This window comes from Amblyomma americanum, chromosome 6 (genome assembly GCF_052857255.1).
Source record: "Amblyomma americanum isolate KBUSLIRL-KWMA chromosome 6, ASM5285725v1, whole genome shotgun sequence".
NCBI classification, from domain to species: domain Eukaryota; kingdom Metazoa; phylum Arthropoda; class Arachnida; order Ixodida; family Ixodidae; genus Amblyomma; species Amblyomma americanum.
The window spans coordinates 162,642,365-162,786,543 of NC_135502.1; the positions used below are offsets into that span (position 1 = coordinate 162,642,365).

General features: G+C 47.6%; 1 protein-coding gene and 3 long non-coding RNA genes across 10 annotated transcripts in view; 2 read left to right on the top strand and 2 right to left on the bottom strand.

The window, feature by feature from the left end:
• The window catches only part of LOC144094153 (uncharacterized), a 38,208-nt gene extending 32,776 nt beyond the window's left edge, over positions 1 to 5,432 (top strand). For 2 of the 3 annotated variants that reach the window (XR_013306441.1, XR_013306440.1), the window contains one exon: positions 1 to 1,612. This exon is cut by the window's left edge and continues 3,138 nt beyond it. This is a non-coding gene — a long non-coding RNA (uncharacterized LOC144094153). Of the gene's footprint in view, positions 1,613 to 5,218 lie in introns of those variants that run through there. The other variant, XR_013306446.1, reaches the window with a different exon arrangement.
• The window catches only part of LOC144094154 (uncharacterized), a 19,569-nt gene extending 9,112 nt beyond the window's left edge, over positions 1 to 10,457 (bottom strand). Inside the window, exons 1-4 of one of the 3 annotated variants that reach the window (XR_013306453.1) lie at positions 10,066 to 10,457; positions 7,566 to 7,595; positions 5,580 to 5,676; positions 902 to 1,046 (exon numbers count right to left, since the gene is read on the bottom strand). This is a non-coding gene — a long non-coding RNA (uncharacterized LOC144094154). Of the gene's footprint in view, positions 1 to 901; positions 1,047 to 5,579; positions 5,677 to 7,565; positions 7,596 to 10,065 lie in introns of those variants that run through there. The other 2 variants (XR_013306451.1, XR_013306452.1) reach the window with 2 other exon arrangements.
• Positions 10,458 to 19,997: 9,540 nt separating this feature from the next.
• On the bottom strand, positions 19,998 to 23,336 carry LOC144094157 (uncharacterized). The gene is made up of 3 exons (XR_013306457.1): positions 22,881 to 23,336; positions 22,650 to 22,808; positions 19,998 to 21,431 (listed from the first exon to the last, which is right to left on the bottom strand). It is a non-coding gene; the product is annotated as an uncharacterized LOC144094157 (long non-coding RNA).
• Positions 23,337 to 23,411: 75 nt separating this feature from the next.
• Positions 23,412 to 106,809, top strand: park (E3 ubiquitin-protein ligase parkin). 3 transcript variants are annotated; one of them, XR_013306456.1, is made up of 12 exons: positions 23,412 to 23,988; positions 27,218 to 27,368; positions 30,699 to 30,814; positions 37,125 to 37,318; positions 40,179 to 40,309; positions 66,596 to 66,657; positions 80,767 to 80,904; positions 87,809 to 87,880; positions 88,106 to 88,235; positions 97,350 to 97,486; positions 99,372 to 99,557; positions 106,650 to 106,809. XR_013306456.1 is itself a non-coding variant. In XM_077628072.1 (10 exons), the coding sequence occupies exons 1-10, from the start codon at positions 23,707 to 23,709 to the stop codon at positions 106,757 to 106,759; spliced, it is 1,386 nt and encodes a 461-aa protein (XP_077484198.1). In that variant the 5' UTR covers positions 23,415 to 23,706; the 3' UTR covers positions 106,760 to 106,809. The 3 variants fall into 3 exon arrangements, 1 of the variants encoding a protein (XP_077484198.1); XR_013306455.1 differs by lacking the exon at positions 99,372 to 99,557; XM_077628072.1 differs by lacking the exons at positions 97,350 to 97,486; positions 99,372 to 99,557 and having other exon boundaries at positions 23,415 to 23,988.
• The last annotated feature ends 37,370 nt before the right edge of the window (positions 106,810 to 144,179 follow it).

Sequence of the window (144,179 nt, forward strand, 5' to 3'; positions counted from 1 at the left end):
ATCAACTGTTATGCAAGCCTACCCAATAGTTGAACGATTATTTTTTGCATGCCTTCTGTGAACTGGACACATCATGTATGTGCGTATGTCACTGCTGCCATGCAGTGTTCACATCGAAACGGCATGAGGAAAAAATCGTAAATTATCAGCAGGCTTAAGCGAATGCCATGTCCTCATATATACAATTTTATTTACATAGCATCGTTCCAAATGAAAAAATACATGCGCCCAAAAATTTGTTGCCTCCATGCCAGTGTTTTGCTAAGCGGTCACAAAGTCTGATACACTATTGACAAGGCTTCACTGCAACTTATTTTATTTCATGCGATTTTTAATGCGGAATTGAAATTGGACCCAAGAAGTTTTCATTTCTACCATAGTCTTGACAAGTTTTGCTCATTGCCGATTTTTTCATTCATGGTAAAAATTTAATTTATGGACCATTCTGGCTTTGTTGGTGATGGTTCTGCAACAGACTCATCCACTGCTGCAAAATTTGCATTTCAAAGTTTTCCCAGCCACTCTATTCAAGCTCATAATTCGCACGCACATAAAGAACCCTGTTGAAAGTAAACGGCGGTGTAGTCTAATTTCAAGAAACTTTTCAAACCCTGCAGTTTACTTGCAGAAATCAGCTGGTGATAGGAACATGTGCATTTCATTTTTGGCCTTAAAAGCTTATGTTATGAGGTTGCTTTGTAAACTGTATATTAATGCAATAGCCTTAAAGGTGCAATTTCTTCAGAAAAAGTGGCATCTCTCTGCGTCATAAAAATCCCTGGTTGGTAGAGACAGGTCAGGTGACCTTGTGACATCGCAATCTAATGACTGATTGGTCGAGTGAGATCACGTGAATTTGTATCGCAGCTTGCCTACTGTGGGGGGTGTGGAGTTCGCTGACCTTTCCGCGAACTCGTTGATATTGTGTCCACAGGGAAGGCCGCTCCAGTGGGGTTGGAAGTCCCCAACAAAGGGGCCCGTCCCGTCCCTGCCTCCCCTTCGTGCGGCGGACGTCCTCGTTTACGCTGCGCCGTCACGGGGATGACCTGCCGGGAAAAACGCTAACCATGTACAGCTGTCGACATGTGGTTGTTAAGGGGTTGACGAGGTTTCGGGGGCGCACGAGATACGGCTGAGTATTAGCCGAGTGACCGGAAACCCACTATTCCCGTAACGATTGTGTTCGTCTTGCGCGGTGTATTCTGTAAACACTTTAGGGATCGTTTTGTCGCGTGTGCGAAAGAGATAGGAAAGTGGTAACGGCTGGGCCGTGGGAGAGGGTGGTCGCGTTTGTGCTGTTTGTCTATTTGATTGCAACCTCTCCTTTCCCAAATGTTAAATCAGCACTCTTTCCCCAATCTGTGAATAGTTGGCGGAAATCCTTATTTTCCTTTCCCTGACCACTGATTGGCGAGATGGGTCGTTTGTTATCTTATTGGTTGCTGTCCCCGCTAAGGGCGGAGACAGAGGGTTTAAAACCAAGCGCTCTGGGTTGAGCGGGGGCTGAATTCGTCTGATCCACGATTTAGTCATGTAAATAGTTTTCTCCTTGCTTTGTTTCTTCTCGTTTTTTTACCTATGTTGTAAATAAATAGTTAACCTTCTCCTTTCATTGAGTAATGTGAATGTTTGCGGGTAGAACCACCGGGTCATCAAGAAACCTCGATTTCACCATCAAGTAGTTTCCTCTCATCGCCACCGGAAGGGGAAACTCAACTGGGGGCGAAAATTAATTGGTCATTAGAGGTCACATGATCATGTGGCGTCCTCATAACCTGCCTACCATGCCAGGTGGCACTACGGAACTGCTTCTGCAACACTCCTGCATGTCACACAGTAACATAACGCCATTTGGGCTTGTGAGCAAAAACCTACGGAAAAAAGCACGGGAGGGATCTCTAATGCTATTGCATTGTACACCTAAGGGTAGAAGTGCCCCATCACCTTTTTGGAAAAGAATTTTTCAAACTTTTGTTGAAATATTAATTTTTCTTGCAAATCATTCAGAAATCATGTTCCCATTAAACCTTTCCAAACATGAAGGCAAAGTTGGAGCATTAAAAGTGTCTCGCGAAATCAAAGCTAACTGTTTCAGTTTGACAAACAGGAAAATAAATGGAAGATTTTTGTGACATTTACTTTTTCAGTTTACATCCTACCAACACTGAGGTTTGGTTTCTATGGTGCCATGTGTCATCTCAACAATAGCAAGGGAAGGATGCTAGAATTCTTGAACCACAATGGGATCAAGTTATATGTGTAAACATTGAAGGCTTGCCTCACATGGGATTATAACTGGAAATCTTCCTGTCAGCGTATGGATTTGGCAGATAGTAACCCTCTTGACTGCTTTATGCATTCATAGATGTTTCAAATCATTTTAGCTGTTTTTCTTGAAAAACCTTTTTTGCTACTTATTTTTCCTATATATTTGCCTGTGCAATGAACTAGAATAAGTAACATTTTTATGCTGCAGTTCCAAAAAGATGCCTGCATAAAGACAGTTTTTTTTTACAGTCATTCCAACATACTTGACAATTGGTAATTACACACCTCACCTTTATGTACATGAACAGTTATTTCCCTCTTAATGAACTATTTTAAAGTTTCACTGCTAGCCTTGCATGTATATTTAGCAAAATTAAAAATTCAATCTGTTTTAACACTTTCATTAGGGCCCACTTTCAGGGCCGTCACACGGAATTCGTACTCGATGAAAAAGTAGTCCGTTCTTCGAGCAATAAAAAGCTAAATTGTAAGCCGAATTACAATGTCTCGAATTTTGCTGCCTGTAGTTTGTTTGAGATAGTGAGACTTTAAAAAGCTCATTTTCTTGACTGTTGATTCGTCAGCGGAGCAATGCAAGATGCTGCAGACCATGGCCCATTGTTACTAAGTGCGATATTTCAAAGTTTTATCGTGCTGTAGTATTCTATCCTTATCTGCTGTTTTTTCTGGAAAAGTTGTGTCGTGGGATGCAGAGGAGAATTTGAAGTTGGCTAGTATTGATAGAATGCCAGCTCCTAATCACAAAAAGACCAGTCTCGCTGAAAAAACACCTCTTGGAACGTAGAAAAAAGCTAGAACTGAAATATAGGTATCGTTGCTACAGGCCAACTTCGCAAGTGCAGGTGAGATGACATCGCCAAAATAACACTATCTATGAAGCTGACAAATGCCCATGAAGGTTACGCATCTGAGTATTGAAGCAAGCGTCATTTCCAAATGCTAGTGCACTTTCATCACACAACGAAGAGTGAAACAGGCAGTCTGAATTTTGCAAGTTAAAGACAGCTTTTACATGGTGGCGCCAGAGGCAGGCAGATCGTTTCAGTATCCTTGATCTGGCGATTCGTGTCTGTGTGGTTTCATTTTTGATGTGCCATGATTTACAAGTATGGAGCAGCAGTTAACCCAAACGATTTCCAAGTGTTCCTCGGACGAAGTTTGTCAGTACAGTAGAACCTCGTTGATACATTCCCGGTTCGTACACTCAAAATCATGGACATTATAATTGTCTTTAGAGTTAAACTATATTTTTTCCGGTTAATATGTTCCCAGGCACGCGATTTACCGGCTATTGTGGTCGTATAATACGTTTATTGACCAAGCGCACATGTGCACACATACAAGTGTGCCGAATGAGAGGGCACATGACGTTTTTGCGGCAGTCACACACTGTGGTGGCTTCTTTGCGGTGTCTCAATGTGACGAGGCGAAGCACCACTGCCGCCATCAAGAACAAAAAATAAAAACTGCGTGCTAGCGTTCGCAATGGCCATTTCTGCAGGGTCCCAATATGAAGAGGAGAAACGCTGAGGTTTCTTCGCGGTGCATAAAGGAGACAAGGCGAAGCTTCTATCAACTACAGCGATGAACTTGTATATGAATTGGCCGGGTCTGGGACATGCAGCTTAAAAAGCAGCAGTGCGACAATTAGCTGCCGCAGTGGCTTTTCCACAGTACTGGGGAGCGAACGGGTGAAGCATCCGAAAATTGCAAGGCAGAGATTTTGGTTACTTTCGTCACTGCCATCGACGGACCGTATGCGTTAAGAATTTTCTTCCGCGCTAAAGAAAGCGCGAACGCAGACTGAATTCAGAGAGCTCTGGAATAGGATCTGTTCAGCTCTTGTGCCAAGAAATGCCAATCGGCATTTTTATAAAGAAATTGTCAATAAATGTTTTTTTCCCTCAATTCAGCAATTACATTTCTCAAAATGAGGTGGTTTGAATAATATGTTTCTTCCCGCAAGTGAAAAAAAAACTTAACAACGAGGTTGTACTGTATTCCTGTCAATCAACAATGCAGACACATCACAGCCGCCACTTAACGCACCTGCGCAGTGCTCACAAGAAGTCTCCCTTCAGATTCTTTCCACGGAGCGCATGGTTAGCAGCACTAGGGACGGCACATGCAACGACATCCATCTATTTACTGAACACGAGGGTTCCAAGGTTCGAGCGACACTATCGAGAGAGAGACTCGGCAGTAACATACGACCGCACTCTGCAGGTCGAGGCAATAGCTCGTTTGCTGCCAACTCGTCAGTGCCCAATACTCTTGGTATCCAGGTAGTCCAGTTTTCTAAGTCCTCAAAAGCATTGCGCACTCTCTGGGGCTAAGTTTGGGGAAATGCAGGACGGAGCTAACAGAGTTTATTGCGAAAACTTTGTTATTGGGAACGGGATCCATACCAGCTGCTGGCGTCAACGAAGAGACAAAAGATGCCTTCAACGTCTGGCCGGCGGTTGCTTTTACTTCGGCTGCTGCTAGCCCCGCTTGCAGTCAACAATCACAGAGTCCGCATTTACGTCGTGGTTCACGTCAGTTTTTGGAGGTGACATCATCAGAGAGTCCAGAGTTTGAGTCAGAGAGGTGGAAAAATCGTTCTGAACTCAGAATCCAAATCTCTCTGCAATAAATTAGTCTTTTGCTGCTGGACAAACAACAACTCTTTGAAATGCCCACATATTGGATTTTGCTAACAATAGAGTTGTTCTCGGTGTCCCTTTAAGCTGAGTCAGGTGAAAATAGTGACTCTGTCATTAAAATGCAGTTAGCAATACAGGCCAGCTTTGAAGGATAGAGATAGAAAGGGCACATACATAACCAGTGCATTCGTCTTTGCATTGTGGTTTTGCAAGGAAAGGAACCTCTCTTACAGCTAAACTAATTGTGCATGTTTGTTTGGCTCTCTTACATGTGCGCACCAAAGAACTGCAGCATGGCATCACCAGTTGTTCGTCTGCTGCAAGGAAGCAACTTCTTTAATATTCAGCATTCAATGTGTTGCAAGTGCAATACGTGAAAGCTGCTGTCCAACTGTGGATGAAAACAGCCTAAAAATTCCTGTGGGTGAACTGCTTCATTATGAGAGTTCATGGTACTGGAGGGCACTGGCCCACAGAATAAATTGCTGTTCCCTAGTACGTTTCTTTTGTCACTTTTATTGCAGTTTTATGTGTCGACCTATACTGTTGGGGAGAGAGTGCCTTCGTGTGCTCCTTAAATGACTGCATTACAAAAGCCTGAATATTGACAAAGTAGACCTGTGTGCCTGGAGTGTGAAAACTTACCACAGCGCTTGAGTGTGCTTAATAAACCTGCAATTGTGGTCTCGCCGTCTTAATGACTGGGGCCTTCCTGTAGCATGCAACCTTGCAAAATTGCAGTCTGCCAAAAGAAAAAAAAAGCATTAGGCATAAATCCACGACTTTGGGGATGACTTTCCATTTATTTCCATGGACTAGATTTACACATGTACAACTGCACCATACTACATTAATAGCAAAGGCAGCACCCTGCTTGCAACGAGCAGATTTGAGGAAATAGAAGCAAACATAAAAAACAAGATCAGGGCAACGCATTAGCAGAAAAGTAAAAATCCTTGCAAATGCAACCAACAAGCTACTACAGCAACATAGAGCCACAGTAGCTAAGCTGGACGCTAATTCGACCCTGGCTGCAGTGGTCGCATTTCAACGCAGGTGAAATGGTAGAGGCCGGTGTACTTTGCATATTAACAAACCACTCCCCCTGTTTGGTCTCCTGCCTACTTCTTGCCTGCCCTGGTATTGAAGTTGCCCATCAGCTACTCAATTAGCCTTATGTCATCCCACAGCACAGCCAATATTCTTCCTTAAAACAGATTATGGAGCAAGGCTTGGTGGAGATATGGCAATGGAACTGTAGGAACTTTGCAGAAAACGGGAGAACCTACAGCTCCACATTGAAACCCTCTCAAAAGAAAAAAGCCTACAAGAAACAAAGGTAAAAAATGATTAGGATATAACACAGTGAAACCGATCAAGACGTGCGAAAGCGGGTCGACTCAATTCTCGATTTGGGTGAAGTTAATTTTGAGGGGTGGGCCAAGCATATAACCTGCCATTCCGACATACTGAGACATCCTAGATTATTACAGGGGCTGATGGAAGTGCTACTCAGCCCTGCACAAAAAACTAAGCAAAAGAGGTGGTAGATTAGAGAAGGCTGCAGACGGGCACCTGCTCACACCTGCATGAGCTCCAAAAGATGTGCCCTACATGTGACCTGCCCGCATGCAGAGTTGGATCTGAAAAAAAGACAACCCAAGCGTGACACAGTGGGAACACCCGCTGCCCAGCGAGGAAGGAGATGTACGGAGGTTTCTCGTACGTCAAGCCAATACGGCAGCAACCAGGTGTGGCATCCTAGACCAAGGGTCAACCACAGCACGTGGCAGCCTGTAAGGGCTACCGACGTCTCTAAAAATGTAGAAATAGAATTTGTCTAATACCTAACTCCAAGTCAATGTACATAATGCCCTAATCCGATTTTGGGTATGGGGCAGGCAAATTTTCACTGACGGTAACTCTGATAATAAATGGCAGTTACCAGTATCCCTCGAGGGAAATAAGTTGTGGCTTTATAGTCCCCTCGGGTTTTTTGGGATTGCTCGTGCAGCAGTGCTTCCACGCTAAAAAGTAAAAGTTCACGACCGTAAAACGTGAAAATGCTAAGGAACGAAGACCACTCACGGCTGTCTTGGTCCACAGAAATATGACGACAATACAGCACGACACATAATGAAACGGTGCACGCTACCACCTCATTGAGCTCATTGCACAAAAAAAGAAGTGAGGCCCCATACTCCATTCTAGATATATAGAGCAACCCCAAAAGTGGAGTCCTACATTAATGAAAGCCATAAATGAAGCCAGAAAAATAAGCAAAACGAGTCCCCTGATAGTATCAACGCAAAACGCATGGCATGGGGTTACAGAACAATTTTAAATAAAGGAATGAGCCTCTGGCAACACATTTGAGGCAATGGCTACACATGCGATGGATCTGCTAGTGCCAACTAGGATAGGAAATAGTGCGCAAGCCAACACATGCCCAGACTTGACCCTATGCTAAAACATCATACATGCACAATGCAGAAACATAAATGAGAACCTAGGAAGCGACCATTACTTAGCAGCACACTCAAGAAGGGAGACACGAGTGGTAAACTGGGATAAGAAAAAAGGCAAGGCAATGCAGATGGCGAGAAGATTGAACAAAAAGAGTGCACTTACTCTTGAAGGATGCAGAGCACACCACAAAGACTATAGGGATAGAAGCAGAAAACAAAGCCACTGATAGTATGTTATTACATGTGTCAGACACATAACAGCTTACAAAAGAGATGGCTGAAACAAACACAACAAGAACTAACGGTTAGAACAGCCAAACTAGAGAGACAAATCGAAAGCCATGCTCGAGAAACAATAATGAGAACAAATCTAAGATACATTTTAGACCCAGATAACAGTAACACAAACAGTGCATGGAAGCCCACCCAATGACGAAGAGATGATCAAGGAAATGCAGAAACGACACCTATGCAAAATTAAAAAAAAAAACTCTTCGCAACTACAGCAGCAACCCCAATCCTAAAATGATAAAGACAAAACAATACTATAGGTAATAGCATCCATGCAGAAAACTACAACATCCTCTGCACCAGGAGCAGATGAGCTTACCAACAAAATACTCCGAAACCTAGACAAGGACTCTATTCAGGAGATCACACAGTACAACTGCTGGAAAGATGGATGGCTGCCAGACACCCGGAAACACACCAAGGTACTTCTTTTAGTCATACCCAAGCCTGGCAAGAAACTCACTAACCAACCTCACGCCCATATTCCTAACCTCATGCTCACGGAAGGTTTTGGAGCGTGTGGCGCTATCTAGTTTACAGGACCACATGGACAAGTACAATCTCTTCCCGCACATGATGAAAGGCTTCCAAGCCAACCTATGTATGCAAGCTATAATGCTCAAGCTTTCTGAACATGTAATACGCACACTGACTAACGCCAACACTAAAGCTATACTGGCACTCGACCTCACGAAAGACTGATAATGTCACCCACACTGCCATCACGAATGCCCTAAAGGCAGAAATCACTTCTGTAAGCATCAAGTCAGATAGACTACAGCTAAGAATTAAAGGCACACTGGAAGGGTTGGTTTCTTTTCAACACAAACCTCATACCCACGGCTAAGCTTCTTGTCGCCATACCAAACCCATCATTGCCACTCTACGCGGCAACATTGGCCTCTGGACAGCCCGTCAGACAAATCCTAAAAGAGCAATATCTTAACACAAAACCCATTAGAAACATATGGGTTCGAGCCCACACGTTGTACCCCGGGAATGAGGTGGCCTGCTACTTAGCCCAACGTTTCGCTAACCTGGCAATGCAAGAGTCGGTCCTGCGGTCGGCCAGAGAGACCCTGACCACCTACTACGGAATTACACATTATAGAAACAACAGAAGGATCCTCCCACCGAATGAAAAAAGCCTTAGCATACATCAACAGGTGGCATGGCGGAAACTGCAAATAGACACATTTCCAAACCACCATATTCCAGGGCTTCCCCAGGGATCTACACCCCCTATCGTAAGCTCTGCGGGGCCACAAAAGCAGATTTAAAGCACATTTCATTCGAATGCAACAATTTGAAACTGAAGAAAGGTCGGCAACTCTTAAACGAGCAAGAGTGGGAGGATGCCGCGTCCAGACTGGACCCACCGTCTCAACTGCAGGCCGTCAACTGGGCTTTGGAACTGGGAATTGAAAGACCGGACCCCATGACTAGAGCATGCACCTGAGGGCCTGATTGAACAGCCACCTCATGTACTCTGGAAGCCCACTAGAATCAACCAAATCCGTTCTGTCGACGAAATATAGTTACCACCCGTGCAAATGACACTCTACAGACAAAAGCACAGCTATAGTTTTTTCCAAAACCAATCCAACAAGTCATGCACACAATTGTCCCAATTTTTACACACAAGCAACGATAGCGCGCACAGCGACAACCGACCGCAGCACGCGAGGAACAGATACACGGAAGACCAACGCCAAGGACAAAAGATGTGTCATCTTGCTCCATTTTAGAAGGCAGACTCCTCACTGGTGAACAGCATAGCGCAGAGGTTTTCGGAACACAGAAATACGATAAAGCCCGACCGCTATGCAGTACAAGTAAGCGGTCACGAACTCAAGGATAAGCTTTGTACTTCCCTGTGCCACCTGCAAAATGCACAGTCTGCGTCACCCCTGTGCAGAGCGCTCGAGCAATGTGCACCGTGCAATAAAAACAAGTTGGAAAGCAGCCCAAGGTTTCCGGGAAAGGTGCTTGTGCCCATCTTGCTTGCAGGCTGTACTATACTACAATACCTGGCTGGGCCTCTGAGCGATGTGGAATTGCACGCTTTTCGTGTTTTTAGTGTTCTGAAAACTTTTAAGGCTCGTGCACAGGAGCGGCCGAAATAGTAAGGTCCACGCTTCAACGTGTAACTTTTCTCGCGGCGACTGTAGAGAAGATAAGCTTTTTCTTGTGCTTGTATTTAGGCGATCACACCACAAGCAATAGCTGGTCTGTGTATAACGCGTGCTCCATATTATGACCGCACCTGTACGAAAGCATAGCCCGCCTCGGGTAAGCAATGAAAACGAAAACCGCACATTGAGTACCGGCATGCTAATTAAGAAGAGTTATTTGCGTTCTAAACAACTCACTTCAAAAACGCCGCCGCCATCAATCACTCGCATTCGATCCTCTTTGCACCCTAAAACTCTCTCGAATCGGTAGCTAAATGTCATTTATCGCTCTCGCTTACTATTCTACACGTTAGCGATGGCTTTACCTGTTAAGCAGCAGGCTCGTTTTGGCTACAGGCTTGTTTTGACTTGCAATGGATACGGACTCGTGAAGTAGGAACTGATGCGGAAGTGTATTTTTGCTTACAAACTGACACAGAAGCAGCCTTATATTAATTAACAACACACATTAAGACAAACTGCACGTTCTTTCTCGCACAGCGAGGCCTAAATTTCTTCTGCACAGCCGCTTTCCAGATAAGTCCAAGGGCGCTGCCATAGTCAACACTGGGCTGTGGTGGTAGCGCAAGAAAGAGATGAGGTTAATGAGGATTAAACTCCCCCCATGCCCACTCCGCAACTGACCCCCCCCCCCCCCCCCCCCCCCCAAAAAAAAACATGGAGAGGACACTTCAGCCGCGCCTTACAGGTATGACGCAATAGCATTGTGGGTTAGGCTTCCCATTCTGAGCGGTTTGACAAGTTTGCAAGCATTTTTCATTGTATAAACTTTCAATTCTTTAAATGAACTACACATTCTACATTTTCTTAATTATCATCATCAAGCAGTGCCGACACCTATGAACCCCCTTTTCCAATTTTTCCTTTTTTAATTAATCAGTTATAATGATTTCATCAACTCATCGCCTGTCACACACTGATCACTCACTAGAACCACAAATTACCATGATAAACTTTTTTTACGCAGGCCCCCGGTAATAGGTCGTCTGTTCGAATCCCTGCCGCAAGCTAGGGTCTAACTTATATACCTAGAAAGTTTATGCTGCACAAAACGCTGAATTGCATGACACCATCCAAAGCACTGTGTGGCAATGTTACATTTTTTTTTAACTCAACCCCCGATTATTTACGGCGCACGGTGCGGACATGTAGCTTTCCGACCGAACGAGCTGCATACGCTGTCACGAAAAAGGTTTTGTTGAAAGTCGTGCAAAAGGTCTACGCAGTATACACAAGTTCCACAGGTCTTAGCCCAGCGGGTGCTGTTGTGCAGCTTTGCTTCTGCAAGTAGTACCATAAGCGCCGACTGCGAGGCGGCTCGCGGGCTGGAGCCCCTCTTCTTTTTTTTTCCTGTGTCCCCCTTGGAGGTTGCATGATGTGGTTAGGGGGGAGCATATCTTGTTTCGTACGGTTCTAAACAAATTAATTAAAGAATTACATTCTGAATTATTTAGGGCGCAAGGACAGGACGAAGGTAGAAAAACACAGGACGTCCTTGCGCCCTAAATAATTATGAATGGACCAATACCAACTAGCCCAGCAACAAATTCTCTAAAGAATTACAGTTGCCTAACCACACTGCAAGAACAGCACGGCCTTAACCTGCCACGGGTACATATAGATTTTGTTTCCCACTTACGAAGGGTGACAATAGTAAGTTATAGATGCAGTTCACCATCAAGGATCTGACTGGCAACAGGAGCTCACCGAACATCTCCTGTTCCAAGTCTCTATGCGGAATCAAATGACTGGCCACTTGATAAGTGCAGCCTTTTATGCTTGAACATAGTCTTTTTGAAGACTTCGAACTGTCCCCAAACATTAGGATCATGTTTTGATCCGAAATATCAGCTATGAGTGCATCTTTCAAAATAACTCTTCTTTAACTCTGCTTTTTCCTTTTCACATAGAGAGCGCACCACAACACTAGTTTTGCTATATGGGCATAGATAACCTTTCTATGCAACAAGATAACAAGCAGGTGCTTCCAAGAAGTGATGGAATTCAGAGGCAACAGAAACCTGAGAGTGTGTTGTGGATTTCATTAAATCACATTCACATAGTGCTTTTCCATGGGCACACAGAGTTGACTTGCAAAATAAATCTCATAGGCATCGCGGACAACTTTATTTGGAGATCAACTGTGCAAAGAAACAATCTTGATTTCATGCTAGCCTTTGTATGAAACAAACGACAGTGAACTTCATCAAAGTATGCCAGCTTTCTTCAAACTGTGACAGTTCAAATTACCCCTTCCCATAAAATCAGCATTCAATTCCTCGTGTTTCCGCTTCCCCATTACAACCTTTGCTCTTTGATACCAATTTCTGTCTTTTTTTTTGTATAGAGTTTGGCAGTTGGTTTACAGTTTTGATAGACAAGCAGTTTTTTAATCCATGTTTACATTTTGGATCATTGCCATACTGTGGCAATGTTTGTAGAGCCCAGTGTTCCTTAGACATGAAGACTTTAAAATCTTTTTAGTTTTTGTATTGTTAGCTTATTGTGGAAATGTTTGCATTACCCAGTGGTTTTTACAAATGAATAATTTGTAATGAGTCTGTAATATATGAATTGTTAGCATGTTGTGGAAATGCTTGTGTTGCCCAGTGTTTCCTTTCACTTCGACTATGGACATTATGGATGTCTACCTAGAGGTTAGTATTTTTCAGATATTTTTGTTAATTAATTTATTTAGTATTTTAAGAACCATGGGGTCATTCTGTATAGCATATTCGCTCAACTCAAGCCAAAACTGATGTTTACTGTATAGCCGCATATATATCGCTTGCCAAGGAGCATGCATGGGGGGGAGGGTAGGGAGAAAGAGAGAGAGAGGGGGAAACAATTAAAAAGAGAGAGGGTGCTAATTGGAGCCCAACCCCCTCCTTTCGCAGACTGAAAACTTGCCGCCTATGAGTAGTACATTGACTCCCAAGTCATCTCAGTATAACGAAGCGAAACTGAACACTAAGATACAGTAGATACATAACCCAATGCAATACATTTTATGCGTATGAAAACATTTTGCATGTAACAATATTTCTCAGGGCGAAGCGTACTTGAGCAGCTTGAATGCGGTTTATGGGGGTTTCACGTCCCAAAGCGACTCAGGCTATGAGGGATGCCGCAGTGAAGGGCTCCAGAAATTTCAACCACCTGGGGTTCCTTAACATGCACTGATATCACACAGTACACGGGCCTCTAGAATGTCGCCTCCATCGATATTCGACCGGGATTGAATCCGAGTCTTTCGGGTCAGCAGCCGAGCGTCATAACCACTGCGCCACCGCGGCGGCCTAGGAGAGCTTGAATGTGTGCACTGTCAATGCCAACCTGACAGACTGCAGCCAGAGAGCAACTACGAAAGGAAAGGAAATGGTATTCCAGCATAAAGACTGGTTCCAATATAAATGTAGTTTGAGAAAAAGTGTTTAAGGACCACACATTGTTTTGCAACTATGGTCGTCACACAAGAAAGTGAGCAAGATAACTATGGAGTACCAGGCTAAGCACTGTGATCACAAGAAGAGTATGAAGAACCAGCGCTTGTCAGCCACTCAGATGGAAGCCATAGAAGCAAAGCTGAGTGTATGAGTCTCTGTTAAGAGGATCATTGCATATGCATATCCACCTGTGGAGATGGACTGGACATGCTCTGAGTGGAAAAGACATATGCAACATAAAGTACAAATTTCTTGTTGCAAACGCACATTCCCCCTGTAGTGATGGATTGGACACTACTTGACTGGAGCAGAGATCTGCAACATGAAGTACAAGATCCATGTTGAAAATAAGGGCCCTTCCAAATGCACAGTGACACACTGGAGATACCTTGACTGCAAAAAAGACAGGTGCAGTCATACCTGACTATAACAAAATGGTTTGCGATGAAATAATGGTTATAATGAAGGAGTTGGCTATTCTTCTTGGAAGCTCCCATATAACTGACATCTCGTTTTTACACAGTAAAATTTTTGTGCAGTGGCATATAACGAACATCCAATGAACCGCATTGGACATTTGACGCTAAGTGTAATGCTTTTTCACAATGCCCAATGCTTCCATGCCAATTTTGTGCACAAAACTGTAATCGCCCCGCATTACCTGCCTTGCCGAGCAGTGCATAAAATATGCGGAAAATTTATCCTGCCTCAAGCAAGGACCTGCATGCAGCCTTTTTATGGACAATTTGTTAGCTTTCACGTGCGGTTTGATGCTGACACACCTTTCAAAGGCCATCGCCCTCCATGAAATGCTTCAGGATCTCGCGGCAGCACGGACAGCTTCCCGAGGTTTTTTTGCTTCGCTTTACAGGTGGGTGAATTTCATAACTAGGTGCTATAGAAGCGATTATAGATTTCTAGTGCTGTTGGCAGACCCCACTGTGTTTGTTATGCTTGCTGAAACTAGCAGTTGTTTGTTATCAGGGATTGCAAAAAGTTTGCTCCTTCTTTCTGGTGATGCTGAGGCTAACCCTGGACCACCCTTGAACATGATGTTGAGTCGGGATCAGAAAAAATGTTGGGTGAATTACTGGCTAGTCAAGCTCACATTAGCCAAGAACTCGCTGCCCTCACTGCTAAGATTGCCCTGTTTGACGATCGTTTCACAAAACTAGAAGCGGCTTCTGCTGCTACAAATGACACCGCCTTGCGTGTTGAAGAATTGGAAGAAACTCTCACTGGCATAAAGGGCATTATGCATAGCATTGACCAAAACAACGATAATCTTGACAATCGGTCCCGCAAGAACAACTTAATCATACACGGCTTGGCGGAACTTCCAGATGAGACCCCTGGCACGCTACTCAAATCAGCTAACCACAATGGTAGGTGCGGCATGCAATAGCATCCAGCGTCGGCAACGATTAGGCGTTAAAAGAGATGGAAAAGTAAGGCCTGTGATTTTTAAGGTGTTAGACTTTCAAACTAAGTCTGCTATATGCGCAACGTTAGCAAATTAAAGGAATCCAAGGAATACATAACTGAGGATTTTTCGGCGCACGTGCATTCTGTGCGTAAATTGCTAAGGAATAATTCCATAGGAAGAACGCCACCAAATCTCATCTACAGTTTGACCACCTATTCATAGACAATGTTCGGTAATCGTGGGACGATGTCAACTAGTTCTTTGTTAAAGCGCCCGCCAGTACAATTGCACAAAACGATCCTTGCCTCCCCTGAAACACAACCTAACACTTTTGATCGTGAATGCCTGCAGTTTAGTAAATGACTATGTTAACTTCAACTGCCTTGTAGAAGGCCATGAGCCATCAGTAATATGTGTCACTGAAACTTGGTTGAATAGATCAATTTCCGATAAAGAATTCTTGCCACCAGATTACTCAGTTATTAGGAAAGATAGCCTCTCTGGTCGGGGTGGTGGTGTAGCACTTTTTATAAAAATTATACCGAATACGTGATGCTGCCTGATCTCTCTGAAACAGAGTCTGCCTGGTGCAGGATTAGGATATGGAATTTATTTGTAGGAATTGATGCTGTATATCGACTTCCAGATGACGGTGGCAACTCCATTTTGGCTTTCGCTGATTATACCGTAAAGCACAAACTTCATGACAGTAAACTGATTGTCTGTGGGGATCTGAACAGACCTCAAATCGACTGGAATTCCTCGATAGCAACTGGCCGCGACAAGGTTCTCTGTAATACACTGACTGACTTGGCCGTCTGATTTGATTTAACTCAGGTTGTTGATTGCACCACTAGAGAGTGCTCCATCCTGGATCTTGTCTTCGTCACAGCGAAGACAAGATAACTGCTCCCTGATCAGCCTGCCGTTCCTGCCACGGCAGGCATATTTCCCCATAGCCCACCAGCTACTCACCACTCAGCCACGTCATATACTCCCTGTTGAAGTGATGTAGACGTGAGCAACCAGCGTGCCCATGTTGGACTCGAGCAAGCATTTTCTGAGCCCTGGGGCAAACAGGCAGCTGGACAGAAGATGGAACGCCATGCCCGTCTCCAGGCTGGGCCCTCGCCTAGTAGTCCGACATAGTGCAACATTACCACCTTGCTACCCAGAGGTTACTACCACTGCATAAGTGCCTCTCATGAGAGGAGGCCATCATGTGGCGGCAGCTACCAACGAGCACATACGACCACGTCCTTACCCAAATGCACAGGCGGTACTGCATTACCCAATATTCAAATAAATGTCTCTTTTGCGATGCCTACCGTACTCTCTAGCATATCTACTGGGAACAGAAGACTGGCCCAGCCTTTCTGGCATTCATGTGCATGCGGATGCCACATTTGGTGCAGGAAGCGTTAATAGAGCAACGCAATCAATGCCCTAATGTGCATTGAAAGCTTTGAAGCTAGCCTGATAAATGCAAAATTCAGAGCTGAGAAGTGCGAAATTGCAGTTAAAGAGGAGGAGTTTTCCTGTAATAAATTTCTGACTTCCTTACGGCACCTACTGTGAATACGTCAAGTACACAATAAAAGTGCTGACTCATTCTGACATGTTCTGTGATACGACAATCTGCAATGTGAGCTGCATCTTTTGACTCTGCATAGGGCATGCCCTCTTTCTCTTTTCCACTTCCCGGTTATGCTGTCCTAGCTACATAAGGAAGGACCTAACAGAGCTCGATAGATCTGTTTTCTATGATGCCAGGCCATCAATACCTCATTCACACAACACCGATACAGTTCTGCAGTCCAAAGAAATGTTCACTTATGAATATTTCAGACTACATATAGCATGTAACACAGAATTCATGTTTATGCCGTGGAGCGACAACAGATGGAATTTAAACATTGACTGTTAGTGCCACAATGGCCTCTGGACCTGTTTAGAACTCTCTTGGCAAAACAGATTCAGAGAGCAGTCTCGCAAAAAGTACCGCAATTGCACAAATACAGCATGAGTTTGTTCCTCACTTCAGTGGTTTCAGAATGCATATCGCGTTATATTCGAAAGCAAGGACAAATATAACGTGATTTTCTTTTCCTCACTGCTCCTGAAGCTAGCTACAGCAAGCTTCACCGCAAGACTACCAAGCTCCTAGAAAAAGTGAGCTTTGCGACGACCTTGGGGCCATGCTGAGCGCATAGGGTGAAAATTTGAAGGTAGAAATAAAGCTGCGCAGGCCGCCAAGAAAGAGAGGGCACTGAAATAGATGGGTGGAGCAGCGAAAAGAAAGAAGGGCGAAAGGACACAGGACTGGGCGGCATAAAACATGCTGCAATGGTGGCACGGTGCTGATGGCGGCTGCTGCTGTGTGGGGGACTGCATTTAACTCATAGGAGACATTGCTGCGCTCGAAAACATTGTACGCTCTTCTGGAGTGTTGCCCCTGAAATAATGTTTATGTAATATTCATGTGAAGACAATACATCGCTTTCGTATTTTTGCGTGCCGTCTCCATTTTTCCAAGCTCTCGGTTGTAGTTGGCATGAGCAGGCTGGGATCGCGTTATAATTATATTTTTTTTTAATTTTCGTTAGGTCTGAAACTCCACACTCTCATTATAATTACAGTTGCTTTATTTATGTGTAAAAACGGTACCTCCAGAAAGCACGGGCAGTGCCCAGGGCCGTTCTGCTGCAGTTGCACTGACAGGCACCATGTGATTTGAAAATGACTGCAATGAGAGCATGTCAGAATGTGGGCAGGTAAAAACAAGAGCAGTCATTTCCATGGCATAATTAGTCATGATTGCAGTATAAGTATAATTGCAAAAGCAATTGCGATGCAATACCAGCCACTTAAAAGGTGATTCACTGCAAAGCTGAAAGAAGCCTGCAGAAATACATAAGTGTATGAAAGTGTGACAATGATTAGCAGATGATGCCATGCTCCAGTCCCTTGTCCCCCAGTAACCAATGGCATTTCCCAGAAGTCAGCACAACCAGAATAGAGGATGGCACAAGAGGCACACCAAAGTTAACAGCATAGAAGCTTACTAGACTGTTTACATTATAAGCAGAATTTTGTAATCCAGAGATGCAAGGAGGTAAGGCATCAAGAAACACCTCTGTGAGTCATGCGGTTACTCTAAATGCTAACCATAAGCATGCTCAGCTCTCTCCATATGGGGGGACAAAATTTGTGCCCTCTCCATCATGCCACTTGGGGGTGCATACTACCTCTTTGTGCACGGATCTGCTGCTAATGCACAGCAATTAGGTATGTGGACATTCCAATGCAGTTTCCTTTTAAGAACGCACAGGCAGAGGTAGGAATGTGACAAGGCTGTCCACTGGACAAAGAATGGTTGCATGTGATAACAACCTTCCTCAGCACTATCTTGTGATGGCACTCTGCAAGGAACGGAAGCAGAACAGAGACAGAACCAATATATACAGTAACCAATTAGAGTCGTTTCTTTCGGTGAACAGACACGAGCATGCAGCCACAACAGGTAGGACCATTAAACCAACACTACCCATATTTCCATTCCGTAAGCACCACTTGTACCGAGCTAATTTACCGTTCCTATCTCTGCACTACAAAAAAAGACACGAGCGGAGGATAGGGAAACAAATGTGCAGAGCTGAAATGTTTTGTACAAATGGTAACAGGTTGCATACCACAGCACTTGTACTCTTTAAGCCTTATCCAAATTTACAATGCACGCACAACACTAGGAACTGTCAAAGAGAAAATTCAATTAGCACACAAATGCACTCAGTACACATCATATCATAATATGTCACATTAGCACGTCAGAATGAGTGAAGTGATCCACCTCTCCTTTCAACAAAGTGCAATCAACAGCTGCACAACCAGCCTCCTATAAGAGCAGCTCCAGCTTCATCCAGGCAGTGACATGCGAGTCACTACAGCAGAATGTGCACGTGACAATGCTTTTGAACTTGATTCATTTTGAGCTCTAGAAATTCTCCTATCTCGTCTCCCCATCCGAATGTGGCCCAGGTTTTACAGACACAGACCCCTAGTTTCCCAACACAGCTGGGTACCAAGGTAACAGTACTGACTATCTGGCAGCTTGACACCTAAAATATTCTGTGCACCAATTACTGTCAATTATGTGCCCGGAGCAGGTAGTAACCACAAATCCGGACTACGAAACTGAAGTAACTAGAGGAATAAGAATGGGATGGAGTGCATTTGGCAAGCATTTTCATATCATGAAGGGCAGTTTTCCAGTATCCCTCAAGAGAAAAATATACAATAGTTGTATTCCAGCGGTACTAACGTATGAGGCAGAAACTTGGAGGCCGATGAAAGGGGTTCAACTTAAATTGAGGGTGATGCAGAGAGCTATCCAAAGGAAAGTGATAAGTGTGACATTGAGAGATAAGAAGAAAGTGGGTCACGGAACAATGCGAGTTAATGTCATCCTAGTCGAAATGAAGAAGAAATGGGCATGGGCTAGGAATATAATAACAAAGCAAGATAACCGATGGTCATTAAGGGTAACGGAATGGATTCTAAGAGAAGGTAAGCGTAGCAGGAGGTGACAGAGAGTAAGGTGGGCAGATGAGATTAGGAAGTTTGCAGGGATAACGTGACCGCGACTAGTGCAGGACTGGGTTAATAGGGGAAATTAGGGAGAGGCCTTTGTCATGCAGTGGGTATAGTCAGGCTGATGATGATGATGTACCTGGAAGGTCCTGGGTGAAGGTTTCAGACAAAAACTGCCTCATGTGGCCATGAAGGAGGAACCAGACATGTCACATGTCATCACTTGTTTCTGCAGGACAAACGAAACGAGATCCGGGTGCAGCACAATTAATGCTACCTTCAATTTCCAGTCCACCAGCAGCTGTGCACATAAAGACCCTGTTGCGTCAAAGACTTGCCGCATATTTCACCGGTATCTGACTGAGCTAGCTGATTTTTATCAGTGACTTTCCTGAGTGTGGACTGAGGTGTTTGGACCAAATCTGCAGCAACACCATTATGCAAGAAGACATGATGCAGTGGTCCATTGTGGTGCAGAAATATCTTCAAACCAGCAGTAAATGCTGCACCACAGTGAGAGGCAATGAATTCAGGTAAGCCATGACTAGAGAACATGAAATAGACTCAAAATTATGGCTTCTGATGAGCAAATGTGTGTTTGAAAATATTTAAACCTTTTTGCAAAACCATTCACTATGACAATGTGATATCAACCTGTAAGAAGTGCTGGAAATTATGGCTTCTGATGAGCAAATGTGTGTTTGAAAATATTTAAACCTTTTTGCAAAACCATTCACTATGACAATGTGATATCAACCTGTAAGAAGTGCTGGAAATTCTACAAGAAGGCACAAGTGCAGCTACTAAGGAAATGGCTAAGGGAACGTCGGCCTGCGATGGTCCTGACATATTAGCCAGTGATAGACTGTAACTGTGGTGTGTTCATCGACAGAAGAGCACTCAATATGCCTTTGGCTGTAAGATTAATTTTAATGACACTACATTGTCTTTTGCGACTCAACTGCAGGATGGCATGCTGTACAAACGTAGCAATTTTTACTCTAGCACACAGTAATGTGCAGTTCTCATGAACACAGCTACCTTGCCCTTGCATGCTGTTTCAAAGCTGATTCAAACGAGTCACTGCATAGGCACAAATCATCCAAAAGCTCCACTAGGGTTTGCATGTTTACAGTTCTCTCAACTAGAGCACAGGCAGGCAACACCCTTGGGTAGGACTCCTCTAGCATGAACCCTTCTCCAGGACAGACTCCAGAGTTGGAGACGACATCACCAGTAAATGACTCAGTACATCAGCATTCACAATGCAAGCAGCAGGCCTCTACTTCAGAATGTCTTTGTATGTTCAGAGCACCCACATGGCCAACACAGTAGAACATGTTTTCCGGGACCAGTCTGTCGTTGTGCAGTTTCATTAGGCACCAAGATGCTAGGCAACCCTCTCCATGGGACCTGATGCAAACAGTCTCAGTCAACCAAGACTGGCCTGGACAATATGCATGTGCACCATACACTGGGAAATGGCTAAGCTGCAACCTTACTTCATAGCACGAGGCACATTCACTGTGCTGAGGTGATTTGGTGGAAGCAGAGGTGAAGCAGAGGTACATGGCTATGTCTGCTATTTGCAGGGACGCAGCTTACAGAGGAGTAAAGGTCCACACACTGCATGTCCTTCACAATTATTCTTGCCGCCCAAGATTTCTAACTTGCTATTGGTAGAAATTCTGAAGGAGGACAGCACAATATCAGTCAATGTGAATAATCCTTGTAACATGGGCTGTAACGTCCCAAAGGTCCACATGGGCTACATGCGATACCGAGTGGGGAGCTCTGGATTGATTTTGGCCACAAATGCCGGCAGGTATGCTGAATGCAAAAATGTCTTTGTGCTGTGTGATGCCACTGAATGTTAAAGAGCCCTTGGCAACACAGTGATGGCACTGCTAAAAGGACTGCCTGGCTGGCGAAGGTGCAAGAATGCCTGTTATGTACACCTTTGCCAGGCCTCTGATGAGGGTCTTGGCTGGCTCCTCAATTCCTTTGCCTGCCGATAGGTTGTACCCGTCACCAGCAAAAAATTGCCTCTTCTGCGCTTTTGCTGCACCCAAGAAATGAAGCTGAAAAGAAAATAGAATTTTGCTCAGAAATAGGCCAAATTCAGGGAACATGCCAATTATAATTTGGCCTATGGTGTCGTCGTCTGTCCTGTGTGTGTTGTTTTGGCGCAAAAATCTTTTAGTATGTATGATCACCAATTAGCCCAGCAGTTAACTCTTCTAATGATATGGCCATCAACGTCATCAGCCTGACTATGTCCACTTCAAGACAAGGCTTCTCCCACACCTCTCCAATTAACCCTGTCCTGTGCCAGCTGCGGCCACCGTTTCCCCGCAGACTTCCGAATCTCATCAGCGTACCTAACTTTCTGCCACTCCTTGCTGTGCTTCCCTTCCCTTGGAATCCTATCTTTTACCCTTAAGGACCAGCGGTTATCTTGCCTTCACATTACATGCCCTGCCCAAGACCATTTCTTCTTGTTTTCAACTAGTATGCTGTTACCCTGTGTTTGCTCCCTGACCCACTCTACTTTCTTCTTGTCTCTTAATGTAACATTTATCACTTTCATTTCCATAGTTCACTGCGTTGTCCTGAATTTAAGTTGAACCCTTCTTGTTAGCCTCTATGTTTCTGGCCCATAGTAGCTATGTTGCTGAGTGCTATCATGAGTTGAAGTTTCTCATGTGTGTAGACTATGTGGTATACTACAGTCCTTCCTCGTGCAGCAATTAAGCAGTTAGCATGCTTGCAAGAGTAGCCACTCTGTTATGAAATGTTGAGTGTGAGTGCCGTCATGGTGAAAACTGGCCTCGAAGGACAACTGCATTGTATTACTTGTGGACGCACACTTGAATTCGTGGGTTGTTCTGCCCTCTGAAACAAAGATGACCAGACGCAGGGAAGTAAGGAAGCTGAGGTGTCTGCAGAAGAAGGCGAAGACTGTATCAACGAAAACCCGTCTGGTCAGCAAAATTCATGACGGAAAAGTATCGCGCGGCGACCAGCCGTTCAAACAAAAGACGTTCAGTTTCGCTGGGCAAGGCCGAGGTGGCCGAGAGCACGCCAGTTCGCGCCAACAGGTCTTATAATCTACTCTTCCTTGACTGTTAATTGATTGCCATGCACAAATGTCGATTCCCAAATGTTGTAAGCCAGTGCTGTGTTCTTCTGGTCTTCTTTTTAGAAGTGCTTGCTGTTTGGGCTAGTTGGGACTCGCCTTTTTGTGCTCTGTTCACTCGAAAGGCGTACAGAAAGACAAGCATGGGTCGGGTACTTACGTCCGGATCGTAGCCGTCAACTTGAGGTTGAACAAGCGACAGCGGCCGAGCCAGCGACGGCTCGCCTCAACGTCTGCCGTGGCAAACCAACGAGAAAGTTGGCTAGATCCTGAAGACAAGCACCGCAGGGGGGCCACGCAGCAGATGCAAGACGGCGGCCTGTGATGAAAAATTATAAATAACAATTAATTACTGAAATTTGCCGAGGTTCAGCGCATTGTACCCACGTACCTTGATGCTGTCGCTGGTAAACTGCGCACTCGCATTGGACCTCGACAGGTCGTTGCCCCCCACATACAAAATCGCGAAATCTGCAAGGTGCAGGCTGATGCGCAAGACATCGTAACCACCAAAGCTGAATCTGCACGTTTCCACCGACGGGAAACACCGCAGACGGCACCTGCACAATCGCTTCAGTTGGATGTCGCTGAAGCGTGCCCCGCGCAACGCCGCTTCAAATCGGCACTAAGAAACGCTGCAAGCGACAGCTAGCACAGCGAGAGGAAAAGAACCGCCAATTTGGTCGCACGGTTGAAGTTCGCGGGGTTAACTCGCGTGAAAGGAAAGCCAGATGACCAGGTACTTTTTGACATGTAAATATCGCAACCTAGAGATTTCTGAAACGCCTAAAATGCCTAGGGGCCATAAGGCGCTAGGTTCCTGCGCTAGAGGGCTGGTGTCCCTATCGGTTCCTGCTCCATTTAGACGCGCCCGTGTCGGCGTGCTGCGTTTTGCATACACCCTGCGTCGCTGCCGACCGCAGCGCCACGTTTGTTTACAAACTTGACGCTTGTCTGAATGTTGGAAATTCTTGATCAGCGGACAACGTTAGGTGGGAAGCTGCTGTCTACTGCGGAAGCTGCGGAAGAGAGAAAAAAAAAGCTGCTCGTAAACACCAGCACAATCACCACCATAGAGTTTCTTACTATTAATAGTCAGAAACTATATGGTCACCACAGTAGGTCAGTAGGATTTACAACCACCGGCACGGCTCCGCTAAAACTGGCCAGAGGCCAAAGCGTTGGCAAGGGCGAACTGAACGTATGGTGGTTGCTGTATGGAGTTGGTTACCAACGCGTGGCACGCATTCGTCAACGCGCTTGCGTTGTTCCTGTGGCGTCGGCTAGCGTTCATAATTCGTTCCGAGCCGGCCATCCTCATGGACCAAGTGGCGATCAACGTACGCTTCTCGGCGGACCTGGTGGTACCGCTGAGGGTTGCGCGAGACGCTACCGTCAAGGAGCTGAAGGAAAGTCTGGCCAAGCAGCTGTCACTCCCCGTCGACGAGATTCGGATGATCTTCGCGGGAAAAGAGCTACTCGACCAGATCCCCATCAAGGTACGGGCCTCTGTTTCGCCCGCAGCTGCGAAGTAAAATCGCCACGGAACTCCAGTGGGCCGTGTCTCAGAACCCCGTCATTTCAACATGTTCGCGACCCTGCATCGTAACTTTTAACGTAGCCGAGAGTATACAGCGTGACTTGTTATAAGACGGCAGCTGCGTGAAAAGGTGCGTCACGGTGATGGGTGCCCCCTATTAAATGGGACAGAATGACGTTTAAATGTGAATGTAGGAAGTTTCTGTGGAGATATAGAAACAAATATGGAGACAGAGATTCCTATGGAGACAGAATTGACAGTGAATAAAGTAAAAACTTAGTACACACTACTGATGCGCGACATCCATGCCTTGTAGGCAAGCAGCGGTCAGTGGGAGACTATTCACTGAGGCCGCGCTACCATACGGCGCGAGCGTCGCCGCGTCAAACGCGCCACGTTTGCGGTCGTTTCTCGCCAGCTCGCGCAGTGTCACGGTACGCCGTGAGGTACCCGACCTTAATTCTTAGTGATTCGTAACATCTTTGCACGTTGTTAAATTCGTCAACGGCCACTTTTCTTTGTAGAATGCTTATTGTGCATAAAGTTTGCAGCAGAATTCTGTGCCGTGATTTAACCGAGCTGCCTGCCGGTTAACTCGGCAGCAAAACTGGTCGGCTGCATTGCACGCAAGAATGTACACGATTTGCAGCTTTTAATATCAGTTCATAACTGTCAGCTACTCACGCAGGATACATTGTGGATAACACAGCACATTATTAATTACCCATATTCCAAAACTGACGCCGCATAAACTCTTATTTCCAGCAGCTGTAGTCCGCGAACTGCCGAAGCCTCATTGTTTCAGCACAAAGGCAAATTGCGTCATAGCTGCCTTATTTATGCTACAAAATGGTCGAGCAAATACTGTCATGCACTCACAGCACAAATGGCAGACATAGCGAGAATGTTTTGCAATTTTGGTTGTAGCAACATAGCACAGCTTCGAGTGCACAAGACCTGGCTGGCATCAATAGGCCGGTTCGCAGCAACGCGATGTGCAGCGATTCTGCTACATTCAGTAGTAACACGTCACTTCCAGCAGACAGAAATGACAAGTTAAGCTAGCTAAATGAACAGACACGTTTAACTTCTCACCTCTCCAAAAACGGCACTTCGGCCGTCGGCACCCTCAGCACGGATCTTGGGCTCGCCCGCTTGTCAAGCAATTGCACCCTCTCATGTTTGCATGCTTTAATTCCTTGACCTGTCGGCAGACTTACGCTGTGCACAAGGCGGGCCTCAATATCGGTGAATTCAACGCACGGCAGCAGTCTTGTAGTACGTCGCACACCACGCCGGCGCCTGCACATTCCTACAGGTCGACGTTTTCACAAAGTGTAACCGTTTCAGCGTGCCTGCTCTTTTCTGTTTCGCGCAGTTCACGGCGTATCCACTCAGGCGCACGGTGCTGCGGGTCGGACAGAAATGATCTGCGGCGAGATGCTAAATACACTCACATTTGTGACATTTCACACATCACAAGCGAGGTAAATGCTGTGGCTGGCTGCGGCAGCCGCGCGCGCGACCACCAACATGGCGAATGCCACGCTGTCCGCTAGCGCCCCTTGCGGTTGACGTCATGTGAATACCTCCTATAGCATAGGTTTGCGGAGCAGTAGGGCAGAGTTACAGTGAAGCTTGCAGGATGAAATAGCTTACGAATCACGAATGCGTTCTTGAGAACAGGAAGTGGATTCAGAAGACCCCAAATTGGGAGTCAAAAGGAAATGAACTTCATGGTGTGCACCCACAATGCCATCAAGCAGAATGTATAGGTAATAGGCAAGGTGAGACGAGACAACCATGGGATGGTGAGGTCTATTATTAGCCTGAATTTGAATAGGCAACAGAGGGAACTAGTGTGAAAGAAGCACGTAAACGAGTTGGCAGTGAGAGAGAAAGCACAGGAGCTCAGGATTTCGCTCGACGACAGAGGCATTTTGCTTTGACCGTGTATCATACCTGTAGTGCACAGGCAGTGAATGGCAACCTCATTGACATATTTAAAATTGCACTAAAGAGGATTTTGGACTCTTCTTTTTACAGTGGGAACTCTATCTACATGCTCAGAGAATTCTTAGAAATTTCGAATTATTGTTCTGTGAGGCTGATTTCTCTATTAAATTGGATTAGATGTCTCGGCTTCTGAATTCTTTTTAACTAACCTTTGAGGGTAGGAGAAGTCAACCAACACGTGGAGTGCCTTTATCCAGTCGTGTGGCGGCTTCGCTTTTGCTATTAGGTTTCCTGCGGTGGCTCAGTGGTTAGGGCGCTCGACTACTGATCCGGAGTTCCCGGGTTCGAACCCGACCGCGGCGGCTGTGTTTTTATGGAGGAAAAACGCTAAGGCACCAGTGTACTGTGGGTGTACTGTGGGATGTCAGTGCACATTAAAGATCCCCAGGTGGTCGAAATTATTCCGGAGCCCTCCACTACGGCACCTCTTTCTTCCTTTCTTCTTTCACTCCCTCCCTTATCCCTTCCCTTACAGTGCTTCAGGTGTCCAATGATATATGAGACAGATACTGTGCCATTTCCTTTCCCCAAAAACCAATTCTTAATTAGGTTCCTTGAGTAAATAGTGTCAGTCGCAGACAACATAGCTGCAAATTAGGCCCGCAGAAATAAAAATACAAGTGGAGATATGTCTATCTTGGCCAAGTCTAAACTGCAGATTCAAAATATGAGAGGTGTATACTCACGAAAACTAGATTAGGTTGGAGCACGGTTGGCAGATGCTTTCAGATGATGAGTTGCAACTTATAGGAATTATTCAAAACAAAAGTGTGTAGCTGTTGTATCTCATGAGCACTCACCTGTGGGACAGGAACTTGGAGGCTAACGAAAAGGCCTCAGATTGAATCCTTGACAGTGCAGCGAGCTAGGACAGGAATGGAGCAGTGTGTGTCAGGGAACAAATATAAGTTAATGGTGCCCTAGCTGAGATTAGGAAGAGGAAATTGGCACGGGTAGTACAGTCATGTGGTTGCTTGGAAGGAAGGCAAACGTAGCAAGGGATGAAAGGGTCAGGTATGTAGATGAGATCATGAAATTCTCTGGTATACACGCCTTCAGATGGATGGGAGAGGTGCTTGTCATGTTGTGGGTGAAGCCGAGGCCATGAAGTGTGTCTGTGACGTGCTCTCGAGGTGGGCTCCATTAATGTTGAGTGTGCCCCTGTGGTGCAGGATTATGACGTCGAGGAGCAGACAACGTTGCATGCAGTGCGTGTGGCCAGTGGTGTGGCTACTGTGGGTGCCGAGGTCTGCTGCCCTCCTCTGGGCACCGGGGTTATTGCATCGCAGCTTTCGGAACAGGAGCAGCTGGCACGACAAACAGGCAAGTATGGTGGTTCTGCACACCACCCTATGTTGCCAGCAGGGTCTGTACGGAGCTGGCTCAGAACGGTTATGCTAAACGAAACTAGTGTCAGGGTATGACACGATAGCGTTAATGAGTTCATGTCCATATATGCGGATTTGGCCATTCTCAACTTTCTATTTATAGATTGCTGAGAGTTCTGAGACCACTGATGGTGCAGTGATGCAGCGGACAAGTGATGCACCACTCCCTCGAAAGGTGGCTGTTTCAAACACAGCGACCAATGGGGCTTGTGAGCCCCAGGTCGCTCCTCCCAAGCAACCTCTCGCAACCAGCCATGAATTTAACTGCCACCCACCATGGTGGGCAATTTGCTCACAATTAACCCACTGGGCAGGTTGCCATCTGCCTCAGCAGGCAGTGACTTTGTGACGTGGTGACATCACAAGGTCATGTTGCCTATGCGGGCTACCATCTCTGGGGATGTTTCGCTCACGCCACCAACGACACGGGGTTTTTCCTCCGCCGAAAGGGGGACCTTGTGTTAAAATAAATGGCAAGGCACTTTAAGCGCGAGATCACATACCAGTACAGCAGAATCTGTTTATAGTAAAGCTGCTCAGATCAGCAACAGTCGCTAATGTATCAGTTGATGCTGATGAGAAGATGGGTGTAGTGGTGCAGTCTCATAATATGAGGTACCTGCCAGTTACGACGACAGAGAAAAGGTGCATACAGACACCGTCCTGATTCAACCATATAGTTGGAAATGGAAATCAAAATCTGAATTATTAGGTTCCAATTTTAGTTTTTTTGATTTCACCTGTTGCGAAAGTGCCAAAGCATGGTTTTCGTGCTACCTTTTATCTGGTACGTTGTCGAAAATAAGGTTGTGAAATGCCTGTTGTCCTCAAACGGCTCCTCTTGGGCAGCAGCAGTACGGGGTTTTGTACTTTGGAGGAGGTTTTGTTTTTCGAGCAGTGCCGATTCAGTGCCATGTAGTTGCAGAATGGTATCCACACAAGAAACAATTCTCACAAAGGAGACGTTTACCCAATGATAATGGCTGGCAGCATACCACTGGCAAACTGATATGGTAGTTTCATTTTTAGGAACTCTTTTGTAAAATGCTGCATCAAGACTCTTTAGAGAGCTGGAAGCTTGGTAATTCAATCCTTAATAATTTGAGCACTGATCATAAATCAAACAGTAGTTTCGTCAGGATGCATAGAGGTGCTCTTTTTAAAAACCCTTAATAATGTGAAAGCGTTAGATGGCTCATTGACACAAAAACCTGGCATTTTCCAAAGTATGGCGGCATTACAACACTCGCATTTGGTCAAAATGATGGGACGGCATTAAAGGTGAGAAAATACAGAATGTTAGCCAGTAATGATCAGTACTAGTACTTACAGCTGCACCAACAACTGCCCTCGCTAATTTTTGTATTCCCCTGAAAATTAGTGTACCATAGTTGCTTTCCCACCCAGGCATTGGGCGATACGGCTGTCACATTATAGCAACCTTAAAAGTGTATGTTACGCCGGGATTCAAAAGCACCAGATTTTTGGTGGCTTGGACCAGCCAGTCAGTATGGTGGAACATGCCAGTGCAGAGGGGCCACTGTTTTGACATCTGCTCCCAAATGTTGGCCTTGTGGTTACACTGCCATAACTGAACTAGAGAAAGAGACGAGGGTTCCACATTCACATGTGGCCATTTTCTTTATTACTTTCTTTTGTTTGGAGTGTTTTTATTTTTAAGCCTTGTAGGTGAAGTTCGAATAATGGGCTATAAATGTAATTATACATGTGCACTAGCTTTATCTTGTTTTCAAGTAGTATTCTCTTATTTGAGGCGCCCTTACTGTAGACAGAATGTACAGATGTCTGTGGAAGGTCAAACGGAACTGTTGCTTCTTATTATGCCTGCTTTTGTACTGTGTGTGAACTCACACTGGTGGGATTCGGTTGCAACAACAGGCATATATTGGGCACAAGTACATAATGCAAGGTCTGTGCATTAAAGGGGCTCTGAAAGGGGCACTAATAAAGTTGCAGTATGCCTGGGATGTTAAAGGATGTTGTTTCATGAATATCCTCCTGCAAGAATTTTTTTTCTGATGCACTTTGTAATTATTTGTGAGTTATTTGAGTTTTTAGTTGAATTATTTGTGGTCAAAATTTTTATTGCAGAGTCTTCACCTTTCCCTCTCCTCTCGTCACTTTTCGCACGCTGAAAGGTCAGCACTCCTCCGCTGGCCCTACCACCAAGGGCGGAGCTTCCTGACCTGCCGGAGTTACGCCACTTACTGGCTATGGCTGTCGTAGCTGCCTGATGTCTGAAAGAATCTAACCAATAATCATCTCTGAACTGGTACGTGCAGGAGCATGCACGTATGAAAAAGTCTCCGGAAAGGGCTCGCCAACTCTCGCGCATGATTGTGGCTTCTCTGCTGCGTTTAAAAGTGTATTATTTAGCTTAGGTGTTCACGACAACACAATGTAGCGATTGAGTGAGTTCATGTGCTCTTCTCGGAACGTGTTTCAGAGCCTCTTTAAGTGTCTGACTGGTATGTTACCTGGCCATCAATTAGCCACTACCCTTTCCTCCTGCTTGTACATTTGGGCATTATTGGAAGGACTCCTGAAAATTGCTTTCACGTGAAACTGCCCATTTGCTATGCGTGTTGCTGTTAAATGGGCATGAACAAAGAGAGATCGTGGTTCACCTGAAATGGACGATGTACCTTGACAGCCGTGCCACATCCCAGAAGCATTCCAAAAATGTCTCAAGTTTGAGAAACACAATGCTTTGTGTCATGGCAGGGATAACTGCATGTGCTAAGTTCATTCATGTTCTATTACTGCTTGAAATTACCTGCTTAGTATGCAGAGCAAGACATATCGACATGAACCCTGGTGAAGGGACTTGGTTTTGTGCAAAGTCAATGGTTCCTGGTTGGTGCATATGCTCCAGGTGCAGTGGGATGTGGAACGTGTTTGGCCAGCTGGGCCCTGCAGGATGCCTGTCCTGTGCGACATAGAGGCTCAAAAACATGGTGCATTGAGCGGGTGAACATTGTGGACCCTTGAATGGTTTACTAACGAGTCTAGGTGCTCTGCACTTGCAAGCACCCCTTCCTTTTTGTTCTTTGCATATAAAAAAAAATGAATGTGAATGCACTGCCGGCACCTTTCTTGTCTGCGGTTTGTCTGTCGGAGCTCATCTTACCTTGACAGTTGCCAATGCGCCAGGTGCCCTGTGCGTGAAAAGGTAAAGTGTCTGATTTGCTTGTTTAGTCGGGCAGGGAGAAAGGCCTGACTGGCTTGCACGCTCCTGATGCAGGGGCCAATAAGGCCCTGTTCTTTGTCTACTGCAAGCAGCCATGTGGGCAGGTGCAGCCGGGCAAGCTCAGGGTGTGCTGTGCGACGTGCGGAGAGGGCTCCTTCGTCCTCAGCCAGGTAGGTTCTCACTGGCTGTGCACAGATGTTGATCAGTTGCTGCGTCCCATCCTTTTCTGCACAGTAACATGTGGTGTCTTCGGATTAATCTGTTCTCACTGACAGAGAAGTGGCGTGCTGCAGCATCGAGTGCCGACGCTACTTCATGTGCGCTTGACAGTGGCGTAGTCTCGCCGCCGCCGTCGGACTCATGATCGTCAGCTATTCGCACTGCACATGAGCCCTGCGACGTCTGCTGGGAGCATGCAGCCTCAATTATATCGGCGTCACTGAAGGGCTCCAACGTCTCCACGTAGCTCGCGCTCGCGACGCCAACAAAAGCCGTCATCGCCCAAACCGCCATACTATGTTGTTTACACCGTGTGATTGTGACCCAACAACCGCGGCACAACGAAAAAACCTGCAACGGCTCGCGCCGAAGCATGAGCGGTGGGGGTGAGTGTTCGGCAGCGAAAACCTGCTACGGCATGCACCGGAACGCGGGCTCCGTAAGCCTCGTGCACTCGGCTTTTTTTTTTTCTTTTCCATTGTTTTACATCTCTGGTAAATTTGGAGCGTGTTTTACTCACTATGGGTCAACTTCTATCGGGGACACAACCTGGGCCAGAGGGCGCTGTGGACGCCAGTGGACAGCGCCCTCTCCGAGCGACTTCTCGTAATTGATTAGGCAGCACGACGAGTTTCGCCACTGACTTGTGTGAGTCTGCGCCGCCCGCATGTGAGGGAAACTAGTTCTGCGCTTGTTCGTTCTGGCTCACGCTTAGGCGTCGTCCTGAGAGGAGCTTGCTTCGCGCACCCTGTGCTCTCTCTGCTCGTGCACGGACGCCGTTGTGAGAGAAGAGCGCGCCCGCTCGAGGGTTGGCGCGGCGTCAAGAAAACAGCCCAAAAGGGTGCTGTTCTCGTCACACATATAGTTTTGTGCCCATAGTACCTAAGCACTTGGTGCACGAAGTGAAAACTGAAACTAAAGCCTACCTTCGAGCTGAACTGCGGCTTTTTTTCTTCATGTCTTCAAATTGGGCTTGCTCAGCTCGATCTGCTGCTTGCTTCTGCCGTGCGTGCTGGTCACACGTTTCTGCCACCTTTTTTTTTTCCCTTTCCGCGCTGTTTCAGTGACTGTGGTACTAGGCTGCTCACCCCTGTGTCACAGGTCGAATCGCGCCACGTTTAGATTTGTGCGAAATATGAAACCGCATTTCGCGATGTCGGTGCGCATTGATGAATCCCATTCTGTTGAAGTTTGAGACTTTTAGCATGTGCGTACAGCTGATACAACTATGTAAATCATGTTCGTTTGGATGTAGCTCGATCTATTGGAATGCTCAGTCGAATCAGGCACCTGTTGCCCATGCAGACTTAAAGACAGTTGTATTTTTCTCTAATCCATTTTAAACGGGTATACTGCAGTTTAATCGGGGGTACATGCAACAAATCTGACTCAGATTATTTGCTTTAAAAAAGGGCTTTGCACGTATGTTCCCCAGGCCCTTCCTTGGGTGACTGCTTATTTCAGGCCTTTCATATTCCTCCATTCCCATTGTGGCATAAGTATTCTGTTGCTGTACATATTTTTGATGTGCAACACGGTGTGAGGCCTCATCAGGAAGTATGCTATTAGCTTCCTTTTGCCTCATTCCATGGACATGTACCCTGTTTCATGTCCGAATAAACTGATTTGATTTGATTATGGTAACGCTTTGCCATTCTTACCGGTGTCGCGCTTGCCTAGCCGCTTCTGCCGTATGGTCGTATTTGCAGCCGATGGCGTATTTACCATACAGATATCTAAAAATAATATCTGCTAATCCGGAGCCCTTCAGAAACGGCTTTGCGCACAATCTATGTACAGCCTTGGGACGTTAAACTCTCAAACCACTGGCACGACTCAGTTTTAATGCACATCGATCGGGCACGTAACGCTATTGCACGGCCTCCCGAGGTCTACAGTCCGTGGTCTGTAATCTGCAGAGCCACATTGCTACCACTTGTGTACGGCACAAGGTAAGTTCACATGTGGAATGGCGTCTGCCATCTTCGCCTTCGCAGTTGTACGCGCTGCCAGTTTACATGGTGTCGGCAGAATAAGTGCACATATATTAAGGGCCCACCAGCACTCTCTCCTGTTGCTGCGGGGGATGGATCATTAGTACAATTCTTTATCAATACCGCACCAGTACTTTGCATTGAACGATCTCTGACGCCTGGCTATTTTCTGTTGGCAGCACACACGGCAGTAAGCAAATGCGTCATTTCAGGGAAGCCAACAAGTCAAGCAAGACGTTTCCCCGCCTTTAGGCAACCACGGTGGTCCGTGCCACTTCGATCACTGCATAAAAACTGCCTACCGGGGGACATAATCAGCGCACAGTGCAGTCGTCAGGCTGTGCTTGCATCCGCCATTCCCGCGAGAAGACGGGCGCGGGCAGCACGCGGAGAGAGAAAGCGCGCGCAGCACACGAACATGGCCAGTCAGAGCGCCGCGGCGCCATCGCTCCCGATCGACGTTTCAGAATTTCGTCCCTACGGGAGGAGCACGACGCTGTCGTCGTGCAGCAAACTTTAGGTTGGGGCTGCTATCTACGAGGAGCGGTGTCAGCCAGTGGCTCCTAGTTGGAGTTAACCGTAGTGGGTGCCGACTTGTTCGAATTATTGGGAGTTTTCTCCCATTGAAATACACAGGGCTGTGCCGGAACCCGGGCGTCAGTTCGAATTAACCGTAAGTTCGAAATAACAGAGTTTGAATTAACGAGCTTTTGCTATACAATAATATTTACAGTCAACAGTTGGCATAATTTACAGAAGCCAAAATTTGTAATGGTTTTGCACCAGAGATAAAACAGCCTCATGAAACTTTAAAAGCACCTTGAAAACATACTTCATGAACATTATTTGACCATTGTGATGGTTGTTTTCAGTTTCTGTCTGTTTTTGCTTTGGTTAGATTTTATTGACTATGCTTTACATTAAGAGACATAATGGGCATTCTTATTAGAAATAGGGATCAAATAGTTAATGTAGCCAAAGAGTTATGCAGAAATCTATATAGTAGCCAATATAGTTGGGACATTAACGAGAGCGGTAGCAGCGCACGGCAACGGGGCATCCCGCCAGTAAGGAAAGGGGAAGTAAAGAAAGATTTAGGAGCAATGAAAAGGGTGAAAGCAGCAGTTGAGGATCAGGCAACAGCAGATCTGTTGAAGGACTGAGGAGAGAATGTGCTAGAAAAACTATCCACCCTGTATCTGCAATGCGTTATGACTTTAAGCATACCAGAAGCTTAATAGAACGCTAACGTCATCTTAATCCATAAGAAAGACGTCAAGGACTTGAAAAATTACAGACCGATCAGCTTACTCTCCGTTGCTTACAAGGTATTTAATAAGATAATTTCTAACTCAGTTGGAACAACCTTACACTTTAATTACTGAAATGATCAGGCAGGCTTTTTTAAAGGCACTCAACAATACACCATATTCACACTATCAGGTGATAGAGAAATGCATAGAATATAACCAAACGTTATATATAGACTTCATAGATCACGACAAAGCATTTATTAGACTGAATGGAAACCTGAGCAGTCATGCAGGCATTAATGGATCGGGGTGTAGAAACGCCCTGTATAAAAAATATTGGAAGATATCTATAATGGCTGCACAGCCACCGTGGTCCAGCATAAAGTCAGCTATAAAATTCCAGTTAGGGAGAGTGTCGGGCAGGGAGACACGATCTCTCCGATATTATTCACTCCCTTTTTACAGGAGGTATTCAGAAGCCTGGATTGAGAACAGTTGGTAATCAGAGTTAATGTAATCTGCGTTCTCAGCAATCTGTGATTCGCTGATGGCATTGCCTTGCTAAGTCTTTCGGAGGATGAATTGCTAAGCGTGATCAGTGAAATAGACAGGCAGAGTGGAACGCTTGGTCAAAAAATTAATATGCAGGAAACCAAAGTAATGTTCTGCAGTCTTGCAAGGGAACAGCAGTTTACGATTAGTAGCCAGCAGAAGTAGGCAAATGTCTTTATTTTTACTTTTCCTCCCTCAACCTCACTTTTAAATCTATGGCCTTCCCTCACCCTCACTTTGCAAAATTTGCTGGCCCTCCCTCGCCCTAACCCTCACATCGTGGACCCTCCCTCACCCTCACTAATAGTTGTTTTAAAACTTGAGTTATTTTTTCTAGTCAGCAACTTCTGGTGATATTACTGAGTAATAAACATAAGATAAACCCTCAAGACATATTGGACGAGATTCTTGTAGTATTATTGTGTGTGTGTTGTTTGAGCTAATACGTGAAATAAGATTGAGACAGTTACGAGTTGAGCCCCAAAATATCACTCTGCCTTTACTTAGGGCACGCACTGCATGCATACATGTCCCCTGCACTTATAACATTTCATTGTTATCTGTATGAACTGCTAAAATGAGTCAGCACGTTGTTGTGTCTGTGTACAAGAACTAACATACGCCAACAATGTTCAGAAACCATTGCAGTAGCATTTACCACGACAATTACAGCAAGTGCGAAACACAGAATAGATTTAGAACAGGGAAAGTTTGTTGGTCGGGTCTTCTAACCGAATTTGAATGCTTCTAATATCCCCGCCATTTTGGGCGGCTTGCTGCTTGCTCGTCTGATGGCACTTACGCACGCATGGCTGGAAGATGATGAAGACCATGTTTTCAAATTACAGCACGGGAAACTGGCGGTTTAACACGCTTGAAAGCAGGGAGGTGACGAAGACGACGACATTGCAAGTGCAGCTCTAGAGCCTGGCAGTTAGAACAGGCCGGGTGTTAAGATTCTGCCAATTGATTGTTCATCCCAGGGAAGTGTATGGACCGACCGACTTTAAACGGGAGTGGCGCTCCCTCTGGGTGATGTGCTCAGCATTGCCTCCCATATAGTGCTCTGTTGCTCTGTCTTTTTGAGATGTCTTTCTTGGTGTTGCCTAAAAGCTTTGTAAATAGTTCATGTAAATAGAAATATCTTTTCAGTGTATTAAACACCATGTTCAAAATAAAGCTGCTGCAGTGGCGTAGTTGGTCGAAGCAGCGGCTAGTGGAACTGATCTGTTTGCTCTGCCATGGGTTCGAATGCCGCTGCCCCAGCTATGAAGATTTTTATTTCTCTATAGTGTCTTCCCCAGGTGCAGTGCTGGCTTTCCACTGCTGTGAGGTTCTTATGCTGTGGCTTAAAATAAAACAATATTGAGGCCAATTGAAAATGAAACACGTCGCCTGAAATGCAGAATTTGGGTTGAATTATGTAGTGGTTGATTCTTGTGGTTGCCATTTTAGTGCCCTAGCGCTAGGGCTTCCACTCTACTGAAAAGCGGTTTTCTGTCTTATCTGTCAGGAGCCTGCTTCTGGCACAGGCTGCCTTGACCATTTTACATTATTATGTCATCACAAACTGCCCACTGAATTGTGAGCAAACTGACCACCGTGGCAATTCAATTAATTATTAGCTGCAATAGCTTTCTCAGGAACAACAACATAGGTCTCACAAGCCTCACTGATGGCAACACTTGCCATTGCAAGTCAGTGGCGCGTCGCTTAACCACTGCACTGCACAGCAGGTCTGTCTTACTCAGCTATTGAGCAGAAATATTGTGGCTAATGAAAAGGGTTTATCTTAAATCCAGGATGACACAGTGTTCTGTGGAAGAGAAAATGAGAGGTGTAACATTAAGAGACAGGAAGAGGGCAGAGTGGGTCAGGGAACAGACGCAGGTTAATGGTATACTAGTCGAAATCAAGGAAACGAAATGGGCTTGGGCAGGGCATGTGATGTGAAGGTAAGATATCCGCTGGTCCTTAAGGGTAACAAAGTGGATTCCAAGAGAAGGCAACAAAAATGTTTGATGGGTGGTTGAGATTAAGAATTTTGCAGGGATAGGAAGGCTGCAGGTGCCATGGGACAAGGTTAACTGGCGAGACATGGAAGAAGCCTTTGTCTTGCAGAGGCTGTAGTCAGGCTGATGATGATGATGTTTGTAACGTGTACACTGTTGCATTTTATCTTTATGCAGTGTTTTGTTTTGATCTTTTGCCAGTATTGGTGTACTTTCCTATTCACACAAGAGCTGCATCCTTGCCTACGTAAATTTTGCTTTCTGAACCCTGTACTAGCCTCTGGCGCTGGGTTCAAACAGTGTTTGGTGAATTTTGGCAGAAGTAGAGATAAATGAAATGAAATGCAGCTAGAAGCAGTTTCAATGATAGGATAGAACAGGTGCTGCTGAGACCCAGTCAGGCGGAGGGATGATGGTGGCGTGTCACTCACAGTGCATGATGGCACGCAGGATCCCTCCTGTTGGCGGGACGTGCTCGAAGCGGGCAGGTTGTCGGGGAAGTGCCAAGTGTGCCATAGGACACGAGCTGCCCACTTCTTCTTCAAGTGCACTGGGGAACCCCACGGGGAGCACACGGTTGTCGTGCTGCAGCTGATTCGCTACAACTACCTTCATGTGCCTTGCCTGGCCTGCTTGGACACCAGGTACCCTCCTCTCCCGCACTCAAGTACTGCAGACACCACATTTTTGCTTGCATATTTTATTCTTTCAAATGATGCATTGCAATGCATACACCATTGTGTGATGATTGCTAAATACCGTATAGACGTGTGTCGAGGGCCAATTTTCAGGGTCTGGACCATATACGCAATGTGCAAAAAAAATGTGTTAATGTAAAAACACACCAGTCGGATATAGTAGATGGCATTTATTCCACGTTCAGTCATCCTCGCGGAGTCTTCAGACTCTTAGCTGGTGTGTGCCCTTGTGCATGCTCGTCCCACAAGTCGCACTGCATGTCTTTTGTTCTCAACGTGTGCCCGTTGTTCCGCACTTCCATCACACAGCAGAGCAGCCAAAGGTGTCCAAAGAACTTTTTGCAGGGAGGTGGGCACCCGACGGCCGGGGATGGGCAAGGTGGTAGGTTAGCTCCAAGGAGGCACTATTTGTGGTCTAAACTACGCACATGAAACAAAAATTAGAAACAGCAAATTAGTGCCAGGCTTAGAGAACATACATTTGGTTTTATTAATGAACAAGGAATGAAACTTAATAAGCAAAATGCGAAAAGTTATCACTTTGTGAAGAATGGTCAGTCTTGCTGCATGCGTGTTCTTGATTCATGTAAACTGATGATCAGCACACAACACGTGTTCACCAGCATGTAACTGGAGTCCGTCAGTCTTCCTTGAATAGCAGCTGCAGACGCCTCGGGTTTTCCTTGGCAAATTGTATGATGACATGGATGATAAAGTCATCCTCGTGCTTCATTACGCACTCTTGATGCACACTCGTCATACAAAGGCCGTCTAGCCTGTCATTTTTCATTGTTGAGCGTAGCCAGCTTTCACTCTTCTCATTGTACTGAAGGACACCGCAGCGGTGGCCAAGTGGTTGAGCATCCGCCTCGCATGCGGGAGGTGCGGGTTCGATCCCCAGTGCCGCCGGGTACCCACCGGTGATACAATGGGTACAAGCTTTCCCCTGGTCTGGTGCTCGGCTTATTTAGGGTGAAATGCTTGGGAAACGGGTCTTCGACCCCACCTTGAGAATTTGAAAAATACCTTGTGCCATGGCGCTGTTTGGCCATAGCTGCCCTTGCGCCATAAAAATCCATCATCATCATCATCATTGTACTGAAGGAGTGTTCGACAGAGCAAGCGGTAACTGGCACTCGATTGATTATTGTGTTGTCATGAGCTCCTCAGCCAAGTAATGCACTTCTATACACAGCAGAGAATCCACAGCTGTGCACAAAAGTTGACGAGCCCTTTCGAGCGACTTTTTGGTACTCATGCCCTCGTCCGTTTCACGCTCCTGCATATGTCGGTTAGGAGAGGGCTATTAGATTCTTTCAGATGTCATGCAGCTACTATGGTGACAGCCAGTCAGCCGCGTTGCTCCGGCGGATCAGGAAGATCCCCCCCCGAAGAATTCGCGCACATGTCGCCAGCCTGCGGTGTGGCTGAGTAGTGCGGCTGACGGAGGAGTGCCGACCTTGGAACGTGCCAAAAGTGACAAGAGGAGAGGGAAGGTCGCTAGAACGCCAACATTTCAAATTTTGACTACAGATAACTGAGCTTCTAACAAATGCCTTAAAAAAATTCTTGCCAGAGGATATTCGAGGATATTCATGAAGCAGCATCCTTTAACATCCCATGCATACTGCATCTTTATTGCGCGCCCCTTTCAGAGCCCCTTTAATGTGTTTGCATTGAAAGCTGCTCTATGGAAAAAGAAAAATGTGTCCGGCGTAGTTTGGTGTGTGCCTTGCCACCGTGTGGAGAGAGGGAAATTCCCCTCTGTGCTTGTTAGGGTGGAGGAGCACTTTTCTTTATGGTGGGGCTTCTAACGCATGAAAAAATTCCTTTGCTAGAAAAAAATTCGAGATCACTGCGGCAACCCGCATTGAATTAATGCGAAAGCATTGACGCCTCCTCGGCACTCGTCGCCTCTCTTTGATTCTCTTTGCCCCTCTTTACATGTGGTGTGGACGTTGAAGCTGCACTATGCGATGGCACAGATGGCTTAAATATGATGCCACACACCCACAAAATGAGCAATTAAGCACCACGGCATCAGCGCGCGAACACAGCATATGCACGCGGCAACGGCGAGAGAGCCACTTGCGTACAAGCAGCGCGCCTAAGCGGAAGGGGCCGTATACTCATTTCAAGTTGTTTTTTTGGTGTTTGGTGCACCGTCGCTCCATGTGTCTCACGTGATCGGGACGTCACTTCAGCAAACCGTCAATGGCGTAGGAGTGACACGTCGAAGCGGATGGGGCTATATACTCATTTCACGTTTGGCATGGCATCGCTCTGGGCCACACCGTTACACCATTAATTTCTCTTAATTAACCATTAACAGCCGTAATTCATGCTTAGCACTTTTAATTAATCATGAATTAATTGGATTTCGATTAACTGCACATTTCCCCTCGTTTCATCTTAGTATTCATTTCGGGTGTTCAAATTTGGTGCCACGCAATGCCTCCGCCCACGCTTCGGGCATGTGCTCCCACACTTCCGGCGTTTTCAAATTTGGCGCCAATTTTGCTCTGGTCTCGCCCCCTTTTTTGGACATTTTTGGCTCTAATTAATTAACTATTCATCTGATTTCGAAATTTTTGTTTGCACAGCATCCTCACATCATCCTATTTCGATTACAACCACTCGTTTGATGCTACCTCTTCTGAGTTCTCCACAACTGCTGTGGACACGCTTTTGCACACACGACCTTGTCAACATAGCGTAGTAAAGCTTTCACTTTAATAAAATAATTAATTACACTGCAGGTATTGATTACTTCTCTGCACGTTTTCTCTTGAAATGGCTGGTGCAGCCAGCTGGTGCTGGTGTTCCGCTGTGGACACGTCGTATGCCTAGAGTGCTTCTGCGCATACTGCCGCAGTCGACTGGACGAGCGGGGCTTCGTGCAGCATCCGACCCTGGGCTCAACGTTGCCCTGCCCTGGTGAGTAGGAAGAGCTGTAGGTTCTTGGAGTAAAATATTATGTAAAAAGCACCTGAGGAAACTGGACAATAACAAGTGGGCAGCTAAGGTATTTAATAAGCACATGTACAGAAAGAGCATTGACTCAGAATGGCAGAGAAGAACTAGGAAACTGGTAAGTATGCAGGAAGCAAAGACGGAGAAATAAAGAGCTTTAATATACAGGTAAAAAACGCAGAAGGTAAGAATTGAATTACAGTCGAACCCTGCAATAAAGAAACCGCCGGGGAAGGAAAACTTTTCATTGTCGCGAGAATTTCGCTGTCGCGAAAATAGACATATAAGCACACCCATTACTTTCCAGAACCAAAATTTAATGAAAAAAGTCGGGCTTCGCAGCTTGATAAGCTATGCGTAGCTTCGTCGTTGTTGTGGTCGCCGAAGAAAGTCCGGATAACGTCAAAAGTGTCAAGCACATCACGCGAGCTTCCTTGCCTTCCTTGTGCTTGGTTTTCGTCATCCTTGTCGTCACTCTCCTCGTTTCCTTTGCGCACACTGTCGATAATAGCGTCGTCGCTGAATTCTTCGTGCACGATCAAGTCGGCGTCCGCATACATAAAGTCATCCAGTTCAACAGCATCTGGCACCATTGCATCGACACTGCGAAGTGTGTCCCATGCTTCGGTTAGTGGCTGCAGATCGTCACTGCTTGTAGGAACTCTCGCTTCCAGTTCTGCCAAGGCATGCTGACCAGCCGCAGAACTGGCGGGCCTGAAGCAGTTTTAGACAAGAGTGGCCGAAGTAGCAATCCATGCCCGGCAAGCATCTCTATCGCCATGAAAATATCAATTGCCGTCGGTCGCTTCATTTCAGTGTTTAACAACATCCGCTCGATTAGTCTTCCCCGGTACACAGACTTGGCACTCTTAATAGCCCCTTGGTCAAGAGGTTGAATAATGGAAGAAAAAAAAATCAAGCGGACACTCGTCAGGACAATGTGGTGGGCACTGCAGCTATCCAAAAAAAAGGCAGACGGATCTGCCCTGCTTCCGCATATCCATATTAAAGGCTTCCAGCCAGCTGGAGATTATTGCGTGCGTCATCCAAGCTTTCTGGTTAGCAGTGTACTCGACCGGAATAATTTGGTTACCTTTAAAGCACCGTGGCATCTTGCTCCGGCTGATCGTGAGGAGGGGACGCTTGTCGGATTCGTTCATGTTTGAGCACAAAAGAATGGTCACCTGCTTCTTGCTCAGCTTGCCGCCATGGCATTTTTGTCCCTTCAGGTCGAGCGTTTTCGATGGCAACATTTCATAGAAAAAACCAGTTTCATCCGCATTATAAATTTCCGAGGGTTCGTATTCGTCCATTATGCTTTCGTATCTTTCCTGCATCCAGGACGACGCTGCTTCAGCGTTGACGCTTGCAGACTCCCCCGACAACATCTTGGCGACGATGCAATGCTGCGCTTTAAATCGGCTTAGCCATCCGCCCAGCATGCACGTGAAGTCAATCGCCTTCTGCTGCAGAAGGCTTCCAGACAAAGGCATCTTGTTCACTCTCTTGTCGAGGAACCACCGGAATATGGCTTTGTCGACGTCTTTGTAGACCGGCATTGCCACCGTCTTGTTCTGTGTGCGTGTGCCGTTCTGAAGCGCTGCCATGATGCTCTTCTTTGATTTCATAATAGTAGAAAGTGACCTGCATGGGATACTGAATTCCTCCACAATGTCCGGCTTCTTTCTGCCTTTTGCAGCTTTGGCGATGATTGCAGATTTTTCCTGCAGTGTCAGAAACTTTCGCTTTTTAACAGGAGGCGGCACATTTTGCGACAGGCCAAAAAAGAACACTGGACACAAGCAAGTCACGGGCAGATTCAGCGTGCATGAGGTGGACGGTGAGATAGCGTGGTCGGCGTGCACGAGGCATGGTAGCGAAAAGATAAAGAAGGGTTTGTTGTTCTGCCTAGATGCTTCCCCGGTTGGCCGGCGGTGTCGTCATGTGACACATCACATGCATGCGTAGTTGCCAACAGATGGGCTAGCAAAAAGCCGCATTCAGTGAACAAAAAAAAAAAAAAACTCGTTGCTGTCATAATCATTATCAAACCGACAGAAAGTACTAAACAGCAATGGCCGCGCCAGTGCTTGTTGGCAGAAATGAATGGCCCCGTCTTGTCGCATGAGTGTGCTGCTGCAATTTTGCCACTTCTCTGTTCCCAACTGGCTGATGTGCCAAAAAGAGGTTGCAGATCACTACCTGAAACTTTTGTTAATACGGGGCTGCTTTTTAAGAACTCTTCGCTGCTGAGAGGAGCAAATGCATTGAACTCTATAGAAGTTCACCGAGGGCACAAGAATTTTTCGCTGCCGCGAGAATTTCGTTCTTGAGGGCTTTCGCTATTGAAGGGTTCAACTGTAATTCAATTTAAAAGGAGAAGAATGTACAACTATATTAGGTTATGTGAATAAGTACTTCTTTCAAACCGAATTGAATACAAATTGTACAGACTTGGTACTGAATTGAATATAAGGAGTAAAGCTGAAAAACAAATCAAATACAAATTTAATAGTGAAAACACACAGTCGAACACAAATCGAATTCTTTGCAAGTTATGTTCATATTTATATTAGTGGCTCTTTATTAATAAAATAACAAAACAAGCAAAAGATGTTGCTAGCCGTGGCATCTGCCATTGAAACCTGGCGCACTTGAGCTGCGACTACTGTGAGCAAAGGGCAGGAAGATGGAAAGAAAGGGTGGAGCGATAGAAAGAAAGAATAGGCTTAGGGTGGCAGGTGCACTATATACAAATAAAAATATCCAAAATATGCGCGGGGTGAGGGGAAGTGCCTGCGCTTGGCTGCCAAGAGTTCTTGGTGTGTAGGCTTGCAAATTGTTAGGGTGGGGGAGAGTGGCTGATTGTGGTCTGCACGATGTCGCTGATTGGTTGTCCTGTGCCCCAGCAAAACATCGTGCAAGGCCATTGTCTGTGTGCGGGGGCACCGACACACGCACACTCTCTCACTTGGTCGTCGTGTGCCGGCCCCTCGAGGTAAATATTTACGTGCCACCTGCATGTCGTGTCCTGTCACAAGTGTATGCTGGTTATGAAACATGGAAACGTGTGTGTGAAATTAAGGTGGGACCCTGGTCTTAAGACAATTTTTTTTATTTACCGGCAGATTTTGATGAAAGTAGCACCGTTTATGTAGTTTTTGTGCCGACTTCGAATATGCATATAGATTTGCTATAAGTAATCTAGTTTTGAAAATATTGAGCACTTTATCTTTTTTGTTTGGAGTTGAGCTACCTGTAAAACTACAGGTGTTACAATCAAAATTCACATGTCAAATAAATCTACAACACTCGGGGAGTGCAAAAGTCAAGTTTGAATGTCCTTGTCCCATTTTATGCGAAGTTAGAGCTTGTCAAAGTTTAGAGACCAGAAAGCCATCTGGACACTCAAGAAAACATGTAATTTTTAAAAACTTTTCTTATAAAGTACCACATATTTATTTATAATTTTGCACTCTATACGAGTTTACGTCTCTGGTGAAAAAAGAATTATAGCAATAGCATAAGTAGAACCAGAGATATCGCACCTCCAAACCTGCAACACGGTCAAAAATACAGTTTTGAGAAAACGAAGAAAAACTTTTTACAGATTATTTATTCACACAAAACTTTAAAAGAAGCTAGAAAAATGCAATCAGTATGCCCCAGGAGCATAATCTTGGTGCATTGAGTCCCGGTGCTTTCACTTCACATCCTTCTTCAACGCACTTGAACTTTCATGTTTCTTGTCACATTTCCGACTTCGACAAACATCTTTCTCCGTAGCCCTCTTGAGGCCTGTTCTTGGCATATTTGTTTTTAGCTCGCCTAGTATTGTGGCAGCTGCATTCTGGCACCCTGTATTGAAGCGAAGCACCGCCTCAGCGACAGCTGCTTCGACGGCGAACAGTGAGGAGTGACGCTCTTTTGGCACCAGGTTCCAGAGGACAGAATGAAAACTCTCATTGGAGTTCTGTGTTTTCCCACGGAAACACCTTTCCAGCAGTTTTGTATCGGGGAGCCGCTGATAAACTGGCAGCAGTGCACGAGCTACATCCTGTGGTAAATTGTAGCTGTGCTTGGGTGCTGGATCTCCTTTTGCAACAGCGGCATTGTGCCGGCACCATGAATCCCTGCCAGTTGGGCACAACGAGTGGTCAGAGTGACCATCCGTAGATGTCACATGGCGGTATGTGGCCATGACTGCCGTTTTCATGTTGTTTATGTTGCCTTCATGCGACTTGAGAGCACAACCATAATGTGTACTCAATTTGGAAATCAAATCACCCGTTAGTCGGCCTTTACCTCCGAAGCCTCGACCATCTTTGGTTTTATGTTTTGGACGAGGTTGCGAAGAGCTCTTCCCATTCTTTTTTTAACGTGGTTGATGCGATCTTCTTTCTCGACTGGGATAAACCCATAAACTTGCGCCTGGTTTATGGCATCAAATGTGCGACTATCCCTATCGTAGAGGACAGTCGTGTAGCGGAGGTTGTGGCGCTCAATAGATCTCTGAAATAAAATGAGACCTGCCTCAAACTCCATATGACCCGATTTACAGTCAGTGTTTTTCTGACATCTGACCTGGTGCTTTTCCTTCCAGTCTCCGTATTCTTCTGCGTCAGGTTTCGGGCCGAGTTCACAACCTAAGCAAAAATTACTTAGGACGACGTAGTCCAACACATAGCCAGTGAACAGCTCTATCACAGCTCCGACGCCGATATGCGACGAGTGGCCCCGCGTCATCCATGTCCCGTCGAAGCATACGGCAGTATTATTTCGGTGGCCAAAGCACAACTCTTCATACAGCGTCACCACTTCACGCGCGCACTGCTTCATTGCGGTTTCTGCTGCTCGCGTGGCAGCGGGCTGTAGGGCAGTTTTCAAGTGACATTGAAAAGTTTTCTTGTGCATTGCTTGCCCAGACAACCCCGTGGCCGAAAATATGTCGTTCATGGCCGTTTGGCCGTTACCAGTTGACAGCATTGCGCGGCCCGCGAGAATGTTTACCTCTAAGGGGTTGCAACGTTTCGCGCTGTCAACCCTCTGAGAGCTCCACACGGACGAAACTTCGCCACAGTTTTTGCACACCAATATCAGCTTTGTAGCGAGGCCATAATCTCGATCACCCCGCACTACCTCCACACACCCACGGCAAGTATTACTGGCCACAAGACTCAGAAGCACATTCAAAGCGGCAAGATCTATAATGACGTAATTAGCAGCTGACAGAGGTGATGCTTCCTCTCTACTGGTCTTGAAACACTCTAGCTTCCTTTTTGTTGCTGGCGTTGAGTCAATCTGTCGAAGCGCAGCTTTCTCGCGGGCACTCGCTCGTTGCAGTTCGCTGCTCGTCACCACCAGCGTGTCAATCCTCACGCGGCTGTAGTCGCCGCCCAGCAAAGCCGGCGAGGCACAATTTTCTGTCGTTGCAGCGTCCACGCTCGATTGCTGGGCATCCACTACGTGTTGCAGCGACGTCGATTCATTTCCAGGCTCCATTGCGTCAATTACGCGGCCGGAATCGCGGCGAAGAGACGACGTCCACGTCGTCCAACGCAGTCGGCGCGGCGATGTCTTCTGGCGGCGTAGTATCTGCAGTCGATTGCCGAGCACCCACTAAGCCTTGCGACGGCGCCGGTTCATCTGCGCGTTTTTTGGCTTTCTTTCGCCTCCGCCCGTAGTGGTAGTAGTAGTAGTGGTTTATTTAAAATAACATAAAAGGAAGGTAAAAGATTTTTGCTCTGGGGCATTTTCCTTGTTGGCGTTCCATAACCCCTCTCGCAACGGCGCCTCTCCTCTTCCTGTACCCTCCTCGCCCCCTTTTTCCCCTTTCCTTCTATTTTCTCTTTGCCTCCGCCTCCTCGCCTAGTTGTTCTCCTCTTTCACAGCCGTTCCGCTCTTCGCTCCGTTCCTTTCTTTTCTCTAACCTCAGCGGCTAGGGCATATTTCTGCAGCCGCTGCAGAGAAAGCGATTCGGGGACGTATTTTCGCCTTCGGAACGCGTTCGAATCGTGGTGCAGCGTCTTGTGTGCGCTTGTTTTGGAGCGAAAACGCGGCTCTGCGCCCATTTATGCAGCCACAGAGCCCAGTTCATTAACCGCCGCAGAGAAAGCTATTCGGGGACGTATTTTCGCCTTATGTCTTTTTTCAGAAGGCCAATTAAGCGTTCCTTCACTGCAAAGTCATAAGAGTTGGCTCCTCCTAGAAGCCGCTTGGCGTGAAGGGTAGCTTCCAGGGCTTGCGTCGCCAAGCTGTTTCTAGTCTTTGTTTTCATCAGGTTGATCAGAGAGAAAACTGTTGCACTGCAGTGCGGCGAACAGGGAAGCTTGCAGAGGCAAAGCCTTATTTCAGGGCGCCCGTCTGCCTCATTGAGTCTTTAGAGCTCTTCTCTGCAGCGCTTCCCTCATCATCTCTGTACTTTTTTTTTTATTATAATTGGTTTTGGGGGGAAAGGAAATGGCGCAGTATCTGTCTCATATATCGTTGGACACCTGAACCGCGCCGTAAGGGAAGGGATAAAGGAGGGAGTGAAAGAAGAAAGGAAGAAGAGGTGTCGTAGTGGAGGGCTCCGGAATAATTTCGACCACCTGGGGATCTTTAACGTGCACTGACATCGCACAGCACATGGGCGCCTTAGCGTTTTTCCTCCATAAAAACGCAGCCGCCGCGGTCGGGTTCGAACCCGGGAACTCCGAATCAGTAGTCGAGTGCCCTAACCACTGAGCCACCGCCGCGGGGTCATCTCTGTACAGTCCGTGCATTTGATTCACCATGTAAATAGAATAAATATATTGTCCCCCAATGTCTTCGTGAGTCCCGTCATCCTCGTACCTCCACCCTGCCCGACCCCGCTATCTCGATCCCATCAATGCTTTCCGCACGTGCAGGTGGCGCATTGGTAGACTCTCAAAATCAAGGTGGTCAAGAAAGGGTGAATAAGGAGCCTATTCACACCGAAAAATAAAAATGACCCATACAGAAAGTAAACTTTTCCTACATTACAACAATAATCTATTTTTCCCCTAAACGTTTAAATTCTCTAGATATAGGAGAAAATCCCTAGGGTTGGCAGGCCTGCGCCGAAGGCTCGGAAGAGCTGGCGCAGTGTAAACGGAAAGAGGAGTGGGTGGGGGAGAGGAGGAGGGGCCGGAGCAGCGAGGAGGGTTATGGAACGCCAACGAGAACTCGCGTGCCGTCGGCTCGCGCGCGCCTCGGTACTGCAGTAAACAAGGCAGCTGAGGCGTGCTTTTTGAGAGCTGTAGAGAAGTTGGCGTTACGACCACTGAGAGTGAACAAAATTGAAAATTAACTTGGAGAGGTTTTTTACGGCACCACGGGTGTTCTTGCCCAACAAAAATCCGTCCGTCGCCGTCCTGTTTTAAGCGATGCAAAATCTTAAATGGGAGCACAGTTGCATGACTGTGTTCGAAAAGTGTGGAAATGACGGGGCGCTTACATCGCACCACAGTGCAAGTTTATCGCCAAACAGAGCGCCTGCCAGTGATTAGTTGACCACAATAGCGCGTTTTCCGGAAAGGCGATGCTGCAGTGATCACCCTTGAGATTACTCAGACACGAACGTCACATGATTCATTTCACTTATTTTTTTTTTAATCGAAAAACATCATTATGCTAAGTAAAGCAGTTTTCGGATAGGCAGCACAACGACCTTCACCTCAACCAACGACGGCAGTCGGTGACGTATGTGGCACAGTTATGGCGTCGAACCTTTACCCATGACCTTCAGTTGACCTTTGACATTGGGGTGCCCTTTGGGTTGACCTTAAGAGCACCCGATGCGGTGTTGTGAAGCCACGTGATGGGTAACCATGCGCGCAGAAGCTTCCCGCTGAATTCCAGGGTTATTTAAGTTAAGGCACTGCCAACTTTCCCCCTGAAAATTGCCGCTTAATAATAATAATAATTGGTTTTGGGGGAAAGGAAATGGCGCAGTATCTGTCTCGTATATCGTTGGACACCTGAACCGCGCCGTAAGGGAAGGGATAAAGGAGGGAGTGAAAGAAGAAAGGAAGAATAGGTACCGTAGTGGAGGGCTCCGGAATAATTTCGACCACCTGGGGATCTTTAACACGGGCGCCTTAGCGTTTTTCCTCCATAAAAACGCAGCCGCCGCGGTCGGGTTTGAACCCGGGAACTCCGGATCAGTAGTCGAGCGCCCTAACCACTGAGCCACCGCGGCGGGGCAAATTGCTGCTTGTGGTTTGGTTATTTTTGCGTGGAGGGCGCAATTCCGTCATTTAAGTGCGAGGCAGCACTGAAAAAAAATCACACTTTCCAATAAATGCACGCCATAAAGAGAACTTGCGAAGAAGCCGCCTTGTGTCCACGATCAAAGGGACGGAGAGTAAAGACCTCAAGTGAAAAGCAGGGCCGACTAGTAGTAGCCAAAAACGATGTAAATGCGTGGGAAGGCTTACTTACCACCAGTACGTCGGTGAGTACTTTATATTTGTCAGTATTTGGCAACTTGCTTCGTGTATACTTGTTCGTATTGGAAGCTTCTCACTCATTCACGCACGAACCGGCAGTTGACGAACACAGCCCTTCTACACCATCTACCAGAAATTGAGAGGAGGGGGGAGGTATTCACTATGCTCTTTTTAGGCTTGAGAATAGTTACCGAATGTAAAGAAACTGGTCGCCGATGTACTTTCCAATGCGACGGTTATGCAGACGCATATCAGTATATTTCGATTTTCTAGCTCTCTCCGGCATAGCGAGAATGCTCTTTTCAATCCTCTGTATGTTGCCTTCGAAAACACTTGACAAGCTGCGACTGCAGTACACGAACAGAGGCACGGAAAAAACGACACCATGTGACGTCACGAACCGACGAGTCAAGCGACGAAGATCATGACGTCGCATAATTAATGGTAATGAATATAATTAGGCAAAACTAAGATTAATTGCTATAATTAGTGATGACATCATATGAGTGTGGCGTCATACCAGGTCAAGTGACAGCGATGTAATGTGCCATCAGACCTAGTCACGTGACGACGCTGTAATATGACATCACACCTACTCACGTGACAACGATGCAATTTCTCGTCGTACCAGGCCCCCATCTACCCCCTTCCACCCCCATTTCAAGATCCATATGGATCCCACATTACTACACATGCGCGCATGACGCATTGCAAAGAGTGCCCACAACCCGGTCCGCATTAATGACATTAGGATTGTCCAGCAGGTAAACGTGCCAGTTCTCATGTATGACTTACTGCAAAGATCATGCAACGACACACGCCTTTGACTCTCGAGATGATGGCGATGATGATGATGATGCTAACAGTGTATCCTTATGAGCGCGGGGAAGTGTGATATACCGCTACCAAATTAAAAGTTGCCAGATAATTGATTAAATATTGTACATTACCCAGCAACCGAAGACAATTATTGTGCGGGAAAATAGGAATACCTGCAGCTAATAGGGATGATGATGTTGATGTTCCTGGGAGGTCAAGACCCTCCCTCGTTTCAGCTACTTCCCTCCAGGTTTGGAAATCCTAGGAATTCTCCGATTACTCGGTGATCCAGGTTTGGAAATCCTAGGAATTCTCCGATTACTCGGTGATCCCGCGCCATTTTGAAAGAAAGGGCTAGATCACGTCTTCGAACACTGTGTCAACTATTGGTCAAAACAACTGGCCTAGAGGGGACAGCGTGAACCGCTCTCTCTGTCAAGAGCACCATGGCTCAAATTTCCCCGCAGCAGTATATCTTTTCCCAAGCACCCCCCCCCCACCCCCCCCATAAGCCTGAACAGAATTTTGTGTACCACTTCGTCAACCAGTCTGAGAAAATTTGCTTTAAGTCAATCACTTGTCTTCCTTCAGGACTGAACTAATCAATGGTACGCCAGCATCCTCGACGTTTTTTACCTAGCTGCGAGCACCGCCCGTGCATTCTGCTAAGCTGTTTATATTCAACGATGGGTCTCTGCAAAATAGTTGCACGAAAGATAACGCGTAGTGCCTGGTCATCTGCAAGGCAGGCCGCCAACTTAACCGATCCCATACGAGAAAAGAAAAAAAAGAGGATGATTAGAAACATACAAACAAAAATCGCACACTAAAAACAGAAGCGAACAACAGTGTGCCCCATTAAACGTCATATTAGAAGGTTTGAAACAGCGACTCAGCAGCACGGCGCGAGCATATAATCAGTTCTATTATACATCTTCATTAAAAAAAAAGGAAAACGAATCGGCTACCACATCTCTATACGTTCATTATAGTCTTGCATTTTTTCGCCGCTAAAACACCGCTATGCTGGCGCGTTCGCCTCGTGTTGCGGTGTTTCGGCATAATAGCGAATTTCCGAGAAGGATCAAGGAACCGGAGACGAAAAGGGGGTTATTCGGAAGGATAATAAAGTGGATAAAAAAAATGGAGCGAACAGCGGAACAGCTGTGAGAGAAAATTACAATTATTACAATTACTGCACCATTTCCTCTCCTCGAAAAGTAATTTTCCAAATAAAAATGCCCCTGTGCTGTGCGGCGTTAAAGAACGGCAACTGGACTAAACTGAAATGAGCCGTCCACTATAGTATTCATCATAATCTCTGCATCACTCCGGAACGGGTAACTCAACGTTTACCTTTCTGTTTTTTTTTATTCACCCATGTACAGAAGTACGGTCGACCTCGGTTTTCGGCATACCGCCGAAGCAGACATCGTTTGGCGCATTCATAACCGAGCTCATTAGGCAGTGTAAGCTTTATCATCGTATCCACAAGTACAGCACCTTATCGCGGACACTTCTAGACGGCGTGCGCTTTACCAAAATTAACCGCGCGCCACGCGCCCCCGTTTCATTCCGTCCCGATATCGTCCGCACGCGTCTACAGCAGCGGTGAGTCGCACGCAGCCTAGTAGGCGTTGCATAACCCTCCTCGCCCCACCGGCCGCTCCCCCTCTCCATTCGTCCCAGCAGCGGCGCCAAACAGGCGGGACTCGGGTGCGCGGGGGTGCTGAGGGGGAAAAAAGCGCGGGGAAGACCTTCCGCGCGACCGGCCGCCTCGCCATTAGGTGTCAGTCGAGTTCGTTCGCGTGCGCGGGGCCGCCATATTGCTGACCTGGCCCGAGAAAGCAGCGCCGCTGCACAGACAGCGACTGGGGACGTATCTGCGCGCGGCCAACAAGGTCGAATCGTAGTCTATGCGGTTATTTCGAGCAAAAAAGCGATTCTGCACGCCATAGCGCAAGAAACTGCAAACTATTTGTGCTCCCTCGTGTGCAGCGCTGTATGAAACTCGCGTATTGCGCGCAATTCGAGCAAAAACACGATTCTGCGCGCCATAATGCGAGACACTGCAAACTACCAGTGCTCACTCACGTCCATCTCTGTATCAAATTGCGCCTGAGCTCGGAAACTCGAAATTGCGCTCGGAAACTCCGACTGCTCCATACCCCATACTACAACATGCCCGATACCAGTGTTGCTGCATTGGCCAGTTGGTTTTTCCCAGTTGTCGGCTAAAAATTTCCCATTTTTCCCCACAAATATATTTTTCTTATATATAGTAATTTTAGAGGAAAAAATTCAGCGCGAACATAGCAGCAAATTTCTAGTACATCGGGCTCTTTTTTGTGGTCTAATACCTTTCTTTACAACCCGGCTCGTGTGGCCTCTTTGTACGCTGTGTATGAGTGCAAGGCTCGTATAGCGTCATGGCACATCGACTGGAACCTGCCCAGCTGACCTGCAGTGGATGTGTGGACCCATACTTCCTTTCGCGGGACACTCGACAAGATTTTGCCGCATGCTACGCTCGGAATGGTGTCGGCAAGCCCGCTTTTTGAAGGACTGCCTACGTATTGCCTGTGGCAAGGAAGGTGATAACCGGCGTCAAGCACGAGCTTTTAGAAACTGGACGAAGACAGCGGACCAGACCATCGAGTTCCTGTGGGCTTCTGTACGTCCCCAACTCCCGAAGAAGAATCGGGTTGTAAATGCCGGCCAGGACGTCCTTCTGCTTGGAGATGCCCAGATTCCGCAGCAGCACAGGGAATTGCTCAAGCTTGGCCCCAAGTACTGCTTTGAACCAGTGCTGTCTCCGCCGGAAAAGGTGGCTCTGGTGAAGAACATTACCCGCCGCGTCACCGAGGAAGACCGCCATCGCTGTGTAGTGGAGTGCGTCGACGCATTGACAAAAGCTGTAGGTAGGCCACGGAACTCTAAGGTCCTATGACCTTTGGTTACGTTCCTCAATGAGAATGAGTTGCGCCTTATGGTGTCGGATAAGGAAGGATTTTTCGTTGTGCTCCCCGAGACATCATACTCGCAGGAAGCAAGAGCGGCAATAGATAAGAACTTCAAACAGGTTAAGGTGAAGTGTGAACGAGTAAGGGACCGTGCATTCGAAATGCTAAAGGAGTGTAACCTCATCTCGCTTGCTTCTAGTGCAAAGAAAGCTCCAGCTCCAAGTCTTGAATTGTTTTTTGCCGCAAAAACTCACAAACCGAATATCCCCTTTCGCACAATTGTGTCCGAGCGCCACACTTGGCAACACGCAGTATCCGGCTATCTACAAAAGAACCTCAACGCCTTAGAAGTAGTCGACCCCTATGCTGTTCCTGACTCACAGGCGATCGTCTGGTACCTCCAAGATAGCAACCCAGGAACCTGTTTCGGATTTAGCATTGATGTTGAAGATTTGTATTATTCCCTACCTCATGGCAAGCTCTTCTCCACCGTGAAGGAATGCATCACACTCAAGAACGATGAAGTAGCATTTACTGGTCGCAGCGGTATCACAGTAGAAGCCTTTTTAGAACTGCTTTCTTTTTACCTGTGTTCAACTTTTGTGGAATGGCGCGGGACAATTTTCTTGCAAAAACAGGGTGTGTGTATTGGTTCTCGTGTAGCCCCGATACTCAGTAGCATTTTTCTTGTAAAAGTAGACGTAGCGATCAAGGAAAATCTTGACGGTCTTGCTTTTAAGATCTGGAGATATGTAGATGACTTTCTAATACTAATGAAAAAGGGAGGGCACGCTAGGCGCGCGGTTGATGTGTTGAAAGTGTTTAAAGAGAACGCAATGGGTCTAAATTTCACGTTCGAAATGCCGGAAAAAGATGAACTTCAGTTCCTAGATCTAAGACTGATGTTCAAGGAGGGCCACACTTGTTGGGTTAACAAACCGCGCTCCAAAAAGCCGATACTGAACTTTTGCTCAGGGCACACAAAACTGGTAAAAAACGGCATAGCCCTCTCCTGCCTAAGATCTGTTCTAGAAAAAATCTTGTGTGCACTCCGTCGCAGACGGTGTTTCCTTGCAATTACAACGACTGACCGCGGCAGGTTTCCCCCTCACTGTGATATCACGAACATGCGAAAAATTAATTGGCAATTTCAGAGGTCTCCGGACCACGAACAGAGGTGAAAGAACGGGAGCCAAAAAGAAAGCAGTGTCTGTTCCCTACGTGCCTAGATTGGCGCACAATCTGAGGAATGTTGCTCGTCGTTTTGATGTCCGCGTGGTCTGTACAGCACCCCAAAAGCTTCTACGCCTTTCCGATGACTGGGACTGATGTCCAAGAATGGAAGAAAAAAATGCACCCCTTTAGGTGTTCGGTGCGGCACAGATCACGATTTGTGGATTGTGCGCGTTCGGTGGTCTACCAGATTCCTTTCACTTGCCAAAAGGTGTATATCGGACAAACCGGGCGCTGCTTAAATATCCGACTTAAAAAGGGCACGAAAACGCATCGTCAGATGTTTCTAAACATTGCGCTCAGTGCGAAGATAAAGACAACTGTAAGGCAATATTTCAGAAAACCGAGGTACTGTACCGGCACCGCGACCAACGTACTAGAGAGATCATGGAAGCGTTTTTTATAAAGAAGATTAACACGTGCATCAGTCAACCCTCTATCACACTATGTGATACGGAGATACGGTTCTTGTGCAACACCTGATTTGCCATGGGTCATAGAAGAAGAAGAAGAAAAAAAAGGCGCCCTGCGCTATCTGGTCTGTTTTTTTTTGAGTTTGTTCCAAGTGTTGATTGCCTCATGTGATTGTTGACTTTGCCGTTTTTTCGGACGCTTTTATATATGTGTTTTCCTCTTGAATAAAATTTTAGCTGCGAGAAAGCGCTTGTGTTGTGCACCTCTTCTTCGTCCGTCGTCTATGTTCGCGCTGTATTTTTTCCCTTAAAATGTACGTAACCCAACTAGCCCGACTTTCCATCCTATAATAAAGTAATTTTAGACTGAATACAACAAAGGTAATAAATATAAGAATCAGTGAAATAAAATAAATACAAAGCCTGTTAATAATGAACATCAGGGCTGGATTGTTCTTGATCACATCACCGTCAATCACCAATTCGTTTTTATTAGTTTTTGCGTTGAGGCTTGCATTTGCTTTCTAGCCTCTCCTGTATAGACCGTAGAAATTTTCGCGAATTTCTTTACAACTTGACTGCGCGACTAAAGAGCTGGGAGCGGTTGGAAGCAATTAATAGAAGGGCCACTGTCACTATAGCTGGGAGAAATGCAAGGACGCAGCACTCGAAGCCTGAATGAACCTGAATGGGCCAGGGCTCTGTATCCAATGCTAGGCAACAAATTAAAGGGAAACATCAAGCCAAATTTCTTCTCGCGACACTAGTCAGGCCGCCATGATAGCAGTATTTTCCCTTCATCTCTGCACATTTTCCCGAGAAAGCACAATTAGGACACCGGTGTTTAGCGACACCAAGATTCGGCGTTTTCAGTGGGTAATTAAACAAAATTCCCCTTTTCCCTCGGTGGCTTGATTTTCCCACGAAATGGAAAATTTGTTCGCGGCACCAAACAAAGCTACCGCGGGTCAACGTGAGTCACGTGCTTTGCGCGCTCCCATGAGTTGAGTCGACCGGCAGGCAGCTACGGGTGCTACGCCATCGGGGCAAGGGGGAGGGAGAGTGGTGTGCTGTGACAGCAGCACTCCTTCCAGGAAGACCGGCGCTGGTATTGAGGAGAAGTCTCGGTCATAAGTCTCTCCCTTGTAAGACTCCGCCACGGTCGGTGAGGGGGGATGAGGGAAGGTGGGGCATGTGAGCAGGGTGTGTAGAAAGTCTCCTGGTTTGCCGAAAAGTCTGTATGATGAGGGGAATTGGTCTGGGTATCGGGCAGTGTTGCCGAATCGTGGGAAATTTTCCATTTCATTGGAAAATCAAGCTACCGAGGGAAAAGGGGAATTTTGTTTAATTACCCATTGAAAACGCGGAATCTTGGTGTCGCTAAACACCAGTGTCCTAATTGTGCGTTCTCGGGAAAATGTGCAGAGATGAAGGGAAAATGCTGCTATCATGGCGGCCTGACTAGTGTCGCGAGAAGAAATTTGGCTTGATGTTTCCCTTTAATTTGTTGCCTAGCATTGGATACAGAGCCCTAGCCTATTCAGGTTCATTCAGGCTTCGAGTGCTGCGTCCTTGCATTTCTGCCAGCTATAGTGGCAGTGGCCCTTCTATTAATTGCTTCCAACCGCTCCCAGCTCTTTAGTCACGCAATCATGTTGTTGTAAAGGAATTCGCGAAAATTTCTACGGTCTATACAGGAGAGGCTAGAAAGCAAATGCAAGCCTCAACGCAAAAACTATTAAAAACGAATTGGTGATTGACGGTGATGTGATCAAGAACAATCCAGCCCTGATGTTCATTATTAACAGGCTTTGTATTTATTTTATTTCACTGATTCTTATATTTATTACCTTGGTTGTATTCAGTCTAAAATTACTATATATAAGAAAAATATATTTGTGGGGAAAAATGGGAAATTTTTAGCCGACAACTGGGAAAAACCAACTGGCCAATGCAGCAACACTGGTATCGGGCATGTTGTAGTATGGGGTATGGAGCAGTCCGAGTTTCCGAGCGCAATTTCGAGTTTCCGAGCTCGGGCGCAATTTGATACAGAGATGGACGCGAGTGAGCACTGGTAGTTTGCAGTGTCTCGCATTATGGCTCGCAGAATCGCGTTTTTGCTCGAATTGCGCGCAATACACGAGTTTCATACAGCGCTGCACACGAGGGAGCACAAATAGTTTGCAGTTTCTTGCGCTATGGCACGCAGAATTGCTTTTTTGCTCGAAATAACCGCATAGACTACGATTTGATCTTGTTGGCCGCGCGCAGATACGTCCCCAGTCGCTGTCTGTGCAGCGGCGCCGCTTTCTCGGGCCAGGTCAGCAATATGGCGGCCCCGCGCACGCGAACGAACTCGACTGACACCTAACGGCGAGGCGGCCGGTCGCGCGGAAGGTCTTCCCCGCGCTTTTTTCCCCCTCAGCACCCCCGCGCACCCGAGTCCCGCCTGTTTGGCGCCGCTGCTGGGACGAATGGAGAGGGGGAGCGGCCGGTGGGGCGAGGAGGGTTATGCAACGCCTACTAGGCTGCGTGCGACTCACCGCTGCTGTAGACGCGTGCGGACGATATCGGGACGGAATGAAACGGGGGCGCGTGGCGTGCGGTTAATTTTGGCAAAGCGCACGCCGTCTAGAAGTGTCCGCGATAAGGTGCTGTACTTGTGGATACGATGATAAAGCTTACACTGCCTAATGAGCTCGGTTATGAATGCGCCAAACGATGTCTGCTTCGGCGGTATGCCGAAAACCGAGGTCGACCGTACTTCTGTACATGGGTGAATAAAAAAACAGAAAGGTAAACGTTGAGTTACCCGTTCCGGAGGGATGCAGAGATTATGATGAATACTATAGTGGACGGCTCATTTCAGTTTAGTCCACTTGCCGTTCTTTAACGCTGCACAGCACAGGGCATTTTTATTTGGAAAATTGTTTTTCGAGGAGAGGAAACGGTGCAGTAATTGTAATAATTGTAATTTTCTCTCACAGCTGTTCCGCTGTTCGCTCCATTTTTTTTATCCACTTTATTATCCTTCCGAATAACCCCCTTTTCGTCTCCGGTTCCTTGATCCTTCTCGGAAATTCGCTATTATGCCGAAACACCGCAACACGAGGCGAACGCGCCAGCATAGCGGTGTTTTAGCGGCGAAAAAATGCAAGACTATAATGAACGTATAGAGATGTGGTAGCTGATTCGTTTTCCTTTTTTTTAATGAAGATGTATAATAGAACTGATTATATGCTCGCGCCGTGCTGCTGAGTCGATGTTTCAAACCTTCTAATATGACGTTTAATGGGGCACACTGTTGTTCGCTTCTGTTTTTAGTGTGCGATTTTTGTTTGTACGTTTCTAATCATCCTCTTTTTTTTCTTTTCTCGTATGGGATCGGTTAAGTTGGCAGCCTGCCTTGCAGATGACCAGGCACTACGCGTTATCTTTCGTGCAACTATTTTGCAGAGACCCATCGTTGAATATAAACGGCTTAGCAGAATGCACGGGCAGTGCTCGCAGGTAAAAAACGTCGAGGATGCTGGCGTACCATTGATTAGTTCAGTTCTGAAGGGAGATAAGTGATTGACTTAAAGCAATTTTCTCAGACTGGTTGATGAAGTGGTACACAAAATTCTGTTCAGGCTTATGGGGGGGGGGGGGGGGGGGGGGGGTGCTTGGGAAAAGATATACTGCTGCGGGGAAATTTGAGCCATGGTGCTCTTGACAGAGAGAGCGGTTCACGCTGTCCCCTCTAGGCCAGTTGTTTTGACCAATAGTTGACACAGTGTTCGAAGACGTGATCTAGCCCTTTCTTTCAAAATGGCGCGGGATCACCGAGTAATCGGAGAATTCCTAGGATTTCCAAACCTGGAGTAATAATAATTGGTTTTGGGGGGAAAGGAAATGGCGCAGTATCTGTCTCATATATCGTTGGACACCTGAACCGCGCCGTAAGGGAAGGGTAAAGGAGGGAGTCAAAGAAGAAAGGAAGAGAGAGGTGTCGTAGTGGAGGGCTCCGGAATAATTTCGACCACCTGGGGATCTTTAACGTGCACTGACATTGCACAGCACACGGGCGCCTTAGCGTTTTTCCTCCATAAAGACCGCACCGCAAACCTGGAGGGAAGTAGCTGAAACGAGGGAGGGTCTTGACCTCCCAGGAACATCAACATCATCATCCCTAACTGCTAGCTGCAGGTATTCCTATTTTCCCGCACAATAATTGTCTTCGGTTGCTGGGTAATGTACAATATTTAATCAATTATCTGGCAACTTTTAATTTGGTAGCGGTATATCACACTTCCCCGCGCTCATAAGGATACACTGTTAGCATCATCATCATCATCGCCATCATCTCGAGAGTCAAAGGCGTGTGTCGTTGCATGATCTTTGCAGTAAGTCATACATGAGAACTGGCGCGTTTACCTGCTGGACAATCCTAATGTCATTAATGCGGACCGGGTTGTGGGCACTCTTTGCAATGCGTCGTGCGCGCATGTGTAGTAATGTGGGATCCATATGGATCTTGAAATGGGGGTGGAAGGGGGTAGATGGGGGCCTGGTACGACGAGAAATTGCATCGTTGTCACGTGAGTAGGTGTGATGTCATATTACAGCGTCGTCACGTGACCAGGTCTGATGGCACATTACATCGCTGTCACTTGACCTGGTATGACGCCACACTCATATGATGTCATCACTAATTATAGCAATTAATCTTAGTTTTGCCTAATTATATTCATTACCATTAATTATGCGACGTCATGATCTTCGTCGCTTGACCTCGTCGGTTCGTGACGTCACATGGTGTCGTTTTTTGCGTGCCTCTGTTCGTGTACTGCAGTCGCAGCTTGTCAAGTGTTTTCGAAGGCAACATACAGAGGATTGAAAAGAGCATTCTCGCTATGCCGGAGAGAGCTAGAAAATCGAAATATACTGATATGCGTCTGCATAACCGTCGCATTGGAAAGTACATCGGCGACCAGTTTCTTTACATTCGGTAACTATTCTCAAGCCTAAAAAGAGCATAGTGAATACCTCCCCCCTCCTCTCAATTTCTGGTAGATGGTGTAGAAGGGCTGTGTTCGTCAATTGCCGGTTCGTGCGGTGAATGAGTGAGAAGCTTCCAATACGAACAAGTATACACGAAGCAAGTTGCCAAATACTGACACATATAAAGTACTCACCGACGTACTGGTGGTAAGTAAGCCTTCCCACGCATTTACATCGTTTTTGGCTACTACTAGTCGGCCCTGCTTTTCACTTGAGGTCTTTACTCTCCGTCCCTTTGATCGTGGACACAAGGCGGCTTCTTCGCAAGTTCTCTTTATGGCGTGCATTTATTGGAAAGTGTGATTTTTTTTCAGTGCTGCGTCGCACTTAATTGCGGAATTGCGCCCTCCACGCGAAAATAACCAAACCACAAGCAGCAATTTTCAGGGGGAAAGTTGGCAGTGCCTTAACTTGAATAACCCTCGAATTCAGCGGGCAGCTTCTGCGCGCATGGTTACCCATCACATGGCTTCACAACACCCCATCGGGTGCTCTTAAGGTCAACCCAAAGGGCACCCCAATGTCAAAGGTCAACTGAAGGTCATGGGTAAAGGTTCGACGCCATAACTGTGCCACATACGTCACCCACTGCCGTCGTTGGTTGAGGTGAAGGTCGTTGTGCTGCCTATCCGAAAACTGCTTTACTTAGCATAATGATGTTTTTAGATTAAAAAAAAATAAGTGAAATGAATCATGTGACGTTCGTGTCTGAGTAATCTCAAGGGTGATCACTGCAGCATCGCCTTTCCGGAAAATGCGCTTTTGTGGTCAACTAATCACTGGCAGCCGCTCTGTCTGGCGATAAACTTGCACTGTGGTGCGATGTAAGCGCCCCGTCATTTCCACACTTTTTGAACACAGTCATGCAACTGTGCTCCCATTTAAGATTTTGCATCGCTTAAAACAGGACGGCGACGGACGGATTTTTGTTGGGCAAGAACACCCGTGGTGCCGTAAAAAACCTCTCCAAGTTAATTTTCAATTTTGTTCACTTTCAGTGGTCGTAACGCCAACTTCTCTACAGCTCTCAAAAAGCACGCCTCAGCTGCTTTGTTTACTGCAGTACCGAGGCGCGCGCGAGCCGACAGCACGCGAGTTCTCGTTGGCGTTCCATAACCCTCCTCGCTGCACCGGCCCCTCCTCCTCTCCCCCCACCCACTCCTCTTTCTGTTTACACTGCGCCAGCTCTTCCGAGCCTTCGGCGCAGGCCTGCCAACCCTAGGGATTTTCTCCTATATCTAGAGAATTTGAACGTTTAGGGGAAAAATAGATTATTGTTGTAATGTAGGGAAATTTTACTTTCTGTATGGGTCATTTTTATTTTTCGGTGTGAATAGGCTCCTTATTCACCCTTTCTTGACCACCTTGATTTTGAGAGTCTACCAATGCGCCACCTGCACTTGCGGAAAGCATTGATGGGATCGAGGTAGCGGGGTCGGGCAGGGTGGAGGTACGAGGATGACGGGACTCACGAAGACATTGGGGGACAACAATATATTTATTCTATTTACATGGTGAATCAAATGCACGGACTGTACAGAGATGATGAGGGAAGCGCTGCAGAGAAGAGCTCTAAAGACTCAATGAGGCAGACGGGCGCCCTGAAATAAGGCTTTGCCTCTGCAAGCTTCCCTGTTCGCAGCACTGCAGTGCAACAGAGTTTTCTCTCTGATCAACCTGATGAAAACAAAGACTAGAAACAGCTTGGCGACGCAAGCCCTGGAAGCTACCCTTCACGCCAAGCGGCTTCTATTAGGAGCCAACTCTTATGACTTTGCAGTGAAGGAACGCTTAATTGGCCTTCTGAAAAAAGACATAAGGCGAAAATACGTCCCCGAATAGCTTTCTCTGCGGCGGTTAATGAACTGGGCTCTGTGGCTGCATAAATGGGCGCAGAGCCGCGTTTTCGCTCCAAAACAAGCGCACACAAGACGCTGCACCATGATTCGAACGCGTTCCGAAGGCGAAAATACGTCCCCGAATCGCTTTCTCTGCAGCGGCTGCAGAAATATGCCCTAGCCGCTGAGGTTAGAGAAAAGAAAGGAACGGAGCGAAGAGCGGAACGGCTGTGAAAGAGAACAACTAGGCGAAGAGGCGGAGGAAAAGAGAAAATAGAAAGGGAATAAAAGAGGGCGAGGAGGGTACCGGAGGAGAAGAGGCGCCGTTGCGAGAGGGGTTACGGAACGCCAACGAGGAAAATGCCCCGGCATCTGCCATCACGTGCGGCGGCACCTGAGCTGGGGCAGCAGAAAGAAAGGATAGCAGGCAGGTGGGAGAAATGAAGTAAAAGAGGTGAGGGGACAGAAAAAAGACATGGGGGGAGGTAAATAGTACACTACATAAAATAAATATACACTGCATAAAAACATTAAAAATGAACACTATAAATGCAAAATAAATATACTATATACATTATTACACAAAGAGTCAAGAACCCGTAGTGGTTGACAGAACGGAATTTTGTCGGACCTCCAGGCATGGCGATGTGTGCGTCGGACAGGACCTGGACTCTAACAAAATGGAGCCTTTGTTCGGCCGCCCATGGCCGCCCCGCGCGACGGAGCCAATCGTAAGCCGCCATTTTGGTCACGTGCCTGAACTGGCCAATAGCAACGCACGCTGCGCGTTCTTTTTGTGATCGTTTTATCCACGAACACAGCAACACAGCGGCCACAGTGACTGTGTTGCTGCTTGAATGAAAAAAAAAAAAAAAGCTGGAAGCGCGAACTTTTGAACGAGACCAAAATGGCGCCGGTGGCATGCGTTCCCGAGCTGCGAGCAGTAGAAATCGGGCACGATTTGACCTCAATTTAAAGGGCCGCCATCGCGGCTTCGGTTCTTTCAGCTCATCTAGCGTCGGAAATACGGATTATTTTTGCATTGAAATTTGCAAATAGGTGTGGAAATGTGCCAGGTTCCCGAAAATGGAGACATTGAAAATTCGATTTTTGGGCTGATTTTCGATCGCTAAGACCCGGGTCCCCCCCCCCCCCCCCCCCCCCTAAATTTTATTTGAAATGCCGTTCGCTAGTAACTTTACAAGAATGTTCAGCTGCACCAGGCTTGACTACAACCTTAAAACCTTAAAAAACAAAAAAAATGCATAGTGCTGTGATCAGAAGAAAACAATGCGTAGAGTAGGCAGGGGTTAATCAAATTACTTGATGCAGTTGTGCTAGAAGCACAACCTGACACTCTAGAATGCACCGCTGGATAGCGGGGATTACGTATCATTGTGGCATCAGTCGAACAACATAACATCAACTATAAGACAGGACTTTCTCAGACTAGCCATAAAAAATAAACAGATGCTTGACTGGTGTAAGATACTAGCACTGCTGAGAAATGCCAGCGAAAATGTGGATATGTGACTAGATAAATGCTTAGCTATGAAATAAATGACTAGGATTGAAACCTGTAAGTGCTATGAGCCATTGAAAAATGACTTCAAAAAGAGTAAGCAGTCAAAGAAAGCAGGTTTCAAAAAGTTTTAAATGAGCTTTCGAAAGACTGGGCACATTCCAAAGGCACCACTGCATGCAAAAAGAGGTTTTACATATGGTAAAAAAACAAGTCTTGAGTATCGTAACACTATAACCAGGGATATTCACAAACACATGGTTCGGGTTCGGAAGATTGCACAGCAGTAGGTCTGTTGAGAAATGTCATGGAAGCTTGAACTGCACCAAGTTGCCATGCGGGAAAAGTTTTGGTGCAAGCTGAGAAAAGCCTTTCACTTTCCACCTGAGCAGCCAGATTCGAGAGGTACTTTCTGGCAATAGTTGCAAGAGCTTCACACTTGCTTTTAGTGCGCTAGCAGTTATAATGGCCATTCCCCCGTATTCAGCTGTTGTGTGTTTGTTTCTTTATTTGTCTTTGAGCCTGCTTTCTGGCAAGCTGGCCACCTGCCCTCTGCATTGTGGGCAACCTATCTGCCTGCCTGTGCGAGTGTGTTTGTGCATGCGTCCTGCTTCTCTCAAAGCCATCGCTGCCAAAGATGTTGCCCTGCCTGCGTGCTCTGCTCTTCTTGTGCCCATCACTTGGGACTTTATTCATGACGGCAACATACTTTTTACACCACTGCCCATAGCTCGACTGCGGATGGTACACGGAGCTATGTAAAAGCTTTATCCCACACATTTCCAGAAAGGCTGTGATCAAAGCTCTATTAAGCAGTGTGCCCTAATCTGACTGGATTTCCGCAGAAAAACCAACTTGTGCGAATATGGAGAGTAGTACATTAACAGTCTCAACTTAGCTGAGTTCCTTAAGCGGGACTGTCTCGGGGAACTTGGTCTCAGGGCAGATTGTAGTCGAAATGTGTCAGTACACCGAGGCTGTTGCTGGCAGCGGTCTAAAGGGCTCTGTAGTGATAGGCACCAACTTCAGCGGTGCTCTCTCTTTGTCCCTTGGTTTGCCCACACTCTATCAGGTGTCGCATGCGCTTACAAACTATTCTGCATCACTAAAACACCCTACCATATTTACATGATTGTAGGTCGACCTATTTTTTTTTACTTCGAAAATCTGAAGTGGGAGGGGCTGACTTACAATTGAATCCAAAGCATGGCACCACAAATAAAGGCGAGACAAACGAGATATCAGGGATGCTACAGCAAGGTTGCATTTTTGCTGCAGGGCTCTGTCGCATCCCTCTTGGTGCTGGCCTTGAGCAGCTGCTCTGTCAACGTGCATAACCGGCACCCCCTCCCCACGCTCACCGGCCGATGGCGGCTGTTGATAAGCGGCAAACTGTCACCCCCCCCCGTGTGCGGCTGCCGATTGCTGCTGCTGATAAGCGGCGGCATTCTCTTAAAGGTTAAGCTGAAGCGTCCTCCAAGTTTTTTTTTTTAACTTTTACGTGCGCTCTTGGCACTCAAGGGAGTGTCGATAGTTGATGGAAGGGCCGCTGTGGCAGCACCGCCATTCAGAGCGGCAGAGGTGCCGGGGAGTGCCGGTAGCCGACGAAAGAGCCGGCGCCGCTCACGCGTAGTTTCTCTTTGGCTTTGATGCACCTGACGTCTGCCCACCTTGTTTTACCAGACTTTAATGTAGTGCTTCGTTAGTCGTTTGTGCTCCGGGCCTGGAAAGCATCCGCCGCTCGTTCTTGGTTGCATTCAAGGTGGCTGTCATTCTTTATGCCGAAGAAATGAACAGCTGCGCACAAGGCATTGGAGCAGCTGAGTCAGCTGATATGCAGAAAGTAGCAGGTGCAACCAGGCCCATACCCGAGACGAACGGACGTGAGCAGCGGGGCTTTCGTGCTATGGCATTGCGGTGTCACTGCGATGGGGCGCTAGCTATAACTCATGGAGTGGAGGCATGGGGAGAGAAGGGTTTACGTGCCTAACAAGACTTGAGTCAGCAATGGACAACGGCGATGATTTTACATTTTTTCTTCTTATGGAGTTCTCTTCGACAGTGAAGATGAGGAAACCGTGCTGTCTTCCGCCACAACACATTTGGTTCAGACAGTCTGCAGTCAAATTCCGAAGTACTGTGAAAGTGTGGTTGCAGGATACTTCAATTTTGAACTCATGAAGGTCTTCAGACTCTCTACCAGAGAAACGTTTGAAGACCCTTCGGTGCGCTTCAAGGCCTTTGCATATTTTCTGACACCTAGGGGAGGGGGACGCCCACAAATCAGCGCCTCGTTGCTTAGTGCTAGCCCGGGCGTTCCCGTAGCCGCAGCAGAATGGTCAGGCAGCAGCTAACCAGCAGCATCTGCCTGCATGCTTAGTGCAGCAGGCAAAGGTACTGGCGCCGGTTGTAGCAAAGCACGCTTGAATTTGCCCTGCCCGCAATTTGCCAACAGACGATACTCCGTTAATTGTTGCGCCGTCTGAAAAAAAAAAGAATGTTTTGCGTGAACTCACACGCACATAGACGGCCTGTCACAACATGGCAGCTACAACACAAAGCACAAAGTTACCTGGTGTCGCATAGATTTAAGTGACATTTTCTCGCAAAATGACATCGGACCCGTCAACGACAGCAAAGACCTCCCTCAGTTCACCTCATTCCAACTTTAATATGTTAGTGTCGTTTGCTGAAACCCGTCTGCACGTGCACAACTTTTTTGCACCTCCTTGGCGGCTGGTGCCGTTGTTCCTTGCACGAAAGGGCACCATGGCTGCACCCAAATCAATCGCGGACGGCGGTGCAGAGGGCGCTGTGAATCGAGGGCTTTGGTGCAGTGCACCATGAACTGGAGCAGGTGGTGCACTGAACCACAGCTGAATCGAAAGCAGCTAACGCATACTCTGCCGCATGAATCGCATTGGTGGTCTGCTACATTTAATGTGATAGAGTTAAGGAGCTCATGTGACAGAAAAATCGGCGTCGTTGACAATGAGCGAAAATCCATGGAAAATCCCCCCAAAAAACAACCTAGGAGGCAGATGGGCCACATGGATCATTGTGGCGCCGTCACGATCATCATAACCTGTCCACCGGATAGGAAGCAAACTCCCCACCATGGAAGGTGCCAGTTAAATTAACAAGGCACACTGGCTGGTGGCGGCACCTACCATCGCTAGGCAGTGACGTTTCTCTTAACCGCTGCACCACTGTGCCAGGAGTGGTATGAGGACTCACAGCTGTCTATGGGTGTAAAATAGAGAATGAGCAGTTGTGCATATATAAGAAATGACCCGTTACGCAGTTATGTCGTACCCTTAAGACAGTGCTTAAGTGTCCCCTCCGATTGTTTTATTTCTTATGACTGCTCTTGTAAATAAAGCAGCTTGTTTTTCAAAGCAAGGTGGTCCTCCCTCTAGCCTGTACAGGCAAATGTCTTGAAGTCACCCATCTTAACGGTTTCCGTCTGCTCTCTACTGTGGGGCTGTGTGCTTTCAAAAGGGGTAGTGACATCTCTTGCCATGCACTACTGTCGGTAAAAAATGAAACCCAAACAAGACAACTGAGATGGAAACACAAGACGAGAAGACCGGAGTTGATTGAGACATAATACTAGTGCACTTGGTATTCACCTCTGTGGTGCAAAAGACCACTGTGTGGAAGCGTTAATGAATCCTGCCTGTGTTTGTTCTCAAGCTGCTAATTTTCTTGTATTCTTGTGTCTGCGCTGCACTTACCCCGTACACGTTTCATTTCATGTTGATAGAGCACACGTACAGAGACATGCACTGAAGATGAGTGGTTTTAAATTATGGCTTCATTACAAGAAGTGAGAAAGTTATTTTTAATCCCTCCTCGAAGTCCTCGATTGAGGCGTGTGATGGGGGTGACATAAGCAAAGCTGTTATTTGTGCATCAGCCTCGCCTAAGTGTTTCTTCTTCTTCTTCCGTGGGTCTGTGCAGTGGGCTGTGCTGACTCGCTCATCGAGGAGAGCCACCACTTTTGCCTGCTCGGAGCTGAACAGGTGAGAAGAAGGGTGCACCCAGTAGGTGATGGGGCTGTGAGAAATGGTGAAACGGCACAGCGCCACCTGGGCAAAGAAGAGCAACACATCGCAGCGTTGTGTTGCGTCCTGTGCCATTGCACTGTTCCACTACCGTGTCAGACAGACTTGCTCATCAGTTCATGTTGCTTGTTATAATAACAAACAATCCAATTGTTTTTATTACAGCCACCGCGGTGGCTGAGTGGTTGTGGTACTCTGCTGTTAACCCAAAAGAGGCTGGTTCAAACCCGGCCACGGCGATCGCATTTCGAAGGTGATGAAATGATAGATGCCCGTGTACTGTGTGATGTCGGTGCACATGAAAAGTACCCCAGGTGGTTAAAATTATCTGGAGCCATCTACTGCGGCATCCCTGATAGTGTTGAGTTTCTTTTGGACATTAAATCTCATAAACATAAACCTAAGCCTGTTAGTTAATGTAAAGTGTTAGCTGCTTTCATAGTTCCTTCTATGAGTGAGGCAGAAAGATAAATGCATAGGTGGTGATACGATGTGAGGTGAGAAATCTACAGTAGGAGTTTTGGCTCTGCACTTTGCTTTTACATTGACCGTTGTGTCTTTGAATTTGATTTCGCTACTGCATGGGCTTGTGGAGGGTGGAAGTGGGTATGCGGGCACCCACCGGAGGAGGAGGCACCAGTGATGCGGAGATGGAGGCTTCACACAATGGCACTCACACGCACTGACCGTGGTTTTTTTGCCAAAAGAGGACTGTACCGTTGACGCAGTAAAAAGCATGCCAAGGACTACGCTCGTGGGTTTCAGGGTTCCAGATTTCACACTGGACAGATGTCGCAGTGAGGACAATGTCCATCCTGTCTGCAAGTACTGTCTCATGGAAAAAAAGTCTGACTGTGGCAGATCACCTAACACCTTACCTCTTACAAGCACAGCTGTAGTTAACACCATTTGTGGATTATTTAATGGTATATGAACCATCAGTCAGTTGATAGAGAAATGTGCAGAAAGGATGTGACTCATTCGAAACCTCAGTAGTCATGAAGGCATTATGTTACCCAGGTGTAGAAGAGGCATATGTAAAGGTACTGGAAAATGTTTGTAACGGCTGCACAGTGACTATAGTCTCCCAGAAGGTCAGAAATAAAATTCCAATAAGAAAGGATGTCAGGTAGGGAGACACAATCTCGCCAATGCTTTTCGCCGCCTCTTTACAGCAGGTATTCAGAGGCCTGAATTATGAACAGTTGGGGATAAGGGTTAATGGAGGATACCTAAATAATCTGGGCAGGCAGAGCAGAACGGTGGGTCTAAAAATGAACATGCAGAAAACCAAAGTAATGGTCAACAGTCTCGCTAGGCAACAGCAGTTCACAGTTGGTAAGGAGGTGCTGGAAGTGGTAAAGGAATACATTGACTTTGGGCAGGTAGTGACCGCTGATCCGCATCATGAGAGGGAAATATCTAGAAGAATAGAATGGGGTGAAGCGCATACGGCAGGTATTCTCGGATCATGAATGGCAGTTTACCGGGGAGCCTGGTAAAGAGAGGGGGGAGTTGCCCCCCCGCCCCCCCCCCCCCCCCGCCCCCCCCCCCTACTAACATTTCTCCAAAGGGGTTAGTGTTCCCCCCATTTCGAACTGCTTGCATCTGATCAGGTTTCTGATAAATGCCTCAATTTGAGGACATCATTAATATAGAGCACAATGGGGTTCCACAAATAGTATGCTTTGTAGCGTGAGGGACAGACAGACGCACTGCTAGCGCCACCTACCATTCACAGCAGCCCCTAAGGCCAAGCAGCCAAGCCTAGTGTAGTGTGTGTTACGCAGCAAGCGTGTGACTATGGTGTGTGAGCAGAGTGAGGGACCATGTGCTCGTCGAGCGCGCATAGTTTTTAGTGTATAGTGAGGCGCATTGCCTCGCTAATAAAGTTGTTCTTATCATTACGTGAGCCTTACCTAGCCTCTGCCTAACCTGGCCCACGCCCCCACAGTAGCTAGTCATAAAGCATTTTGGTTCAGTAACCTAAACCAGTCATTTTCCATCCGTAGTTGATTCTCTGACTCCTGCTCATGAGCATGATCATAGCAGACTTGTAACAGACTATGCGCAAGCATTTTCAACGCAGCTGATCACTCATTGTTTGTACATTTTTATAAAGCTGCTCATTTCAGTTCGGCTTATACGTATTAAAGGGGCTGTGAAACACTGCTTGAAGGGATGCCGGCTATACTTCAGGTGAATTCTTTGTGTTGCACAGATGCCGACTCACTCAGCCGCCGCGGTGTCTGAGTGCATACCTGCCAACTCTTCCGAATTTCCCGCAAAATGTACGAATTTTGACCAGTCTTACGATTTTACGAATCTTGCGTGAAATTTTACGGAAAATGTTTTATTTTATTTGGGAGAAAAAGTGCGGACATCTATTAACATTATTATGGTACCTTTTGCCACCACGAGAGGGCAACACATATTCGTGATATCATCATCAGCAGCTGCAAACGTAGTGACTTCTGTCGTCTACTCGAGGGGTCACGAATTCATATCCAAAACTCGATACCGCCTCCGCCAGGCTAGTGGCTGTAGTCAAGCTGGTCAGGCCTCCATGCGGCCTCCGCAAACCTTTGTCCACGTGTTTGGATGACTTGGGTGTTGGCCTCTGTTTTTGTGTGACCTGCAGCCGCATCCAACACAGTGCGACTCTGGTGTTTTAGCAGTAGCGGTTTCGCGATGCAATGGCGGGCTCAAAGCCGCGACAGTACTTCCAAGTATTTTTGAAGTCGTACACGTCAAAATTTCTATGCTTCGTGCCATCTAAGAAAGGAGAGAAGTTCGAATTTTGCACCACGTGTGTCTGTTACGTTAACATTTCACATGGTGGCAAGTTTGACATCAAGGTCCACATCGCTTCGAAAAAGCACCAAGGATGCGTGCGAGCCGAGCTGCGGACAGCCAGCCAAGCCTGACAAGTTTTGTACGCAGTGACAGCGACCTCGGTGTGATTCGTGCAGAATGCCATTTCACGGCGTTTTTAGTTGAACACAACATCCCGCTAAGTGTCAGCGTTCACGCTGGACCACTTTTCCGGAAAATGTTCCCCAAGTGCGAAGAAGCCAAACGCTACGCCTGTGGATGAACGAAGACGATGGCAGTTGTTCGTGAAATGGCCGCGAACGCAGAGACTCCTTTGCTGGATGCCCTAAAAAAGCAGGTATTTTCGATTGCTGTGGACGGAAGTAACAATAGGGATACGCAGCTTTACCCTATTGTTGTGACATACTTCGTTAAAGAGACCAGTAGAGTTGAAAGCTGCCTCCTTTGCATCGGTACAATCCAAGGGGAAGCGACAGGTCATAACATTGGAAATCTGATTCTGGACGAAATGAAGCCCGAAGTTTGCCTCTTGAAAACCTGTTGGCATTGTCTTCGGACAATGCCCATGTCATGATTGGCAAGAAAAAGAGCGTTTCGACTGTATTGAGAGAGGCCCAACCAGCTTTGATCAGGGTTGGTTGCCCATTCCACCTCATTAACTTGACCACCCAAAAGGAGCTGCATGTCTTCCTGTAAAGGTTGGTGAGGCCTTGGTTGACATTTTTTTTTACTTAGAGAAAAGCTCAAAGCCGAAAGATCGACTGAAAGAGTTTCAAAGATTGCATGATGTAGATGTCAGGATGTTGAAGCATTCGCCGACACTTTGGCTGTCTTAGGGGAAGTATTTGAAGAGGCTGCTAGACCAGTGGAAACCACTTAGCCTTTTCTTGGATGAAACAAAAAAGTGCAACAAGCAGCGCTTGTTTTTGGAGTCATTCCAGATTCCCAGTACTTCTCAACAAATCGCCAAGAACCCTGCACCGGCCCCAAGGACTGCTGCACACGTTCCCAAGGCTGCTGCAGGTGTTGGAAAAAAAAGAACCGACTGCGATGGACCTTCGCTAAAAAGAAAAGGAGTTCATTCTGCACCACAAGCAAAGAAACTGAAACTTCATAGCGAGGAATCTGGAGAAGCCAACCACGTGACCCGTGAAGAGCACCTGTTTTTTTTTTTTTGTCATCGGAGCTAAGCAGGGCATGCTGTTTTTCTCCAAAATGTTATACCTCTTTTTAAAAAGACAAACTGCCTTCTTTAGTCACAGGCTCCTCAGATTCATGGCGGAAAATCTTCAAGCGCCGACCAATCGTTAAAAAAGATGACTTTTCGGCCCCGGCTTACGGGGGCCTTGTTCACAATGAAAGAAAGACAGGGGTGAAGGTAAGTTATATAGGTTTCATGGTATGACGCAAGCAGCGATCAAAGACTACTACCTCGTCTCATGGACATTTCCAGAACTGCTAACCGCACCACTGTGCACAACTTTTCGTCACAGAAACTGGACGACGCTGAGCTCTCAGTGTTGAGCCTCGGTCTCAATTTCAATTTGGGACCAGAGCCGGACATAAAAAAGATAGTATGCGCCGTGGAAAATGCGGTCAAGAATGTGGAGCCGTCCCGTCGCGACAAGGCACACACCCGTGTCGTGAGCGTGCTGTCCAAGCTGAACCGGCATCAAGGACTTAATCCTCTTTTGCCCGAAGAAAGAAAGGCACTAAAAAGATTGTGCAGCAATGAGAACATCGTGATCCTGCCCGCGGACAAGGGAAACACAACGGTCGTCTTGGACAAACGAGAGTACGTGAACAAGATAACGAGCATGCTGGAAGATGAGAGAACCTACTTGCCACTTAATCGGGACCCCACTTCAAAGGTGCAAAGGGACTTGCAGAAACTTTTGGCTGACGTCTTCTCCTTTGTCCCGCCACAACACAAGTCCCTCTACTACTTCCTCCTCTGCCACAATGGTTCCGCTCCCGCTCTGTATGGACTGCCAAATATCCACAAAGAAGGCAACCCAATGCGCCCAATCGTCGATTTCACCCGCTCCCTGCTTCACAAGCTGTCGAACTATTTGCATCGTGTTATCTCCCCTTTGGTTGGTAAAAGCGAAAGAAACGCACGTGCACAACTCACACGACTTCATTGAAAAGGTTCGCAACATGGTTATAGAGGACGACGAAATTTTGGTGTCATTTGACGTGAAGTCACTGTTTACGAGCGTGCCCACTGACCTGGACGTGAAGGTTTGCACAATTGCGCTCCAGGCGGATGCAACCATACCGGAAAGAACACCCGTTGAAGTTCCAGACCTCAGCAGACTTCTTCAGTTCTGTTTGTCAAACACCTATTTCACGTTCCAGGAGAGCATATATAAACAGGTTCATGGTACGGCTATGGGAGCATCAATTTCTGTCACCGCTGCGAACTTGACAATGGAGTCACTGGAGTCCCGCGCCCTTTCATGCTTCACGCCGGGCCCGAAAGTCTTTCTTCGTTATGTGGACGACTGTTTCTGCATAATCAAGAAATCCGCTGTGAGTACATTCCTTTTGTACCTGAACAGCATGGAACCGGCCATACAGTTTACCACGGAAGAGGAAGTAGATGGCCGTCTGCCTTTTTTGGACGTTCTGGTGAAACGTGACGGCCCTGGAATATCATTCAGTGTATTCCGGAAGGACACGCACACTGGCATGTACCTCAACTTCAGTTCCGTACACCCGACCTGTCACAAGAAGTCCGTTGTTGCCTCGCTTGTCCGCCGATCGGAGAACCTCTGCTCTACGCTGGAAGAGAAAAAAACAGATCTGGACACCATTCGCCGCGACCTGATGGCTTCGGGCTATCCCAGTTCTTTTATACGAAAATCCGAGAATCGCCTAGCTCACTCACCGCCACAGCAACCCTAGCGAGAGAAGAAGAAAAGGGTTCCGATACCCTACGTCCCCGAAGTAAGTGAAAGTTTATCCCGCATATTATAGTCGTACGAAGTCGACGTCGCACATGTACCCACACAGAAGCTGCGACACGCGTTGGTTACAGTGAAAGACAAGATAAAGAAGGAGAAGTTCCCGGGCGTCGTGTATAGGGTTCCCTGCGCTGATTGTGAGCATGTCTATACCGGTGAAACAGGTGATTTTCGGAAAAGATTGCAGCAGCACCACAATGATGTCGAGAACAAGCGCGTGGCAACAAACGTACTGGCTGATCATGCTATCTCCGAGGGCCATGACATCGACTGGGACGGCACGAAGATAATCGGAAAAGAAAAGAGTAAGACGACAGGGCTTTACCTAGAATCTTTTTATATTCAGATGACGGCAAACACGCTTAATCGCAACGAACGCAATCTACCCCCGATATACTCCCGCTGCTTGTGTCATATCATGAAACCTATATAACTTACCTTCACCCCTGTCTTTCTTTCATTGCGAACAAGGCCCCCGTAAGCCGGGGCCGAAACGTCATCTTTTTTAACGATTGGTCGGCGCTTGAAGATTTTCCGCCATGAACATACCCGACCAGACGGGTTTCCGTCGAACCCTGGATTTCCTCAGATTTATGTGCTCAGGGGCCTCTTGAACCACCTTCTCGAGGATCTCTTCACTCGATTTGTGCGGCAAGGTGTTCTCAAGGGATGCCATTCTTTGCCTAAAGTTTCCTATGGAGCTTTAGAGAATCAAAAAGATGATAAAGACATAGTCATTGGCATCACAACCTACTCTGTAGTTGAGGCGCTGAGCTCGAATGAGAAAGAGCAGTTCTTTTCGGCTGTACGTCTCTACTTCACTGCAGCATGTGATTATATTCGCCACAAGTTCCTGCTGGAAGACGTCAACGTGAAGATGGCTGAGGTTGCCCAAGTGCAGGCGCTAAAAACTGCTTCATTCAGCAGTGTACTTCATTTTATTATGGCGTTTCCTGCTATTCAGCCCGAGCAGATTGGTGAAACAAGAGAAGAAACAATTGATGCACTCGAAGTGGAGTTTGCCAACTTGCAAGCTTACCAGATTCCAGCAGACATACTGAATGAGCCAAGGTGCGACGTACAGTGGTCGCAATTGGGAAGCATTCGAGATGTCGACGGATCGCCCAGATTCCACAGAATTTCGATGGTTATGCTGGGCATACTCACCATTCCCAAAAGTAACTCTGAATGTGAGAGAATATTCAGCTCTGTCAACACAACTCGAACAGAGTTTCGCTCATCTGTCTCTGAGAAAACTCTAGAAAGTCTGCTGATAGTGAAAGGACACCAGAGTGGCACCTGCTTTAAACAAGCTTACGAACAGAAGTTTCTGAAGCAGGTAAAGTCAGCAACCGCAAAATCATTGCAAAAATAAATTGTGACCATTGTGACCCAATGGACGACACGGATTTCGCTTTTGGGTGAGTGAGCAAGCTTGTCGCTAAAAGTAAATTATTGGAAACTGTTGTGTCCCCTGTGCTGTGTCCCCTTCTTTCGTTCTGTTCTGTGTCACCAGTGTTCTTTTCTAACGGCCACTTGCCCCTCTTCGCGCGCCGTCGCAAGATGCCCCCCCACGGCGGGCCCCCGCGCCCTCTTGTTCTGGGAAGCCACTCCCTCGTGTGGACGCCGCGCCGTCCCCTCTGTCCTTCGGGCGGCAGTTCGGCTTCCGCCTCGGTCGACGCTGGTCGCACCCTCTTAGTAATAAATAAACAGTGTGAAATTATCGCGTGTCTTTTGCTGCATTGACAACAACTTCCGGACACGACAGTGGCGACGAGAAAGTGGATTTGACCCGTGCTACGCAACGCTATTGACAAGCCATGGCTACGCGAGGGTTTCCTAACCAGATACCAGAATTCAACGGCTCATCGTGGTCATCGTGGGTTGGACGCCTCCAGTTCTACTTTGAAGCTAACGACATCACAGACCCAGCCTTGAAGAGGGCCAACCTGCTGACGCTGTGCGGGGAGCAGACCTACGACACTGTCTGCGCCCTTATTCAGCCAAGCACACCAGCGGCAGTGTCTTACGACGACATCGTAGCAGCACTGCAAAAGCACTACGACCCAAGGCCATCCGAGGTCTACAGCCGGGCTCGCTTCCAACGAAGAGATCAACTGGAAGGAGAAACTGTGAGCGCCTACATAGCAGCGCTCAAGAAGCTGGCTGCCCACTGCAATTTTGGGACGCTGACCCCAACAGCTACCGGGCAGGAAAGAGAAGCAGCTTCTTCTGCTAACACGACCATGCTTCCCTTGGACGTGATGTTACGTGACAGATTTGTGTGCGGACTGAGTGACGAGTCGCTGCAGCAGCGCATGTTCGCTGAGAAGGATCTCACGTTCAACAAAGCTTACGACATCGCCGTACGAGCGGAGAGCGCCGGTCACCAGCAGAGAGAGATTCGCCGGAACACCGAGCCGGTACACCAAACAAGCAACCAGGTACGCAAAACTTCTGTTGTTGCGAAATCGGTCAAGAAAGCACAACGCTGCTGGCGGTGTGACGACCAACACAACCCCCTGGAATGCCGATTCCAGTCAGCCACGTGTAATTTTTGCCACAAGCGAGGGCATATCGAGAGAGCTTGCATTAAGAAACGGAAGCTTGTCAAGATAAACTCGCCTTCCCAGCCTAATCACAGCGTCGACGCCTCAGAGAATACGCCGCCATCTGATGTCCATGGAACAACATCAGCAGCGCCATCTGTGTTCTACGACCTGAACACCATGAATTTCGGCACGCGACCGAAGATTTTTACCGAAGTAAGCGTACATGATCAACTGATTAAGTTCGAGGTGGACTCCGGCGCAGCCTGTACTCTGATCAGTGAGGACACATTCCGAACTTCGTGGCCATCTGGCGCACCAACCCTGCAACAAGACGACACGCACCTGCGAACGTGGTCAGGACAAAACCTGCCACTATTGGGCTCTGCCAACATGCGGGTTAATTACAACGGCAAGACCCATACGCTACCTCTGCTTGTTGTGAAGGGCTCAGGATCAAGCCTCCTAGGTAGAAACTGGTTTGCTTCATTAGGAGTGACCATATGCGGCATACACCAGACGCCGAGCCAGGATGTGGTTGAGCAACTGCAAGAGAAATACGAAATAGCATTCTCGGAAGAAATTCCAGGAAACGAAGGGCCCCCAGTCACACTGGAGTTGTTGGGCAATGCGCAACCAAAGTTTTTGAAGGCCAGGCCGGTGCCGTTTGCTCTCCGAACTTCTGTTGAAAAGGAGTTAGACAAACTGGAGCAGCAAGGTGTCATCGAGCCGACGCAACATTCACAATGGGCCACACCACTTGTGGTAGTTCGCAAGAAGAACGGAACCATACGCCTCTGCGGAGACTACCGGAGCACCGTCAACCTTGCGACTAAAGCATCCTCTTACCCGCTACCGACGCCTGAGGAAGTGTTCAGTATATTACGTGGCGCAAGAGTCTTCAGCACATTGGACCTCACCCAGGCGAATCAACGGCAGAATTACTGACAATTAATACACTGAAAGGCTTGTACAAAGTCAAGCGACTGCCTTTCGGCGTAGCTGCAGCCCCGGCCATATTTCAAAAGTTCATGGAGACAGTGCTTCAAGGGATCACAGGAGTTTGCGTCTACCTTGACGATGTCATCATCAGTGGCGCTTCCATTGAAGAGCATGCAGCACGCCTAGAGCTTGTTTTTCAAAGGATAGCAAGCGCAAATTTGCGCATAAGCAAATCGAAATGCTGTTTTGCGGTGCCAGAAGTGCAATTTCTGGGACACCGAATTGATGCAGCAGGCATCCACCCTACCGAAGACAAAGTGCGAGCAATCACCGAAGCGCGAGCACGAACAAATAAACAGGAGCTACAGGCGTTTCTCGGACTCCTAACGTTCTACGACCGATTCTTGGAGCAAAGAGCTACCATGGCCAACGACTTGTACCAACTCCTTCGGAAGGATGTGACATGGACATGGTCGCCACGCCATCAACGGTCATTCGACGCCCTGAAAGACCTGCTTCGGAGATGTACAGTCCTCCGCCACTACGACGAAAGGAAGCCTCTGCTTTTGGCTTGTGACGCATCTCCGTACGGAGTCGGCGCAGTTCTGTCGCAGACTGACGACCAAGGAAGGGAAGCCCCTATCACCTTCGCCTCACGTACGTTGTCGCAAGCAGAGCGCAACTACGCGCAACTTGACAAAGAAGGGGACACAGCACAGGGGACACAACACTTGAAAAACCAGACACACCCTGGCACACCTTGCACATTGATTTTGCAGGACCAATTGAGGGCTGCATCTTCCTCGTGGTCGTAGATGCCTACACCAAGTGGCTTGAGATAAGAGAAATGAAACAGACGACTTCGGCAGCAGTCATTGACAACCTGCGATCACTGTTCGCAACGTTCGGCCTGCCTCGCAAGGTAGTGTCGGACAACGGAACACCGTATGTGTTTGCGGAGATTCTCAAGTTTTATCGTGACAACGGGATCTCATCAGTCACATCAGCCCCCTACCACCCAGCAACAAACGGACAAGCCGAGCGCTACGTGGCCGAGCTAAAACGCGCCCTTGAAAGAGATAATACAGGGTTGCTGCAGCGCCGCCTTGCGCGCTTTCTCTTCAAGCAGCACACAACGGTTCAGAGCACAACGGGCCAGACCCCAGCTAAAGTGACGTTTGAGCGCGAAATGCGAACCCAGCTCACAGCCATCCTCCCCGAGCCCAAAGCGGAGACGTTCCGGGAAGAAAAATCAATTCCGCGCTGCGGAACGCTTCATGAGGGGCAGCGCGTCCTCGCTCGGCAGTTTCTCAAAAAGCCACGCTGGGAGGAAGCTGCGATTGTCAAACGCATAGGCCTGCGCTCTTGGCTCGTCGACATACATGGAACAGTAGCACGTCGACACCTCAACCAGCTGCGTGGATTTACGACGCCTGCTGACAGCGGTCCGGCATCCGAGAAAACACGAGTACCGTCTAACCACATAGCCTGGCACCTCTCCCCGGAGGAAAAGACTTCGCCCAGGGCAGACCTAGAAGACACAGCGACTAACAGCCAGCCTACAAGTGCTTCTCCCCCGAGCGCACAAAACCAGTGCGCCTCCACGCATCCGCGCAGACCCCCTGCACGCTACCAGGCAACTTTCTAAGGGGGAAGGAAGTGTTGTGTCCCCTGTGCTGTGTCCCCTTCTTTCGTTCTGTTCTGTGTCACCAGTGTTCTTTTCTAACGGCCACTTGCCCCACTTCGCGCGCCGTCGCAAGATGCCCCCCCACGGTGGGCCCCCGCGCCCTCTTGTTCTGGGAAGCCACTCCCTCGTGTGGACGCCGCGCCGTCCCCTCTGTCCTTCGGGCGGCAGTTCGGCTTCCGCCTCGGTCGACGCTGGTCGCACCCTCTTAGTAGTAAATAAACAGTGTGAAATTATCGCGCGTCTTTTGCTGCATTGACAACAACTTCCGGACACGACAGAAACTAAATAAAAAGTGCCCCCCCCCCCCCCCACCCCGGTCGCAAAGGTTTTACGAATTTTGAAATCTTCAGGTTGGCAGGTATGTGAGTGGTTACGGTGCTTGGCTGCTGGCCTGAAAGACGCAGGTTCGATCCCGGCCGTGGCGGTGGAATTTCGATGGAGGTGAAATTCTAGAGGCCCGTGTACTGTGCGATGTCGGTGCACGTTAAAGAACCCCAAGTGGTCGAAATTTCCGGAGCCCTTCACTACGGCATCTCTCATAGCCTTAGTCACTTTGGGACGTTAAACCCCCATAAGCCATAAACCAAACCAGATGCCGACTCAAAAAGAGTTACAGGAATCGGCGGCTAGCGACGGGAGGTATTCATTGAACAATCAAAATACAAGCAAACAAAATACTGTCTTCAACTCGATTTTTGCCACCTAATCTAGTTATAGCCAAAAATAACAGTGCGAAAAACAAGGACGAAGAGTAGAAAAACACACGACAAGTGTTTCAACTCACCCGCCTAGCTATTGTTTTGGTTATAGCGTACCATTTATGTCTTATCATGCCTGTGATGTGTTACATTTTCTCAGGCTGGCAACAGTGAAATATAGTCTGCCCATAGTCTTTAGTCTACAGAAACGATCTTTGTTGCTTCCATGCCTCATTTTAGAGCCCATTGATTTCGCACACTGTTCCTTCTAACATTCAAACCTATTCCCTCTCCATAGGTACAAAAACTAGGAAGACAAGGGTCGTGGGGAATGCTGTACTTATTTCAAGAAAAATTGTCTTTACACACGAAACAGTCAGTGATATTGTAGATTCAAAATTAACTGAGCTGATATCTTGTAAGGGGGGTTAAAAGTATATGATCATTTTCTTACTTTTGGGTTAGCACAGATGACACTGTGTACTTTAACAATTATGCCTTAGTCTCATGCATAGTTAAGGTGGTCAGATGTCACTTAAGTCCTCAGTGAAGATTATCATTTTTTGAATGTGCATTGACACTGCAGAATCAGTGTAAGTAAGAACGAATTGTTGTACTTATCATTGTGGTTGCCTTTGTTATCTAAGCACTGAGCTCCAGATAGAATGTTGCTTCTGACAAATTGAATCCTTTGCTGTGGGTGTGTGCGCCTGGGGCAGTGGGTGCTCCACGAAGCTGCCTATGGTAGCTTTTTGCCCTGTGTGCCCTATCCTTCCGATGAGATCGGACCGTGATAAAATAAACTTGCTATTCCATAAGAATTTGGACACATGATGTGATGTGAATTGATCAGCTTTCATCTCATTAACTGTCTCAAGATCTGACATGTGCAATTGAGAAACAAAAGGTTCGCTTTGAGTCGTCTCTGTGGTGCCCCCCTCTATCTACTCTATTTTATTTTGTTTAACCATACTGCAGGCCAATGTTTTGGTCCTAGCAGGAGGGGCATTACAACAAGAATATTGGAGTATAAAGCAAATACACAACAAAAAACGACAAAAATTGACACAATTTTCACTCTGGTCACCTTCACAAAAATGACAACATTCAATAACACAATGCAACTCAAGGCGCCTTTGTTTGGGTAAAAAAACATTCCAGTTCATTTGGGAAGTTGTTTGACTCATAAACGATTGGTGGCAGTTCATTCCACTCCCTCACTGTTATAGGGAAAAAAACTGTTCTTATAAGAGTTTGTTTTTGCAAAAATTGGAGCTAGCGTGTGCTGTGTAGTGTGCCTTGTTCTTCTGGTAGTAGCTTGCTGAAGGTGATCCGGACGGTTTAGTGGAATTTTTCCTGACAGAATTTTATGAAGGAATAGAAGTTGACTTATTTTCCGCCTTATGTCTAACCTTGGAACCTGATGTTCTTGCAATAAGCAAAGAAGGAGAGTCTAGTCTTCTGTATTTGCAATGTATAAATCTTACCGCCTTTCTCTGTGTACATTCCAGTTTTTCTGTCTTTCTTGGTTGGTTTAGGGATCCCATAGTACTGACGCATATTCCAACTTAGATCTTATACATGCATTTTATGCTAAAAGCTTTGTACTCACGGGAGCATATTTTAGCTTCTTTTTGAAAAGCAGAAACACCGATATCCGAGGTGTGTGTGGACCTTGATAAATAATTTGTAAGGGTTGCTTCTAAGAGTTTATACCTCTCAGCTTCACAAATCACACGGCTACCAAGGTGATAAGTAAATATGCTGGGACGCTTCTTTATTGTAGCATGTAGAAGAACAGTTTTTTTCTCTGTTCAGTTCCATGCTCCACTTTGCACACAAGCCATCAATTGCTCCAAGAAACGCCTTCAGAGAAGCATGGTCTTCCGTGCATGAGACCTTTTTAAAAACAATGCAGTCGTCTGCAAATAATCTGACTGAAATATCGCCTGATAATACATCTATAAAGTTATTTATATGAATCAAAATTTAACAATGGACCAAACACACCTCCCTGGGGAACTCCAGAGCTGGATGAATAATTTTCAACTTGAATAAATTGCAGCCTGTCTCTAAGGTAGGCAGAAATCCAACTATGTCAGACAGAAGGCCGAGTTGCTGCAACTGAAACAACAATTTCTCATGGGGTACTTTATCGAATGCCTTACAAAAATCCAAAAACAAAACGTGACACTGGCCAGACTTATAGAGAATACTAAAAAAATCATGAACTGTTGTGACTAACTGTGTAACTGTTGAAAGACCTTTTCTAAAACCATGCTGGTACACAGAGAGTATGCCATATTCAACGAGATTAACTGGTAGATTCTTAGGTTGCCTGACTGTGAAACGGTGGAGCCCCAAGGTGGTACTTTGCCTTATTGCAGTACCAGCGGTACCAGCGCTTTGCGGCTGAGGAGTGGGTCCTGCAGGCGGGTGGGGTGCTGTGCCCACGACCCGGCTGCGGCCAGGGCCTGCTGCTGTCCTCCGACCAGGGTTGTAGCCGAGTCACGTGCCAGTGTGGGGTGAGCGGCAGTTTCCATCGCCTTCGCTGTCATCATCAACCATCTCCCAATTACGCTTGAACTGCAGCCATGTTATATTCACCCACATGACTCTCGGCTGCTCCCTGCTACTATGCGTGCCTTGTCTTGGAGTCTGCTTTTGTATCTCTGCATCAGTAGCGGAGAAACACAGTTATTCATGGATGTAATGAACCTCTGTGTAGCAAATTCCTCAAAGCTACGAAGTTTCTCAATTCCCCAAAGCCACCCCATTGAAGCGTGGGTATTTGTGAACTCCATGTAGCGAAGGTGTTGCCATGTTCGACCTTGATATTGTCACGCACTAGAAGACGAAGTGGGCAGCAGTGCCACACCAAGCGCTCGCGCCAGGCCATTAAAATCACCTCATCATCATCATCTGTCAGCACGCCTTATTCTTCGGCTTGCCAACATGTAACAGTACAGCAGACTCCCGATAATTTGAAGCTGCCTAATTGGAATTTTTGGTTAATTAGAAGGGAACTGTTGATGCCGTCAGTTTTGCATATAATCCTGTAGAAAGAATCGTCCAATAATTGAAATTGGAATTGGAAGAGGCTCAAGGCGACCGTCATTTTTTAACCGAATGCGCAATTTTCCAAATGCCACAGCAAATCTGCAGTGCTGCAGCTTTCGATGTGGCGAGATCATTATTTGCTACAGCTGCCATAGATGCCTGCAGCACTACATAGTGAAAGCGGCGAGATTGTGCGAAATTAGGCTCGAAGCGCGCATTGTGTGCGTCGCAACAGTGAGGCAGGCAAGCCGTGTCACTTTCACTGAGTGTCTTTGTTACAATGTCAGTGTCAGTAGCGCATTGACTTGCTTGTTTCGTGAATAATTCCACGCTTCGGATTTCGACTGCAGTCGCAACTCGTGGCTCTTATTGCACGCTCGACCTGCTGACGAAAGTTGATATTTTGAAAGAAGTAGAAAAGGGAGACGCCGCCAAGCATGACATTGCGCAGAAATACGGGATCAAGCTAAACACGCTTCCCAGCTTTATAAAGAATAAGCATGCAGCATGCGGTTTTGTGATAACTGCTTCAGAAGATGCCTCTGCTAGTTCATCGGGGGAAGCGGGACCAATTGAGGCTGATGGCACAGATTTTGGCAAAACTCTCGGTGACATCCGCTTTGAAGAATACGGTGCCATAAGTGCTGCAGTCGAAATGTGTGGTGGGCTTACGGGCAGCGGGATTATGGAGACTGTTCGACCCCGCGCTGAACCAGGTCAGGAAAGCAACGATGACATTGAAGACGAGCCGCAACCAATGCGGCTGTGAGCTTGCTCTCGCGGAGCTCTTACTTGCCATTGAAGATAACGTGGAAGAAGTGTTATGGCACATTACAGCTTGCAGAACTTGCTTTCAGCAGTGCGGTTTGATGATGACCGACTATTTTTTTTAGAAACTTGACTCGCGACTAATAAAGATGCTGCTTTAGAGTTTTGTGCTTCATTGGAAGCCCGTTTAATTCGAAGTTTTTTTTGCGGTCCCCGTGAACTTCGTATTAACGGCTGTCAACTGCATAAACTAACTTGCCATTCCGACCATTAACTATTGTTGCATTACTTGTTATTCGGCGGAATCATGCAAAAGTTTCTTGACGATAAAACAGGAAACCCCATGAGAAGAACATCTACGATCGCAATAAGCACACAGGGCCGTGGTATCACTGGCGCCTCACTGCGTCAAATGCAGGAGTCTACATAACTTCCACTTTTGCAGCTTATAACAACAGGACATAACAAAAGCTGCATTCGATTCACCTGTGGTTCACTGCATCACCTGCGCTGGTTCATGGTGCACTGCACCAAAGCCCTCGATTCATAGTGCTCTCTGTACCGCTGTCCGCGATTGTTTTGGGTGCAGCCTTGGTGCCGCTTTCGTGCAAGGAAGCATGGCACCAGCCACCAAGGCGGTGCAAAAAAGTTGTGCACGGGCAGACGGCTTTCAGCAGACGACACGCAGGCGACGCATGTTAGCTCGTAAATATTGAATGTGAATTGGGGGATGTTTTTGCTGTCGTCGACAGGTTCGATGTCATTCTGCGAGAAAATGGTGCTGAAACCTACGCTACCGACAGCAGGCAACCTTCCGTGTTTTGTGCTGTAGCTGCCATGTTAATTGTGACAGGCCGTCCATGCGCATGCGAGTTCACACGAAACTTACGGGGCAACAACGGTGTGTGGGCTGTTGGCAAACTGTGGTCAGGGAGAATCTGAGCGTGTTTTGCTACAACCGGCGCCGGTACCTGTGCCTGCTGCGGCTACGGGGATGCCGGGGCTACTGCGAAGCAGCAAGGAAGCCCTGTGGTGCTGCCAAGGGACTGTTTTTTTTTTTATCACTGCTTATAAAGAGCTAAATGAGCGAGGAGTGTTCTCGGTGGTGATTTCCAGGTGCCCTCCCCTAGGCGTAGGAAAATATGCAGGGGTCTTGAAGTGCACCGAAAGTTCTTCGAACTTCTCTCTGAGTGTCTGAAGAGTCTTGGTAATTGAAATAGCTTGCAACCATGCTTTTATGGCACTTCGAAATTCGACTGCCGTCAGTCCAAGCAAGTGAGTTGTGGTAAAAGACAGCACGGAGTCAGTTTCCTCATATTCACTTTGGGAAGGGTGGAACTACTCCATAACAAGGAGCTATGTGATTTCATAATCTTCAACCATGGCCAACTCCATGGCCATCTCAAGTCTCGTTAGGCACGAAAGCGACTGCACACAAAAAATACACGTTTGAACTCAACACCTCCATGGCAAGCAGATGACAAAACCTGCCTGCACGCGCTCAATTGAAAATTGCCGTATCTATGAGGTGTGGCGCTGCTGACACACTGCACCTGCACGACGGAACTAACTGGTTCTGCACCGCGTTGGCACCAGTGGCACTTTTTCAGGATTGGTGCCGTGAACCTGCACTGAATCGAATGCAGCTAAAGAAGGCGCGGATGAGCGCTGAGCAGCACCCAGCACCGCTGCTCAATTGCTCGCGTGGTACAGGTGCCGACAGCAGACACGGCAGTAGCGGGGATGACGGAGAGCGCTAGCAATGCAAGGCAAAGAGTCAGTGTCTGAGGGCCACAACAGACAGGCAGACCATGAGATTTTTTTTTTCGACTAGCAAGCAGAAATAGGCGTGTGTTTCTGACTCCTGCACCTCCCCCACTTTCCCCACCCCATGCTTAGCGGCAATGTGCTTTCATCGTGTTATCTACAGCGGAGACGGTGGTGGCTGCTGCCGCACTCGCGTTATCAATGTAATCATGGAATGCCTCTCCATGTTTACAACCTCAAGTAACGGGGGTTTGCTGTGAACATTTGGTAGGCCACTTTGTTTGCATTTACGGTAAAGGCTCCTTAATTTGAAGTCATTGGAACCGCGAAAAATATTTGAATTAACTGGATTTGCTAACTAACTGGCCCAGCAAAAAAAAAAAAATGGGACCACGCAAAAAATTTCTTCCATGAACGCACTGCCACGCGAAAGTCTAGCCTCCCAACTCATAGCTCTCACTGGCCATAAAAGAATTAACTGAAAATATAAGTTGACGCATCACCCCTTCAACACCTCACTTCGTTTAGCAGTTTCACAGCAACAGCGCTTAACGATAGGATTAGAAGAACAGCAGTCTGAAGCCAGTGGAGCTCAAAAGCGGAAAAACGGCGCAGTACCCTGCCTTCCAAACTGGCATGAGGCCCAACTAACTGACAGTTCTATAGTATTGGGTGTAGTATTGGGTTCTGGTGCAACACAGGCCACATAGATTATTAGAAGTTCGCTCTCACGCTGACTACCGCTCGTCAGAGGAAGTGACTGCCAGCACAAACGAGTCTAAAGTAAACAGAGCACAGTTGGAAGTTTTAGCGGAGCCGATCTGCGTACGAATCTACACTTTTTGACGCCAGGAGCCCCATGCATCCTGCCGGCAACAGGTGCCAGCAAACGGGCGCTGCCCATCGAAAACTAACTTGAACTCTGCAAATAGGCCGGCTGCTCCGTGCCTAGGTCAACCCCGCAATTTCATGTGATCATTTTTCTGAGGAAAGGTTGACTTATACGCAACGGTACTTAAAGTACGTAATAGAGATGCCAATAACCTAAGGCTCTAATCACGGCATACATATTACCAAAAGAAACTGCGGAGACCAGTGTTGCGTGCAGTCATGTGCATGGAGCAAGAATGATTGAGTCACATGAGAAGTGCACGCATGCGTTAGGTGGTCTGCAAGCTGCACTGTAAACTGGTGTTTGTGCTGGAAGTACTGGCTGGGGCACTTTGCATTTTGAGCTCAGCGTCACTCTATGACGCCGCTCCGAGGAGCCGTCGCTGTACCGGTTTGTGGCGAAACCCTGATTGGGCATTCCCGCAGAATTGACTGGGCTGGTACAGACTGTTGCATCCACTTGTAGTTACGGGACTGCAGGAATTCTTATTATCCAAGATTTTGAATTAACACAGGGGGGTGTTGTTGCCAGTGCTTTTGCCTGCCTCGGTCCTGTCCTTTTTTTTTTGCTGTTTTTGTTCTTTATACAGTAAAAGCTCGTTAATTCAAATTCCACGGGGCCGCCAGGCCAGTTCGAATTAACCAAAATTCGAACTAATGAAAGTGAGCAAAAATGGACGCGTTTGATGCCCGGAGGACACGAAAAACATTTATTTAGCAAAACAATCTGTTATCATCTTCTGCTTCTTCTCTCTGAGGACTACCATAGTCACTCGGTCTTCTGGCGCACGAATGCGACGCAGGGAGTCTTCTTCCCCCTCTTCAAAGCTGAAGAAAAGGTGCGCGACATTCAGAGCTCCCATAACTTCTGCTGCGGACGGACGCACGGGCTCTTGCTCCTTGTCGTCGTCCTCGTCTTCTGCCTCTTCTGGGACAGATTGCTCCCCAACAATTTCAGCGACAATGTCCTCATCACTTCAGGCACCACACACTGCTGCATCGATGCCTACTTCAACGTAATCATCAAAACTAACGTCCTGCAGCACAGCACGCACAGCCGCAGGCAAAGGCTCTGTACTCCCATCGTCACCACTTTCTTCCATACTTCCGGCAGCAAAGCCACAGTGGTGGAAGCAGTTTGCAATTATGGACGGCGTGACCTGCTCCCATGCATGCACCAACATGTGCATTGCTGTGAGCAATGTGATGGTGCTGGTCTTTCCAGTGCACAAAATCTTGCGCTTGATCATGTGGCACCTATAGAAACATTTAATGTTTCTGATCACCCCCTGATCCATTAGCTGCAAGGCCGCAGTCATTTTGGCGGGCAAAAATACTAGCCTTGTGGCTTTCAGCTCGGTGTCGACTTTGTGTGCCGAGCAGTTATCCACAATGAGGAGAACTTGACGCTTCCCTAGCTCCATCCTCCGATCGAATTTCAGGAGCCATTTTTTAAACAATTCGCCCATCATCCACGCCTTGCTGTTGACGGCGTAATCTGTCGGCAGTGTCCTAATGTTCTTGAAACACCGAGGCTTCTGTGCCTTTCCGACAACAAAAAGAGGGACCTTCTCCGTCCCGGTCATATTAGCGGCGACCAGAACAGTAATCCGCTCTTTGCTTCGCTTGCCGCCAGCGCAGCTGTCCCCTTTAAATGTTACTGTTCTGTTGTTACTGTTCTGTTGGGCTGGAGCTTATAAATCAAAGCCGTCTCATCAGCATTGAATATATCTTGTGCCGAGTAGCTTTCTAAGTACTGCTGCAGAGCACCGCTTTGCGACGTGGCACAAGTTTCTGCATCCACTTCTTTGGCTTCTCCGGACTACACCCGGAAGACAAGATTATGTCTGTCTCGAAAGTGGTGAAACCATCCTTCGGAGGCGACAAAATCTTCCACATTCATGAGCAGGGCGAAATCGGCCGCCTTCGCCATGATAATTGGGCCGCTCAGTGGAATGTCTGCGCTTCTCATTTCCTTCACCCACGTGATCACAGCAGTCTCAATTTCCGGATACTTGGCTAATCGGAGCCTTTTTCTGTTGCTGGCGAAATCTTTGGCTTCGTAGGCATCCTCGATGGCCTTCCTATTTCGAACGTAGGTCAACAACGTGCTTGGTGGAATCCCGTGCTTTTTCGCTATTTCCACTTTGCTGGCCTTCCGTTCGTCCACCTCGCGTAAAATCGCCACTTTCTCCTTCACCTTCTTGGCGCAGTATTTCCCACTTTAACACATCTCGCGGACACAAGCTCACAGCAAGCGGCGTGCAAAACGAGGGCTAAAACACTAAAACGTCGTTCCTCGAAGCAGTCGCGGCAGGAAAGACTGGTTAGTACTTGTTCCAGCACCCTAGCGGCGCCCCGATGGTTGTGCCATCTATCGTTCTGCCGTGAAAGCTTCCAACGATGGTTTTCAACAGCGGCGCTTGGCGGCGCACAGTTCGAATTATGGGTGGCGGCGCCAACTTTTGAGTGAATAAAGAGCTGTTACGCGCATAGGCTTCTATGCATTGCGGACCGGACCACGATGACTATTTCGAATTATCCAAAATTTCGAATTAACGAGTTGTGAATTAACGAGCTTTCACTGTAATGAGTTACTGAGGTTTTGCTGCATTTTTCATTCTGGCTTCCATTCTGCTCAGTGATTTTGAGTGTTTATGCTAAAACTGGTCGAAAACTTGCATTACACCCAGGCTTAACTGTAACTGGTGAGGCTGCCATCATTGTGCTCTTCACAACATTGCAAAGAAGGTTGAGTGGGAAAGCTGCTTGTTTCATTTTGTGTACACCCTGCCAATCAACGGCCCCCACACTTGGCCAAACAGTCAGTCAGTGGCCGACGTCTTTAAGAGTGGAAGTGTGCATTGTGCTGGTCGGCCTCTGTGCTGCACCCTTCCAAGTGGTGCCCATGGTTGGTGAGTGCCAGTGCATTCTCGTTCGCAGTTTGTCTTCTGCCGGCAGTGTCTGCAGGGACACCATCTGGGACCCTGTGACAGCACGGAGAAGGAGCAAGCTGTGAGTGTTGCCTTCTGGGTCGAGCAGGGCTGGCATGCTGGATGCAAGGATATGAGTGGCAATATTGGGATGCTGTTTAGCCAAAGATGCCATCAGGGTAGTGCACAGTAAGAAGATGGGACGAGTGCAACTGCAACAACGGATTTATTCGGAGAGACGATCAGTTGCATGCGCCAAGGGTACAAAACAAAGGTACTAAAAGCATAAAAAATGCTTTGTGTGTAGACTTCACCCTGGCGGCCATCATTTGGCATGGCAGCCCAGGGCAGCAGCACGTGGGACGAAGCAAGCTGGCTGACCGTACGGGCCACCACCAAGCCGTGCCCCAAGTGTCGGACGCCCACCGAGCGCAGTGGTGAGGGAACAATACATCGTATGGTTGTAGGTGACTCTGCTCGCTTCCTTAGAGCGGGGTGAGCTCTCCTGTGCAGAGAAGAAAAACAAAGCACAGCGTGCTCCACACTCGCCTGACTACTTTTCAAGTTTGTATAAAACCAGACTGCTGTAAATTTGCTTTCAATGTTTTACTTGCGACCTTGCTTCTATTGTTGCCCCTTTGTCTAGGTTCTGTGTGGATTTTTCAATTAGCTCAGCAGCATGCGACAGTGCCTACAAATTCTTTAAAGGGGCGCTGCTTTAAAACTTCCAAAAATGGCCAAAAATTGATTTTTTGAGAATACAGTAGAACCCCGCTATAGTAAACTCGGTTATAGTAAAAACTGATAAGCGAAGTGAAGCTGCAGTCCCATTTCGCCTTCCATAGACGACTGTGCATTTTTTTTCGGTTACAGTAAATACTTTTTTCGAACAAACGGCTACAGTAAAGAGCGTCGTCTGGCCGTGGCGATGTGCTTCCCGCGGAATGATGGCATCGCGGCACGCACGAAGTCTTAGATCGCGAGGCAAATAAATACCATGTGCGCTCTTTGAGGTGGCTTCACCACTATACCAAAGAGCCACGAGGAGAAGGCAACTTTTTGAAGACCTTGAGGCCGTGAGGCAAAGCGCGCGGCGCGCACGGAAAAAGTAAAGCTGGCTTTGAACGTAGAAAGAAAGTGGCACGGGTCGCTGATGAACAAAAGCCAGTAAAAGTGCAGCGAGGAGCAGAAAAGGGCGTGCATTTATGGCACGGCAGCTTGAAGCACTGGGAAGCAACGGCAAGAAGCGGAGGCACAGCAGCACTGTGTAGGCGGTTCTGCTGTGCTCGACTTTGTCGCGTGCGTTTCTTAGGTACTACCTCTCAAATGACACTGAAGCCACAGAAGTCGACGCCGTGATCATGGGTTTTCACATGGAATCAAACTGACTTTATTTTTGTAGCCACGTTGTATTCGTGTAAATGGGGTACTTTCACAAGATGTAAATGATGTGGTAAACATGATAACATGAGATAACTGAAAATAATTATTACATGAAGGGACGATAAAAGCAGGATGTAAGATATTTCTGAGTGTTTAGTTTTATAAACCAACACATCATGCTTAGTAAGCAGCCAGAGAGCCATGTCATCACCAACAACTAATATAGTAAACACCCTGATATAATTAAAATCTTTGCTGGTCCGAGCTGCTTTACTGTAATTGTATCTCTGTATGCCTCTGCCAAAGCTTCATTCCTAAAATCAGCCAGAAAGCACTCTTTAAGAAAATTGTTTCGTGAACTGCGATGGCTGTGCATTGTGGGGAAACTCTCGAACAATCGGTGTTTTCCTCCGATGCGGTTTTTCACCTAAATACGCACCTCATGAGCAGATTTCTTTTTGCTGCTTTATCTGTTTTTACTCTGTTTTGTTGCACGCCTAGCACCATAGTGCAGGTCAAGACATTCTTTGTTTTTCAAGTTGGCAAATTTTAAATTCCTTTGCTGCAATTCCCTCTTCACTATAGGTATTTCGATGGACCATGCATCGTATAAATTCAAGACTGAAGCTTGTGCTTTGTGAAAAAGGATTGTAAGAATGTCTTGACTTTAGCACACCTGTAGGAACGCAGCGAATGGTGAACCAGCCTTCTGCTGCATTTTCTTAACTCTGTAGCCTTTTCACAAAATTCAGAGGAAAATACATATATTAGAAAACGATCTTCTGGAGATTTGACAGTGAAATTTTGTGAGAATGATCATAAAATAATTTCTAATATCAAAAAATTTTATTAAATGCATCAAGAAATCAAACAATTTTGCTAAAAGCCGAATTCCCTTTTAATTGTACAGGCCTGCAGCCTCCACCGAATTAACACGGGGTTTATTCACAAAGAGAGCTTGCTTAAGGAAGAGCTGGAAAAACGGCTCTGCAAGCTCTGACAGTCTGCACTGGTGCATTTTCCTCATTGTGCATTAAATGTCTAAAAAGACAAAGCAGCATGGCTTTAACAAAGACGAGATGTAACACACGAGGCCTAGTGGCGAGTTACGTCTTAGCCTTGCTAATTTGTTACCTTTGTCTTGAAAGTTTGTTTACTTCTAGCTTGACTAATTACAACTGCGATGACCTGCCAATCAGCCCACCAAGAGGTCTGTGTTACAGAGAAATGTGGCTTCCCCAGCCCATATGCGAGTATAATCTACAAAGTCAGACCCTGCGTTCATGCTAAACCAGCAGGAACACATTATTGCAATGCACTGCGGTGTGTTTTACCAAACTTTAATAAAGTGCCGCAGAAACGTGCGCAGGTTGTCAGATGGGCCGTCGAGTGGACCAAGAACGGCGGCACTTGCAGTTCCACTCCAGGCTTCCTGGTATTTTGCGGCCTGTCTGGATGTATCACATTGTGCCATTGCATGAGAGACAGGTCGGCCCCTGTCCTTATGTGGTGGTCCAGGGGTTGTGTGTCACTTTTGGCAATACTATTTCGTCATGACGGTGTTTACAACCAGGTTGAACCCCGTAATGGCACGAAGGGGTCCGCGGTTTCTGCGTTATAGTGGCTGCTTCATTGCAGCCATATTTGACATTGATGTCACCTTTCGCATGCTAGCAGGCATCTTGTCACCGTGTAGGTCAAGAATTAAACAGCGTCCTGGACATATACCGTAAAAACCGGAATATAGGTCGACCCCCCAGCTAACCAATTCTAAAAATGAAAAAAATGTTTTTAAATGGATAGAGTACCGAAAGACACCTTTACCTTGAAACGAATGTGACTCAACAGGTTGCACAATGGTGACAGTATTTATTTTAATTTAAATGCTGCTCGTATGTACACCTGGCCAATTTTTTAACAGTATCGCGTGCCCATCGACCTGTGTGTTTGTTTCTGGCACACAGAAGTACGGCGCCGTAGAACAAAGCCCTTTTTCTTCATGAATCGCCACACCCAGGATGGCGAGCCCTTGAATTGCGTCCTCGTGAGTCTAGAGGCACGCGCGATCTCTACCACTTTTATGTAGATGCATTTGGCAGTCACAGGCAGCGATCTTGCACGCAGCGCAACCTTTCCTTCCAATTCTGGATACACTGTGGTCCGCCCACAAAATGATGTTTTCTTCTGGTTGCTGCAAGTTGTAATATGCAGCTTCAGCTTCTGCCTCCGCCAGTACTGAATGCTCTTTTTGGATACTCTAAATTCTCGCTGTGCCGCCAGGTTGCCGTGAGCTTCTGCGTACTCAATTGCGATTTTCTTGAAGACGACAGTGAATTGCCGTCGGCTTCCGCTCATTTTGAAACAAAATGTGAAAAAGCAGCCTTTGAACAAAATAGCTTTGCAACGACGGAAACGCGAAATGGCGGTGCGACAACGTCGCCACGCCGCGCTGCTGCTGATGGTGATGGAGGCTGTTGACTTCAGCTGCCCATTGTTGCAAGACTTCCGTAGTTTTTCTGCCAATGACCGGTATATAAGGTGGGGGTTGACTTTTTGCCATGTTTTTTTTTTAAAAAGGCCGACCTATATTCCGGTTTTTAAGGTAGGTACACCAACCAAACATGTCAGCTTCGCCTTTTTCCGCGACGCCTGTTAAACGGGTCTTGCAGGCAAATGTGAAGGACAGGGTGATACCAATGCTGACTACTTATTTAGCTCCCGGTTAGGAAGCCGATACATGCAGCGGGGAAAGATTCCATCACGAGTTTGCTTCCCCGCATGACACATAAGTGCGCTGGCCATAACTGCTTGACGGCAGTGTATATTGGAGAATGAGTACGCCATTCTACTCAATTTGTTTGATCCCTCAACTGCTTCAAAGGCAGATGATCTCAGCTTCTTGTTCCTTCCACGTTGTACTTCCACGCTGTACTTCTTGTTCCTTCCACGCTGTGCTCGGAGCTGCATCCCGACACTTCCTTGTACACGATGCAACCGCCTTGATCATGACCACGTTGTGGTGCATCATTGGTCAACAAAAATCGTCTCACACTTTCGTTTTATGCCGCTGTCACCAATCTTGGGCTTGTCACATCAGCAGCGTGTCAGGCACAGGCAGGTAGAGGCACCGCCGCTGACTTCTTGCAGAGACCCTTGCCCACTGCACTGCCAGTCTAGTTCGCTGTAACTGCGTAGCGTAATGATGATGATGCTGGCCAACTCCCACGCTGGTTTCGTTTTTTTTTTTTTTTTCACGTATTGTTTGGCTTGCTGTACAATGCATAGCTTGGCCCGTGTCATTTACTCTGTGTGCCCCAGCAGGGTCGTCTGCAACATATAGTAAAACCTCTTTAATTCGGACTGCCCTCGGAGTCCCGCCATACACTCATGCAATTCTATGTCGAACACGTAATATCTATGATAGTACGTGTTCGATAGACGATCGTCTAGGTGTTCGTCCCCACTGTCTCCCGCGCCCTTGTGACATGTGCGCAAAGGCAGGCGTGTCGACGGTCGGCTGGTTTCCGTCGATAGGTCGAGACAGAGTCCGGCCGCGTAGTTCCTTTTTTGGAAACTTAGCCGCTAGCCCACGGTGACGGTGGCTATGTGCTCCGCATATCAGCGAGCCAGCCAAGCCGCACATCATTTGGTATGACGATTGCCTTGTTGCTGATCATTTTAAGGCATAAGCCTTGCTTGGCTCATGAATGGCGTGGACGGAAGTTGTACACGGAAGTTGTCCGCATAAACTGTCAATCATAAGTTGTATGCCAATCAAAAGTTGATTAAGCAACCGTTGATAAGCAACATATATGTAATAAAATGAAAATAAAAAGATTAAAAATAAAAACAGTGGAAACAAAAATTGAAAATAAAAATGAAAAATGGAGGGAGAAAGAAAGGAAAGGGAAAGGCTTTCGCATTTCCGCTCTTAAGCAGACTTGAGTGCAGTCCTGTAATTTTTATCAGTGCGAAAGCACTGCTTCACTAGCAATCCTGAAAAAGCCAACGGGTCTCTGAAGCCTCGATCTTTTGCCGTCAATACTTCTCAGATATCTTCAGAAATAAAGGCGCAACTGGGTTCAAAATTTAAGCCGCTTCAACGCGAACAGATCAGTTTCAATGGCCACTGCAAGAGAGCAGTATGCTATCGCTGCAACCGATCATGACTCTTGTTGAATTACCACACTCTCGCACTGTGCATTGCATGGCGTCTTCATCAACTTCCATCCGTTTGCAAAAATTAGCAGTCCAATCTGTGCTTATTCCACTGCAGGAATGCATGCATGCTGACGCGTGTTCTGTTGCCATAAACGAAAGTACTTTGTGTAAGGAAACTTTCTTTTAAAGTAGTACAGACACCTAATTTTGGTTGCATGTTTTTTTTCTCTACAATGATGCGGAAGACACTACTAAGCATGAATCACCATGTGGTATTCACTTACGACCGCTAAATAATTTATAATCATATTTTTCTGTTGTGCTGTTTCGGTTTCAACAGCCGAATGATGGCTATGACATCATAAAGAGTGGTTTCATGTCATGTGAGGCATCTAAAAACGTCGATGTAATCGCTGCTTCATCATTTGGATTCACTACAGTGCTGAAGCCAGCCTTCCTCAAGAGCCGGAATGACAATGAATGAGGAAGCAGCAATTGCAGTTTTTTCATGCCTCATGTGACGTATAATTTCTCTTTGACGTTGCAGTCATCTTTCGGCTGTTGAAACCGAAACAGCATGAGAAAGAAATTTGATTATAAATTATTTAGCAGTCGTAGGAGAATGCCAAGTGGTAATCCATGTATAATAATGCCTTGCACATCATTACAAACAAGAAAACATGCACCAAAGAGTTAGGTGTCTATACTCCTTTAATCATGCGTGTGCTCTGTGCTGTCGCGCAGGACAGCGAGTAACGGCATATGGTAAGTGAATTAAGACATGCTGGTTACATCGACGTGTCGTGCAAAGATGACACGTCGATGTAACCAGTGCAAGATGAACTTTTGATAGTGGCTTGAAGTGGCGGTGGTGGTGGTGGTAAAAACATTATTGGATGCACTGAGATGGGTTCAGGAGATAGTGAGGGTTTCACCGCTCCCTTGCCCTTATTCCGGGACACCATTGGCAGTAGACGCTGCCATGTCTTGCTGGCTGATTTATTCTCTTTCCGGATTTTTCTGGCAGGCCCATACCATATGATATGCCCACGTGTCACAAAACTTACAGTACCCCGAAAAAGTCAGGTCTGCATGTTTTAAAATCGCGGGGCTTAGAAACGACCCCGTTTGCAGCCTTCTTAGGTGTCGTTCCTCAGTTCTATCCAGGCCCTTGGCGAGCCCTGGGAACGTCTGCCTACTGAGGCGCAGATATACAGTGATGTCCGCATAAGTCATTAGCAGTTGTGACCCCGAGTAGCTCGCGCATGAACACTGGCAACCACTGTGATTTCTTATCATCGACGTTAAAGTTGCTGCAGATGATGAGAGAAGCGTTCATGGTGCGCTTGAGGTGTCCACTGACAAAGTGAACTAGCTATGTGCTTTCCCTTTCCTCAAAACCGAGAGATGTTTTAGGTTATTGTAGGTAATAATTAAAAAACCTTTTGCAGTTAGTACTGCTTTTCTTGATGATATTTGAAGTAATATAAGGACACACGAGAATTTTTGAAACTCCTTTGAGCCTCACTAGGGCACGTATTGAAGTCCTGTAGCCTTGGTGGATGGAACCGTGACGGACAATGGGAGTTGAAAATGTAGCCATTAAATGCATTCCTGCATTAAAAGCACTACCTACCTGTGAAATCTGTAGGTGGACATGAAGCCTCTGAGATATTCGTAGGCGGACAAAAAGTGTAAAGTTCTGAGATAGTCGCAAAAGGGAAGGAAATGCTCATAACTGGCTCTCTGGGTCAGTGGACACCTTAGTCGCGCTTTGAGGTGCGCGACAGTACTGACAGAACAATGTGCGCTGCACGTGTTATTGTTTACAATGTTGTGGCAGAAACGCGGCATTGGAGCAAAAGTTTCCTGGGGTTTAAAGGGGCTCTGAAAGAGGCTCTAATAGAGTTGTGCTATGGCTGGGATTTAAAGCATGCCGCTTCATGAATATTGTCCAGCAAGAATTTTTTAATGCGCTTTGTGGAAGCTGAGTTATCCGTTTTCAAAATTTGAATTTGAGCGTCTCCGCACCTTTCCCTCATCTCTCATCACTCTTTGCATGCCGAAAGGTCGGCACTCCGGAAGCGGAGCTTTCTGACCCGCCGGAGCTACGCGCCTTATTGGCTGTGGCCACGGTAGCTGCCTGACATCTGAAAGAGTCTAACCAATGGCCATCTCTCAAATTGTATACGCAGGTGCGAGCGACAGAGGAGAGTGCTCGGCAACTTTCACTCTTGATTGTGGGTCCTCTGCTGCATGTAGACATGTACTATTTGGCTCAGATTTTCGTGACAATACAACGTAATGATTGAGCGAGTTGATGTGCTCTCCTTGGAAGGTTTTTCAGAGCCCCTTTAACTCCGCTGTGATGTGCAAAAGCGCGGTGATGTAAATGGTGACGCCCCAAGTGACATCATAGCAACGAGATGGTACAAATCTTAAAGCTGTAATGTGGTTTGGACCAAATTTTTGGAAATAACCCGGGTCAAATTGGAGGTCGCCATTGTATCGGTCGTGCCCAATTATGGTTGGACATTGATTTTGGTCCAAATCAGCCGAGGTCAAATTTCGGGGGTGGCTCGGGCCATATTTTTGGAAATAACTCGGGTCGGATTGGAGGTTGCCATCGTGTTGGGCACACTCAATTATGGTTGGAGATCGATTTTGGTTCAAAGCGGTCAAGGTCAAATTTCGGGGGTGGCCTGGGCCAAAATTTGGCAACGGCCCGAGCCAAATTTGGAGATTGCCATCGTGTTGGGCTGAGCTACTGAGCCAGAGTTCCTGTGGTCGAACACTGCGGCAGCAGCTGCGTTTCGATGTAGGCAATACGCAAAGGCACCCATGCGCTGTGCTATGTCAGTGCACGTTAAACATCCCAAGGTTTGGTTTGTGGGGGTTTAACGTCCCAAAGCGACTCAGGCTACGAGAGATGCCGTAGATCCCCAGGTGGTCGAAATTATTCCAGAGCCTTCCACGACGGCACGGTCAAATTTCGGGGATCACCCGGGCCATATTTGGAGGTAGCCATCGTGTTGGGCATGGATAATTATGGTTGGACATCGATTTTGATTCAAATCAGCCAGGGTGAAATTTTGGGAGTGGCCCAGGCCAAATTCTTGCTGTTTGGCGTCACTGTTACGATGTCAACGAGCTATCCACAAGCAAGGTGCAGAATTAAGATTTTAGAACAAAAAGCTCTATTCCTCCCACGCTGAGCCTGAAGTTCATCTGGCTCTTAGATTTGGCCTCTAACAGGAGGCGCACGCATGTGCAAAATCGCGCATGGCAGGTGCCTCGATCTTCATCTTCGCCCCTCTTCGCCACAGCTGCGCGCTTGGCAGTCACATCTGCCGCTGTGAACGCTTGCTGTTACACTTGTGGCACGTGATGCATCACGTGATTTGCTCTTGCTGAAGTCTTGGAACAATAAAGATGAAAAAAGCTAAAGCTTGTCAAACCATGCTTAACAGAGCTTTCGCTCTGTATATCTTGGCTCAGCTAAGTTGAGCCACAGCCACTTTTTGCTCGGCTCTGACAATTGTATCAAGATCGTATGAGTGCTCTTGCTCTAATAGGCCACCGGCGTTCATTGTGTTCATTGGGGTTGATTACGCTGTAGACCATTGATTTTGAGGAAAGGGAAGGCACATAACTGGCTTCCTGGGTCAGTGAACACCTCAGGCATGCTTTGAGCTATGTGGCAGTAGTGACAGGAGAGGCGCCCTGCATGCGTTACCGTGACAACCTTGTGCCAGAAATGCGGCACTGGAGCAATAGGCCGCTGGCGTTCATTGGGTTGGTTCATTGGCGTTGACAAGGTAGACTGTTGATTTTTAGGAAATGGCTTAAAGGGGTCGAGACATCAAATTTTTGGTCGGCGTGTTCTGTTGTTTCAAACCTTGCGTGTTGCCCCAGGACGCGTGATATGCGTTACACAATTCATATATGCGCGGTAAATAATTTATAACTATTATTTATATTGATCAATTTCGGTTTCTGGGTGCCAGGGTGTTGCTACGACATCGGGGAAGAGCAGCAACCAGCCTGGTCACATGGGCCCCAAAAGATGTGACGCACGGATTGGTGCATCGTCTGCTCTCGTACAGGGCGCAAAGTGACATCTAGCGGCAGCACCTGGTTCAAGGTAGCACATGTCTAATGCTCAGACCATATGGATGAGGTGCGTTTCTAGATTTAGCGCAGGGGATCAGGGGAAAGTCGTGTTCTACCGCTACTTCCGGTTCCATATTTCTCCCCCTGCTTGCTTGTTTCACGGCAGTCGCTGTGTTCATATCGCTTCTTACACTAATATATGTGCACTGCAACAACGTTCTTAGACAATTTTACTTTTGCAGCTCTGCTCGGAAGGTGGCTAAAGTGGCGGTCGCGATAACTAGAGGCGCTGCAGTCAGTCTTTTGTACATCACCTGCTGTCGCGAAAGTTTCGCTCACTGCAGTTACGACAGACTAGTCGGATTTTCAAGCTGGTTTTTGCGTGAAAAGTGCTCGTAGTAAGTGTGGAAGCCTCTTTGTGGTGAAATCTGTGCACTTGGTGACTCCAAGCGAGTATTACACATGCGATCCTGCTTTGTGCCCGGCTGCACAAGTGGCAACTTAAATGACTCCACCGATCATCATTTTTTCACTCCGCCTCACGATGACAGCCACTTTAATAAGTGGGAGCAGATACTGCGTTGCAAGAACAGCTGTCTGGCACGTCTAACTTACGTGAGCATCATTTTGAGGATGGTATTATCAAGGACTGCAAGCACATCGCAAACTGGCAATAGGTGCGAATTCCTCGTGGGGACTCCGCACTCTTTCAAAGTGAATCTCAGAACCAATAAACATGCAATGCAGCCGATAGTCACCCAGAAAGTGGGCTTTCATGCAGAATTATACGTCCAGAGATCCGAACATCAACAGTATCACTACGCAGTCTTCAAGCAAGCACCGTTAGTATACACTCATTCAAATGATTTGGTGCCACTTTCCTGCTCAGCGGAGACCAGTATTACATCTGCACTGACACTTGGTGATCTGGAGAGTGTGAGGCTGCCCTTTATGGATTAGCGACATCAAGCTATACACGATAAACATGGAAGGTGTGTGAAGTTTGACAATCAAAAGAGCTATCCGCAGGTAGTCTAATAATTGTGAAGGCTGCTGTCAACAACGTGTTAGCTGCGTTGTGAATGGCTACAAGCTGCAGCCTCTGTCACTGACCCTGGAGAATCCTGACGGAAACAGGTGGTTCAAATATCTTTGCAGGTATAAATGCAAATCCTGATGAACAGGTGGTGAAGTCGGAAAATCTTCACCATAGACAAGTTCCGCGAGGTAGAAGAAAAAAAAAAAGAAAGGTTCTGGCACTGAAGGCAGCACTCAGAAGTTACTGATTAAGGAAGTGCCTGGCATTCGTGTCATCAGCATGCGGCATGACTGCACAGCTCGACGCTTGTACACTGAAACAGTGCTGTCATTACATCCTATGGTGTAAGTGCTATAACCGATGAAAAAACAGTGAGAAACTAAAGTGCATGGACGGCATGAGACACACACAACACGTAAGAGGGGAAGCGCTCCTTATTTATTATCGTGTAGTAGTTCTCAACCTTATTGTGTGTACCGTTGTGCCCTGCAAGTGTCGTGGTATTTTCATTACAGTCGAGTCCACCTATAACAGTATTCAAGTGCCACAAAAAATCTATCGTTATAACCGATAATTGTTATAAACGGGTTACAAGAAAAAAAGTATTAACAACTGCAAAGAGGGGTCATGGACAGCAAATGACGTGCGAGCTCCGCCGAGGCATCATTTTGGTGGCCCCAAAAGGGGCCTTGTAAAAAATATGAGAAGGTCGCCGCAGCCCCCTCTCAGCTTGAGAAATCCCGAAGAAACGCTGGGGTGAAATCGCCACAAGCATCTCGCTACGTATTTCTCTCTGGCTTGCACGAGAAAACCCGATGTCCGGCAGCTTCGCTTGCCTCACGCGAAGCTTGCCGACATCCTTCTCCCTGGCATCCAGGTACTCCACGTAGTGCAGCGAAGGTCCCTCGCGAAAACGAAGCCCTGGAGGGACTGAATCAACTGCAGGGCCTCCTGCGAGGACAACGTTGACGCAGCCTGCCCTACCGCGTCATCGCTGCTGTCGTAGCCGTCAGTGTCGTCGTCACTGCCCGATTCAAGCACGTTCGTGATGATCGCCTCATCGGTGAGGAGTTCTGATGTTACTAATGTGTTGTCCGCATGCAGAAACTCTTCGAGTCGTGAAGCATCTTCATCGACTGCGGGCCAAAGTTCTGGCATCACTTCGTCGGTGGGAACTTCGCAGGCTTCGTCTAAGTCACTCCTGCTTCGGACAAAGCATGCTTTCCTAAAGCAGTTCCGCACCGTAGAAGCTCCAACTTTGGACCATGCACCAAATATAAACTGCACGGCCATCAGCGGATTGATTTTCAAGTCTGGTCGCTCCCTCCTTCTTGTCCGCGCGGCCATGTCCATCAACAATACTAACTTGCTAGGACGCGGCGACGATACATCACCTTAAAATTGGCGATCACGCCGGCATCTATGAGCTGCAAGCCTGCTGTTGTGTTCGGAGGCAGGAAAAAAACTTCCACGTTTGAGAGCTTGGGCATGGAGTGGTGGGCACTACAATTATCCAGGACGAGCGCCACCTTCCTCTTCGATTGCTCGATGCGCTGATCAAACTCCAAGAGTCACTAGCGAAAAAGTTCTCACGTCATCCATGCCTTGCGATTGTTACGGTAGCGTACTGGTATCCTGGCAGCACCGCGGAAGCAGCGGGGATTTTTTTACTTCCCAATGACAGATGCGGGGCACTTGTCGCTCCCCTCCATGTTGGCTGACAAAAACACAGTGAGGTGCAGCTTGCAGTTTTTGCCGCCCTTGAATGTGTCTCCTTTTAGTGCATGCATCTTGGAGGGCAACATCTGGAAAAACAGCCCCGTTTCGTCGCCATTGTATACGTCGGCGTCAATGTAGTTGTCGAGGATGCGGGGCGGCATTTCCTGCAGCTGCTTCTCCTTTGCCTCCACGTCAAGCAAAGCTCCCTCGCCGGTGACGGCCTTGTAGACAATGCCATGCATCTCTTTGAAGTGCTGTATCCAGCCGCCGTCTGGCTGGAAGCCCACATTGTTAATCAACAGGGCAAACTGCTTCGAAGGCCTTTCTGACCAGAATTGGCCCTGTGATAGGCAAGTTCTAGGCACGAGCACCAAGAAAGCACTCGTAAAGATCCTCTTCCACCTCCTTATAGACACCTTGTCGAACGCGTTTGCGCCCACTGTCAAGCGAGCACTTTTCTTTGTCGCACTTCTCGGTGGAGCGGACAATCATCGACACCGTTGGTTGCAATAGTGCGTACTTCTTAACCAAGTCACACACCTTCTTATCATCTTTTAGTCCTTCACAATACGGCACTTCGTCTCCAAATCGATAGCCGTTGTGGGGACCTGCCCTGCAGTCCCCTGAGTTTGCTTTCCCGCGAGGCACCGTGCAGCGGCAGTCTCACCTCGAGGCTGAGCGCATTCCCTTGTCAGTTACATTAACTGGCAAGAGAGGGCGCCAGCATCGCTGCGCGCGAGACTGCCAAAGCCCGCGCGTGGGAGAGGGGGCTTCGGCTGGGATCGTCGGCCTGAGCGGACGCGTCACTCGGGGCTCCGCTCTTCGCCGGCTGGGCGAGGAAGCGACGGGGAGACAGGCTCCCGTACTCGTCCCGTCCGGACTTCGGAGTATATATCCCTTGCCCTAGCGCGGGCGAACATTCGCTCGGAACCTTGCTGGTGAGTCGGACGACCTCGATTCATTAGCGTACCTTGTTGCTAGCTGGCGTTATTGTTTCTGTAGCAATAAATGCCTGTTTGTGTCAGCCAATGTGTCGTTCCTTTGTTCCCGCAGAGCAAGGCCCGCCGTGGTCGGCGAGCGCTCGGTAGCGTACGCGATCACGGGGTGGGGTTCGGGCGGCTTTGAACCGTGTTAGCCGTGATTGAGTGGGGGAGAACGTACTTATCTCCCCAATTCAACCCCACGTCTGGCGCCCAACGTGGGGCCTGCTCTTGGAACATTGGATGACTGTCGGTTCGGTTCGAGGAACGCTCTTTGTCCGGACTTGACAAGTGCTAGGCCTAGAGTGAATTTTGATTGCTAGGACCTGCGGCATGCTTTCTTGAGTGCGAGGTGTATTGTGCTGCAGCATGTTTGAACTTTTCGACATGCTCAGCACATTTTTTTCCCTGGAGTTTCTTCCTGAGAATCACTTGGTCCGCATCGAGGGAGCGCGAGGCCTAGCGCCCGCGGAGTCGCCGAGCCCGAAGTGAGTGAGTACGGAAGCCGCGTGGGTGGTCCGAGTTTCTGTATATATTTTCTCTACTGTCTCTTTTTCGACTCTGGGAGTCGCGGCTCCGGGAGCCAGGTGGCCTGGGGCCACGGGTGCCGCTACGAGCTCGCTGGTATTGCAGCTCGGCACCGGGCGCTCCGACACCGTCCGATACGGTGGGCGCCGACCGCTCAGAAGCTGCTTTGTGCAGTGAGCGGGGTAGGACCACCCCACAAAGCTGATGTCTCCTCGTGGCTGCGCGCACATAACCCGTTTCGGGTCTTTGTTGTGGTCACGGTCGTTGTCGGAGTGGTAGTTAGGCTTGAGACTTTTCGGAGCTGCCTGCACCACGTTAAAAGAGACACGACCACAGGACCGTGTCGTTGAGAGGGGGCGCACTTTGCTGCGCGCCCGTTTTTTTTTTTTTTGTAACCTCGCACGAACTGAGCAGTCTCGTTCAACTCAAGAAAGGGCTTTGTTCACTCGAACTTTGCGTTTGCACTGCCGCCGACACGTTTTGCTAGCGAGTTAGGCATTGCGCCACGAGGCCCTTGCGGATGCCGTTTCCCCTCCCGTGACCTACGTTAAAGGCACGCCGAGAGCGTTTCGGCAATTTTGCAGATTCGGTGGAGCCACCCAGGCTTGCTGTCCGGTGCACATCGTCTCGCTGCCACCTGCTGCGACGGAGCGGCCTGTATCCTGTTCGCCGCATCCATCCGGGGCAGCTGTGGCGAGACCAGTCAGCAGTCACCTCCGGCTGCTGCTGCCCTGGCGACTACTGCAGGATCCTGGCCTGCAGTTTTCCCACCAGCCTTCGATTCGCGGGCCTGCGGACACGGTAGTCCGCGGGCCATGCGAGTCGTCCCAGCGGAGACCTTCACGCCGCCTTCGGAATACCGCGGAAAGTCTGCGTGGACGCTGTCGGCGTGACCTCCGCTGCAAGACCTGCGTCAAAGACACGAAGACCAGGAGACTCCTCCATAGCATGTACTTTAAGGCGCGTGGGTCTATTTAAGGTTGGGGGGATGTGGGGACCTGCCCTGCAGCCCCCTGAGTTTGCTTTCCCGCGAGGCACCGTGCAGCGGCAGTCTCACCTTGAGGCTGAGCGCATTCCCTTGTCAGTTACATTAACTGGGAAGAGAGGGCGCCAGCATCGCTGCGCGCGAGACTGCCAAAGCCCGCGCGCGGGAGAGGGGGCTTCGGCTGGGATCGTCGGCCGTCGGGATCGTGGACGCGTCGCTCGGGGCTCCGCTCTTCGCCGGTGGGGCGAGGAAGCGACGGGGAGACAGGCTCCCGTACTCGTCCCGTCCGGCCTTCGGAGTATATATCCCTTGCCCTAGCGCGGGCGAACATTCGCTCGGAACCTTGCTAGTGAGTCGGACGACCTCGATTCATTAGCGTACCTTGTTGCTAGCTGGCGTTATTGTTTCTGTAGCAATAAATGCCTGTTTGTGTCAGCCAATGTGTCGTTCCTTTGTTCCCGCAGAGCAAGGCCCGCCGTGTTCGGCGAGCGCTCGGTAGCGTACGCGATCACGGGGTGGGGTTCGGGCGGCTTTGAACCGTGTCAGCCGTGATTGAGTGGGGGAGAACGTACTTACCTCCCCAATTCAACCCCACGTGCGCTTTCTTTTCACCGGCAATGTCGTCCCATGCAAGAGACTTTATCCCATGCAAGGGACACCATCGGAACAAATGAACAGTGAGCCATGGGCAAAAAGATTTGCACGACGGTGCTGCTCTTGCTTGCCTTACCGCCGTCGCGTTCACATCAGTTTTCGAGTACGTGGAGCTCAGCCTTTATACTGAAGCCTAAAATACATAGCGTTCAATGGACACGAAATTATGAAAACTGAAATACTTTGTTACATCAAGGATTTCGTTACACTGAAGTTCGTGAAATCGAGTTTAAGTACCGGCTGCCTGTTAACAGTACCATTGGAACTGATGTGTTCCAAGAAGCTGACATTTTTTGCTCGGCTTATGAGATCTCTAACTGCAGTAGTTCTCTCTTAAACAATATTCAATGGAGTTCCTTCTCTCAAGTTCATTTATTCTCAGAGTCATTGCATTACATGAAAAATTCTAGAGGCCCGTGTACTGCGCGATGTCAGTGCACGTTAAAGAACGCCAGGTGGTCGAAATTTCCGGAGCCTTTCACTATGGCATCTCTCATAGCCTGAGTCGCTTTGGGATGTTAAACCCCCATGAACCAGCCAAGTATTAGGTGAAAATAGAAAACAGAGCTATCGCTACGTCTTCCCTCGCCAGTGTTTTGTACCGTTTTGCAGTGAAGGCGATTCTACTGGAGATGCGGAAGAGGCACTGCGCTGGTGCTCTAGGGGTGCTCGAAGGAGGGTTGCTCACATCCTAGATTATGGGACTGGAGCCCTTATAACTGTTTTCATACTCGAAGGTCCTCTGTTGCCGAGCACGATGTCGCTGTGGAGCGAGAACAGTAAAGAAAGGGGATTTTAAGTTATCTATTATGTATGTCCCTTCCACGGACAGCATACCCTTTGTTACCGAAGCTCAGTCCAGTGGAACGCTGTAATCTGTTTAGTTTCCCAAAACTTCCCATTAGAAGCGGCGTCAGAAAATGAATTACTCCATCTATAGGTTATACACACTAGAAGGTGCCAATCTTGCTCGATCCTGTTACCAATATCCGCTTCACTTTTGAGCTTCTTTTCACATGTGCTATATCACTCGGGAACAAGGTACCTTCAGTTTTCGAAGCTGTCAGCTTGCATACGAGACACAGAATTTCCTCTTGAGCACAAAATGGCGTGGCCGGTTGTGGTGGTGGTGAAAAAATTTTTATGTTTAGAAAGGGTGAGTGGGGGACCGGTCCTCATGGGTAGGGTTCTCAGTTCTGGCCTCGAATAGGTTCTGCTATCCTACAGGCCCGCTCGATCAGCCGTTGCTGATCACCCGGGCTAGAGCTGAACAGAGCAGCTTCCCTTGAGAAAGTAGTAGCAGTGGAGCATAGGTGGTTGCCCGGCGAAGGGGAGAAGTTTGAGCGCTCTCACGTGGCGTGGCACTGTTGCGTGAAGGACAGACGAAGGTGTGGTTGTGATGGAGGTTCATGCAGGAGTTCATTTGGAGCTAATGTCATGTGCATCTTTAGAGCAAGCGAGAGCGTGTCATTAACACATGGAAATGCATCACTCTGGAGCTAAACTTCAATTTTTTTCTGGCCTTTAACAAAAATCGTTCCGATAAAAAGAACAAAATGTCTGTAACAGAGTATTTTAGCACCGGCAGACTGTAAATATCCTAAGTACGGCAACTACGACAGTGCGATAAAATGTGGCCTGGTAGTTGAAAGGTTGGCAACGGTATCAACAGCAACGCATTGCAGTATTGGCGGAATGGTTGTCCAGCTCTGCTAAAACTCTCAATTGGCTCTCAAGTGCATGATCTTTTATATCTTTACGGCGACCACACAAGGACTTGCAGTTGAATACATGGCAAAAAGCATTTTTTCACATGGAATGAACCATCATTAAAATGAAATAGCTGTAACAAACTCATCATTTGTGCTTGTCTAACGCAATTTCACTCTCACTCAGTTTTCCGTAAAAAGTTCTAATTGCCTTGTAGTGCAGGGCAGTAATACTTGAGTGTTCGATGAATTCATTCCCTTTTATCAAAATGTATTTGTTTGCTGGTAACTTTATTTTAGCAACAGTTTATACAAAGTTAAAGGGGGTTTGTGCACAAATAGATAAGGGGAAAGAGTTCACGGTGGGCGACACAATACGGCGGGCAGCGCCGACGGCCAGTCCAAAAACCAGGCGATCTCGTGCAGCACGGCGACGCTTCGCCTTTCATCGACGCCTCGTCTTCATTGGCGCTTGGTTAGTGATCTATCTGTCTATGCGGCATCAAGCGCAGCCGTCATGGTTCACTACAAAGAATGAAATATTTACCAGCTTCCTATCAAGAACTATCAATAAATGTTAGGTCAATGCGCATGTATGAGTTTGGCCATAAATGTTCTCTTATCGACTTTGCCTTTCTCCCTTTCTCTTAAATGTGATAGCAATTGAAAAGATGTTAATATTGCCACATTGCTGACATTCTGCCGGCGCCACCTGGTGGCCGGGCCTGTCTCCCAGCACGTGGCCGAACGTCTTCTTTCTCTCGAATGTGCGTGGCGGGTTCGGCAAGCCTCGCCCGAGTAAACAATTGTGCTTCCTGCGTCCTCAACGTTTTTCGGTGACAATATAACAAACCCACTCATTGCACTCGCATAAGAGAGTGCCATTGTTAATTACTGTTTCGTGTTCAAGGCTGCTTTGATTGCTTTGAAGTATTCGGTGATGGTGCTCGATTATTTTGGGCATTTATATGCATGACCAAAAATGTTTTCTCAATTTCTAGTATATTTCAGTTGGCAGCAATACATAGAAAGAAGTTGAAAATTTATTGACTTCGTTATTATTCTTGAGCTGTTGTGTCCTCCATGGAGTGCTCGAAAATTTGCTCTCCTGCCCAGAAAACTGGTGGGTACAAATGTGGGCGCCGCACGTGTGATCCGTCAGGCGCCAATTGCACTCGCAAAGCGGGTTTCACAGCTGCCACCATCTGTCATTCGCGCCCGTCACCAGCGTGAACTGCGATGGCAGTTTGTTTTTAGCCAGTGGAGCTTGGGAGAGAGTAGAGGAATGGAAGCATGCATGTGCGGAGCGGCATGTGATAAGGGTGCGAGTTAGACCTGTTCACAGCCCTCTGAGCAACTGGTTTTTTGGGGGGCTCTAGGGTGCAGCGTTGCTGGGGTGAGCGTGGGGGAGTTTAATCCACAGCTGTATACTGTGTGACAAGCACAGCCCAGTGTCCAATATGGCGGCGCCCTTCGACCACTTTTTGACAGTGTCTTCATGCATGTGGGGGACTGCCTTAAAAAAAGTGGGTAGCGAGAGAGAGAGAGCTGTGGAGGCAGTGGCTGTTCTTTCTGTGCAGGTGGATGCATGCACATGGTGTGCAACCGGTCCCAGTGTGGCTTCCAGTGGTGTTGGCTGTGCCAGGATGAGTGGACACGTCAGTGCATGGGAGCCCACTGGTTCGGATGATGCACTGAGGCACAGTTATTTCCCAGTTGAATAAAAACGTGCATTGCTCAGTTTTTGCGGTCTTGTGGTATCATCGACATGTCGATACACTCTCCTGCTGCAGCTGTGCGCAAAAGGAATGGACCTTAAACTGCACGTCCGAATCTGTCACCGTGTGCATCACAGAGTGGTATTGCTTTTGGTGCCCTGCTTTCAGCTGTGGCTTGCTTAAATATTTTGGGAGCCATCCTGAGCAGCGGGCGACTATAGACTTTTGTATAATTAGTCATAGGCATATGCGAGCTCACTAAAGAGGCGAATTGTGGTGGGTGCTCACAGTGAAGGGGCCAAACTTTATAGGGACACTCGGGACAAGTATAAATTGGTCTGTATCAATTGAAAAGACAAGAGACGCTGCTTTCACTAAACGCGTGAAGTTTAAAAGCTAAGAAATAAAAGGCAGATATTTGCCTTTCATTTCTTGGTCGATTCTATTTTTTTAACGTGAGAGCGGTAGACGCCCCCAGGTCAGAAAAAAAATTGTCCAGCGTCGGCGTTGGTGACCATTTGAAGCTAGGGTGCATTAATGCCAGCGCCGGAGTGGAGACAAGTTAGCGGCGCCGCCATATTGAATCGCACGGGATCAGCGGCGTCAAACATTTCTTGACCGTAGACGTAGGACGTAGAAACACGAGCAAAAGGGCAGTGCTCCCACTAAGGGTCTAGGAACGTTTATTAGTGTTAGGCAGAAACAAAAAAGAATCGTAGCATTTTGGTCCCAGAAAGGTGACTGGGGAGAACGTTTCAGGACCAATGCTTTTCAGCCAAAAATAAAAGTCGAGTCCTCGCTCTTTGCTCTCTTTCCCTCGCGCCACAAGCTGCGGGGAAAGTTTTGCTCTTGCACTCGCCGTTTTGAGAAATCAGTTTCGCTTGAACAGACGAAGGAAGCATGTTAACCGCGCATACCTCTCGGCGTATGCGTTTCTCGTGCACGTGGGCCGTCGGCTCCATGCTGCAGGCCGGCGACGGCGGTCTGCCTTTTCATCCCTCTGCCGGAAGCGGCGGTCACCAGCGTGCCCGTATTCTATAGTGTTTCCAACTTCAACACGGTGCGGCGGTCCCTGCAGGCATCTCCAACTACCAGCGTCCTCGTTGCGCCGCTGTCTAGCAGAGGTGCAGTAATGGTCTTCCGTCGCTCGCCCGGCTTCCTCGCTGGACGGAATCCATCTCGCGCACACGTATTCGGGCAGCCGCTCGCGCGCAAGCGCCTCCGCGGGGCAGCTCTTGCTCTCATCACTGGGCTGTCATGTACTTCGTAGCACGGATCCATGGCAGCTTTCCCGAGCACCTCGGCGTGCCCACATAATTTCTTTCGGTCTGATGCAGCGGCGGCGCATCGCAAGTTGTTTGTGCAGCTTCACGGCCCTAGTCCATGATGCCGCTATTCCAGGCTGCAGCGTTCGCGGCGGTGGAGCTCAAGGCAATGGGCCACTCCTAGCACGCACTCTGCATTCCTCAGTGCCTTCGACGACTGCGGCGCGTTGTTGGTGGCAGCGTGGCTGTCCACTGCGGTCATAGGCGGGAGGGACCTTCCGAGGCCCACCGCACTTGCTGCGAGCGCCCATCGATTAACCTGCTCTACCTACATTGCCGTCCTGTCGCGGCGGTATAGTTTGTGTTGTTTTCGCGTCGCTAGTGACCCCCCCCCCCCCCACACGCACACACCGGATTACTTGTGCCATGATCACCTTGATCTCGCCTCCCACGCCGTATTGTGCCGCATGCGCGGTCTGCTGTACCATGGGTGCGGCGTGCCAGGGCTCCTACCTCAAGACATATCCCCCACCCCTTTCCCGCCTGGCTCCAAGCAGTCTTATCTCCACACTTAATCACAAGAATATAAAACGGGGTGTAACGAGGATGTAACGCGTATGTTTTAGCGTTCGCTGTGCTGTGAGCATGTGCAGGACAGAAGGCTGCGTTGAATTCGTGGTTGCGCAGCTGTTGCGCCCTTTTGTTTCATCCCTGGGTTTCCGTTGGAAACGTCAAGGTATGTTCGTTTATGCTTTTTTTTATTTTCGCCTCGTAGAACTAATTTTTTTTTTCCTGTTTTGATAACACGTCGCTGAAGCTTACTCCGAGGCTCGTGCGAGAGGGAGGTTTCAACCTGAAAATCCGTGCCTGAAACCGCGTATCTGTAGCGTACGCCCATCTTGTCCTGTTGTTTTGGCACCAGAGTGTCTCTTTACGTGGGTTTGCTTTTGCGTGCGCTTATATTCATCCTTTTGTAGCCCTTAGAATGTTTGCTTAAGGTGCATCAAATTTCAGCCGGTACTTTGTTTTTATTGTTTTATTTTTCAGATTTCTCAGAGCTAGAGAAAAAAGTGGCCATTATTGTATGCTGGTGACGCAGTGCTATGTGCATTAATTAGTGCATGCATACACGTCTGCTGTTTGTATTCATTTAAATGCAAAAAGCACATCTAGTGAACTGAAATAACATCTGTATGGCGCTGCTATTTCCGGTTATATGGGCGGGATCTGGCGACTTTTTGAATTCATATTTTCTTTGTAAAATGCTAGCGCATTTCAAGTAAACAGGTAAGTCCAGGACGTCCGGGCCAGCATACATTCACGGGAGTGGATGAATATATTACACCGCCTAAAACGTAAGCATGCGTCTGAAATTTGGCACATATGTGCGCCTAGGTACCTGAAGGCTGCATGAAAAAGGAGAAATAATTTGATTGAGCCAAAGTCGAGAAATCGAGCATTAACCTTTTGGTGCTTTCCCTGGGAAGCACAACTTTTTTTACACTGCTAGTTGTGGGGTCGTTTTTTTGGATGTGTTCAGGAAAAATGAGCACCTCTTGGGGAGATGTCAAATGTCCCGATGGGCTATTTTTGGGAGATTTTGAGGTGGTTTTGTGTTTGTTGGGAACCCATAATCGTCTACTTCCAGCGGAAGTGAATTCTTCAAGCTGTTCAGCGCGGCGCCACGCCCCTTCCTGAGGATAAAAACGCCAACACGCCGCCGCGTTCCAAAGGCCACGGCAGCAGAGCTTTACACGCAGATGGCTCTCCAGTTTGTCTTCTACGTGCAGTTAAGACGTTTTGGAAAACGTTTTCGCTCTACCGAGCGCAGTCTTGTCGTGCTGCGGTACTTCTGGATTCTCTATATGACAGTGTGCCTGGCAAAGTTGCTATTGCTTGGTGGTGATGTGGCAAATCCCGGGCCCGGGATGTCTGAGGTTTCAGAACATCAAATCGCTATCAACATTACGACAATAAAAGAACGATCGACGTTGATCGATGAAAGGTTAGAACGTCTAACGTGCCTTGAAGATAATGTCTCAGCCTGCACTAAAGTCGCTAGCCTACAAAAACTGGTATCATACCTGTAATTAAGGATAGCAGACTCCCAATGCAACGCTGGCATCTCAGATTCACATTCAGGTACTCCGTGGTAACCAAGCTGCGAGTGCGGCTGCCCGAGTACTTAAGCGGTAACCGCATGAGGCGATATTCTTTCGCGATACGTCGCGCGGTGATGCCGCCGTCGCCCATCGCTGCCGCAGGCGCGAACCGCACGAAGCGACGGGACTCGGCGTCGGAGCGGCGCGTTTTCAGTGTTGCTCGATTGCGGCCGCTTCAGCGTTCAGTCATATTGCGTTAATTAACGCGTATAACAACGCTCTTAAGGCTTCATACAAGATAAAACAATAAAAACATTGAAAAATATATTTAGATAATTTTTAGTCTACACAAAGTCACGTGACGCAGAAAAGTGCGCCCGAGGGACGCTGCGTTGAGGCGACATTCCTGCGCTCTTGCGACTTATAGTGCGTGTAGGACATACCCACAACACCCTTTACTTTTGAACTTCATTAATGAGCATTTCATTAAATTCTCCGCGCGGAAAGCCCGCTGAAAAAAAAATCGGCTTTCGCGCGCAAGACGGATCGGAAGTTACTCACCCGCAAGGCCTACCGTCATTGGCTAGTCTCGCACGGCACTTCCGGGCGATAAGCGAAATTTCTTGCAAACCCAGAAACTGGGCGACGCGATGACCGACAGTGCTTCGGCGGCCCTCAGCCCATCGCGCGGCGTGTCGCCGCGAATTTTCGCCTCATGTGGTTACTGCTTTATCCTCCGGGCACCTACTTCCGCGTCCTCCCCAACCTATGAGCCTAGCCGACCGCTTCTGCGGCTTCGAGAAATCGTCGACACTTACAAAGACAGGCATCGCTAGTTCCCTCCACCGGCAAAGGGGCCGTCGAAGGCAGACGAACACCTGCTGGTGTCCCGCCATGGCTGCTTGCTATGACCCGAAAGCGAGTCCTTTGTGCCCACACTGTGACGAGCTCTGTTCTCTATCGCACATGGTGTGGGCCTGTCAACGCAGTCCCCTCTTCCCTCCCCCACTAAATAGGCTTCCATGGGGGACCTACTCGAGTTGGACGGCACAAGCTGCCCCCCGCACGTCGTGCTCGCGAGGCGGCGGGATCTTGCGGCATCCCGGACTAGGCACGCGGACCAAGAAGGGTCGGCATTCACGCCGGCTCATGCTGTCTATTTCCTTAAAGGTTTGCTCTCGTAAGGATAGACGAGCTAGAAAATCGATCCAGAAGATCGAACCTCATTGTGTGTGGTATGCCAGAAGATGAAGAATATTCCGAATCCCTGGAACGCAGTGAACAAAAAGGTCATTAAGAATACTTTAAAGCTGGATGAGGTCGTAACTGAACCAATCCATCGACGAGGCAAACGAGAGGTAAACATTACCAGTAAACAGACCAGTAATTTTAGATCTTAGATTTCCGAGAGAAAACGAAAATTTTGCGCGGGTGTCACAATCTGAAGGGGACTGAGTACGTCATCAGCGAGGACTTTTCACATCGTGTTCAAGACATTTGGCGGAAGCTACGGGAATATGGGAAACAGAGGAAGGACTCCGGTGATAAAGTGGCCTTAGTTTATGAGAAACTGAAGATCAACAGCAGTCTTTATTTTTGGGATGAAGAAAAAATGCTGTCTTTTCCATACTCCCATCTTCAAGTGAAAAAAATAGCCAGGACGACGGTACCCACACCCTGCGTCCACGCCGCCCTCGGCGTCCAAAATTACCTTCGTTACTGTTAACGCTCTAAGTATAATTAACAAGCTTGGTCCCCTTGAATGAATATTTTTAAATTCCAACCAAAATTTATAGCCACAACAGAAGCCTAGCTGGCAAGACAAAGACTTTAGAGGGAAGAGCAATACGTTGTTCGACCTACTGTCGCCTCAGCTCTATTTTTTACCGAATTTTGCCTATTTTACCTAGTTTTATTTGAATATTCGAGGACGGCAGCATCTTCAAGGCGGTACTGTCGCTATAGGAAGTAAGTGTACGGCTACTCCGGCGACGGGAAGCCTAAAGGGAACACGACAACCTAAGGAGGCTGGCTCGGAAGAGGCAGCCATGGCTTCCCAGGCCGTGGAGCGACCAGAACATGGAGACGACCACCCGTCCAGTGAAACCTCATCGCTTAGTGGGGATGAGTCAACCACCGTGGACGGTGACGAGTCAGTGGCCGATTTGGCTGACGTGGACAACGAGAGTTTAATGAGTGCGTTGCGGAAAATAAGGAGCTCAAAAATCAAGTTATGTCTGACCTTCATGATTTGTTTGGGGCCCTGCGTTCACATGTTCCAGCGATGGCGCCTGGTAACCTGAAGAACTTCCTACAGCTGGTGCTTTGTTTTGAGTCCCTAATTACCACCTTCGCAGCGAACTTCCTTGCGATCTAATATGAATGGGGTTAAATATCGTGGATCTAATATTCACCGAAAAGTTCCGTTTATACTGCAGTGGAACTGCGCTGGAATTTTAAGTTGGTTAGCTGAACTGAAACTATTCTTGAAAAGACGTGTTCCAGTATTGGCCCTGTCAGAAGCTGGCCTGCCAAGCGGGAGATGTTTGACTGGATATGTCCCCCATAAAAACTGCCGCATAAAGTCATTACCTGCAGGAAACTTTCGAAAGCGCTACGACAGAGGACGCAAAGAGAAAGACACGGAGGACAAGCGTTCTTTGTGTCGCCTGTTCCAGTGCTTTCGAAAGTTTTCAGAGATGTAATAACTAGCTCAATTGTCCGCGTTATTCCTGCAGGAAGTGCCGCGCTTTACATAAGAAGTGAAATTCCACATGTTTCTCTAAGCGTTACCGATCTGCACGGATGGCATTAAGGTAGCGGCTGTGAAAATACAGCTCAGCTTTCGAACCCTTTCTATTTCATCCGTGTACGTGTCCCCGCGGAAGAAGGTACCATTGGATTTGTTTCTACAGCAGCTCTGCGACTGCTGCCCAGCTCCTCGAATCATCTGCGGTGATTTCAACGCCCATCATGCCGTCTGGGGTGACAGGAACACGGATTCCCGTGGACGCAAACTCGTACACGTTATTGACAGTTTGGACCTGCGTGCTGCCAATGACGGAAGCCCCACTTTCTTCCAGCCTCAGCGACAGCTATAGACCTGACACTGCATTCACCTGACGTCCGCGTGAGGTGGTCAACAGCGCCTGACCGCATGGGAAGTGATCACTATCCGACTTTTGTGTTTGCTGTCGGCTTTCGTATGCGTGGTCCTAAAATTAGCAATGTGGTCAACTGGGACAAGTACAGAGAGCATCTAGAACGTGTGTCTGGAGATGTTATTGACAAAATTATTTCTATTAAGTTGGCAGCAACTACGGCGGTCAAGTTACCTGATCATTTTCCGGCCCCGTATATTAAAACTCTGGAGCCTTTGCGCAGCGAGAAGGGCGGAGCGCCAAGTCATGCGGAAGAAGGACGACAGGGAACTGAAGACGACCTTAAATAGGCTGAATTCTGCCATTAGACGGCACACGAACAAGCTCTGCAGGTCGCAGTGGGCCTCATTCTGCGCTAGTTTGACTGTGTTCTCACCGATGAGAATATGGCGAGTTATTGGCAGCCTTGCTGGAGAATCTCGCCCTTCGAAGCCTTTTAAAGCTCTTGTAATACGCAAGGAAAAGCCTATTGCGTGCTTGGCAAAGGAATTTGCAGACGCACTTGTACGTGCTAATTCTAGAATGGATATATATACACCACGTGCTTCCTCCAGGTCTACCATGGACGTTCCGTTCACGCTTCGTGAGCTTCAGACTGCGTTTAGTGGCCTGCGGCGCCGGTTTGCACCAGGTCCCGACGGCATCACCAATGAAATGCTGAATAATCTGCCCTTGGAACTCAGGAAGGAGCTCCTCAACTTCATAAATCGAGTTTGGGAGACTGGCGATGTTCGTCCGTCATGGAACGTGGCACATGTAGTTCCAGTACTGAAGCGTAGAAAAGACATGACGGACCTTGCCTCGTATCGCCCTGTGTCATTGACTTCCTGTGTAGCTAAGTTGATGGAGAAGCTGGTAAATGAACGTTTATCGTGGTGGCTAGAGGAAAGCAAGGCACTTCCGACATGTATTACGGGATTCCGCCGAGGTCTTAGTGCCCAAGATAGCGTCTTATACTTGGTGAGTCACATTGAACACGAGAGAGCTTTCGGCCTTTCAGCCTTAGCTATTTTTTTTTGACATTGCGAAAGCTTACGACAACGTGCTTCAGATCTCAATTCTAAACAGTTTACAAGGCATGGGCATACAGGGCCATGTGTTGATTCATTTACAAGTTTATAAGTGATCATGCGCTTCGTGTACGGTTAAGGAGTACCTTAAGCACTGAAAGGGTTCTATCACGATGTGTGCCTCATGGAAGTGTTCTTTCCCTTACGCTCTTTAATGTCGTAATGGGCGGCCTTCCCGATTCGCTGAAAAAAAAATTGCAGGCAAGTGCGTATGTCAGTATATGCTGACGACATCTGTATTTGGATTACTGGCTACCAACACAAGCGATTAGCCCTGATAGCTCGACAGGCTCTACTTTGTGTACAAGCTTACCTTCAAGGTGTGGGATTGTCTCTATCAGTGGTAAAATCTGGCTTTGTTCGGTTTCCAGGTGTAAGAAGACGTCAAGCGCGGTTGAAGATAGACCTCGGTCACTGTTTCATCCGTCAATTCAACCACACGCGTTTCCTGGGCGTCATTATTGACTCCCGTCTACAGTGGCGAAAAGCTGTCCACGCGATTGTTTCATCTATATCTTCGCGTCTCATTGTGATCCGTAGAATTGCACGCAAGAAATGGGGAAACCATCGTTCTTCTATGGTCAAACTTCATGAAGCGCTGGTGGTCAGTCGCATAATGTATCAATTACCTTTAATTTCCCCCTCGACATCACTGCTTGAGCGTCTCGAAGTTGTCCACAAAAGGGCCTAAGAAGAGCCATTGAAGTTCCTGAGACGGCTGCGAATAAGGCAGTACTTCATGAGTCTCTATTGAAACCTCTTAGCCTTGTGACTTCTCAGAGACTACTAATGCATCTTGGCCGCCTAGGAAGACGGCAGCTGGGCGATCCGTTCTCCAGCGGCTCTGCAAGAAATGAGTCGAAGGCCTACTTGGCACTTAATACTCTTAGTTCTTTAGGCCTTAATGTCCGAAGGCAAAGAGGAAATGGTTGAAACCCCCCTGGTCTTTTCCGACCCTCGACTGTAAGGTCGCAATTCCCTATGTGAACGTAAAGCGCAGCTCTCCTTTGGCAGCAACGCGTTCGCTCGTACTTGAACATTTGGAAACAGAGTATGCCCGCTATCTTCAAATTTCCACGGGTGGTTCTGTGGACAAGGTCAAACAAGGTAGCGCAGCGGCTTTTTGCATTCATTCTTTGAACTGTAAGTGGTCTGTACACTTTACTGCTGTCGTATCCTCCACAACGGCCGAAAGTGTTGCTATTGAGGCGGCTTTACGGAAGTTAGGGTCTTGTCCGGCTCAGCCTGTTGTCATCCAGATTCAAAACCTTCCCTTCAGAGGTTAGAGGACGGATTCCCTAATGATGTCTTGTATATAAGCTCTCTGCGCTTGGTGCAGAATCTGCACAGCAGAGGCTTTACTCTGTACTTCCAATGGGTGCCCTCTCACATAGGAGTCAACGCCGCCGCGGTGGCTGAGTGGTTATGGCGCTCGGCTGCTGGCCCAAAAGACGCGGGTTCGATCCCGGCCGCGGCGGTCGAACTTCGATGGAGGCGAAATTCTAGAGGCCCGTTTACTGTGCGATGTCAGTGCACGTTAAAGAACCCCAGGTGGTCTAAATTCCTGGAGCCCTTCACTACGGCGTCTCTCATAGCCTGAGTCGCTTTGGGACGTTAAACCCCCATAAACTAAACTAAACATAGGAGTCAACGGCAGTGAGCTGGCAGACAATCTCGCCCATAAAGCTCTTTCAAGGAATCCATAAAAAAGTGCCTCAAGATGGAAAGTCTCTACAAGAAAACTGTGCCCGATCATTTCAGTACCCTGTGGAGTGCGCCCCACAAGCCATGTGTGACCAAGGGATTGAGAAGATCCCAGGCCACTCTACTACATCGAATTCGCAAGGCATCTGCTCGCACTCCTGTCTGGATGCATAAGACGGGCATAGCATCGTCTCCGCTCGTTCTTTATGTGGTGTGTGCGGGGATATCGAACATTATATTATGTACTGCCCAGAGTACAACCCGAAAAGGTATGTGATATTCGCCTCCTTCAAGAAGACAGGAACTATTCACAGTACAGTTCAGGACTTGTCTACGCGAGTGGAAACCAGACAAGCAGAATGGAGGCTGCACGCCTTCTTTTAACATTTCTACAGGACACTCATCTTGTTTCTAAATGGTGGCAGCAGGAACGGACTATGGCCTACTGTGATTGAATGTGTGCGTAGATGGTGTCTTCTGGAGTGGACTACGTTATACTGTGATTGAATGTGTAAGGATTGTGGCACTACAATGGACTATGTTCTACCGTGACTAAATATGTGCCTAGATGGTGACTTCTGGAGTGGCCTGTGATATGGACTGTGTGGAGTGATTGTGTGCATAGATGGTGACTGCGGGAGAGGAATGTGTTCTATTATAAGAGACTGCGCATAGCGGAGTGGATGCGACAGGTTTTATGACATTATTAACATAGAAGGGACGCTATGGTGGAGAAATTGCCGGCAGAATAAACAAGACTAATCCCACCTGTAGCATTCAACACCTCAACTCAACTCCTTGAAATAACTCCCCCAAACTACGTCATTATTCGTAAAGATCGGCCAACACGAGGCAGAGGCGTTGCTTTGTTGATAAAAGAAGAAATGCTGTTCATTACCTTTTCTGAGGTTGAAGGAGTCGAAGCAGTTTTCTGTAAACCTTGCTTTGCCGGTACTATTGTTATTGTGGGAAGCATTTATCATTGCACTGCAATCTGGTTGCAATGCAATTGTACGCGTATATGCAGCAGCATGTGAAGGGAGACAAGCTGATATTACTGGGCGACTTCGGTCTACCCGATATTGACTGGCATGCACTACGTCGCCGATTGCCTTGCGCAGATGTTCTTTTTGATATTCTTTCTATATAACCCAGGTAATAAACTAACCTACCCAGGTGCAAGGACCTAGCTCAAACATTTTAGACCTAGTATTTCTTAGTAATCGTTATAATATCCATGAGGCAAAATCCGAAATTTCAGACGCCTGTCAGATGACAAACTAGTCTTTTGTGCTGTCCCATACAATGGTTCTCCATCCTTTTCACGATCAGCAGTAACGTATAAAGATTACACCAGAGCTAATGATACAAGCATAATTAATACACTCTATCTCGAACTGTCATCATTCCATCAGCTTGGAGACGATACAAACACACACATAGAAACCTTATGGCATAAATTTAGAACAGTTGCGCCATACTGCGCCACTAACTACGTACCCTTGAAAACCAAGAGAACGTATAAACACAACCCCTGGATAACTCGAACCGTAATCCACGCAAAATATGAGTTCGAGGACTCAGAAAGAACGAGAAAGACCATCCGTCACGGTGAACACTTCAAAAACTCATTTCTGCCGTTGACGATTCGAAATAAAAAATTAAGAGGGCCAAGGCATATTACTTTACAAAAACATTTCCTAAATTCCTAAAAAAGCTACCCGAAAATTCTGGCGTTATCTAAACTCTAAAAACAAGATTGAAGACAGGCATCGTGTGAGGATAACAGAAATGCAGCAACTACTCTGAATAACTGTTTCTGCTTCATCTTCGCAACGGATAACGGAGAACTACCAGGAATAAACTCTAGTGCAAGCATGGCAATAGAACCATTAACTATAACGGAATCAGGAGTGTTATACCTTTTGTAACGGGGTCATTGGTCAGCGCTCAGGCGGCGGCGAAACGACGCCGGCGACAGAGTCTCTGGTCTGTCCAGGACAGCAGGCTCTCGCTCTGAGCGATGGCAGTGCGGCCTACGATCATGCCCTTCTTCACAATGGCCCTGGGGAGAAAAAGAAAAGGAGCCATCCTGGCGACTCAAGATGCCGACAACACAACCGGGTCGCAGTACGGCTTGAGTCGTTGGACATGCACAATCTCGCGACCACGTCGGCGGAGATCGGAAGACGGTGTGAGGGGCTCAATTATGTAATTGACTTAGGATGTGCGTTCCAGGGCGCGGTAGGGCCCATGGTATTTCGAAACACGTTTCTTTGAGAGGCCTGGAGCAGTGGAAGGGATTCACAGCCAGACGAGTGAGCCGGGTGGGAAATCCGGTTCAAGCTGACCTTCGTCATGGCGATGTTTCTGGCGCCCCTGAGTGTCTGCCGTGAGCGACCGTGCAACCTGGCGGCAGTATTCTGCGTGCTGGGCAGCTTCACAAATAGTTGTACACTCAGATGAGGCAGGGCGGTATGGGAGAACATTGTCGATGGGAGCGGATTGATGCCGGCCGTAGAGCAGAAAAAATGGGGAGAAACCAGTTGTGGACTGAGTAGCAGTGTTGTAGGCGTACGTAATATTGGGTAGAACGAGGTCCCAGTTCGTGTGGTTTGCAGCAACGTACGTAGCCAGCATGCCGCCCAGAGTGCGAGTAAAACGTTCAGTTAGACAATTTGTTTGCGGATGGTAGGCTGTACAAATCCGGTGAATTATATTGCACTCAGCGAGTAGAGCTTTAACGACGTTATACAAGAAGACGCGTCCTCTGTCATTGAGGAGTTCACGAGGAGCACCGTGGCGAAGCGGTGAGGGGGACAGGGCATCAGCGTCCTGATGCTTGCGGCCTGGCCGATATACGACACGTATGTTATATTCTTGTAGATGGAGAGCCCATCGAGTCAGGCGACCGGAGGGATCTTTTAGCGAAGCGAACATAGGGCACGGTGGTCGGTGACCACGTCAAAAGGGCGTCCATAGCGATAAGGTCGAAACTTTCCAAGGGCCCAGACAATGGCCAAGCACTCTTTTTCCGTCACGGAGTAGTTGGATTCGGCTTTAGGGAGTGTGCGGCTGGCGTAAGCAACCACATATTCATCGAATCCAGACTTGCGTTGGGCGAGCACAGAACTTCGATTGGGGCTTGCGGGTCGATGTGACTCAAAATGGGTGGTGCCGTGAGGAGACTGCTCAAGGTGTTGTAGGCGCAAACCCTTTTCCACCAGGTTGGGCTCGGACCATTTCCGACGTAATTATTGGGCAACAAGTAAGTTATACTTGCCACCGACGAAAGCCGTTTCCTGCGGCACCGCTGCTGAAATTGCTAACTTTTTAATCTTTAGCATTGTCCTCCGTGACGATGCCCCTGCCGTCTCTTTAACTGATAGAGATACGGCATTTACATCAGCCCTTACGCCGGAAGTTATGCGGCTCATTGGCACCAGTCACCGTCGAAGTACTGCCTGCCATCCTCAAACAAATGGGCTGACCCCTCACAAAAATTTCTTTAGGCGGCCTATAGACTGTTCACAGACTTCTGTCTATAAAGGCTATTATAGACTATAGACAAACCCTAGAAAACAGTCTTTAGGCAATACAAATCGTATAGAATGTCTATAGACAGTCTGTAGATTTATGGTCATACACTTAATAGACTTGTCTATAGACAATAAAAAGACAAAAAGAAATCTATATGAAGGCAATAGAGGCTATAAGAAGTCTATAGACTGTATATAGACCATTTTCGCAAGGGACTGACCTGCACAATAAGACCATTGCCGATATGCTTTTTATATGTACGTCGGCGCCGACAATAAGAACTGGGACCAGATCTTACTTTATGTCACGTTCACCTATAACACTGATCTTCAAGAGACGACGCTCTTCACACCGTTCCGTTTGGTACACGGTCGCGAAGCCTCGACTATGCTCGACGCAAATGTTACTGCTAGATGTTGCACGCCCCTCCGTCGCTGGCGCTGAACAGTTCGTTCGGGCACGCAGAAGCCGCCCGCCATGCCAGCTAGATGCTGGCTACCCGTACCAAGTAAGAAAGCGATGCTCAACGCTACAACCTTCATCATAGGATGGCGCTTTACCACCCTCGTGATCAAGTTTTGGTTTGGACCCCAATCCGTCTGCGGGGTTGCTCCGAGAAGCTTCTGCGCCGCTACTTCGGCCCCTACAAAGTACTGCGCAAACTTAGTGACATTAACTACGAAGTACTCCCGCAAGAGTCTGTTCGCTCCTCCAAGCGGCAGGCGGCATCCGAAATCGTACACGTTGCAGGATGAAGCCCTACCCCGCCCGCTAGGAGTTATTCAGCCAGATCCGGCGCCACAGACTGTATTTCGGTCACCCATGATTCCGCGGCATCGGGGCGCTTCCCTTTTAAGAGGAGGGGCAATGCCACACTGTTAGCCATTTGTTTATATTGTAAGACTGGCGTTCGGCTTTAGAATCTTCAGAGTCTGGCGCTCAACGAAGAAGACGACGAAAAGCGCCGAAGCTCGTGCGCCGAACGCTCGGTCCCTCGTGCGTGCTCTGGACTGAAGGCTGCCGCTTGTCTGTGTCTGGACTTTACCGTTGGTTGTTCGCGACACTCTGCTTTGCAAGACGTTCCTTATTACAAGTGGTGGAGGTGCCAACGATCCCCTCGCCCTGGAGCTTCGCACCCGCGCATTGCCTACCGCCTCTGCAATGCCCGAGACCGTCACCCAAACCGCTACACCGCTTCCGTCGGCTGTCTTCTGTTCCGGCGCCGCGCGCCAGCGTGGCCCGGCCATCTTAAGCGGCACAGATGACACGGATGTGGAGGATTGGTTGGCCTCCTGTGAACGCGTAAGCGAGTACAATAAGTGGGACGATACCGTCAAGCTCACCACGTTATCTTTTATTTGAGCGACGTAGCCAATCTCTGGTTTAGAAACCACGAGGCTGACATCTCAAGCTGGGCAGCTCTTAAAACCAGCCTTACAGAAGTCTTTGGCTGTCCTGAAGTGCGTAAGCTTCGCGTCGAGCAACGCTTGCGAATTCGGGCCCAGAAAACTGGTGAAAACTTCACCAGTTATATAGAAGATGTCGTCGACCTCTGCAAGAGTGTCACCCCTTCTATGAGCGAGGCCGACAAGATCAGACATATTATGAAAGGCATTGAGGATGATGCCTTCCAGATGCTTGTCGCCAAAGATCCCCAGACTGTCTCCGGTGTCATCGGCTACTGCCAAAGCTTCGATGAGCTGCGCAAACAGCGCCTTTCTAAACGGCGTGCAGGCTTTCAGGAGGCCACACTTTCCAGCTTGGCTCTCCCAGGATTAGAGATGTGAAGGCCTGAAAAAAACACTGCAATTTTGGAAAAAAACCGTTTTTTTTTCGTTTTTTCAGACGAGAAAAAATGAAAAAAAAAACATCGAAAATTTCACAATGCAATTTCAAGGTTTTATGATTGCTTGCTTTCAGTTTAGGTTTTTGCTGTGAAAATCATTACAGCGTGCATCTTTGAACGATTGGAGAGCAGCCGCCATCGCCGGTGCCAGGCAGTGGTTTTAAAACGTTCGTGCTGCGAGTACGCGGGTTGAAGGCCAGGTCACATATAAGATCGAGGCTTGACTTAAAAACACACTGATACTTGAACTCACGGCTGAAGTAGACCAGAATGGCTGCAAATTCTACAGCGCGACACACACGGCATAAATAACATAGGCTGCTGTGCACGTAATCGGTTTTAGCCAAATAGAAACCTTGCTTTCTGGGTAGGACGGCTACACAGTAACACTTGAAACTCTGGTAACACTAAGCGAGATCAAGCGTGATGGACTCGCACTGCCATCTAACGAAATGTAGGCGCAACAAAGCTGAACCATTAACTACTACAGCCAATATCGTCTACAGTGGACAGGGCTGCAGAGTGCTGTCATCTGTATTCTGACAAAACAAACGCAAGCACGATTACTCGGAGTGCATGCCGCTTTGTTAGCGTGGTACACGGTTCTGGCTGTGACAATGGTTCGCCCGCGGTCGAATGTTTGGGAACACTTTTCTGTGTGCGAAACGTCCACTGGCGGGACAAAGCGAGCAGTATGCAAGTACTGCAGTGTTCAGCATGGATTTCCGAACGCCACACGTTTGACAAGGCACATGTTGGCGTGTAAGAAATGCCCGCTGGACATCAAGGAAATTTGCAGCAAGGAAACGAACGCCAAACATCCTGCTGGTGTGTCAACTCAGTCATCAATTGAAGCAAGTGAGTCAGAATTCTGCAAACACGATGAAGAGCAGCCATTGACAAAAAAATCAAGAGTATTGCGCCTTTTGTAGACCGCATGACTCCAGAGCAGCAAAGCCAAATCGACACTGCCTTGGCTCGAGCGATCTACTCAAGCAATGTGCCTCTCTCTGTGACTGAGAATGAACATTGGAGAGCAGCTTTTAAGATGCTTCGACCGTCGTATTCTCTGCCTTCTCGACACCTTCTGAGTGGACCTCTGCTGGACTCGGAGTACACTCGAGTGAAGCAACACGTCGAGCAAACCGTGAGAAACGCTTCGTGTCTGACACTGTTGACAGATGGATGGACGAACATTTGTGGCGAGGCAGTCATGAATTTCGTCGTGGCAACGCCAAAGCCATTCTTCTACTCAGCTGTTGAAACAGGCCAAAATCGTCACACTGCGGTGTATGTTGCTGCCGAGATCTGCAAAGTGATTGAATCGCTGGGAAGCGATAAAGTAGTGGCGCTAGTCACAGACAATGCCAGCAACATGCAAGCAGCCTGCAGTATTGTTGCAAGCAAATACGAGCATATCACATGCATTGGATGTGCAGCTCACGGCCTGAACCTGCTTTTGAATGATTTGATGAAACTAAAGACATTGGAGGATGTCCATCGTACGGCAAGGCAAGTTATAAAGTACGTGAAGCGTACCCACATCGTTGCTGCGACGTTGCAGGAGAAACAAGAATCAATAGATGGTAAAGGGAGATCCGAAACTCTAAAGCTTCCGAGCAAAACAAGGTGGGGAGGCATGGTTCTGTCACTTCAAAGCCTCTTGAGAAACAAGGAAGCCCTTCAGCAGACCGTGATATTAAGTGACCTCAAAGTTAATAAGTCCGTGCGAGAAACTGTTTTGGACGAAGACGCTTTCTGGAAGTCCGTGCAAAGCTGCCTGCTCCTCATTACACCCATTGCGTCAGCCATAACCTCACTAGAGTCGGACAATGCTCTGCTGTCCGACGTTCCAGAAGCCTTCCATTCCATTAGAATTGAACTTGCAGCAAACCTGGCGACCTCCGCGTTGACAAGCGAGGAACAGATTCGAGCGAAAGAAATGATCACCAGGCGCGAAAAGCTTTGTTTGCGTCCAGTCCACATTGCTGCTAATTTGCTGGATGCAAGATATAGAGGAAGACACCTGGACGATGCGCAGATTGCAGACAGTTTTGAGTGGATATCTCGGCAAGCAGGGCACCTTTCACTGGACATCGGTAAACTGATTTCCAACGTAGCAGAGTACAGGACATCCGCAGGAATATGGTCCAGGACAGGGGTCTGGGACTCAGCGAAGCACGTGGCCCCATCTACCTGGTGGCAAGGCCTTTGCACCAACCAGCCGCTAACTCCTCTGGCTTGCCGACTGCTGCAGATACCACCATCATCCGCCAGCTGCGAACGAAACTGGTCACGTTTCGGAAACGTCCATACAAGGATTCGCAACAGGCTTTCAGGGGAACGCGTTCGAAAGCTTGTGTATGTGCAGTCGAACCTAGCTGTGGACACAACTTCAATCCCTGCTGCTGCGCGTAGTGCCGCATCCAGCGACAGTGATTCTGAGTCCGATATGGGGTGACTTATAGATCAGGTTTCATGTTCCCATTCTCGGTGCAATAGAACAAGAAGTTCGTTCCACAAATATGATATTTATACCTTCATATTCGCCTCAAGTGCAAATCATTATTTATCTTCGCAGTGCAATAGAACAAGAAGTTCGTTTCACAATATGACATCTACAACTGCATATTCGACTCAACTTCGGAGCATTATTATTGATCGTTGTGTTTTTGCAAATAAATTTGTTTTTGTCACGTTTTGCAAAATTTCCAATTTTTCATGAAAAAAACCCTTAAAAAAACGGTTTTTTTCATGCCATTCAAAATTTCTTGAAATTTTGCATCTCTACCCAGGATACGGTACTCTGGACCAACCGTCGCTCCTCCAGCGCATTCAGCAGTTTGTACGTAAGCAAGTCGCACGCCAGCTATCTTTAGAGAGTTTTAGTTTCACGTACGTAGAGGGTTCACGTACGCAAACGTGAGAAGTCTACGTAGCCTGCACGCAGCTGGTTTGAAACCCTTATAGTTACACGTACGCGAAACACGCCGCGCGTTACGCCTAGCGCCATCTACTAAGAAACACAGACACTGTTTGTAGCCCAAATCATACAAGTCTTTAAGCCAAGCCATTCAAAGCGAGACCGTTGCTATGACGACGACCAACGCTACTTCGTCAGGCTTAACAGCTGAAAAATCGCCCTTCTGTTTGAAAAACAAAAGCTATTTGTCGCTTGAAACCTTATGCGAGGATAAGAATGAGCAAATTGAAGGCGAATACAGCAGTTTAGAACGCGATATCGCGTCGAGGGATTAGCGACGAAGCTGTTATCGCTGTGAAGCGGCGGGCAGGGCGCCGCCATGTTTGTCAACGCTACGTACGCAAGCAACACAAAGACCGCAACGTAAAAATCCGAATCTCACGTACGTACGTGAGACTCGCGCATACCTTTTGCGTTCTGCGCATGCGCACTGGTCACCCGTAAGAGCTCTACGTACGTGAAGCCTCTACGTACGTGAAACTAAAACTCTCTTTTGTCTACCTGCCCGCCTACGCCTGCGCCGTCGCTCACTCCCAACCTACAGCGTGTTATCGAGGAGCAGGTCGCTGATGTCCTGCCAACTCCTCCTCAGCCACCTCTGATCGCGGCTACCCTGACGTACGCCGATGCTGTGGTGCGGTCGCGGCCTTCCCCTGCTGCCCCTGTCTTACAGGCCACCTACCCGGCAGTTAGAACCCCAGCGACCTGAAACCCACCTTACCGTCCGGTTGCCCGCCCCCGATCACAGCCGCAGCCACTCAACCCCTGGAGCACACAAGACAATCGCCCTATTTGCTACGCCTGTGGCGTCGCTGGCCATGTGGCTCGTTTGTGTCGCAGTCGTGACCACCGTCCCTACGATTATAGGCGTGAGGCGACGTACGACCTTCCACCGTCGTCCTCGCCTGCATCATACGAGCCGCCTCCAGATTCTTCTTCTCCCAGTTACCATCCCCGCTCCCACCGCTTGCCGTCACCTGCCCGCCGTTCCCGTTCTCCAATGCTCCGCCGCCAACCCGCCGTCCACGCCGAAAACTAACAGCCGCAGTTCCGGCGGCAAGAACTGCGTCACCAGCGACTCACTGAAGACCTGTTTCTGTGCCTGCCAATATTATTACCGTGTTCGCTGAGGGAGTCGCCGTCGAAGCACTTGTTGACACTGGCGCAGCCGTTTCCGTTCTCAGTCACACCCTCTGTAGCAGACTCAAAGAAGTGACCACGCCCCTTGCTCCCGTTTCTCTGCGCACCGCCAGCGCTCAGGACATTCGACCGTTAGCCGCCTGCACCGCCCGCCTGCTCATCGAGAACGTTCCCTACACAATCGAGTTCATCGTCCTCGCCCGCTCCTCTCACGACGTTATCCTTGGTTGGAACTTCCTCTCCTCACATCACGCCGTTATTGACAGCGCCCGTGCTCAGCTTGACTTGTCACCCTACAGTGACGCCCCCTTGGACGTAACCGGTGCTGCTGCCGCTACTGTGGTCGTCTCAGAGGACACAGACGTTCCGCCTATCTCTTCAGTGCTGGTGCCTCTTTCTTGTGCTGCTCTCTCAGATGCAACTGTCACTTATACCCCCTCTTTACGATGCGCTGACCAGAAGTCTGCTTTGCTGCTTCGTGCCGTACTGACAATTGTTCGTAGCTCCAGCGCTATTTATGTGGCCAACCCGTCATCCTGCCCTACCACTTTACTCCGTGGCCATTCGCTTGGTAACGTCGTCTTTCTCGATCCCGCCTCAGCATATCCCCTCGTCGATAGCACGGCCGGCCTTCACGTCAGCGCCATTACGCCTGTGCTGGGCACCCTCCTCAGGTCCGGATCTTTCCTCCAAACTTGTTAGCAAGTACCAGGGACCCTACCCTATTCTTCAGCAGACATCCCCCGTCAATTACCTCATTGAACCCCTTACGCCATCCCCCGATCATCGTCGCCGAGGCCGCGAAATTGTCCACACGACCCGCCTCAAACCATACTACGACCCCGCCGTCGTCACATCACCCTAGGCCGCCGAGAAGCGCCGAACGCTCCGAAGCTCGTGCGCCTAACGCTCGGTCCTTCGTGCGTGCTCTGGACTGAAGGCTGCCGCTGGTCTGTGCCTGGACTGTACCGCTGGTTGTTCGCGATACACTGCTTTGCAAGACGTTCCTTATTACAATATTTATATTCTTTTATTTCAGCATCAGACGAAATACAGCCTGATGCAGGGACAGAGCTAAAGGCTGCTGGTGCCTGACGAGGCCTGTGGCCCTACACAGTCCACAGCGGTAGAGATACAATACAAATCTTAGAACAAAACAGAAAGTGTGCCTCCTGTAATCCCAAAAGATAAAAAACGCAACATTTGTCACTTGTACATAAACGTATTGCATATGCTGTTTGCACTCACAAACAAATAACATAATAGGACGCTGCGCAAAATACATGAATAAATCAGCACGAATAGCTGTTGTACAAAATCATGCAAAAAAGATATAATGCACTTTTTAAATCGTCAGTGAAACTGAATAATATTCCTTGAAACGGCACAAAAGCAGGATAAAACCAATTTGTAGAATCATCTTGTGTTATACAGAGATTTCTCTCTTCTGTGAGACGGCAGTAAAACATGAAAAACAGTGTTCAGTTAGGACTATACCTAAATTGATAAGATAACAATAGCTCCCTAAGTTGGCGTTCAAATGCTTTTACTTTGCATTCAATGTTAGCTTACCTTCAAATTTGTTTAAGATCACAGGTATTTGATACGCCATTGCTTGCCTTCCATAATTTTGTTTCGATTTTTGGTGTTCGGTGCCTCAAAAGGTATTCAGCTTTTTCGGAGTAAATAATTCCGCACAGTTTCCTCTGGTATATTACTTGCAGCGCTTTGCAGTACTGGCGCCGCCGTGCGGTGCGAAACCACCCGCTGGTCTTCCTCTTCTTCCCCCGAGTGCGCCGGCTGTGCAAGACCTGATGTGCCCTTTCTGCTAACGTCCTACCGGCTCTTGGTGACAATATTGGAGCAGTCCATTCACCCGGATACCCAGCAGTCCGGATGACAATGAACAAAATATATTACTTTGCATTTGGCAGGGAAACCCTGGAGCATTTTTTAAGTGTTCACTTTGCTTTGTTAGCACAAGCACTGCTGCATAGCAATGGTGCTTAGCATCGCTTCAGCAATGTTCACCAAAGCGTGGTCGACGTCATTTTCCAAACAAGTGTTCACGTTGCTTTGTTGACTCATATTTTAGCACTGCTGCTTGGCAATGGCATTTCGCACAGCTTCAGCAGTATTTGCCAAAGCACAGTCAGCATCATGTCGCATGTCGTCATTGCCCACGCCTTGCCCTTGCAGTGGTAGAAGTTCTTGACTGAAATCTCTGTCCTCATTGAAAATTTGTGAAAGACACATGCTGCCATAACCATATAGCACGCCTGAGTGACAGTATTGAAACCAGTGAAGTACAGCCTTCTGAAACGCTGTTTCAAGAGGCCAAATGTGTTCGCAACAGCAACTCGCTGTTGACTGAGTCGCATATTGAATCTTTTTTTTCCATGGTAGAAATGTGGCCCCATTATCCCGATATGGGGTCAGAAGCCAAGGCATGAGCGGGTATGCACTGTCCCCCAATATGTAATCATCACTGCACAGTGTTGCAGCAGTTCTATAGAATGGGCTTTCCCTCAAAACACGGGCGTCATGTACTATCCCAGGAATTCAATAAAGACACCGAAAAATTTGTTTTCATGGTCACAAATGCCCGGCAAAATTATCGAAGGCCATTTCTCCCTATTATAGTACGATTGCGTCGATTCATTTGGCCTCAGAATTTCTGTGTGGGAGCCATCAATGCATCCCACAGTGTTGGGTGGCCGAGCTTTTCCAAAACTTCTGGCTAAAAAGCCAGCCTTAATGCGGGTCATCTGGGCGAGCGTATAACTTCTCCGCTGATGGAATGTAGAAATTGCACAGCCCTCTGCACGTACGCATTCACCGATGAGCCGGTCACGTCAAACTTGTCTGCAGTGGAAACATTGAGTTCTGTGAACCAAGGTAGGCCAATGCGATAAGGCATGTCTTGTCTGCGGGGATTTGCGGTCGTCTACGCACAGTCGTCCACGCCCCTGGGAAAAAAGATAACGCTAAAATCGTGCGTTTAGGCCGTCAAAAGTTTCCCGTGAGAGCGGGAAGTGCCACTTGGATTCATAGCTGTAGTACCTGATCGCAACTCTCTCACAGTACATGGGACACGATTGCGCTGTTCTTTGGAAAGTGCACAGGCTACAGCCAAGTGCAGGTCGTCTTCGCTGTCCGCATTCATAAGCTGTATTGCCGCCTGCACACACATGGCTATATTCGGCACGTATGCCATTCCCATCGGCAGTACACACATGCACGCACACACACGCGCACGCGCGCACACACACTGTTACACACGCACAACACTGCAAAAGGAAGAGCATCGCGAACTAGTTCACTGCATTCTAAATCTAACACGAACACCATGGCACACTTCAACTAGTGTGAACTTGTGGTAGGAGGTCCACATTTATTGAAGTCCCGATAGCCGTGGCCGGTGAGTCGGCGGAGCGGGCTTTTGGTGTTGCTGGCCTGCCAGTTGCCGAAATCGTTCTTCGATGCGCGAGGCAGGTCGCGCTCCGAGCTTCGTCTTCATCAGCGCGGCAGGCGATACCAGCGCCGCTACAAACTACTCCGTTTCATGCTTCAGGTGCAACGCTGTGAATGGTATGGAAGTAGTCCCCATGGAAAAATAAAGGAATGCGTGTTACTCCGTGCTTGTTTTGTGGCCTACTGGTATATAAATCAAGAGAAAGCGAGAGCATGTCGCCAGCAACAAGAATACATCTAATCAAGCTGATGACAAATGCGTCACGTAGTCATAGCTAGGCGAATTCACTCATGAGTGGACTCACCTGGACTCACGATCATTTCAGATCATGATCTGAGTCGTGAGTGAGCCTGGAGTCACATTCAGATCATGATATGAGTCGTGAGTGAGTCCGGACTCACGTTCAGATCGTGATCTGAGTCGTGAGTCCGGACTCACATTCATGTAATTATCTGAATCGTGAGTCCGGACTCACGTTCAGATCATGATCTGAGCCGTGAGTGAGTCCAAACTCATATTCAGATCGTGATCGGAGTCATGAGTCGGGGCTCACATTCAGATCATGATCTCAGTCATTGTGAGTCCGGGCTCACAATCAGAACATGATCTGAGTTGTGAGTCTGGACTCATGTTCAGATCGCAATGTGAGTCAAGAGTCCGGGCTCAGATTAAGATCATGATCTGAGCATTGGTGAGTCCGGGCTCACATTCAGATCTTTATCAGTCGTGATCAGTCCGGTAGAGGTTCCTGTGCACTCGCAATACTTATTAAGCTTCTAATCGTGATGATGATACAACGCATTTTCTTCGTTTCCTGATATGTAATTTGTGTGGCTGTTGCACTCTATATTATTAAAACACGAGAAAAGTTTATTGGCTGCCGCACTCGGTCTCGGTTGATATTTCCTGTTTCTGGCTGTAACGTGATTGCTGTAGTTCTTTTGCTGTTTCTTAATTAGTTGCAAAACGCATGCAGCGACCTCAGATCTTTGCGTTCCATGAGGGGCAGCGAAAGGCCTCTAGGCCTCTCAGGCAGGCCTGCCTACATGCTAGCTGAAGATAAGAGCTCATCCCATCGCACTGTTAACATTTTTTTTTGCATTTTAACTTTAAGTAACTCGTTATACAGGTCTGAACTTTACCCAGTTCTGTTACCCATCGCACCATATTTTTAACCTTTAATTCTTTTTTATGCCTGCAATGTCCAAAAGCATACTCCGTCTGGACGCACGGTCAGAAGGCTAGACCTTATCTGGCAGAAAGGAATTCATACATGCGAATGTCGAAACTAATTGCGAATTTCTTTTTTGTTTAATTATCCCGTGCCATGCCGTAGTAATGGAAACGCGAAAATTAGCCTTACATTTACAGCGCGGCACGAAATCGACCAAACCCTTAACCAAGTGAAGAAAGACGACATGAAGACAAGCGCGGGCAAATATTTCTTGCAAACCATTTATTCGCTCACTTCTCATATTCCCCATTGACTGGCATATTTGTAAATTTCTATTGTAGGGCGCAAAGTGACCGAAAGAAGGAAAGCGATGATGTGAAGGTGCGGGACGGTCGAGGGCAGGTTTTCTTCTTGTCAGGGATCGTTTGAATGTGCCAAGATTCGAGTAAGAGACTTTTTGGTAATTTACTACGGTCCCGAGGATGGTGCTTTCGTCAGAGTTGATTCTTTTGTCTGAATCCTCGGAATGTTCGGCTATGGATTGTGCTCGCTTGCGAAGTCGCGAACGTCGTTTCTGTGTTGCCACATGGACAAGTTGCAGAATATTGAGCGCTCCACATGAAAACACTGACGAAATTTTCACAGCCTTGTTCGAAAATAAAGAGGGGAGGTGCCTCTTCAGCTGTATGAAAGGGAAGTTGTTGAAAGGGCACAGGAGAGAAGCCCAGAAAGCTTTCTGGTGAATATCACTTTACGGGGTCCAGTGATATTCAACGCACGTACCGCACCTTGCGAGAGAGATCAGAGCATTGTCGCAAGCAGCCCTCCTACCGCAGCGGCGTGCTGGCGGCGTCGCTGTCCATGTCACCTTGAGCGCGCCGTGGCGCCTTGCTTGCTATGCGTCCCCGGAACAGGGTGATTGACTGTTTCGCTATAGGAAGACTGCAATAAACGTGCCTGTTGAAGCTAGCGCTTTACTTGGCTTGTGCGAAAACCGGGCCGTAGCCAGAAATCTGTGGCAGGCACGCGTGGCAGCAATGCGTGACACAGACGCTAAATGCGAGTGACGTCATCATCATTATTGCTACTTTCTCCTTCCGAGAAGTAATAATAATTGGTTTTTTGGGGAAAGGAAATGGCGCAGTATTTGTCTCATATATCGTTGGACACCTGAACCGCGCCGTAAGGAAAGGGATAAAGGAGGGAGTGAAAGGAGAAAGGAATAGGCGCCGTAGTGGAGGGCTCCGGAATAATTTCGACCACCTGGGGATCTTTAACGTGCTCTGACATTGCACAGCACACGGGCGCCTTAGCGTTTTTCCTCCTTCCGAGAAGGGTAAGACGACTTTCGCGATGAATGGAAAGTGGTCTGGAGGCGCCCCTCCTCCTCCCTGGGGTGCAATACCCCCTCACTCAGATAACAAATCAGAGCAAGCTCAAGGAAGGTTCTCCAGAGGGTGTTGGCTCAAGATGGGAGCGGCTGACCCCCTCCGCCGCATGAGCGAGATACCACTGTCCCGCATGACTTGTACATGCAAACGGTGACGTGTCGACTCCGCGAGACACACCAGGAAATACTCTGCGCCCTTGTCGTATTCATGCAAACATGGCTAGAAATTACACAAAAGGGAAAGTATTCGCCGCCGCAGTGATTTGGCCTTCAGTTGAATCGCTCGCGTCTACACCATCAGGCGGGACAGCAATGTGTGGCCGGAGGCAGCAGTTCATTGCCGATTAAGTACGCGACCAACGCAGCGAAACAACGTTCACCTCCCAAGTCCCCGACAAAAACTCAGAGACAAGCAGTGCTGTTGCATTTACTCATCATAATAAGAATTGCTTAGGTTTCTGCATAATTTTTGTGAACTAGGGGGCCTGTTTTCTGAGGCGAGCCTCGTATCTCTCGTACCTGTAGATGTGTGCACCGCTGCACAAGCGTTTGTGTGTCCGTGGTGAATCGGTGAAGCTTGGACCAACGGTGTTTGGTGGGCTGATCACACCCTAGAAGGCACAGTTTTTGCTCACGTCCATCAAGTGTGGAAAAGAAACAAAACGGCAGAGAATACAACCCTGACAATGAGGCTAAACAATATACTCCAGACGGGATTTGTTAAGGGATAATAAGAGAGAAGGGTCGCAAAGGAGAAAAGCGGTATAATAGGAAAATTAGTTTATAGCAACTGTATATAACAGTAACGTAACTATCAGTAGCGCAGCAGTTCTAAAGGCCTTACGGAATGCTCTCGCTGCTCTTCAGAGGGGCATGATATATGGTTCAACCACAGAAACAGCCCGATTGAAAGGCTTGATAATAGGATTAATTCTGGAGAAAGGGTAGACAGGATAGAAACAAAAAAGACAATAAAGGGAAAAATATTGAAACACCAAAAGCAGTGTTTATTTATGTTCTAAAGGTTTCCCAAAATCGTCAGTGAATGGTAGAGCACAAAACCATAAGAAAGTACAAGTACAGGTGCCATAGTTGCCACATGTAAATGTTCTTTCAGGCGCGTAACATGGGCCGTTGGGCGTAAAGAAGATTCAGCTGCCCGATGAGTGAGCTTATAGAAGTCGTGAGTCAAGGAGACACTGGTTGAGTAATGAGTTTAAATGGGCGAGTGAGCCTGAATGAGTGAGCGCTGATGAATCGCGAGTCAAGATGAGTGAGTCCATATGAGCCGTGAGTCGGAATGAGTGAGCCCAGATGAGTCGTGAGTCGAAATGAGTGAGCCAAGATGAGGCGTGAGTCGAAATGAATGAGCCCAGATGAGTAGTGAGTCGTGAGTCGAAATGAGTGAGTGAGTCCAAATGAGTCGTGAGTTAAAATGAGTGAGTGAGTCTAGATGAGTCGTGAGTCTCAGTGAGACGTGAGTAGCTATTAGTGGTTGACCCCGGATGAGTGGTGAGTCTAAGTGAGCCCAAGTGAGTTGTGATCATAAATGAGTGAGTTCCTGAGTTCGAGTGAGCCCAGGCCTCTGTGAGTGTGAGTTTGAGTGAGCACGTAGGTTGACCAAACTTTTGTGAGTGATCCTGAGTGAGCACTCGTAATTTTACCGAGGTACGCACGTAGTAAGCCTGAAGGCAAAGGATTTGCTCTTTTGCTCACCACAAGGAGCGCAGTACTTTCTGATCGCTGATGCACGCAGCGCAGGCCAGAGCGCTAGCTTTGACAGCGTTGCACCTGATGTGTGAAACTGAGTATAGAAGACTACTTCAAATGCGCACGAAAGACAGGCGCACATGCACAACGCAGACGATAAGGCCAACGAGGCCTGCACCGCATGCATTCGTTTCAGCCGCAACCACGAAGCGCTAGCGGCGTCAGTGTCGCGCTGCACTTGAACCAGCTGAACTAGCGCTGTACGTCAGCTGCATGCTCTCATGCACCTGCTTGGAACTTACCGGCACCTGCTTGGAAGCGCAGAAAGGGTAGCAAAATTGAGTAAACTTTATGTGTAACCGCGACAACTCACATCGATCTTCTGGCCGCTGGGCAGTGCGCGCGCATCAGTGAGCGAACAGTAGCCGTGTTTACATGAATGCGAGAGTAGCGCATTGCATTTCCTGGCGCATCTCGCGGAGCCGATACGCTGCTGTTCACATGTACTGCATCAATTCTGGTCGGTCGGCGGCCACTCGCTCTGTTGACGTGGCAGAGGTGTCCAGTCGCCCCCATCCTGAGCGGAGTTTGCGATCCGGCTGAGGGGGTATTGTATAACCGCCACAGGAAGGAGGCGGGGCACCTCCAAACCTACTTCCATTCACTGCGAAAGTCGACTTAATATATTGTCTCAGTCCACCCGCTCTGGAACGTTGATGCGACGCGCTTTCCTAGGGTATTATTGCCATTACATAGATATAATTGATGCCATGTGATGTGCCAGCTGTCGCATTCATGTAAACACGGCTAGTGGTGAAGCATCGTGCGCGGCTTTGTTTTGCGCGCAAGTGTACACTCGTTCGTGCAGGGGCAGCCCACGCCGAGAACTCCTGTACAATTGCGACCGGCACCTCACCCTCCGTACCACTATATTGTGTAGTAACAGTGGACGCACTGCTAAGCTGCACGGACAACTGGTGGCGGCCGTTGTATTCTTTTACAGTGTTGTATATCTCTACCGTTGTTCTTTCTACCTGTCGCTCCCCTCTTTCTTTCCTCTCCCTTTCATTTCCTGCGCAGCCGGAACTTCAGTCTTCGATAGCAAGTCCTACGGCTGGCAAAAAAAGAATGCGGCGAATCATTCGAGAAATGCACCTGTGTCGGGCGTCCTTAGCGGCTGACAAGGAAGGTGCAAGTTTATTCTGAAAGAAGACTTGTGACCTCTTGGTTCGCAGATGACGGCACACTTGACGTTATTAGCGTGTACGTGGCATGCCCCCTGCGCTGGTTGGTAGTCGCTGCGGTTTCTCGAAAAAGCCAGACATGATATGGTCGACTATATGGGTGCTATAGATATATCGCGACAGTATGCTGCTCTGCTAAAAAAACATGGCCCGCACGTGACGTCAGACGCGCCAGATGGTGTACCCTGCAGGCCTGCGTGCCAGGGACGGGGAGTAGGGGGCCTCCTTCTCTGGTGCAAATAAATTGGGTATCATCATCATGGTGTACAAGGCACAGAGGGAGGACCAGAAGAAGAGTCAGTCGGCGCTGAATTGTTTCTCGCCTGCTGAGTATTTTTTCCATGCACCAACTCTCACCTGCCTTCGAAGCCACCACTGGATTTCGCATAAGCATTAGACAATTGCAAAAATAAAAAATAAATAAATATATAGGGGCGATGGATCATGTCCCAGCATTCGGTGAAATTGAGAATCGATGTCCTTTGATCACAAAACTTCGACGCCTAGGCGGGGACTATCTGTATGCCGAACCTTGCATCTGCTGCACTGGACACAAAAAAATTCTTTTTTTTAGCGGGAGTGGTATTGGTTCAAAGTAGCGTGCGGATTCTACCAGCAACAGGCATGTGAGGATGGAGCGCAGCGAATGCTAGGGCTGTGGAGCGAAGTTTTAGCGGGGGAGGGAAGTTCAGCATAGACGAGAGGGAAGCGCAGCCAAAGCAGCGATGGAAAGGGGGGGGGGGGGGAGTGCACGGCTATGCCAGAACATCGAACACCATGGCCAGAAGCTCGAATTGGCTTTGTCGTCATCGGCTGGGGCGGCCGCTCGGAAGACGTTTTCTGATGTTTAGAAACGCCTCTCGGACGAGTTTCGTACTTCATGTATTGCTCCCCTAGCGCACGTTGACGTGACGAGCGAGAGCAACAAAAATCACGTGAAACTGCTCTCATGGTCTACAAAAGGGAACAAATTTTGTGGCACTGACTGAATGCACTCCTTGGAATGGAGCACGAAATGAGCCTTCTATTCTGAAAACACCAATTAACTGTAGAAGTGGTACAGGGAAATATCTACACTTCGTTCCATCGCTTCCTAGTCCGACGCCGTTTTACGCTTACGAAAGTGCTCAGAATCCGTGCTCATGCAGATAGTGTGAACTGACAGAATATTTTTTTTTCAAATGCGATTTGATCACTCACGACACTAAGCTTGCACTTTCAAGCCCACAAAAGCGGTAACATTGGCCGTACCACACTATGTCAGAACCATCGGCAGGTTGAGTGACAACATAGCACAGGGAAATGCGAAGCTGAGGCGGCAGCTGGGAGCAGTTCAGCGCCGTAGTAGAGATTTAGCATAGCGGATAGGTACTCGTGTAGATAGAAGCCGGATTACCGGACGCCCCCGACACGCGCAGTTACAGGGACGGGGCTAGGCTGGGCTACTGCGCGTGCGCAGCCGGCGAACGGTAATCGGTATACACCTACGCGAGTACTTACCCGCTATGCTAAATCTATGCAGCAGTAAGCACATTATAGTACTTCGTTACGCCTCAATGTCGCCGGTTCATGTTTCAAAGCGTGTTTTCTTATTCAATTTTTGCGTTACGCCGACAACCCTTTCACCGCCCTTTATTATCGTGGTTGGTTGACGGCCCAGATTCAACAAGATTACTCAGGCTGATCCCTGCATCAGGTGGCCGTGTGGAACCGAATACGGGTATCCGCCTTGGCACACACGCACCACCACAGTCTTCAGACGGCCACAAAGGAAAATTCGGACTTTGATAGCGTAATGGCAGCCTCCCTGTATGGACCACGTGGACATCCACGATGATTTGCTGATTTACCAAATAACCTGTTATTACGCAGTCGAGTGCAGCGTACGCAACTCTATTACCTATTTTTCACGTTTACAGCTCATTGCGAAAAGTACCCTGCACGTTCATGCAAGCATGTATGATCGTGGTGAAATTTTGTAATGGCCAAGCGTAAGAGGTTTACACAAATGCCCATTATCGGGATAGTACCATCCGAACAGGAATCCCGGTTTCCAAACGCATGCTTAGCATGACTGCCTCGCACCAGAGTCGGAAACACAAGATTCCGAAGGAGAGAAGCAGTAGGAGTTAAATACCCTGGATCTAGGGACTTTAGTAGGAGCGAGTCATGTCGTAGGTCGTCATTGTTGGGAGGAGTGCCCCCTCCATGACTAATTACCCATTCAGCCGGCGACACGAAGCGAGATATCGCGGGAAAAGGGTACAAAGTAGTGTGGAGAGGGCAGCCCAGACCACCTGAATCGAATTGGTTTTCGGGGAAAGGAAATGGCGCAGTATCTGTCTCACATAACGGCGGACACCTGACCCACGCTGTAAGGGAAGGGATAAAGGAGGGAGTGAAAGAAGAAAGAGTTGCCGTAGTGGAGGGCTCCGGAATAATTTCGACCACCTGGGGATCTTTAACATACACTGACATCGCACAGCACACGGGCGCCCAAGCGTTTCGCCTCTATCGAAATGCGGCCGCCGCTGTCGGTTTGGAGCTCGGGTACACCGGATCAGCAGCCGAGTGCCCTAACTACTGAGACACCGCGGCGGGCCACTCCGGGCGCGTTTTTTTTTGGGATACCCGTACTCTCTCGTGCGGACGCAGAATATAGACAGTAGAGACACCTGGGAGACCCTGCTGCGCAGCTCGGACCCCGAGCTCCAGCTCCTGCTCGTCCAACTGGCTGAAGAGGCTGCTGGGACCCAAGACCTTCCAGCCTGCATCTGAGGCGGCGGCTTCCGCCCCGTGACCTGCGTGTCGAGGGATGGGTAGATCACAAGCATTCAGCAGCAGCTGCACCGCAGGAGCTGCTATCCGGACCCTAAAACCTTCACCTTAAATTGCAGGAGCCGATTCCGTACGCCTAGCCTGGATGAGCTACCGAAGAATGACTGGCTATAGGAAACGTGTCATGGAAACTGGCTGCTAGTATCAACGTAGCTTCTGACGTAACCACCCAACAGCTATAAAAGTAGCTCGCCACCGAAGACCTGCTTCACAAGCATTCAGCAGCAGCGGCACCGCAGGAGCTGCTATCCGGACCTTAAAACCTTCACTTTAAATTGCAGAAGCCAATTCTGTACGCCTAGCCTGGATGAGCTACCGAAGAATGACTGGCTATCGGAAACGTGCCATGGAAACTGGCTGCTAGTATCAACGCAACTTCTGACGTAACCACCCAACAGCTATAAATGTAGCGCGCCACCGAAGACCTGCTTCACAAGAATTCTGCAGCAGCGGCACCGCAGGAGCTGCTATCCGGACCCTAATAATGAAAACCTACTCAAAAAGCTTAATGTCTTGGCCACTGATCTCTATCTTCCGCTCCTGTCCGAGGCAGATGTTGAGGCTGTTCATCGACTGCCCTCACGGTCTATCAATGACAATGAGTTCGGGGAGAGTGCTAAGAAGGTTGCACCTGTTCTTGTACGCTTCGTAACCCGTTCAACCAGAGACGCATGGCTTGCAAAAAAAGGACAGTTAAAGGAAACCAAATCTAAAATATTCTTCAATGACAACCTGACAGCACAGAGCAAGACACTCTTTTGGAAAATGAAGAAAACAGCAAAAGAAAAAGATTATGAGTTTGCCTGGCTAATGAATGGGAAAATGTTCGTCGCAGCCCCCACAGCCGAGTTAACAGAATTAGGACGACAAACGATCTGGATATGTTGAGTAACGGGCGGTACGCGCATCGCAGTAACTGATAGCACTGACACCCTTGAAAATGACAGTCCCGTTCACATAATCTTATCATGATGCTGATTCGTTCAACCATTCAAAGCACCTACGAGAAAAAAATAAATTTTCTTTATTCCATCTCAATGCTCAAAGCTTTCGGAATAAACAGGATTCTGTGGAAATCCTCTGAATGTATTAGACCATAAATTTGAATTTTTAGCTTTCACTGAAACTTCGTTCAGCAACGATTATAATGCTTTACAGTTTCCAGGATACAAATGCGTATCAATTTCATGGAGTGATAAGAGGGGGGGAGGTGTGGCTATTTATATAATGAACTACCTAAATTATTGTGACATTCCGTGTGTGCTGCGGGGATCCACGTTCGACGGCGCGGCGTGGACGGAGACCCGTGACAGCGGCATCATCAATTACCCAGCCATGCTCTTTGAGTGACGACCAGAACAACCGGACCCGCCGCCGCCCCGGGGAAACAGGCTTTGTCCTCCCCAATTTCCGGGCACATTCCAGGACAAGGGAGCTGTCAGCGGGCCAGAGCGCCCGTACCACAGCCGACGCTATGCGATACCGCGAAGACGACATTCTTTCCCTCCCCCCCCTTTGTCGTGGGCTATCGCCGGGAAGGCACCCACAGCTTCCCAGAAGGGCCGCGACGGACACCTGTCATGGCGGACAGGCAGTACTCGCCAAGAATGTGGAAAGACAGGCGCTAGTGAATTAGCTCCGAAGAGAGAGCCTGTGTATACCCTCACTTGAGAGAGAGTGGTGGCGTTTTTGTTGTTTATTTAGTTTGTATTGTTAACAGACTCTGGGTTCGAGGCTAAGCCCCACCCAAGGGGTGGTCCCCATCTCGCATGTTATTTTGGATTGGAGAATTGATGCTTTGGGCGGGCCACTGGAAATGACCGCCCTTAGTCCTTTGTTAATCAAGTGCTTAAAAGCACATGTAAACGGATGCAGGCCAGTCTGAGCTGGGGCTCCATGCTTAGCATGTAATGTGATGCTACTTAGGCACTAACCTGCCCGGTCGATGAGTAAAGAAGTGCAAAGTTTGTTCTGTTGTAAAATTATGCTCTGCTGTCATCATCTACAAGCTCGCCTCCTGTTCATCTTCCAAGCCGAACGACACTAGAGGAAGGGTTTGTGAACCATCCTCGAAGAAACGGACGACTATTGAAATTCTACTGCAAGCACGCTCAGGACGACATCGTTTGCCAAGAGGGCCTTCAGCGCCGAAGCCCGTCAGCGTGCAGCTTCTGCCAGCAACCGCTCGAGCCCAACTCCGGAGCCACTCCATCGCCCCCATGAAGTCGTCGGCACGTAAGCTCGGACGCCCCAGCCTCTGATGTATAATCTTAATCATGTGTAATTATTGAATATACCTGTTTGTTTAAACTGAGCCATACGGTGTCTCTTTGCCTCTCCGTCCCGTGTGGACCTGCGCATTATGGGGGTCATCACATTATGTCACCATACAAGAGTTTTGTGTAATAAATCCACACTTAGAGTGTGTCATGTTAAAAGTGTGTTGGTACCATATTTGCTGTTGTATATAGGCCGCCTTCTTGATCACAGGCTTTTCTTTAGCATTTCTTGAAAATATGTTAGAGTAGTGCATGCAGTTTAAGTTGCCTGTAGTCATTTGTGGTGATTTCAACATCTATCTTTTATTGTTTGATTCTAATTAGCAAAGAAAGCTTGATCTTTTTCTCTGGTTTGGTTGTGAAAATGTAGTACATATGCCAACTAGGGTGACAGACATGGGCCATACTTTACTAGATGTGTATTTTAAAAGCTACAAAAAGGATCATGTGCAAGCAGGTGTACTAATAGCTGATATTAGTGACCATTTACCTATTTTTATGTTCTTTAAACCCTACTGCACACCACAGAGTCATTCCCAAACATGTGCACCCATTACATACAGAATCATTATTTAAGTGCAAGCAGGTGTACTAATAGCTGATATTAGTGACCATTTACCTAGTTTTATGTTCTTTAAACCCTACTGCACACCAGAGTCATTCCCAAACATGTGCACCCATTACATACAGAGTCATTAATTAAGCTAAGACCACAATATTTAGAAACTTAGTAGCAGAAACAAGGTGGGCGAATGTTCTTCAACTGTCTTACCCCGTCGCAGCATATGACGTCTTTATTAAAACAGTTATCGAGCTCTACAATCAAGCCTTCCCTACGGTAAAATTCAAAAAGTGTAAAAAAGCCAGAAAGCCATGGATAGATGCCGACCTTCTGAAACGAATTAGAGAGCGTGACAGACTATTTGCCTCTTTTATCAGAACGAAAAATATGGACTGTATGACTGAATATAAACGAATTCGTAATAAGTTAAGCTCTGATATTAAAATATCCAGGACTAGTTATTACGAACATAAGTTTACTAATATCTGCAACAACTCTGAACAAGTATGGAATACAGTAAACAAGCTAATGTCCAACAACGAAAGAGACGGTGTCTCTATAAATGGTGTGCCTTACACAGGGGCGTCGCTTGCTGACAAACTTAATGAGCTCTTTTTCATATCACGGGCTTCAAGGAAATCTCAGTCAAATAACTGTGATTTTACAATGTATATCACGTCCAACATCCAGAGCTCAATGTTCATGTTTCCAACTACAGAATTAGAGATCTGCACAGTAATCAAAAACCTAAAAAATAGCAGTTCATGTGGTGCTGATGACATTACCATTCAACCTATAAAATTCATCAGTCACATGATTAGTCAGCCACTTACGCACATATGCATCCTGACTTTGAGTACAGGAATATTTCCAGATAAATTAAAAATTGCTAAAGTCTCCGTCATACACAAGGGAGGTGATAGAATTGATATAAATAATTATAGGCCAATATCAATCGTACCAATACTCTCGAGAGTAGTTGAACAAATTATAAACATCAGGCTACTAAACTTCTGCAAGCGAAACGATATCATCGCCGAGCAGAAATATGGATTCAAGAAAAAGAAATCTATTGATATTGCGCTAATAAAAATTAAGGACAAGATATAATAGACTATTTTGAGCAAAAATATATACAATAGGCGTTTTTCTAGACTTTAAAAAGGAGTTCGACTCCATTAAGCACCCTATTTTACTGTACAAGTTGTATAAATATGGCACTAGAGGAACTCTCTCACATTTATAAAGGATTACCTCTTAAATCGTCACCAGTACACAAATATTACGAATCAAAAGTCCAGCTTAGGTCAGATACAGTATGGAGTTCCGCAAGGATCAATCCTTGGGCCGCTGTTATTTCTGCTTTATATAAATGATATCATTAACGTGCCGTCTACATCAGTAATAATACTGTACGCTGATGATACCAATGTATTCATCTGCTGACAAAATCTCGAAGTCCTAGAAGTAGAGACCAATGTATGGCTGGAAAATTTGTCGATGTGGCTCCACGGTAATGCACTACAGTTAAACACTAAAAAAACTAAGTACATTATATTCCGCGCTCGTAACAAGTGTATAAAACAAGAAATACTTATCCAATTTCACGATGAATCTATCGAACGTGTAATATCACATAAATTTCTTGGTATAATATTTCACGAACATCTAGACTGGTCACCTCACATTGAAAAAGTGCGCATTGGTATCTATAGATTCATTGGTATCATGTATAAAATAAAGGACCTTTTGCCTATCAGGCTAAAGAAATAACTATACTACACACTGGTACATTCGCGTTTCCACTATTGTCTTCTTGTCTGGGGCACAGCACCTAAAACAAACATAGCAAAAATATACTTACTACAAAAGAAATTTTTGCGACTAATTGATAATGCACCATACCTTAGCCACACGGCCCCATCGTTTAGAAAACATCAACTGCTTACACTGTGGAACGTTATAAACAAAAAGATAGCGTTAGCTACTTATGTACAAATGCATTCTGATCCTGCCGCTTTTTGTCATCAGTATCTACGAAAACACACACCTACAACACCCGGCACGTATGTTATATTAAGGAAAAAATACGTACAAACTACGGCACCCAGAAACTTAGCTACAGAATTTCCAGTTTTTTGAAAGATCACCATCCTGCTGTAAGCATTATTCAGGAAAGTCAATCATTGAAAGCTTTAAAAAATAGCATCACTATGTATCTGTTGTCACTGCAGGCATGACCACTCTTTTTGTTTGTATTCTGTTGTTTCTCACAGTATTTGCCCAACTTTTGTACATAAATGTTCAATATAAATAGCTCCAGTTTCAATATTAACCAACCACTCTGTATTTACATCTCGTTTAGTGTTTATTTTATCCGCTGAATGTCTTGTGCTCTCGATTGGGAGCAAGAAGGGCGCAGACTCTTTGTCAGACATCCATTTGCATTTTGGTCTGAGCCCTAGGCAACTGTACCTCACGTTGCCTGATTAAGCTCTTTGACTCTTTGACCTTATTCGTTCCATTCATCCATCACTCCACGGACAAGAGGAGCCGATGAGGTGGCTTACTAGTCCAATATGGTACTAACCCCGCCATATTCCTGCCTTGAAGGAGTGCACTTAAGTGTGCTTATGAGCGGAAATGCTTTTTCTGTTCTCATTCTTCCCCCATTTTTCATTTTTTCCTGCCATTTTGTGTTCATTTTTGCTTCTTACGCGGATGCGTATACAGCTCGTTCGTTCGAAAAGCCGTCGGCGTTGTAGTATAGTAGTAGTCGCGTCGGAAATATTCCTTCCTTTACGGCGCGGTTTGGGTCTCCACCGAGATATGTGAGACGGCTAAGCGTCATTTCCTTCCCTTAAAACTAATTTTAATTTCATTTTCCTTCCCTTACGGCGCGGTTAGGGTGTCTATCGAGATATGAGATACAGGCGTCATTTCCTTTCCTTGAATTGTCCAACCGCCAAGGCGTCGCGCCGAACGGGCGACGGTGTTCCGTGGACTCCTTGGCAACGCTGCAACACGCTGTCGCGTCCCACTCTTGAACGCTAAGCTTAAGCGTCCTTCAGTTATTGTTTTTATTTTTGTCTGTTTTTATTCTCTTTATTTTAATCTTTTTAGTTCAGACTTCGCGGACCGCAGCGGTGGCCGAGAGGTAGAGCATCCGCCTCGCATGAGGGAGGTGCGGGGTTTGATCCCCAGTACCGCCGGGTACCAACCGGTGATACAATGGGTACAAGCTTCCCCTGGTCTGGCGCTCGGCTTATTTAGGGTGAAATGCTTGGGAAATGGGTCTGCGACCCCACCTTGAGAAATCGAAAATACCTTGTGTCATAGCGCTCTTTGGCCTCAGATGCCCTTGCGCCATAAAAATTCATCATCATCTTTTTATTATTTTATTGTTATGCTTTGTATTATTTTATTTTTATTGCTATATTGTTAAGTTTTGTTACTTTTCTGATTTTTATTTCATTACATATATGTTGCTTAAGAGCTGTTGCTTAATGAACTTTCGCATTTTTTGTTTTATTTACCATAGCTTATGATTGACAGCTCGCGCGGACAACTTCCGTCTACAACATCCATCCACGCCACTCATGAGCGAAGAAAGGCTCTCGCCTTAATAATGGTACGATCCCGGAGGACTGGAAGATAAGGAAGGTGGTTATCCCGAAACAGGCACTCACCTCATCATAACTAGCGCCCTATTTCAATCACCAGCATCCCCCTTATCGAGCACGTTCTGTCCTCAAAGACAGCAAATTTCTTAACTGATTTTTCCATCCCGCACAACATGGTTTTCGCGTCATGCTCATGCGAGACACTCACTGGTTAAATGCAATTCTTGATCGTCGTTCCATTGCAGACTGCATCTTTTTAGACTTCGCCAAGGCATTCGATTTGGTT

What these genes read in the sequence shown, in the direction of transcription:
- park (XM_077628072.1), top strand. Translation starts at nt 23,707, where the DNA reads ATGGAGTTGGTTACCAACGCGTGGCACGCATTCGTCAACGCGCTTGCG. An exon ending in TCGACCAGATCCCCATCAAG is followed by an intron (nt 23,989 to 27,217) that starts GTACGGGCCTCT and finishes CCTGTGGTGCAG; the next exon opens with GATTATGACGTCGAGGAGCA. An exon ending in CTCAACGTTGCCCTGCCCTG is followed by an intron (nt 40,310 to 66,595) that starts GTGAGTAGGAAG and finishes GGGTCTGTGCAG; the next exon opens with TGGGCTGTGCTGACTCGCTC.